Below are 144,179 nucleotides of genomic sequence, written 5' to 3' on the forward strand. Positions count from 1 at the left end.
TCCTTTATTGTTGTTATAGCTCATTTATATTGTGTGGAGTTTTGGCAATAAATTACCTTTAAATAGCTAAAGTAGGCTAGATCAAGGTCAGTGTTCAAATTACTGCATGCAAATCACTTAATGCTATGCAGAAGAGCCTAATCTTTGATGTAGGTTTGATGTACCCTAGGGCTTCCCGTTTTTATGGGATTTCTTTAACAGTTGCAAAGGGTCAAAAAGTGAAGATAGTCTTCTTTGCTCCCAGTGTAATTTAATAAGTATGTTTCAACCACTCAGGCCTTAATCAGATAGGCCTACACCATTATCTGTTGCAATATCTGTGCATTCCTACATAGTTAACATCATTTGCTACCACATAACAAATACCAAACAACAATACAAAAGTTTCTTACAAACTTTCATGCATACTTCTTAAATGTGCTGCAGTCAGATGGGTGTCCTAAAGACATAACTAGATCTTGAGCATCTATTACCAGTGTTGAATGAGCAGTTTTTGCAGTGATCACTACTGGACATTCCACATTGCTAGACAGCACTTGAGTGAGGATGACTTATTTCCACTTCACAAATAACCATCGCTATCTGCAATAGCTACAGTACAGGGACAATAATCAGTTCATAGCTGAGGATTTGTCCTAGGTCCACTTCCCTTTCAGCATCATATGCAGTAATGATGCACTGGAGAATGTTTTTTACAAATAATGCAATCTCCATAGCACTCTTCAGCACGACTCAAACATGCACACTCTTGCACTGTTCTGCATGGCTGGAATTTGAATGATAGAAAAGAGCACCAGTGAGATGTTTTAACTAGGCAAGCACAGTTGCCTTTACAGTAAAAAAAAATACAGTGTAAATCCTCTATAAAGACTGACAACTGTTCATAATAGTTAGTGACAAAATACTTTCTACAGAAAAAAGAGCAGTCACCTACTATTCTATCAATTTATTATCAAGGAATCTAATTTGTTTCTAAATGTCATACTGAATTTTAGCTATTATTTCAATTTAGATTTTAATTTTAGCTTATTTTAATTTGCTACTTGAGGGTCATTGGGGTAATTCCTGTCCTGTCCTACAACATATCTGATACATAAAGAGTATATTAATGCCTTATTTTTTGCAATTCCTATGATATCTGATGGCAAAACCAAAAACTATGTGAATCATGCTAATTATGCTAATTCACAAGCTTAAAACTCAAAATTGAGCTTGGTACACAAAATATTTGAATTCAGCACCCTCAAATTGTGTGAAATAGCCCCTTTACCGACTTTTCCTCAAATTTGCCAACAGGACTTTTTCTGAACTTTTGTTAGCTATCTGTTCTCCCTCTAATATCAGTAAGAAGCACTAAGCTAACGCACGCTTCAGACGGCACGACTCCCCCAGTCAAGGCTGCATAGCAACGGCAATGTTTCATAGTTTGTCTTCACCGAAATGGAGTTCGTGACACCAGAGCCTGTCTACGGAGGTGGCACTAACCCTGCGTGAAATCATCATGTTTGATAGGTTGTTAATACATTCTGAAAACGTTACTGTTCTGATCAAGGTCATGCAAAATAAAGCTATCGACTCAATATGATTCAGCCTCTGATTCCTAGTCTGCTTATTATTATCTGTTATTCGTGAAAAAAAATCTCATCTCGTCATGTCTTTAGTGTCTTCGTCGGCAATTTCTTTCTTTTTCAAATATCTCAATAACAGCCAACAAACTCACACAGTCAAACCAAAGTTAAGTCATGTTGAAAAGAGGCTGAACCTTGCAAACGATTTACATTTATAGACCACTGAAACAACGCATGAATCACACGTGAAAATGACCATCACGTTAGGTTGTGACTGGTTGGTTGTGAGCAAGCTCTAACGCCCTCCTCCGCCCGCGTACATCGGAACTAGCTCCCGGTTAGCATTAGTAATCGTTTACTACTTAAACGGCACCGACAATCAAAAAATCCAGTGGAAACTAGATGGCAGAAGTGTGTAGGCCAATCGGCCCACCAGCTTGTTCTACTTTGTCACCTACAGAGTTTGACAGGTACGATCTTTCGAAACGCCATGTTATTTCCCATAGACATTTGACGACCGGAAGTTGGATGGATATGGAAGTTACGGAGGTGGGACTTATTCTGGAGAGGTCTATTCAGGAAGTACATGACCGGGGGGAGAAAAATGTTGACAATCCCTATATGACCGCTTTGCTAGCTTCGCTAGCGGCGTTCATAATAATAACTATGTATACATATTAAGTCAATGGGTGGAGAGTTGTATAATCCAGTGGTTTTCACATTGGGCTCCCTCTATCTTATTGGCTGTACACAGATCCTTTGCCCCCAATCTGGGGCTTTTGTCTGTGACAGTATTGAACTGAATGTTGTATTTATTGAATTAAATCTTTCATAGCCAAAACCCATGTAATGAATACAAGTATTTATTACATTACAGATATACTTATAATTATTGTCTGTCATAGGGCCCAAATTTTCTAGCAGCGCCCTGCTTCAAGCAGATGGGGTCACAACATTGTAGGCTTAGGCTATGCAAGTATCACCACGCAATTGGCTCTAGATCAAAGATCAAATAATTTAGTCTTGCACACACATCACTAAACGTAATATAGGTAACAGTGTTAACTATAATTAACAACAGTGATGGAAATGAAGGAATGTTTCTGTCATTGTATGCAAATGAACCAGTTCTATTAGTCACACAATTGACTAAACTACACAAACAATTGCATGTGGGTACCCAAACTCTGCAGGACTCTGACGTGCATTAGTGCTAAAAAGAAAAAAACTGAAACGGGGTGGGTATAGGAAACAGGGGGTGGGGGTAGGAAACTGGTGTGTATAAAAGAGTAGCTTAATACCATCACTGGCCTGTTCCACTGGTGTCCGATCATGTCATTGGTTTCATATTCGATTTCTAGGGAGCTCTTCACTGAGCCAAAATACCTACGAACCAACAGATTTAGCAATTACAGCCTTCTGGACAATTGTGTTTCGTGCTTTGGGAAAACAGCAGTTACACCAGCATATGTGGCTGTGTATGTGTCTGCAATACTTGTTGTTATAATAACTGTTTGTGGCAATCTGCTTGTCATTACATCGGTGTGTCACTTCAAACAACTTCACACACCAACTAATGTGCTTCTCCTCTCTTTAGCTGTGGCAGATATTTTTGTAGGAATATTTGTGATGCCACTGCAATTCATCTGGCTGATAGAGTCATGCTGGTTTTTTGGGACAACCATTTGTGCTTTTTTCAATTTCATGTCATTCTATTTGGGATGTGCGTCTGTTCATAATGTGGCTCTCATTGCAGTGGACCGATACCTGGCTCTGAGCAATCCCTTTTTCTATTCAACGGAAATCACCGTGAACCTCATTATCTTTGTAGCATCTCTGAACTGGATGTTTTCTCTGGGGTACAACGTTGCTCTTCTGTACTGCAATGGTTTTTTCACTCATGCTCTAACACTGTGCCCAAGCGAGTGCCTCATTATGGTGAATGAAATATGGTCCTTTGTGGATCTTGTGGTTGTGTTTGTATTGCCATGCTCCATTATGTTAGTACTGTACCTCAAAGTCTTTGCCATTGCCAAGACACATGCCAATGCCATCACCAGGGTGGCTAATAGCAATCCAGATGCCAATAAGAGTGATGTGCCCAAACGATCTGAGAGAAAAGCTGCAAAAGTGCTTGGTATACTGGTGTCTGTCTTTTTGTTATGCTTGGTGCCCTTTTATATATGCAGCTTAATGGTTGAGATTATCCAAAGTCAGATTTTTAATGATGTGTTAAAATATATGACAACACTATTTTACTTGAATTCTTTATTCAATCCAATTATGTATGCTTTGTTCTACCCGTGGTTTCAAAAGAGCATGAAAATAATTGTAAGGTGTCGTATATGTAGCCCCGAGTCTTCTCTGCAGGTGAAGTGATTCAAGCCTTCAATCAACACAGTCACACATGCATGTCAGTCAAAACTTTTTTTCTTTCAGTTTTTCCTTACAGTTGCGGTTTGTTGTTTGGTTCGTATGTTTATGGTTATTATTCTGTTAAATTCTAATCACTAATAATTTAGGTATTCTTAGGCTTTGATTTTACTATAGCCTAAACTGTTCATTTTAATGTAATGTTTATTGAAGTCGCTTGGACAAACATGGTTATGTCTGATCACATCAATAACAGACCGTGGCCTACTGGTCAGGGAATCTGACTTGTAGCCTAATCAAAAGATGGCCGGTTTGATCTTTGACTGGTAGAGAAAATGTGTATGGGGCAGCACTCTTCCACATCCACGGATGAAGTGCACTTGTGTAAGGTAGCCAACCCCCAACTGCTCCCCGGGCGCTGGATCAAACACTGCACTACTCCAGTGTGTGTTCCTAATGAGCTCAACGCTCCTGGTGTGTGTCTATGTGTACACTAGAGGACTGAGCGGGACTGATTTTTCAGTCCCGCGCCCGCCCTCCAGTGGCGGTTCTAGAGATTTTTTCCTGGGGTGGCGAAGGGGTGGCATGAGGTTCCAGGAGGGGGGCCATGGACATTATTCAAAACTTAAAATTCCACGGATTTTATTCAATATCACCTGACTAACATATGCATTTGTCATGTATACAGACCTTACTGTCCTGTATCTGACCCTAGGCAGATGGGTCAGGCCCTTGAGTCGTTGATCTGCTCGAGGTTTCTAACTATGTATCTCTCTTCCTGTTACCCATGGGCCTTCTTTTCTTTTCTTCTCTTTTCTTTTCTCTGATTGTCTAACACTCTGTAAAGCGATACGAGACATGTGTAATGTTTTGCTGCTCTATAAGTACAATTAAATTGAAATTTAATTGAAATATGTTTTGTTCTCTACACTACATAACACGAGGTGGGAGGCCAATCGGAGATGTAGCTGGTGTTTTGGATGGTGTGGGTATATATATTATATGTGAATTTCTTTTTCTGTGTAATCACTATACAGTCTGTGTAGTCTGTGCTTAAATTATAGTGTCAAAAAGAAATTCTAGGGGGGTTTGGAGGTATGTTAAAAAATTACCCCCCAAATGATGTCTTCTAGTGAGTTTTGAGGGAATATAGACACATTTATAAAATAAGCCATCAATAGATTTAGGTTATCTGGATTGAAACAAGATTCTGAGGATTTGGGGGTATGCTCCCCCGGAGACATTTTTTAAAACATGACCCCTCAAATGATGTCTTCTAGTGAGTTTTGAGGGAATATGGACACATTTAGTTATAGAAAATAATCCATCAGTAGAATTAGGTTATCTGGATTGAAACAAGATTCTAATGCAGAATTGTTGCAATGATAACTATGACTGTGACTGTCAAAACATTTCCATCTGATTCAATAAAGACTCCTTAAATAATCCTTTTTGGATTTATTATAATACATATAATTTAAAAACAATTTTACAATGTACATAACAAGAATGTAATTCTTACTCTACCACCTCAATAATAAACATGCAAACACACACACTGGTGGACAGTAACTAAGTACTGGGTATGGGTATCTAATTCATTTATTTCATTCTTTGGAAGGTTTTTACTTCAACCCCCATTACAATTAAAGGCCAAATATCTTTAGCAGGGATTAGAAATGGTTCAAAGAATGAAAATGAAAACAAACACATTTTTTGGATGGACGTAACTGAAAATGGGAACAAAACCAATTTCAGTTCTTCCGGAGTGAAAACGTTATTTTCAATTTTAGATAACTGGTTAATAACGATATTTATCGTTCCGTTTAACCTTTGTTTGAATATTATTCAAAACTCCATAGGCTTGGAAAGTCACCTGCTCACACAGTGTTCCCCAGACCCCTTATAGGATGAATTTAGTCAGATGTCATGAATCGGTATCTCCCCTGTATAAATGGCTAGAACTACTAGTTGATAAAAAAAATATCCAACACTATCTAACTGCCTTTTCCAAGTATGTAGTCTAAATTACTGAAACAATTTGTGAAATAAAATAGGCTACCAGAGACACTAGGCAAATATATTATATAGGTATTATATTATAATATTATGATATCAAATAATGTTTTTGCTCAGAACGAACCTAAGGTATTAAAGTACCTTTATATAGATAGATAGATAGATTACTTTATTCATCCCCAAAGGGAGATTATGGTGTTACAGCAGCAATTAATAATATAAACATATATCACACATAAAAAATACATACAAGTTAAAAAAATAAATACAAATGGATATATTCTCTGTTAAAGAGGTTGTAAACTGCATTGACTCTCAGCATAAGATTTTCTCTCATGGCACAAAGGGGAGTTGTTGTAAATAGTTATGGTAGTGGGCAGGAATGATTTTCTATAACGCTCCTTGCTACAGCGAAGTTGGAGCAACCTCCAGCTAAAAACACTCTGTTGTTTGACCAGTAGTTCATTCAGTGGATGTGAGGTGTTGTCCATAATGTTAAGGAGCTTTTGCAACATCCTAACTAACTCTAGGGGTTCAAGTGTACTTCCAATTACAGAGCCAGCTCTTTTAATCAACTTGTTGAGTTTTTTGGTGTCATTTGCTCTAATACTGTTACCCCAGCAGATGGCTGCAAAGAAAATGGTACTAGAAACAGCAGACTGGTAAAAAATGTTCAACATCCTGCTGCACACATTAAAAGACCCAAGCTTCCTCAAGAAGTATAGCCTGCTCTGTTCCTTCCTATAAACAGCCTCAGTGTTGCACTTCCAGTCCAGTTTGTTATCCAGATGTACACCCAGATATGTGTAGTTTTCCACTACCTCCACCTCATCCCCCATGATGGAGACAGTGTTCAACTTTGTCCTAGCCCTCCTAAAGTCCACTACTATCTCTTTGGTCTTGGCCACATTTAAGAGTAGGTGGTTGTTTCCACACCACGCCACAAAGCTGTTCACCAGTTCTCTATACTCAGTCTCCTCCCCATCCTTCACACACCCTACAACTGCAGAGTCATCAGAGTATTTCTGCAGATGACAGTTTGCAGAGTTGTACTGAAAGTCTGAGGTGTATAATGTGAAGAGGAAAGGAGAGAGTACAGTCCCCTGCGGTGCTCCTGTGCTGCTAACCACCTTCTCGGACACACATCCTCCCATCCGTACAAACTGTGGTCTTTCCGCCAGGTAATCAACAATCCATGATGTTATGGATGTCTCCACCTGCATCCTTTGTAGCTTCTCTCTTAGCAAAACAGGTTGTATGGTGTTGAACTGGAGAAGTCGAAGAACATTATTCTCACTGCACTACCAGCTTCATCCAGGTGGTTGTGGGCTCGCTGAAGCAGGTAGATGATGGCATCTTCAACACCAACCTCACGTTGGTAGGCAAATTGCAGTGGGTCCATTGAGGTGGTCACCTGAGGTCTGAGGTGTGCCAACACCAATCTCTCCAACACTTTCATGCAGTGTGATGTTAATACTAGAGATGCACCGATTGCAATTTTCTGGGCCGATACCGATTTCCGATTTTTCATAGAGTTTGACCTGCCGATACCGATTTTAGCCGATTCCGATTTCATTTCTTCTAACCATTTTACAGCACACACACAAATAGTTATTTTCTATTTTTTCTTTGATAGAACATGTTAATATAGACATGTAATCAACTTATCAATAATGAAATGTCTGTTAAAAAAAATGGAACCGGTGAGCAGACAGATTCTTCTTCAAGTCTAACTTCAGCTGCAGTATCAAATTATGGATTAAGTTAAGTTATGGAACACCCATTTTATTCTTCTCACATCCAATATCCAACTAAAGATATAAGAACAATTTTCATGATAGGCCTACATTTGAACCTGCTACCATGTCATATTTTCATATGCATTGATGAATTTATGGGAGGGCGAGGGAAAAGTGGTAGTAGCCTAGGCTATCACGCAATCAACAGGTGAGAAGTGCTAATAGCGATTAGGTGCTCCACCATATATGAAAACAGTGCACGTCTGTTTTGCGGTGAAAAAATTAAATCCAAATTCCGGTTAAATGCATCAATTAGGCTATATAAACTTTCAGAGACGGCTGATTCAGTATTCAGAGCATCAATTTTCTTCATTGTAGGCTACTATGTCAAAAGCAACTTTAACGTTTGTTTGCCTTTCTAATAGGCTATCGTTTGTTCACTTCACGACATCCACTTCTCAATCTGCTAGACAGGGTATTTTAAGGCATAGCCCTAGTCTACGTGCAGTAAATACTTTGAGTATTTTTTTTTAAGTGGAGTAGAACTACTAGGGCTACTGTATGTCGCTGCTTATCTACATCTTATTATGTAGCCTATGATCGCTAAACTTTGATTATTTTTAATGTCGCAATCGGTTATCTCCGTTCAGCAGCGCTTGTGGTTCAGCTGTGGGCACGCAATTAGCGGCAGTGACGGGCGGTGATGAGCGATGTTTACGTAGCCTATAATGAAGTGACAGCTTAGTAAATTCCACGCAGTAGGCCAATGGCAAAGCACAGCGTTTGCTGCATAGAAAAACTCAGTAGCCTATTAGCGCTTGCTTTGTAGCCCTACATCCAGCCCTGAGTGTTGGTTGCTAGCTTCTTCAAACTTTGCAAACTCAGCTGGGTGTTGTTACAATTGCGGCGCACTAGTGCATTTGACCGGCATAAAATCGGCATGTCTCAGACTGACCGGCCGGTCACCGGTCATGGCCGATTCCGGTCACCAGCCGATCTATCGGTGCATCTCTAGTTAATGCCACTGGTCTTGCTACGGGCATGAGTAAGTGCAGTGCCAAATTTGACGTGGTTTGAATAAGAAATGCAAAAGATATCGTTAAATATATCGGTAAAAGAAGCACACTTTGGCTTTCGCTGCTAGCCACTCCCCCTCCAACACACCACTGTACTGTAAGCTACCAGTGAGGATAGAAGCAGGGCTTTGGCAGAGCTGGATCAGTGTAGGTTACACGGGTAAAAACTTAACATGTCTGACCTCAACAATAGAGTGAACACGCCAAGACACACAGGTATGCAGTGGCTCTTCAAAATTACGTAAAAAATGATGTGCAATAATCGGACACTTCCAATAGCCCAGGCTACTTTGGACTGTCTTTAGTAAACTTTGAATAAGCAAACGACATTTCCAACTGCAAGGTCTTAAATTCAAACGAGCGATAATGGTCCCGAATTAAAGAATGTCTCAGAATGCCACACATGCAAAGCATAACCAGCGACAAGCAACGAGTGGCAGACAGAGTGTGATGTCACATATGAATAGCCCAGGCTACTTTGGACTGTCTTTAGACTTTGAATAAGCAAACGACAATTCCAACTGCAAGGTCCTAAATTGAAACGAGCGATGATGGTCCCGAATTAAAGAACGTCTCAGAATGCCACACATGCAAAGCATAACCAGCGACAAGCAACGAGTGGCAGACAGAGTGTGATATGACTTATAGGCCACCAGAGACTGTTTTTGAGTCACACCGTTGCAAATTTCATGTGATGCATCATTCCACAAAATGGTTTGTTTTTTTCTATCATCAAGTTCTTCAATAGGCTAAGCATATAGCCTTGACTCAAAACAGCTGTTAGGATTATGTAATTTTGATTTGTAAAAAATGTCACATGTAGCCATGCTTAAATTCTGCTCACTTCACATGTATTATATTATTATATTATCTGTAGGCCTATTCATTATTGAATGCTTACCTGAAATAATGTTTTTCCCTATTCTATTTTCAAAGCAGGCCTACCTGCAGGCATGTAATTGGGCTACAGGAATAGCATGTTTGAACGGGCACTGCACTAGTAATAAATAAAGACAAATAAAGAAAATAACAATTGGGCAACATGTTTTATGTTCAAATTCATTCATTTTATTTAAATTAGCACTGGTTAAAAAGAATACAACAGGAACAAATATTTAACACTGGAACAGATATTGGAAACATTTCAATAACACTAAAAATAACAATGTAAACAGTAACAGTAAACAAACAACAAAGAAAAAAACTGACTCAGGTGTCACTTTCACAGTGATGGCATGTGTAGCTGTCTCCGCCAAGGGTACACTCTACGTGTGACCACATGCTACACTTGGAGCAGGCCACCCATTTCTCTCCCGACCGTGACCTTGAGAACCATTCGTCACACACCAGGCATTGGGTGTCTTCTGTGCTTTTCTTCTTTCTTTTTCCTCCTTCCTTTTTCTCTTTCACAATCTTCCTCTTCACCTTCATGGAGGATCTTATTTTCTCATCTTCAAGGGTATTCTTTACAGGAGTGTCAGTGAGTATTTCCGTGGTCCTTTTCCTCCGACGGTGACCATTGGCCTTTCTGGGGCCAGCTTTTGGATGAGGCCTGATTAGTTCAGGACTAAACGTTGGAACATGCTGAACCTGGTAAACATAAACACACAAACACACACATAAACACACAAACACACACACACATACACGGGTATGAATATTTCATTTCCAGAATTTTATGTATAACTTGAAATGAAATAAATTTCTCTTACTTCTGTGATGATTTCCTCCTCTTGTAAAGATAGAGGAAATAAGGTCAGGGTTACTTCACTAACACCCTCTGAATTTACAGTCACTGTTGGCCCTGTAAAAGTAACAAAAGAATCAGGGGCGGACGGCCCAGGTGGTGTGAGGGCGGTGGACGGCCCAGGTGGTGTGAGGGCGGTGGACGGCCCAGGGAGAGACTCATCTGGAGGGGGCCTGTCAGTCACCGATGCCGGGAGAAAATCCTCTTCCTCAAAGATAGAAGGATTGAGCGGCCAGATTCCAGTACTCTTAAACCCCTTCTTCACATTCAGGGGTGACGCTGCCAGCAGCAAGATGTTGTTAAGTGACTGTTTGCCCAGCATTCTCCCGGTGCCACTTGTCCATCTCCTCGTTGAAGAGCCTCTTTACCGGACCGTAGACAGACTTGTCAAGCGGCTGCAGATGGTGAGTGCAGTGTGGTGGAAATGAAAGCATAATCACCCCATTGGCCCTACAGAAGTTTATAGCTTCAATTGAGATGTGAGAGCTATGGTTATCCAGGAGCAGCAACACTTTGTTCTTCTCTGATGCCCGGGTGTGGTTCACAAAATGTTGCAAGTAGACAACAAAGTCCTTCTCCATCATCCAGCCACTGCCATTGGCTGTGCCGATTGACCCCTCTGGCCCACCACGAATAAAATGTGGAAGGAATTTCTTCCAGGGAAAGATGAAATGGGGGGGGGATAATGTTACCAAGAGCATTCCCTGCCAGTGCCATGGTAATAAGAACCCCCCTCTCCGCTGATGTAATGCTCCCCCCTCGTCTTTCCCCCTTCGTTGCAACAAGGAAGCCAGGTTTCTGGACAGTGACAAGCCCTGTCTCATCCATATTCCAAATGTCTTTAGGGTGAAAGCTATGTCTGCTATAGACAGTTGACAGGTTTTTAAAGAAGGACCCCACGTTCACTTCATTGAAATTCGTTGACCTGTACAAACTTGTAGCCTGAGGCCTTCTAATGGAGAGAATGGGGTGCCTCCGCATGAAGTTGGTGAACCAACTAGCACTCGCCTTGCCATTTTTGGTCCACTGCTGTGGAAAAGGCATTCTGTAACATTTGGCCAATTCAAAAGCCAATTTCCGAATCTACAACGATAAAGAAATTCAAAATTAGTTGATAATGCAGTTGTACTTTTATAAAATATCCCATGTATAATTTAATAATTTCATGATTTGAAGTTAAAGGCTGTTGAAAATACATTAAGCCTACAGAAAATGTATGTGCAACAAAATATCTGTTATGGATTTGTAATACTGGCTTATTTGTCATGCCTGACCTGGTCTCTCCCTATTATTTTAAGTGCATTCCTACCTCTTTGGGGGGTAGCCCATAATACAAGGCTGCCGCTCTCCTGATATATGATACCAGACTGAGCTCCTGGTCATTAGTAAAAACTGCATTGCTGCTCTTGTACCCTACTGAGGGCAGTGGGCCCTCATCAGCAAACTCTCGCCTTTTTTTCACATATCGGGCCAGTGAAGCAACAGGAATCCCAAACTACACAGCTACCTTCCTAATTGACCTGCCCTGGTCTACCACTTTTGAGGCCCTCTCTAACAGTTGTCCTGGCACTCCCCTATTCGTTGTCCTAGCTCTGTAGTGGGGCATCCTGCAACAGGTATAACATAAACATAAACATAAACTCCATACAGGCAACACACACACACACACACACACACACACACACACACACACACACACACACACACAGCCTTTGCATATGCCTTTATTGTATTTAAATGAATTATGTGACTGCACACATCTTAAAAAGGGTGTATCAACTGTACCCGTTGTACCACCTTGATTATCTGACAACATGCTAGGTTATTCTTATAACATTCACGTTAGAAAAAATATTCATTAATAATACACAGTTCAAATATCACAAATATCAAATTTTATTTTAATTTGCTTTCTATGCTGGATAATTACGACTTCTAACCTGTTATCATAACACTGAACAGCTAAACAGCACGTGACGTAATATAACTCTATCGCGGGGACAGTTGATACAATGTGTCTCAACTGTACCCCGCTGACCACGTCGCACGTTTCTCTAGATTTTGCAATGACCTTGCATGACACAATACCATGAAATATGCCAGTTTTTAGGGCACAGAATAACGTTTGTGATGATATCAGTAACGTTTCACAGTCACATAAGGATAATAAGCTATTCATTGTGGAGAGTGCATGGTTTAGTGAACTCCTTACCTTAGAAAAAAAACGTTTGCTGATATCTTCCGATCGGAGATGCGTCCGTTGTTCAAACTTCCCGCGATCAAAGAGGACACTAATACGCATGTGCACAGCAAAAATCACAATTTGTGCTTGCTGCGCACGCAAGATATTTAAGGTGTCTCAACTGTACACATGTCTCAACTGTACTCAGTCTACCCTAATCATTGAGGACTGATGAAGAAGAATTCTTGGGTACTGGAATAAGGCATGATGTTTTCCACAGCACTGGAACCTTCATCTGACACAGGCTGGTGTTGAGTAGGCACTGTAGAATCCCACATAGCTGTTCTGCACAGGCCTTCAGGACCTTAGGAATTATAAATCTCCTATTAGGAAACAACCTCAAACACGAGTGAACAAGCAACATGTTAATTTCTTGAGGACACAAACTCCTGTGCTGGCCTCAGCTTGTTGGTTCATCTACCAGCAAATGATTGAATTCTACCACCCATCTACCACCCAATGAAACTGGAACATTTAACTGGAATATATACAATTACATCTCATGCACTAAGCTTCATAGTGATGTGCTTTGACATCATCAAACGTCTAGCCTACTCTGAGTAGGGTTTGTTTGAAAATAGTACTTTTACTTATTGTGATTGAGTAGAATTCCAGTCATGTAACTGTACTTTTACTTTTACCCCCATCACCCAGCTTGACACCGAATAGATATCCTAGTTTGATTTGACATGTCGACCAAAATTGGATAGTCATAGATACTGGGAAAGTGGATGCATGACAATTTTGAGAACCCACGTTGAATTATCACGTGCATTAACGGGTTGACATTGACAGCAGTAGCTAAAATCAAAGGTTATAAACTAGTGACACACACAAATAAACTTACGTTAAGCTATGCACGAGCATGCCCTTATTATCTGACCTGACCATCATCAAAACATTCGATGAGACAAAGTCTTGCGGATGTATATAACGTAGACTAACAGTGATGTTGTTGACGGGTTAACTGATTATGGACTGACTATGGGTCTGATTATGGACTCTTTCGACTTGGTGGTCAAACTTACCACTAGTTGAGACACACATTGTAGTGTTATGCAGAGACCAAATTTCCCTCACGGGATCAAAAGAGTATATATGCTTATACTTATATATAAAATTAACAAATCAAAGAACATCTTTCTGGGATTATAGATAAGTGTCTCACAATGTTATTTTTTTATGAGTATGGAAATGCAACATAGTTTATCTTTTATTTATTTGCATTGTGCAGGCTATTCACAAATACAGCTTACATAAACAGAATATAGAAACAGGAAAATTTCTCTGATCCATTATTTATTGCGACTGCAAGATGAAAGAACTTAAATTAACTTAAAGAAGTTGAAATTAGATGGGGAAAATGCTTCTGTTACATTTTGTACATAAGATTTTTCTTGGGGTGTCAATAACTGTGAGCAATGTGTTTATGTTAAAAAATATTTCTTATTTTATTATTATTATTTCTTTATCAGATTTACCTTTTTCTCAAAATACATTTGCTTCCCTTCAAGGTTGGATTTTTCCTCATTGTTGTTATTGTATTACAATAAATCATCAAACAGATTCTTTTTTATACCTGTTTTTAGTCAACTTTAGCAGAGGTGCCGATAATTCTGGAGGGCACTGCATGTTACTTGAAATGAAATCACAAAGACAAATTTTAATAATGTCTGCCAGAGCACCTGAGAAACTAAGCGGAAAAATGATGACATTCTTTTACATTGTTTATTTGTTGTTGTTTATTGTTGTTTTTTCATTACTATGAGGGGGTCCGTCAAGCTTAATCCTACCACCTCGTCACACAAATTAGACAGGAATAACTGTTTTTCATTATAGTTTTAGCATAATCATTGCTAAGCAAATTTGACCATTATTGGATAAGAGCATTTATCATGAGATTTACCACACTGTCACATTTATTTTACTTCAATCCATTATATTTAAATGTGGGAGAAAAAAGTATGCCTGAGGTGGGCAAATATGATTTAAAAGTGGAAAAGGCACCCATTTCTGTTCTACTTTAACCACCCTTTCTAGGGCTTTCCTGTCCCTTGCAGTGCAAGCATTAGGTCTACACAGGGATCACAGCTTTACAGATAACTTAAACCATAGGTATACCTATTGTATTTTATGAGGGAAATAATTCTGATGGAGATCAAATGAATGGTAACTCTTGCTACCCTGAGATGATTCAATGTATTTTCATTAGCCTTGCAAGGTGGAGAGGCAGGAGGAGTTCCCATAATAGGCAAAAAGTGTTTCTGTCATTCCCTCTCAAAGCCATGTTGTCGAGGGGCCAATTACTAGACTCCAGGCCAATAGATGGCGATAAAGCACAATATGGTTTCGGACCTATCGTCTTTATGTGAAGCTAGCGACATTATATGGCAATAATAGGCTACTATAGAGTTGAAAACGTCCATAAAAAAAAAACGTCCGTGTTTGGCTGGAGTGAGATTTTGTGAAGTCATAGTTAGGGTTGGGTATCGTTTCAATTTGAACGATTCCGATTCCAATTCCGATTTCTTATTTCGATTCCGGTTCCTAACGATTCTTGATTTCGATTCTTTTAAAGGCAGGGTCAAAAAAAGTTTAGGATATTTTAAATGAGCTAGCTAACCAACAGTCTTTCTCAGGGTATCTGCACATTTTCCAAGTGCCAAGACTTTTTAAGACCTTTTCAAGACAAGACATCTAAATGAAAATTAAGACTATACCACGACAAAAAAAATATATATGACTGTTTATGCAATAGTTTTTTTTTCCTACTAATTTTAACCCCCACCCCATTTTGGATGTCTACAGAAGTTACCAAATATATTTTGGCGAAAGAAAAATAATTGTGTGTGAATTACCTTCACAGCTATAAATGCCCAATTTTAGGGTCTGGGCTGCTTGCTTTTGAAGCTGGCTGTACATATTTGGTTTTGCTTACTGCTGAGGCTGACTGTTCTTCACCTGTGTCTGTAGTAGCCTAGGGCTACTTGCCAAAGACATGTGCACTGGACTGGATTCCCTTCAATATTTTTTTCAAAGTTAGACTAAGCTATTTACATATTTTAATAAGCCTACATTATATAATTTACTATGTGCATCTATTGTCCAATATGCAGCACAGCAAATTAAAGTTAATCCACTACTTTACATTTTGCATACCAGTTGTATCTAAACCAACCAAAGCTTGACTGAAACATTGTAAAACCACTGACTTGTTTTAAATTAATTAAGAGACAGGTCCTCCTCGCATGATCCTGCATAAAACTGCTGGTTTCATCTCAAGCACGCACGTATTATGAACGCACATATTTTTTTTTATGTAGCAGCCGCCGACATTCAAAAAATATACGGTTATACTTCACAACTTTTGCGAAGTCGGCCTAGCCTACTGGGAAACGCTGGCAAGCAAGCTGCTGGCAGATATTACACGTATTATGAACGCACATATTTTTTTTTATGTAGCAGCCGCCGACATTCAAAAAATATGCGGTTATATTTCACAACTTTTGCGAAGTCGGCCTAGCCTACTGGGAAACGCTGGCAAGCAAGCTGCTGGCAGATATTACAGGTAGGCTATTATAAGTCGGCCTAGCCTACTGGGAAACGCTGGCAAGCAAGCTGCTGGCAGATATTACAGGTGGGCTATTATAACTTAGACAGATATTTTCTTCCCTAGGCTAGGCCAGCAACACGTGCTGGAAAGATGCAAACAGATCAACTTAACATATACAGTATTTCCTCCTGATTGCGAAGCACTGCAAATAATTTGACCAGCAGTCTTCGCGTACATAGTTTGTGAAACGATGCTGTGTCCGAGACTTTAGATGCCAAGTGCAACTCCAAAAAGGAGAACAAATGAGCGTCTGGCTTGAGGCTGTGCCGGACGCCGGACAGGGCTTTTAAAATCCATAGGCTATGTCCGGCCTAAATTCGAACGTATGGCCAACCTATCGCTAACGGGCTTACCAACTCTTTCTCCCGCTCATTCTACCATAGGCTCCCTCATTCCACGTAGGCTACCTGTCTATCTCTCAGGCCTCAGCTACACCACGAAAATGTCAGGCATATTATTTTGTACATAGGCCTACTGTATTATTACCGTTTTCACACCTTTAACCAAACCCGTGAAAAACATCTTCACTCTGCAACCACTACACTTCCTCCCGTAGCCTAATAGGCTAGCCTATACAATTGCGTTTTAAATACACGAAACTGGATGGAGACATCACTCGCTCTCTTGCACTCGCTGGCGGTCCTCTCTTTCGAAAATTCAGTTGTATTTAAGACTTTTTAAGGATCCGCGGGAACCCTGCTTTCTGAATGAAATAGTCTGACATTCTCCATGAATTTTAATTCTATGAACTATGCGCTTCTTCGTTGGTGTTCAGCCGTTTCTTCTTCCGGTCGGCGGACTGGGAATCGAAACTAGGAATCGAAATTTAAACTTTTGAACGATTCCGGTAAAATCACAAAGATAGTCCCGGTTCCAACCAATACTCGATATTCGATACCCAAGCCTAGTCATAGTGCGTGTGCGTTAAATTTTTCCCTAAACCTAATTTTAAAAATGTCTGTCCCCAGACTTTTTTGCTATGTACAGTATAATCCATGATTTAAGTTTCTTCAAAATGTACAATTATTGATTGCACTTGAAAACAAGACCAGTGTTTTTACCCTGTGGCATGGAAGGATTATGAGCCACTGGGCCCCTGGGCACAGGCATGAAAAGGGCCCCCCTGCCCACCTGAAAAAGGTAGTAGTTCAGTAAAAAAAAATGAAAAATAACCCCTTAAATGATGACTTCTGGCGAGTTTTGTGGAAAGAAATGGACAGATTGAGACTTATGTATGTGTGTATGAGTGTACGTATGTATCAGGGATGGAAATAGCCTAAAATATTTTTTTCCACCTACTATTGTGGCTGGTGGATTCCAGTATGAACAGTATGAACATTTGATGAAAAATCATGACCAAAATGATCACGGTTATTGGTATTGCAATATGATTAAAATGTGGTGACTTTTCTTCTAAACCTACCATCAATGTTGGACAGAACTCATAATTGGCCTGCCCTTCATGCCCAGTAGCAACAAATCTAAAGATCAACAGAACAGCTATAGTGTCATAAAAGTGGTGTGGCTCCTTTAAGACCCAATCCACTGGTGTGAGTTCTGGAGCCATCCAACTTTATCTAACTCTATACTATCCTACATCATCTGATTTTAATATTATGTCTAGGCTACAGTATATTTAACATTTAACATTTATTTTCTATTTGGCCTGTTATGAAATTATGCATTGACCAATATAAGCACACTTTTTAAGCCCCTTTAATACATGCATGCTTAGCATTTTGTGAAAACAAATCATTATGGCTACATCGACAAACTCTTAGCCATGAGCTATATATCCTCTGATTTTAATATTTAAACATATGTAGGTATTTAAGCACAGCTCAGTTTTAAGACACTTAAAGCCCAAAATTGGAGACCATATAGAAATTTGCTACCATTTCAAAACCGGATTACTCTGGAACGGCATATTGTACAGGGGATTGCATTACACCTTTGTGTTCGGTAAGGTCTGCTGTTTATTCTGGTTTACGGTTTGTCATGTGTGGAACGAAAACTTTGTGAGATATTCCTCCTATAGGAATTGAAATGAGCGCAGAGCTATAGTAGCCTAATGTGATTATTTCTTGAAAGTTAATTTATTTTTCCCGCGAACCGTTTATCGCAGCAAATAGCGGATAGCACCTTATAAAAGATGAGAAAAAGTTATTTCACGTGATGTCTGTGAGGCTACTTCGCGAGTAGTTCCTAGAGAAGAATGGGCGGCCACACTTTATGTCGGTCTGCCTCATGTCTAAAGCAGCGTGTTCCGTGAAGGTGCCGCGGACCGGATTAAAATAGTCTAGTCAGCGAATCAACAATCAGAGAAAACTGCGCTGAGAACGTTGTAGGCTGATATTAGACCTACCTGCTGTTGGTCTAGACATATGTATGCCTTAAACTCGTATCCTGTCATTTAGAAACAATGCTGTGGTCTAGTCTAGTCATCAACAAAAAATGAACGGATTGCAAAAAAAAAAGAATGGATTTGGCGTGACATTTCTTGAGTGTGCGTGAGAGCGTGAGATTGGTGCTGAAAGCGTGAGTGTCACGCCAGATGCGTGAGAGTTGGCAACCCTGAGTTAGATTAGTGGCAGTGTAGCTAATAGGTGTTGATTGCATGCTAGGTTAACTTAGCTGTTAGAAACTCTTAGCTGTTCTACGTCTCTTTTCTTTTTCCACTCTTTAAAGTAACTTAATGAACGAATTTCCATTCATGATGCAGCCTTGGGTTTTTGCACTCAAATGCTAAAATGTGGAAACGTGCGTTATTGGAAAGGAAGAGTAAGAATAAAGAGATGGACATTTTAACTGCTATCAACTTATTTAGATGTAGCATGTTAGCATTATTCTTTTAAATAACAGTCCGTAGAAGCTAGCTACAGGTATCAAAACATAGGCTAACTAGTTAACGATCGTGTCGCGTTAATCATGGCACTTTAACTTTTTTATTTTTAAAGCAGGCATAGGCTACCTGTTGGCATGTAATTGGGCTACGGGTTTTTTTCAGGAATGGCATGTTTGAACGGGCACTGCACTGTTACCATAAAAATGTCTTCATCCTCGGTGCCACGGTTCAGGTAGTTATTTAGGAATAACAGCATTTTTTGGGTTTGGGGGGGCCCAGCGCGGGGGGGGGGGGGGGGGTTGGTGGGGGGGGAGTGGCCCCCGGGGACCAAACGACATTTTTCCGTAAAAGTCTAGTGGGGCTAGCCTGGGTGCCATTCCGAACTTAGTCCCACCCACAACTGAGGTTGGGAAGTTCGGTCTGGCATTGCTTCATTGTGGTGGAAGTATGCTCGCCCTATATCAGGCGGACCAATCAAATCAGGCTTTACGATGATGGACAGATAGCAACAGCACCTGGTCTATCACGTCATCTGAGCACGCTTAGATTAGGCTTATGTTTGAAACAAAAACGCTGTGCAGGATACATGGCTTTTAAGAGCCCATATTGAAAATTCATATTATTTAATGAGGTTGTATCACTGAAAACAATTATTTCTGAAAACTTTGGCCAAAGTTGAGATGTGGGAAAACTCGTGGTTTCACTTTCATCAAGGGAAAACAGCGCTGTTGAATTGCGACATGTTCCCTCCTTCGTTTGAAATCTCTGATTGACCACCTGTTCGAGGGATTTGCGACAGCCTTTCCCAGCTGTTTAACATGTTAGTAGCATATCACTGTTCAACAGAATTATTTTAAAAAACGGAGGGGATATAGGAGAAGAAGGATGGTTCGTATGTTTTCTTCCTACACCTCACGGTAAGCTATTTTGTTGCTCTGATTGGTTAGGTCTATCCAATTGAGTGCAGAGGCATTCCCCCCCTGTATCGGTTGAAACACGCCATATAATTACGTCCCAATGGGCCAGTATCAGATTCATATTCTGACTAGAATTGAGTATGACAATGTCAGGCTATACTGGGGCTACATACCCACCAAATTTCATGTGCCCCGGTGTTTCGGTGTCCCGAGTATCGTTGACCAAAAATAGACCGCCCCAGAATAAGTCCCGCCTCAGTAACTTCCGTATCCATCCAACTTCCGGGCGTCGAATGTCTATGGGAAATAACATGGCGTTTCGAAATATCATACCGGTAAAACATCTGTAGGTGGCGAAGTAGAAAAAAAATGGTGGGCCGATTGGCCTACACACTTCTGCCATCTAGTTTCCACTGGGTTTTTTGATTGTCGGTGCTGTTAAAGTAGAAATATATAGTGGGAGAGCAGCTTCACAGAAGAGAACTTCTGACGGCAAATTTCAGGAAAAGTTGGTAAACCACCCTTCTGAATATTTTGTTTACCAAGCTCAATTCTGAGTTCTAAGCCCCATAATCAGCATTTTAACATAAAATAGTGATTTTTTTTGCTTATTTTTCCCTAAATTGGGTTGATTTCAAAAGTAATCACTAAAACCAAATAAAACTGTTCTCTAAATACATGTTTGAGCATTAAAGAAGCCATAATATAGTTTATTAACGTATTTAATGGGAACATGATTACAGTTAACATGTAAAAACTCGGAAATTCTAATCAAAACACAACCATAATTTTATTGCTAACATAGTGAGTCACTCATGTGGTGTTTAATGCATTTCATCACAATAACAAATTGCACAGATTCTGAGTTGAAGGTTATCTGTGCAACTTGTTATATTATCCTACAGTACATATGAACTTAGATAGCGGGAATAAGCCTAATGCAGAACTGCATCTACCGTCAGCAACAACCGACAAGTAAAAAACATTTTACTTCTAGTAACACTGGATTTGGTATGTGTGCTTGCCTCCACACTAGAGCTTGATAGTGTGCTCTTCTAATATGCCATTGAGCAGCATCACTTGTTGGTGATTTAGAAAACAGAGTGGCTCTGGCATAGTGTTGTCACAATACCAAAATTATGACTTCGATACAATACCTGCCATAAATATCTTGATACTCGATACTGAAACGATATCCAAATCCTAAAATATCTGGAAAAGAACGCAGGCCTCCTCCAAGTGTATTGAGTCATTTGTGTTGAATTTGGTCAATTCTTGGTTTTAAACTTCTAAACTTCCTACATAATTATTATTTTTGTAGTCAGTAAAATAGTCGTTTGTGTGTGAATAAGTCCTTTATTGTTTGTTATAGCTCATTTATATTGTGTGGAGTTTTGGCAATAAATTACCTTTAAATAGCCAAAGTAGGCTAGATCAAGGTCAGTGTTCAAATTACTGCATGCAAATCACTAAATGCTATGCAGAAGAGCCTAATCTTTGATGTAGGTTTGATGTACCCTAGGCCTTCCAATTGCAAAGGGTCAAAAAGTGAAGATAGTCTTCTTTGCTCCCAGTGTAATTTAATAAGTATGTTTCAACCACTCAGGCCTTAATCAGATAGGCCTACACCATTATCTGTTGCAATATCTGTGCATTCCTACTTTAGGTCTATTTCTTTGATAGTTAACATCATTTGCTACCACATAACAAATACCAAACAACAATACAAAAGTTTCTTACAAACTTTAATGCATACTTCTTAAATGTGCTACAGTCAGATGGGTGTCCTAAAGACATAACTAGATCTTGAGCATCTATTACCAGTGTTGAATGAGCAGTTTTTGCAGTGATCACTACTGGACATTCCACATTGCTAGACAGCACTTGAGTGAGGATGACTTATTTCCACTTCACAAATAACCATCACTATCTGCAATAGCTACAGTACAGGGACAATAATCAGTTCATAGCTAAGGATTTGTCCTAGGTCCACTTCCCTTTCAGCATCATATGCAGTAATGATGCACTGGAGAATGTTTTTTACAAATAATGCTATCTCCATAGCACTCTTCAGCATGACTCAAACATGCACACTCTTCCACTTTTCTGCATGGCTGGAATTTGAATGATAGAAAAGAGCACCAGTGAGATGTTTTAACTAGGCAAGCACAGTCGCCTTTACAGTAAAAAAAAATACAGTGTAAATCCTCTGTAAAGACTGACAACTGTTCATAATAGTTAGTGACAAAATACTTTCTACAGAAAAAAGAGCAGTCACCTACTATTCTATCAATTTATTATCAAGGAATCTATTTTTGTTTCTAAACGTCATACTGAATTTTAGCTATTATTTCAATTTAGATTTTAATTTAAGCTTATTTTAATTTGCTACTTGAGGGTCATTGGGGTAATTCCTGTCCTGTCCTACAACATATCTGATACATAAAGAGTATATTAATGCCTTATTTTTTGCAATTCCTATGATATCTGATGGCAAAACCAAAAACTATGTGAATCATGCTAATTATGCTAATTCACAAGCTTAAAACTCAAAATTGAGCTTGGTACACAAAATATTTGAATTCAGCACCCTCAAAATGTGTGAAATAGCCCCTTTACCGACTTTTCCTCAAATTTGCCAACAAGACTTTTTCTGAACGTTTGTTAGCTATCTGCTCTCCCTCTAATATCAGTAAGAAGCACTAAGCTAACGCACGCTTCAGACGGCACGACTCCCCCAGTCAAGGCTGCATAGCAACGGCAATGTTTCATAGTTTGTCTTCACCGAAATGGAGTTCGTGACACCAGAGCCTGTCTACGGAGGTGGCACTAACCCTGCGTGGGTGGGACCACTGAAACTACGCATGAATCACACGTGAAAATGACCATCACATTAGGTTGTGACTGGTTGGTTGTGAGCAAGATCTAACGCCCTCCTCCGCCCGCGTACATCGGAACTAGCTCCCGGTTAGCATTAATAATCGTTTACTACTTAAACGGCACCGACAATCAAAAAATCCAGTGGAAACTAGATGGCAGAAGTGTGTAGGCCAATCGGCCCACCAGCTTGTTCTACTTTGTCACCTACAGAGTTTGACAGGTACGATCTTTCGAAACGCCATGTTATTTCCCATCGACATTTGACGACCGGAAGTTGGATGGATACGGAAGTTACGGAGGTGGGACTTATGGGACTTATTCTGGAGAGGTCTATTCAGGAAGTAGATGACGGGGGGAAAAAAAACGTTGACAATCCCTATATGACCGCTTCGCAAGCCTCGCTAGCGGCGGTCATAATAATAACTATGTATACATATTAAGTCAATGGGTGGAGAGTTGTATAATCCAGTGGTTTTCACTTTGGGCTCCCTCTATCTTATTGGCTGTACACAGATCCTTTGCCCCCAATCTGGGGCTTTTGTCTGCGACAGTATTGAACTGAATGTTGTATTTATTGGATTAAATCTTTCATAGCCAAAACCCATGTAATGAATACAAGTATTTATTACATTACAGATATACTTATAATTATTGTCTGTCATAGGGCCCAAATTTTCTAGCAGCGCCCTGCTTCAAGCAGATGGGGTCACAACATTGTAGCCTTAGGCTATGCAATTATCACCACGCAATTGGCTCTAGATCAAAGATCAAATAATTTAGTCTTGCACACACATCACTAAACGTAATATAGGTAACAGTGTTAACTATAATTAACAACAGTGATGGAAATGAAGGAATGTTTCTGTCATTGTATGCAAATGAACCAGTTCTATTAGTCACACAATTGACTAAACTACACAAACAATTGCATGTGGGTACCTAAACTCTGCAGGACTCTGACGTGCATTAGTGCTAAAAAGAAAAAAACTGAAACAGGGGGTGGGGGTAGGAAACTGGTGTGTATAAAATAGTAGCTTAATACCATCACTGGCCTGTTCCACTGGTGTCCGATCATGTCATTGGTTTCATATTCGATTTCTAGGGAGCTCTTCACTGAGCCAAAATACCGAGGAACCAACAGATTTAGCAATTACAGCCTTCTGGACAATTGTGTTTTGTGCTTTGGGAAAACAGCAGTTACACCAGCATATGTGGCTGTGTATGTGTCTACAATACTTGTTGTTATAATAACTGTTTGTGGCAATCTGCTTGTCATTACATCGGTGTGTCACTTCAAACAACTTCACACACCAACTAATGTGCTTCTCCTCTCTTTAGCTGTGTCAGATATTTTTGTAGGAATATTTGTGATGCCACTGCATTTCATCTGGCTGATAGAGTCATGCTGGTTTTTTGGGAAAACCATTTGTGCTTTTGTCAATTTCATGTCATTCTATTTAGGATGTGCGTCTGTTCATAATGTGGCTCTCATTGCAGTGGACCGATACCTGGCTCTGAGCAATCCCTTTTTCTATTCAACGAAAATCACCGTGAACCTCATTATCTTTGTAGCATCTCTGAACTGGATGTTTTCTCTGGGGTACAACGTTGCTCTTCTGTACTGCAATGGTTTTTTTACTCATGCTCTAACACTTTGCCCAAGCGAGTGCCTCATTATTGTGAATGAGATATGGTCCTTTGTGGATCTTGTGGTTGTGTTTGTATTGCCATGCTCCATTATGTTAGTACTGTACCTCAAAGTCTTTGCCATTGCCAAGAGACATGCCAATGCCATCACCAGGGTGGCTAATAGCAATCCAGATGCCAATAAGAGTGATGTGCCCAAACGATCTGAGAGAAAAGCTGCAAAAGTGCTTGGTATACTGGTGTCTGTCTTTTTGTTATGCTTGGTGCCCTATTATATATGCAGCTTTATGGTTGAGAGTATCCAAAGTCAGATTTTTAATGATGTGTTAAAATATATGACAACACTATTTTACTTGAATTCTTTATTCAATCCAATTATTTATGCTTTGTTCTACCCGTGGTTTCAAAAGAGCATGACAAGAATTGTAAGGTGTCGTATATGTAGCCCCGAGTCTTCTCTCATGCAGGTGAAGTGATTCAAGCCTTCAATCAACACAGTCACACATGCATGTCAGTCAAAACTTTTTTTCTTTCAGTTTTTCCTTACAGTTGCGGTTTATTGTTTGGTTCGTATGTTTATGGTTATTATTCTGTTAAATTCTAATCACTAATAATTTAGGTATTCTTAGGCTTTGATTTTACTATAGCCTAAACTGTTCATTTTAATGTAATGTTCATTGATGTCATTGTAAATCGCTTGGACAAACATGGTTATGTCTGATCACATCAATAACAGACCGTGGCCTACTGGTCAGGGAATCTGACTTGTAGCCTAACCAAAAGATGGCCGGTTTGATCCCTGACTGGTAGAGAAAATGTGTATGGGGCAGCACATCCACGGATGAAGTGCACTTGTGTAAGGTAGCCAACCCCCAACTGCTCCCCGGGCGCTGGATCAAAGACTGCACTACTCCAGTGTGTGTTCCTAATGAGCTCAACGCTCCTGGTGTGTGTCTATGTGTACACTAGAGGCTCCAGTGGCGGTTCTAGAGATTTTTTCCTGGGGTGGCGAAGGGGTGGCATGAGGTTCCAGGAGGGGGGCCATGGACATTATTCAAAACTTAAAATTCTACGGATTTTATTCAATATCACCTGACTAACATGCATTTGTCATGTATACAGACCTTACTGTCCTGTATCTGACCCTAGGCAGATGGGTCAGGCCCTTGAGTCGTTGATCTGCTCGAGGTTTCTAACTCTGTATCTCTCTTCCTGTTACCCATGGGCCTTCTTTTCTTTTCTTCTCTTTTCTTTTCTCTGATTGTCTAACACTCTGTAAAGCGCCACAAGACATGTGTAATGTTTTGCTGCTCTATAAGTACAATTAAATTGAAATTGAATTGAAATATGTTTTGTTCTCTACACTACATTACACGAGGTGGGAGGCAAATCGGAGATGTAGCTGGTGTTTTGGATGGTGTGGGTATATATATTATATGTTCATTTCTTTTTCTGTGCAATCACTATACAGTCTGTGTAGTCTGTGCTTAAATTATAGTGTCAAAAAGAAATTCTAGGGGGGTTTGGAGGTATGTTAAAAAATGACCCCCCAAATGATGTCTTCTAGTGAGTTTTGAGGGAATATAGACACATTTATAAAATAAGCCATCAATAGATTTAGGTTATCTGGATTGAAACAAGATTGTGAGGATTTGGGGGTATGCTCCCCCGGAGACATTTTTTAAAACATGACCCCTCAAATGATGTCTTCTAGTGAGTTTTGAGGGAATATGGACACATTTAGTTTAGTTTTTATAGAAAATAAGCCATCAGTAGAATTAGGTTATCTGGATTGAAACAAGATTCTAATGCAGAATTGTTGCAATGATAACTATGACTGTGACTGTCAAAACATTTCCATCTGATTCAATAAAGACTCCTTAAATAATCCTTTTTGGATTTATTGTAATACATATAATTTAAAAACAATCTAAAATGTACATAACAAGAATGTAATTCTTACTCTACCACCTCAATAATAAACATGCAAACACACACACTGGTGGACAGTAACTACTGTAAGTACTGGGTATGGGTATCTAATTCAATTATTTCATTCTTTGGAAGGTTTTTACTTCAACCCCCATTACAATTAAAGGCCAAATATCTTTAGCAGGGATTAGAAATGGTTCAAAGAATGAAAATGAAAACAAACACAGTTTTTGGATGGACGTAACTGAAAATGGGAACAAAACCAATTTCAGTTCTTCCGGAGTGAAAACGTTATTTTCAATTTTAGATAACTGGTTAATAACGATATTTATCGTTCCGATTAACCTTTGTTTGAATATTATTCAAAACTCCATAGGCTTGGAAAGTCACCTGCTCACACAGTGTTCCCCAGACCCCTTATAGGATGAATTTAGTCAGATGTTATGAATCGGTATCTCCCCTGTATAAATGGCTAGAACTACTAGTTGATAAAAAGAATATCCAACACTATCTAACTGCCTTTTCCAATTATGTAGTCTAAATTACTGAAACAATTTGTGAAATAAAATAGGCTACCAGAGACACTAGGCAAATATTTATGGCCTGTCATGCAGTTGGTAGCACCATACATAGGTTAGGCTATTGCAGGCTTAAAGCAAGGACATTTTCTGTGCCTGAAGTTAGGCTATCAAGCATTTTTTAATACCTAATATTATATAGGTATTATATTATAATATTATGATATCAAATAATGTTTTGCTCAGAACGAACCTAAATGAAAATCATTCTGTTTTCAGTCCCTGATCTTTAATGCCAAATTATGTTTTGCCATACACAATCTAGGCTACTCACTCACTCACAAAGTGGTGGATAATGAAGTACATATAGTTACTGTATTAAAGTACCTTTATATAGATAGATAGATTACTTTATTCATCCCCAAAGGGAAATTATGGTGTTACAGCAGTAATTAATAATAATAATAATAATAATAAAAAAAAAAATACAATTGGATATAGTCTCTGTTAAAGAGGTTGTAAACTGCATTGACTCTCAGCATAAGATTTTCTCTCATGGCACAAAGGGGAGTTGTTGTAAATAGTTATGGTAGTGGGCAGGAATGATTTTCTATAACACTCCTTGCTACAGCGAAGTTGGAGCAACCTCCAGCTGAAAACACTCTGTTGTTTGACCAGTAGTTCATTCAGTGGATGTGAGGTGTTAAGGAGCTTTTGCAACATCCTTCTCTCAACAACTAACTCTAGGGGTTCAAGTGTACTTCCAATTACAGAGCCAGCTCTTTTAATCAACTTGTTGAGTTTTTTGGTGTCATTTGCTCTGATACTGGTACCCCAGCAAATGGCTGCAAAGAAAATGGTACTAGAAACAGCAGACTGATAAAACATGTTCAACATCCTGCTGCACACATTAAAAGACCTAAACTTCCTCAAGAAGTATAGCCTGCTCTGTCCCTTCCTATAAACAGCCTCAGTGTTGCACTTCCAGTCCAGTTTGTTATCCAGATGTACACCCAGATATGTGTAGTTTTCCACTACCTCCACCTCATCCCCCATGATGGAGACAGTGTTCAACTTTGTCCTAGCCCTCCTAAAGTCCACTACCATCTCTTTGGTCTTGGCCACATTTAAGAGTAGGTGGTTGTTTCCACACCACGCCATAAAGCTGTTCACCAGTTCTCTATACTCAGTCTCCTCCCCATCCTTCACACACCCTACGACTGCAGACTCATCAGAGTATTTCTGCAGATGACAGTTTGCAGAGTTGTACTGAAAGTCTGAGGTGTATAATGTGAAGAGGAAAGGAGAGAGTACAGTCCCCTGCGGTGCTCCTGTGCTGCTAACCACCTTCTCGGACACACATCCTCCCATCCGTACAAACTGTGGTCTTTCCGCCAGGTAATCAACAATCCATGATGTTATGGATGTCTCCACCTGCATCCTTTGCTTCTCTCTTAGCAAAACAGGTTGTATGGTGTTGAAGGCACTGGAGAAGTCAAAGAACATTATTCTCACTGCACTACCAGCTTCATCCAGGTGGTTGTGGGCTCGCTGAAGCAGGTAGATGATGGCATCTTCAACACCAACCTCACGTTGGTAGGCAAATTGCAGTGGGTCCATTGAGGTGGTCACCTGAGGTCTGAGGTGTGCCAACACCAATCTCTCCAACACTTTCATGCAGTGTGATGTTAATGCCACTGGTCTGTAATCATTGAGGACTGATGGAGAAGACTTCTTGGGTACTGGAATAAGGCATGATGTTTTCCACAGCACTGGAACCTTCATCTGACACAGGCTGGTGTTGAATAGGCACTGTAGAATCCCACATAGCTGTTCTGCACAGGCCTTCAGGACCTTAGGAATTATAAATCTCCTATTAGGAAACAACCTCAAACACGAGTGAACAAGCAACATGTTAATTTCTTGAGGACACAAACTCCTGTGCTGGCCTCAGCTTGTTGGTTCATCTACCAGCAAATGATTGAATTCTACCACCCATCTACCACCCAATGAAACTGGAACATTTAACTGGAATATAAACAATTACATCTCATGCACTAAGCTTCATAGTGATGTGCTTTGACATCATCAAACGTCTAGCCTACTCTGAGTAGGGTTTGTTTGAAAATAGTACTTTTACTTATTGTGATTGAGTAGAATTCCAGTCATGTAACTGTACTTTTACTTTTACCCCCATCACCCAGCTTGACACCGAATAGATATCCTAGTTTGATTTGACATGTCGACCAAAATTGGATAGTCATAGATACTGGGAAAGTGGATGCATGACAATTTTGAGAACCCACGTTGAATTATCACATGCATTAACGGGTTGACATTGACAGCAGTAGCTAAAATCAAACTAGTGACACACGATGAGACAAAGTCTTGCGGATGTAAATAACGTAGACTAACAGTGATGTTGTTGCCGGGTTAACTGATTATGGACTGACTATGGGTCTGATTATGGACTCTTTCGACTTGGTGGTCAAACTTACCACTAGTTGAGACACACATTGTAGTGTTATGCAGAGACCAAATTTCCCTCACGGGATCAAAAGAGTATATATACTTATACTTATATATAAAATTAACAAATCAAAGAACATCTTTCTGGGATTATAGATAAGTGTCTCACAATGTTATTTTTTTATGAGTATGGAAATGCAACATAGTTTATCTTTTATTTATTTGCATTGTGCAGGCTATTCACAAATACAGCTTACATAAACAGAATATAGAAACAGGAAAATTTCTCTGATCCATTGTTTATTGCGACTGCAAGATGAAAGAACTTAAATTAACTTAAAGAAGTTGAAATTAGATGGGGAAAATGCTTCTGTTACATTTTGTATATAAGATTTTTCTTGGGGTGTCAATAATTGTGAGCAATGTGTTTTTGTTAAAAAATATTTCTTATTTTATTATTATTATTTCTTTATCAGATTTACCTTTTTCTCAAAATACATTTGCTTCCCTTCAAGGTTGGATTTTTCCTCATTGTTGTTATTGTATTACAATAAATCATCAACAGATTCTTTTTTATACCTGTTTTTAGTCAACTTTAGCAGAGGTGCCGATAATTCTGGAGGGCACTGCATGTTACTTGAAATGAAATCACAAAGACAAATTTTAATAATGTCTGCCAGAGCACCCAAGAAACTAAGCGGAAAAATGATGACATTCTTTTACATTGTTTATTTGTTGTTGTTTATTGTTGTTTTTTCATTACTATGAGGGGGTCCGTCAAGCTTAATCCTACCACGTCACACAAATTAGACAGGAATAACTGTTTTTCATTATAGTTTTAGCATAATCATTGCTAAGCAAATTTGACCATTATTGGATAAGAGCATTTATCATGAGATTTACCACACTGTCACATTTATTTTACTTCAATCCATTATATTTAAATGTGGGAGAAAAAAGTATGCCTGAGGTGGGCAAATATGATTTAAAAGTGGAAAAGGCACCCATTTCTGTTCTACTTTAACCACCCTTTGTAGGGCTTTCCTGTCCCTTGCAGTGCAAGCATTAGGTCTACACTGGGATCACAGCTTTACAGATAGGCTATTGTATTTTATGAGGGAAATAATTCTGATGGAGATCAAATGAATGGTAACTCTTGCTACCCTGAGATGAGTATTTTCATTAGCCTTGCAAGGTGGAGAGGCAGGAGGAGTTCCCATAATAGGCAAAAAGTGTTTATGTCATTCCCTCTCAAAGCCATGTTGTCGAGGGGCCAATTACTAGACTCCAGGCCAATAGATGGCGATAAAGCACAATATGGTTTCGGACCTATCGTCTTTATGTGAAGCTAGCGACATTATATGGCAATAATAGGCTACTATAGAGTTGAAAACGTCCATAAAAGTCTATAGGCTACAGTTTAGTTTTCCCATATGAGTTTGCCTCAGCCCTATTGCAACATTCACTAAATAGACTGGCTGATCGAGGGAATATATCACTTGGAGCATGGAGCATTATGTCACTTTTTATTGACTTTTACGTGAAAGGTTAGGTATAATATTAATAATAATAATCATTTATTTCTTATAAACCTTGAGGCAGCCAGGCTACTTTATATTTCTTCTAAAATTTGAGATTACGCTCAACTACTAGCCTAAGTGTTCTCACTTTATGAAACAGAGCGATATTCTTTGACTAGGATGACCAGATGTTCTTATATTGGTTTTTAGGTAGGATGACACAGTTCAGATCATTCAATTTGACCTGTATGCTAATTGTTGTGTATGGTATAAATCATAAAGACATGAAAGGTAAAATGAAAGGGATCATTCCACAGGTATGAGGGAAACGCTGATATTTTGAAGGAGGGAGGGGGACTGTAGCAGCCATTATTGTCGCTGACTTCCCAAAGAATACTGTTGTTAACAGAACCCTCTGACACAGTCTGCTAATATCCCAACTTTAACTAATCCAATGTAGATTCCTATATGATTGTCGCACCCCACTGCGTTTAAACTAATTAACGCTTCACCATGGTAAGATGTGTATTTTATGTACCGCTCTGCAGCTAGATTAGTGGCAGTGTAGCTAATAACATAGGTGTTGATAGCTTGCTAGGTTAACTTAGCTGTTAGAAACTCTTAGCTGTTCTACGTCTCTTTCCTTTTCCTCTCTTTAAAGTAACTTAATGAACGAATTTCCATTCATGATGCAGCCTTGGGTTTTTGCACTCAAATGCTAAAATGTGGAAACGTGCGTTATTGGAAAGGAAGAGTAAGAATAAAGAGATGGACATTTTAACTGCTATCAACTTATTTAGATGTAGCATGTTAGCATTATTCTTTTAAATAACAGTCCATAGAAGCTAGCTATCAAAACATAGTCTAACTAGTTAACGATCCCGTCGTGTTAATCATGCCACTTTAACTTTTTTATTTTTAAAGCAGGCATAGGCTACCTGTTGGCATGTAATTGGGCTACGGGTTTTCTTCAGGAATGGCATGTTTGAACGGGCACTGCACTAGTACCATAAAAATATCTTCATCCTCGGTGCCACGGTTCAGGTAGTTATTTAGGAAAAACTGAATTTTTTGGGTTTGGGGGGCCCAGCGCGGGGGGGGGGGGGCCCCGGGGACCAAACTAAATGTTTCCGTAAAAGTCTAGTGGGGCTAGCCTGGGTGCCATTCCGAACTTAGTCCCACCCACAACTGAGGTTGGGAAGTTCGGTCTGACATTGCTTCATTGTGGTGGAAGTATGCTCGCCCTATATCAGGCGGACCAATCAAATCAGGCTTTACGATGATTGACAGGTAGCAACAGCGCCTGGTCTATCACGTCATCTGAGCACGCTTAGATTAGGCTTATGTTTGAAACAAAAACGCTGTGGCTAGAAGGATACATGGCTTTTAAGACCCCATATTGAAAATTCAATTTAATGAGGTTGTATCACTGAAAGCAATTATTTTCTGAAAACTTTGGCCAAAGTTGAGATGTGGGAAAACTTGTGGTTTCACTTTCATCAAGGGAAAACAGCGCTGTTGCATTGCGACATTTTCCCTCCTTCGTTTGAAATCTCTGATTGACCACCTGTTCGAGGGATTTGCGACAGCCTTTCCCAGCTGTTTAACATTGTAACAATCAGCCCTTTAACATTCTTTTTAAACAGCTCTGTTACTGTAAACGCACAAGGGGTTCTTGGGAATGAAGGTAGTAATCAACAATGACAAAACACTTCAATACTGTCACAAATGCTTTTTCCTTCTTAGCTAAACATATATGCATAACAGCATGTGTAAGGCCGATCATAAAGCACACAGCAACAAACAAATGTCAGACGGCGCTGAACACAAACAAGAAAAGATGCACCAAACAGTTCATTTGAATGACGCGCGTAGCGCGGTATATTTATCAATGCACCAATTATTCCGTGCACCCACACAATACTCGAATCACCCCCCTTGTCTCAGTCCACAACATTAAACTAAAAGTCCAAACTAAAGGAAAACTTCAGGTCTTTCCCAGGATCGCGCTACAGTCTTTATATTCCAACCAGGAAACAGGTAGGCCGCGAAAATAATCCTCTGTCGGAACGCAGCGAAAAATAAATAATCCACCACAAAAAAGGCAAAAGGTCAAGCGCTGATTCAGTGGTATACCACGCCAAAAAATACTCAAACGAGATAGATCTCACCAGATCCGTTGAACGTCGGGCAACGTTACCACGCGAAGTTGAAGTTTGGGGTCCGGGCACGTCCTCTTGCTGGAGACGCGCGTATGAATTACAGTCTATGCAGTTGCACAACGTTCTCTCCTCTCCTCCATTAAAGCAGTCTCTTAAGATGTGTTTGAAGCGTTATCAAACCAAGGGACTAGCTTTAACCCTTTAGGCGCCAGAGGTTTTTTTCCGATACGATCAATTTTGACATCTTCATTTCAAAAGGCTATATCTTAAAAGTGATAAGAGATAGAGCCTTTCTGTAAATTAGAGAAATATTAAGGATGACCCAAAGTTTATGTAGAGACAATGTTAGTATTTTTTTTCTTTTTGTTGTTTTTGTTGATGTTTTTTTGTTTTTTTTCTTAGCTGACAAAGACACACACATCACAAGGACATGAACACACAAAAAGGAACACATAGTGTATGTCCTAAATGATCAGGGAAATAGATAGCAAATCAACAGTGTAAATCATTACTAATAAATGGCTGACATTTTTTTTTTATGTAGCAGGCCTTTTGCTGTAGAGATAATGACTCCCTATCCCTATCCATACAGGGCCGGCATTCCCATCATCTTGTGATAGACTATGCATGACCTAATGTGTGTGTGTGTGTGTGTGTGTGGGAGAGGGAGAGGGAGAGAGCGTGTCACCACCTCCACCATGCGAGCAGCATGGCCAGATCTGCCTCGCGCGCGCCGAGTGGAGAGAATTTGCGCAGCTCGGACTAGGCCTACTGTCATTCTCATTGCGACTCCCCACACTGCCACTACGTTCCCCCCTAACTGTCCTATGAGCACTTCGACCTCGTCTAACATACCCAGTGGCATTAGACAAAGGCTCCACCAAGTTACCGTCGCCGCGATTGTGGAGAGGCACACGTTCAGAAGACAGAAGCTAGCACGGACATTAGGCTACCTCCAGCCTCGTTCGCCACACCACTAACACCCTGCTAACTTCCCGATGAACACTCCGAACCCATGAAACATTATTCCCACCAGTGACATTGGGCAAACGATTCAACGTTTGTGCTTGGTGTAAGCTAAACTATGGAGTAAACTCTCACTTTGTCCAGCTGCATCATTGCAAGGCAGGGACGCATCTGAAGCCTCACTAAACGAATCACCGTCATTTTCTGAAGGCAGATATTCCCCTTCAGAATCAGGGTCCGCGAATAGAAGACCCAACACTTCATTTCAGGTAAACTTTTTTGATGCCATTAGACGATAATCTAATGCAAATACCCGCTGACGTTGACAATATCGCTCTGATAAAGTAGCTCACACGCACACTAGCTCCGGTATTGCACGCACTGATTCACTGCAGCTGTAGCGCAAAATTTTGTTTAAAGCGTGCACTTTTTTCCACTCGGGGATGACGTATGACATGTCTGCCATCTAGTGGAGTGGAAGTCGAAAGAAATATGACACCCTATTTGACTAAATCGGCCGTTTTATTCAGTACCGCATCTTGTCGACTATAGTCGACTGTGGCGCCTAGAGCAGCGGTTCCCAAACTTTTTTCCCCGCGGACCACCTTCTACATCCTGACTCGGCTCGCGTACCCCCACCATCCAACACATAAAAAAGTAACTCATTCTATTGACGCATTCCAGGCATCGTTGTTTAATTAGCCGCCCTACATGATAACATAATCAAGATGTGCAACTGGTCTATGAGATCTCACGTTACAAAAAACAGTGGAGAACCACATTAGTAGGCTATGGTTAGGTAGCATCTCACTGCAGACAACGCACTGTGGCTTTGGGCAGTCTGTCTCCCAATCCATCATACTTTCGCTTTCTTCGCGCAGTCTTTTCTGTCTCGTTCTTTCTTTTATCCCCTGCGCTCCATCTCCACCTTCATTAGTCTGCCCCCCATCCCATTCCATCGTTACCTGTGTCCTGCTCTGTTTCTCTCGCTTCTCCTCTTCGATCGCTTTAATTAGGCCTTTTGGACAGTGTCCCTGTTTTTATCCAGTTTTCCATGTTTACGCAGCCTTCTACCTATACTTCAACGAAACTAACGCGCCAGATATTCTGGCTGCCCGCAGGAAAATCACGTGTAGCCTATTGTGTGTAGCTTATTTTTTAATGAAAACATACCCTATTATAGAGTTTACAAATTATTTCCTTTAATTTCACGTTTCCATATCATTAGAACCCGATTCGAAATTATGTATTATTTATGAATTAATTAGAGTATTAATTAATTAATAATTTGTAACTCCTTTCCGCCATTGCCCTTTTCATCTCGCGTACCCCCTAGTGGCAGCTCGCGTACCACCGGGGGTACGCGTACCACAGTTTGGGAATCCCTGGCCTAGAGGGTTAACTCTCTGTAGCCGCAGCAAACACTACTGGCGCCACGTATTCAAACACATCCGCACTTGCTGAATCTCTCCACGGAACCACCGACTTAGGTTCAGTCATGGACAGACTAAATATTCTTGAGACTGACTTCAGAGATTCTGTTAATAGTGCCTTGAACAGAGAAGCAGGTATAAGGAGTTATGTGGACCGAAGTGTTGAGGCGCTTGAGCAATGCATGATAACAACACTGAAACAGTTTGAGGAAAAATTAGTGGAGTGCTTACAAAGGCGTGATGAAAAATGGAAAGCAGAAATTGAACGGCTGAAGCGCGCCAGCCTTGTTGCTCTCCCGAGGCCTTATCCACGCACGGGAGCTACTATTCTTCCACCTCATAGCCGCTCCACTCCTGCTCAAGTTTCCTATGGTGTTCCATTGGCACCTAGTTACTCCAGTGTGTTCACACAAACTTATGCTTCTCTTAGCACGGCAGGGCCTGTTATGACCCCGTCTATCAGTGGCATCACTCCTCTTCTCACCAACGTGACCACTCCTGACATGGCAGCTAGTTCTGACAGTGCTGTGCAGCCCTCTTCTCCTCATGTTCAAGAGCTCATTCCAAGCCAACCAGCTCATAGTGTGGTAGGTGCCCAGCTTCAGACACCCTTCACGGGAGCACTGTCTCAGCCACTTACACAGCCTTTTACACTAAGCACAAGCCTTTCACCTCTTTTGAGTGCTTCAGGTAGCCAACCCACCCTCAGACCTGCTGTGATTTATTCCAGGCCGGCTATACAGATGGAGTTTCCTTCTTTTAGTGGGTCCAGGGAAGTGGCCGATGTTCTTAATTTTGTTGATCGCTGCGAAACGTTTTTTGCAGTGCGGCCATTGTCTGATGCAGAGCTGATAGGCGCCCTGTCCAACACGCTTAAAGGGCCAGCACATAGCTGGTGGATGGTGGCGAAAAACAATGTGCACAACTGGCCTGAGTTTAAGAACGCCTTTAAGGATGCCTTCCTCCCTCCTGATTACCTCACCGAGGTAGAAGAAAAGCTACGGGACATGGTACAGTTGCCAGATCAGTGTCTGAGGGATTTTGCTTACGACTACCGTGCTCTTTGTCTGTGGTGGAAACCAGACATCACAGAGACTGAGTTGGTGCGCAAGATCCTGAACAACTGCAACCCTCGAATAGCTGGCTGTCTCAGGGGCACCGTCACAAACGTGGACCAGCTGGTTCAGATTGGCACCCTGGTGGAGAAAGACTGCAGCTCATCTAAAGAGTACTGGGGAAAGGTGGACCAGCAAAAGGCCAAGGAGAAGGGCTTAAAGAAGACCCAGGAAAAGGGGCCTTCTAAGGATGCCAGGAAACCTGCTGATGTTGTGACGGTAGTGCAGCTGGGACGGAAGCCTCCAGTGGTGCTCCTCCATGTCCCAATTGGAGTGAGGGGAAAGCAGTGCCATGCGGTGTTCGACACTGGATGCACCTACTCACTTATGCAGCAGAGTGTCTGGCTGGAGCTGGCTCGCGACGGTGAGCGACTGAAGCCGAGTGATAACCAAAGCTTTGCCCTGGCCGATGGAAAGACTTATGTTGCTGTGGGGAAGACACAGATTTTGTACACCTGGCATGAGGTGATATGGTCTCTGAAGACATTTATCATGGCTGACAACCACCTGGCTTTCCCGATCATCCTAGGCTTGGACTTTCTCAGCAAAACCTCCACCATCATAAATATGGGAGACCAGACCTATGGAGTGAAGGGACCCAGGGGCTATACTTTCCATACTTTTCTGTCTCACCCGCTAGAGGGAACATTGAGGCAGGAGCCTGAAGCTCGTTCCAATGCCAGCCTATATGTAGCTGTTCCCTGCCCAGGCTCATTGGGTCCATTTGCATCATTGGAAGTGGCGCCTCCTGTTTTTCCAGACCACCCTCCAGAGGTCAGGGAACTGTTCCAGGCCTGGCCCATGGTATGCTCTGGGACACTGGGCAAGACCAGAGTTGAGGAACACCGGATCTTCACCACTGACGAGGTGCCTGTCCGCTGCCGGGCATACAGGGTGTCGCCCTTCAAGCGGCAGATCATCGCTGACCATGTGGAGCAAATGCTCAAGGATGGCATTATTGAGCCATCACAGTCTGCCTGGGGTGCTCCGGTGGTCTTAGTCAAAAAGCCAGATGGCTCCATTCGATTTTGTGTGGATTTTCGCCGTCTGAATGCCAAAACCCACCCAGACGCCTACCCCATGCCTCTGATCCACGAGCTACTGGAGTCTATGCATGGGGCAGCAGTCTTCAGCACCCTTGACCTGAAATCCGGATATTGGCAGGTCACCATGTCCGCAGACAGTAAGGCCAAGACGGCCGTGATAACACCCATGGGCCTCTACCAGTTCCGGTGTATGCCATTTGGGCTAAGTCACGTTTCAGCGGCTAATGGAGAAGGTCCTGGGGGAGCTTAGAGGGAAGATCTGCTGTGTGTACATCGATGATGTCCTAGTCTTTTCACCCACGCCTGAACAACATCTCCGAGATCTGCAGGCTGTCCTCGGGAAGCTCCATAAGGCTGGACTGACACTTAACCTTAAGAAGTGTGCCTTTTTCCGGCAGGAGCTGAAGTTCTTGGGTCACGTAGTCTCGGACAAGGGCGTGCAGGTGGATCCAGAAAAGACTCTGGCAGTGACAATGTATCCACCGCCCACTAACCTCAAGACCCTCCAGCGTTTCTTAGGCCTTGTGGGGTGGTATCACAAATGTATCAATCGTTTTGCAGACCTGGCTGCCCCATTGAATCGGCTGAAGAGAAAGGATGTGAAGTGGGTCTGGTCAGAGGAATGTCAGCAGAGTTTCGATCAGTTAAAAAGGGTGCTGGTGGACGCACCTATCCTCATGCAGCCTGACACCTCACTGCCGTTTGAAATCCACACTGACGCCAGTGATGTGGGTTTGGGGGCTGTGCTGGTGCAGAAAACAGCTGAAGGGGAGATGGTGATCGCCTACGCATCCAGGGGGTTGCGTGGTGCAGAGTGCAATTACTCCACCTCTGAAAAGGAGTGTCTTGCAGTCGTCTGGGCTGTTGAGAAGTGGAGGCACTACCTTGAGGGGGCGGAGTTCACTGTACACACAGACCATGCTGACCTGGGCCTTCAATTGTCCGAAAACGTCCTCTCGCCTGACTCGCTGGATCCTGCGACTCCAACAGTTTAAATTCAAAGTCCAGTACCGGAAAGGCCTCCATAACATTGTGCCTGATGCCCTGTCCCGAGCAGTTACACCTCCTTCTTCAGCTGCAGTCTGTGCTGTGGCAAATGCCTCCAATTCCTCCGATCTGCCCTCTTCCCTGTCTGAAATAAGGGAGGCACAAGAAGAGGATTCAGAGGTCAGCAACTTGGCCAAACAGGCAGACACCCTTAGTAGGCCTGACAGGATAGGCTTCACAAAGCTGCAAGGCCTCCTGTATCGACGGTCTCCTGTGAGGGAAGGGGGGGATGAATATCAGCTGGTTGTCCCAAAGTCTCTTGTGCCTGTCTTTCTGGCCTACTTCCACAATCATCCTCTGAGTGGGCATCTGGGCAGGCTGAAAACACTCCTGAGGATCCTTGAGGTAGCCTGGTGGCCATCCGTTCGCAAAGACGTTTGGAATCACATCAAGGTCTGTACCATCTGCCAAGTCTACAAGGCTGAAAATCAGAAGCCGGCTGGCCTCATGCAGTCTACTCCAGTGGAGGATCCTTGGGAAAAGCTGGGGATGGACCTCATGGGGCCCTTTCCCCGCAGCAAAAAGGGCAACACCTTCCTTCTCGTCCTCGTGGATTATTTCACAAAATGGGTAGAGATGTTCCCTTTAAAAGATGGCAAGGCACACCGCATTGTGTCCGTCTTAAAGGATGAAATCTTCACCCGCTTTGGTGTCCCACGGGAGTTGGTCTCTGACCGGGGGCCGCAGTTCACTGGCCATGAAATGGCTAACCTCTGCAAGACCTGGGGAGTGACGCAGAAATTCACCACCAGTTATCACCCCCAAGCCAACCTCACTGAGCGTTCCAACCGGTCCATCAAGACGATGATTGCGTCATATGTGGGGGACCAACATAAGAACTGGGACCAGTGGATCAGGGAGTTCCGTTTCGCCATCAATGCTGCCCATCATGAGACCACGGGCCGCACACCTGCAGAGCTGGCGCTTGGACGGACCCTGAAGGGCCCCCTGGAGAGACTCATTGGTTCACCTCCTACGCCACAACAGTCACCATACACACTCCTGGAGAGACAAAAACAAATGAATGAGCAAATCAGGAAGAGAGTTGAGGCGTGTCAGTCCAGACAAGCCAGGTATTACAATACCCACAGGAGAGGTGCACAACTCCTGCCGGGAGACCTGGTCTGGGTCCGTACTCACCCACTCTCTAAAGCATCAGAAAACTTCTCATCGAAGCTTGCGCCCAAGTGGTCAGGTCCAGCTACTGTGATGAGAAAACTAGGCCCAATCAATTACCGTATACAGTGGAATGACCAAGAAAAAAAATGGACACTGTTAATGTGGTCAACCTGAAGCCCTACTTCGGGGTTCAGGCCCCGATGCCTCCGGCTGGGGGGGGGGAGATCTGTGACACCGTCACATTAATTTAAGTGTTCTTTTACATTTATTATTGCACAGAACATTACCTTGATTTCATATAATGTTTATGTATGAGGAAAGATATATTCATATGTATATCTGTGTAATATATGTATTGTCCACTGTGGTTTTGGTAAGAATGGGGGGTGTCTCTTTAAGGCCTCGGCCACCCGCGATTCCTATGACCGCGCACCCAAGCTTACTTAGGTGGGTGCGCCGGGTGTGTGAGGGTTCCGTGGAGAGATTCAGCAAGTGCGGATGTGTTTGAATACGTGGCGCCAGTAGTGTTTGCTGCGGCTACAGAGAGTTAAAGCTAGTCCCTTGGTTTGATAACGCTTCAAACACGTCTTAAGAGACTGCTTTAATGGAGGAGAGGAGAGAACGTTGTGCAACTGCATAGACTGTAATTCATACGCGCGTCTCCAGCAAGAGGACGTGCCCGGACCCCAAACTTCAACTTCGCGTGGTAACGTTGCCCGACGTTCAACGGATCTGGTGAGATCGATCTATCTCGTTTGAGTATTTTTTGGCGTGGTATACCACTGAATCAGCGCTTGACCTTTTGCCTTTTTTGTGGTGGATTATTTATTTTTCGCTGCGTTCCGACAGAGGATTATTTTCGCGGCCTACCTGTTTCCTGGTTGGAATATAAAGACTGTAGCGCGATCCTGGGAAAGACCTGATGTTTTCCTTTAGTTTGGACTTTTAGTTTAATGTTGTGGACTGAGACAAGGGGGGTGATTCGAGTATTGTGGGTGCACGGAATACTTGGTGCATTGATAAATATACCGCGCTACGCGCGTCATTCAAATGAACTGTTTGGTGCGTCTTTTCTTGTTTGTGTTCAGCACCGTCTGACATTTGTTTGTTGCTGTGTGCTTTATGAACGGCCTTACACATGCTGTTATGCATATATGTTTAGCTAAGAAGGAAAAAGCATTTGTGACAGTATTGAAGTGTTTTGTCATTGTCGATTACTACCTTCATTCCCAAGAACCCCTTGTGCGTTTACAGTAACAGAGCTGTTTAAAAAGAACGTTAAAGGGCTGATTGTTACAACATGTTTGTAGCATATCTATCCAATTGAGTGCAGAGGCATTCCCGCCCTGTATCGGTTGAAACACGCCATATAATTAAGTCCCAATGGGGCAGTATCAGACTCATATTCTGACTAGAATTGAGTATGACAATGTCAGGCTATAGTGGGGCTACATACCTACCAAATTTCATTTGCTCCGGTGTTTCGGTGTCCCGAGTATCGTTGACCAAAAATAGACCTCTCCAGAATAAGTCCCGCCTCAGTAACTTCCGTATCCATCCAACTTCCGGGCGTCGAATGTCTATGGGAAATAACATGGCGTTTCGAAATATCATAACAGTAAAACATCTGTAGGTGGCGGAGTAGAAAAAAATGGTGGGCCGATTGGCCTACACACTTCTGCCATCTAGTTTCCACTGGGTTTTTTGATTGTCGGTGCCGTTAAAGTAGAAATATATAGTGGGAGAGCAGCTTCACAGAAAAGAACTTCTGACGGCAAATCTGAGGAAAAGTTGGTAAACCACCCTTCTGAATATTTTGTTTACCAAGCTCAATTCTGAGTTCTAAGCCCCATAATCAGCATTTTAACATAAAATAGTGTGTTTTTTTTTTTTTGCTTTTTGCTTATTTTTCCCTAAATTGGGTTGATTTCAAAAGTAATCACTAAAACCAAATAAAACTGTTCTCTAAATACATGTTTGAGCATTAAAGAAGCCATACTATAGTTTATTAACATATTTAATGGGAACATGATTACAGTTAACATGTAATAAACTCGGAAATTCTAATCAAAACACAACCATATTTTTATTGCCAACATAGTGAGTCACTCATGTGGTGTTTAATGCATTTCATCACAATAACAAGTTGCACAGATAACCTTCAACTCAGAATATTCTGAGTTGAAGGTTATCTGTGCAACTTGTTATATTATCCTACAGTACATATGAACTTAGATAGCGGGAATAAGCCTAATGCAGAACTGCATCTACCGTCAGCAACAACCGACAAGTAAAAAACATTTTACTTCTAGTAACACTGGATTTGGTATGTGTGCTTGCCTCCACACTAGAGCTTGATAATGTGCTCTTCTAATATGCCATTGAGCAGCATCACTTGTTGGTGATTTAGAAAACAGAGTGGCTCTGGCATAGTTTTGTCACAATACCAAAATTATGACTTCGTTACAATACCTGCCATAAATATCTTGATACTCGATACTGAAACGATATCCAAATCCTAAAATATCTGGAAAAGAACGCAGGCCTCCTCCAAGAGTATTGAGTCATTTGTGTTGAATTTGGTCAATTCTTGGTTTTAAACTTCTAAACTTCCTACATAATTATCATTTTTGTAGTCAGTAAAATAGTCGTTTGTGTGTGAATAAGTCCTTTATTGTTTGTTATAGCTCATTTATATTGTGTGGAGTTTTGGCAATAAATTACCTTTAAATAGCCAAAGTAGGCTAGATCAAGGTCAGTGTTCAAATTACTGCATGCAAATCACTTAATGCTATGCAGAAGAGCCTAATCTTTGATGTAGGTTTGATGTACCCTAGGCCTTCCAATTGCAAAGGGTCAAAAAGTGAATATAGTCTTCTTTGCTCCCAGTGTAATTTAATAAGTATGTTTCAACCACTCAGGCCTTAATCAGATAGGCCTACACCATTATCTGTTGCAATATCTGTGCATTCCTACATTAGGTCTATTTCTTTGATAATTAACATCATTTGCTACCACATAACAAATACCAAACAACAATACAAAAGTTTCTTACAAACTTTCATGCATACTTCTTAAATGTGCTACAGTCAGATGGGTGTCCTAAAGACATAACTAGATCTTGAGCATCTATTACCAGTGTTGAATGAGCAGTTTTTGCAGTGATCACTACTGGACATTCCACATTGCTAGACAGCACTTGAGTGAGGATGACTTATTTCCACTTCACAAATAACCATCGCTATCTGCAATAGCTACAGTACAGGGACAATAATCAGTTCATAGCTGAGGATTTGTCCTAGGTCCACTTCCCTTTCAGCAACATATGCAGTAATGATGCACTGGAGAATGTTTTTTACAAATAATGCAATCTCCATAGCACTCTTCAGCACGACTCAAACATGCACACTCTTCCACTTTTCTGCATGGCTGGAATTTGAATGATAGAAAAGAGCACCAGTGAGATGTTTTAACTAGGCAAGCACAGTCGCCTTTACAGTAAAAAAAAATACAGTGTAAATCCTCTGTAAAGACTGACAACTGTTCATAATAGTTAGTGACAAAATACTTTCTACAAAAAAAAGAGCAGTCACCTACTATTCTATCAATTTATTATCAAGGAATCTATTTTGTTTCTAAACGTCATACTGAATTTTAGCTATTATTTCAATTTAGATTTTAATTTTAGCTTATTTTAATTTGCTACTTGAGGGTCATTGGGGTAATTCCTGTCCTGTCCTACAACATATCTGATACATAAAGAGTATATTAATGCCTTATTTTTTGCAATTCCTATGATATCTGATGGCAAAACCAAAAACTATGTGAATCATGCTAATTATGCTAATTCACAAGCTTAAAACTCAAAATTGAGCTTGGTACACAAAATATTTGAATTCAGCACCCTCAAATTGTGTGAAATAGCCCCTTTACCGACTTTTCCTCAAATTTGCCAACAGGACTTTTTTTTTAAACGTTTGTTAGCTATCTGCTCTCCCTCTAATATCAGTAAGAAGCACTAAGCTAACGCACGCTTCAGACGGCACGACTCCCCCAGTCAAGGCTGCATAGCAACGGCAATGTTTCATAGTTTGTCTTCACCGAAATGGAGTTTGTGACACCAGAGCCTGTCTACAGAGGTGGCACTAACCCTGCGTGAAATCATCATGTTTGATAGGTTGTTAATACATTCTGAAAACGTTACTGTTCTGATCAAGGTCATGCAAAATAAAGCTATCGACTCAATACGATTCAGCCTCTGATTCCTAGTCTGCTTATCTGTTATTCGTGAAAAAAAATCTCATCTCGTCATGTCTTTAGTGTCTTCGTCGGCAATTTCTTTCTTTTTCAAATATCTCAATAACAGCCAACAAACTCACACAGTCAAACCAAAGTTAAGTCATGTTGAAAAGAGGCTGAACCTTGCAAACGATTTACATTTATATGTGACCCCCAGGGGGTGCTCAAGCTCACAATTTGTATAGCTAAGCTAGGCCACCAAACAGAGCTCTCCCTCAAACTATCTAGGCAGGTTATGTCCAATGAAGGAGGAGGAATGGAACTGATGTAATCGAAAAATATACATTTATTAGACACTAGACAGACACCATAAATACACTGATCGGCAATCAGGACAAGCAAATGTGCCACATAGGCAACAGGCAAGAGGCACTTCACACCAAATGGGCCGTACACACAGACACGGCGTTTCACACTTCACACTAGTGAGCACTGCAAACGAAGCACTGTCCCCATAAGAAATATTGCACAATTCCCAGGCCAGATACGTATTACAATGACTGCCAGACAAACAGACAAAGAAACAAACAAAACATTTAAGCTAACAGGTTACCACCAGCAGGCTTCCCCCTAGGCCCACCTACGTTCCCAGTAAACATTCAACAGATGTGGTAGATTTCCGAGGCACATACATACATGAATTGAAATAAAACGAAATAGTTAAATCCAGGAAAAACAGTGGCTTGTTGGACAGACGAAGGCAATCCTCCTGTAATAAAAAGCATAAATGGTTTGTAATGCTACGTTTGGTAGCATTGTAGCATAAACGCCAATTGTAATTGTATGAAGGCCAATACCTTATTAAAATGGCTGCAGTCAGCTGGTTACGCTTTTTAAACTGCGGCACTACTTCCTTTTACTAAATGTAGTAGCAATTAAGTCAGGACTAGATCTCCAATTGAAAGACTAGCTACGTAAAAGGAGTTGAATGAACTTACGTTTTTAAGACCAGCCAAGATGAATTAGGACGAACCAATGAAGTTATACCAGTGTGGATGACTAATAGCTGTGCACACTCTCGCCAGCATCAGCGTTGCTTCTGCCCATAGACAATATCAAGACAGGAAACGGTCAGAGCTATAAACACTACGTGTTACGTCTGAAGGAAAAAGGGAGCAAGTAAACTTACGTTGCTGCAAACCAGTGTGGATTCACTACTCGCTATTATGCGAACAAAGTAGACTTGAAACTGCGTGTACCATTTACTGGTCACCATACACACAGACACCAGGCCGAGCTACAAACAAACAATGAACCGTGTTAAGTGCTACTCGATGGAAACAAGTTTAGTGTTAAAGACCAATAGATGTAAGCTTCTGAAAAGACTCACGTTTTCCTGTTTGCACAGCTTATTCCACAAAGCTCACTCTTCAACGCACACCGCACTATTGTTCTCCTGTCCGCATCTCACTACATTTAAAAGGAAGCGCTTCTGGTGCCACCTGATCCAAATAATCAGCGTCAGTGGGACGGCCTTCAAGCTGCGCTTCCTGTCTCAACCACCCTACCCACTACATATAGACCACTGAAACCACGCATGAATCACACGTGAAAATGACCATCACATTAGGTTGTGACTGGTTGGTTGTGAGCAAGATCTAACGCCCTCCTCCGCGTACATCGGAACTAGCTCCCAGTTAGCATTAATAATCGTTTACTACTTAAACGGCACCGACAATCAAAAAATCCAGTGGAAACTAGATGGCAGAAGTGTGTAGGCCAATCGGCCCACCAGCTTGTTCTACTTTGTCACCTACAGAGTTTGACAGGTACGATCTTTCGAAACGCCATGTTATTTCCCATAGACATTTGACGACCGGAAGTTGGATGGATACGGAAGTTACGGAGGTGGGACTTATTCTGGAGAGGTCTATTCAGGAAGTACAGCGGGGAAAATAAGTATTGAACACGTCAACATTTTTTTCAATAAGTATACTTCCAATGAGGCTACTTGCATGAAATTTTCACCAGACATTAGTATTAACTCAGATGATTCACCCATATAAAAAAATCCAAACATTAAAGTCCATAGGTAGAGTTATGTGTAATAAAGTGGAATGACACAGGAAAAAAGTATTGAACACGCCTGCTGAAATTTCTTAAATACTTTGTGGAAAAGCCTTTATTCGTAATGACAGCTTCAAGGCATTTCCTGTATGACGAAACTAACCAGTTACAGTGTTCTGGTGTGATTTTGGCCCATTCTTTTCAACAGATAGTCCTTTAATATTGAAGATTCCAGGGGTCCCTCTTGTGAATCCTGATCTTTAGTTAACTTCCAAAGCTGTTCAATTGGATTGAAGTCAGGGCCTTGATTTCCTTACTCTGAAACCAATTGAGAGTTTCCTTTGCTGAATGGTTTGGATCATTGTCCTGCTGGAAGGTCTAGCCATGTCTCATCCTCATCATCCTGGTCGATGGTCAAGATTCTCCCAGACCAAAATGACTCAATTCATCATTCCTTCAACTGTATGAAGTCTGCTAGTACCATGAGATGAAAAACAGCCCATACCATGATGCCACCACCTCCAAACCTCACTGTTGGTTGGGTATTTTTAGGGTGATGCACAGTGCCATTTCTCCTCCAAATATGGTGTGTAGTATGACATCCAAAAAGTTCAATTTTGCTCTCGCCTGACCAGAATACATTCTCTCAGTATTTCATAGGATTGTCCAAATGTTGTGTAGCAAACTTTCAACGAGCTTTGACATGTTTTTCTTCAGCAATAGAGTCATGCGGGATGAGCGTGCATAGAGGCCATGGCGGTGGAGTGCATTACCTATGATTTTCTCTGTAACAACTGTACCAAGTCTTTCTGGAGCTTTCTCCGAGTGGTCCTTGGCTCTTGGGCTACTCTTCTGACTATCCTTCTGACTTCCTGGTCAGAAATCTTGCAAGGAGATCCTGTGCATGGCCAGTGATGATGCAGTGATGTTCCTTCCACTTGCAGATAATGGCTCCAATACTGCTTGCTGGATGCTTCGGAAGTTTTGATGTGCATCTGTAACCAGTTCCATGGATATGTTTTGCAACAATAAGGTTGCAAAGATCTTGGGAGAGCTCTTTGCTTTTACCCATTATGAAATGTTTCTTGTTTGACACCTTGGTAACAAAAAACCTTTTTATAGCCCACCAGTATGTACTAACCCAGCTTATATCAATTTTCACAGATAGGAGGGATAATTTATCTAACTACTTATAGATTCCAGTTTGTTCTTTGCCATTTCTTGCCTTTGTGCACTGCTTTTTCTTAGCGTGTTCAATACTTTTTCCCTATGCCATTCCACTTTTTTACTCATAACTCTACTTTTAGACATTAATGTTTGGATTTTTATATATGTGTGGATTACCTAAGTTAATACTAATGTCCGGTGAAAATTTCATGCGAATAGCCTCACTGGAAGTATACTTACTGAAAAAAATGTTGACGTGTTCAATACTTACTTTCCCCGCTGTAGATGACGGGGGGAAAAAAACGTTGACAATCCCTATATGACCGCTTCGCTAGCTTTGCTAGCGGCGGTCATAATAATAACTATGTATACATATTAAGTCAATGGCTGGAGAGTTGTATAATCCAGTGGTTTTCACATTGGGCTCCCTCTATCTTATTGGCTGTACACAGATCCTTTGCCCCCAATCTGGGGCTTTTGTCTGCGACAGTATTGAACTGAATGTTGTATTTATTGGATTAAATCTTTCATAGCCAAAACCCATGTAATGAATACAAGTATTTATTACATTACAGATATACTTATAATTATTGTTTGTCATAGGGCCCAAATTTTCTAGCAGCGCCCTGCTTCAAGCAGATGGGGTCACAACATTGTAGGCTTAAGCTATGCAAGTATCACCACGCAATTGGCTCTAGATCAAAGATCAAATAATTTAGTCTTGCACACGCATCAATAAACGTAATATAGGTAACAGTGTTAACTATAATTAACAACAGTGATGGAAATGAAGGAATGTTTCTGTCATTGTATGCAAATGAACCAGTTCTATTAGTCACACAATTGACTAAACTACACAAACAATTGCATGTGGGTACCCAAACTCTACAGAAGAAAAAAACTGAAACAGGGGGTGGGTATAGGAAACAGGGGGTGGGGGTAGGAAACTGGTGTGTATAAAAGAGTAGCTTAATACCATCACTGGCCTGTTCCACTGGTGTCCGATCATGTCATTGGTTTCATATTCGATTTCTAGGGAGCTCTTCACTGAGCCAAAATACCTAGGAACCAACAGATTTAGCAATTACAGCCTTCTGGACAATTGTGTTTTGTGCTTTGGGAAAACAGTTACAACAGCATATGTGGCTGTGTATGTGTCTGCAATACTTGTTGTTATAATAACTGTTTGTGGCAATCTGCTTGTCATTACATCGGTGTGTCACTTGAAACAACTTCACACACCAACTAATGTGCTTCTCCTCTCTTTAGCTGTGGCAGATATTTTTGTAGGAATATTTGTGATGCCACTGCAATTCATCTGGCTGATAGAGTCATGCTGGTTTTTTGGGACAACCATTTGTGTTTTTTTCAATTTCATGTCATTCTATTTGGGATGTGCGTCTGTTCATAATGTGGCTCTCATTGCAGTGGACCGATACCTGGCTCTGAGCAATCCCTTTTTCTATTCAACGAAAATCACCGTGAACCTCATTATCTTTGTAGCATCTCTGAACTGGATGTTTTCTCTGGGGTACAACATTGCTCTTCTGTACTGCAATGGTTTTTTCACTCATGCTCTAACACTGTGCCCAAGCGAGTGCCTCATTATGGTGAATGAGATATGGCCCTTTGTGGATCTTGTGGTTGTGTTTGTATTGCCATGCTCCATTATGTTAGTACTGTACCTCAAAGTCTTTGCCATTGCCAAGAGACATGCCAATGCCATCACCAGGGTGGCTAATAGCAATCCAGATGCCAATAAGAGTGATGTGCCCAAACGATCTGAGAGAAAAGCTGCAAAAGTGCTTGGTATACTGGTGTCTGTCTTTTTGTTATGCTTGGTGCCCGTTTATATATGCAGCTTTATGGTTGAGATTAACCAAAATCAGATTTTTAATGATGTGTTAAAATATATGACAACACTATTTTACTTGAATTCTTTATTCAATCCAATTATTTATGCTTTGTTCTACCCGTGGTTTCAAAAGAGCATGAAAATAATTGTAAGGTGTCGTATATGTAGCCCCGAGTCTTCTCTGCAGGTGAAGTGATTCAAGCCTTCAATCAACACAGTCACACATGCATGTCAGTCAAAACTTTTTTTCTTTCAGTTTTTTCTTACAGTTGCGGTTTGTTGTTTGGTTCGTATGTTTATGGTTATTATTCTGTTAAATTCTAATCACTAATAATTTAGGTATTCTTAGGCTTTGATTTTACTATAGCCTAAACTGTTCATTTTAATGTAATGTTTATTGATGTCATTGTAAATCGCTTGGACAAACATGGTTATGTCTGATCACATCAATAACAGACCTTGGCCTACTGGTCAGGGAATCTGACTTGTAGCCTAACCAAAAGATGGCCGGTGACCCTTGACTGGTAGAGAAAATGTGTATGGGGCAGCACTCTTCCACATCCACGGATGAAGTGCACTTGTGTAAGGTAGCCAACCCCCAACTGCTCCCCGGGCGCTGGATCAAAGACTGCACTACTCCAGTGTGTGTTCCTAAAGAGCTCAACGCTCCTGGTGTGTGTCTATGTGTACACTGAGCCCCGCGCCCGCCCTCCAGTGGCGGTTCTAGAGATTTTTTCCTGAGGTGGCGAAGGGGTGGCATGAGGTTCCAGGAGGGGGGCCATGGACATTATTCAAAACTTAAAATTCTACGGATTTTATTCAATATCACCTGACTAACATATGCATTTGTCATGTATACAGACCTTACTGTCCTGTATCTGACCCTAGGCAGATGGGTCAGGCCCTTGAGTCGTTGATCTGCTCGAGGTTTCTAACTCTGTATCTCTCTTCCTGTTACCCATGGGCCTTCTTTTCTTTTCTTCTCTTTTCTTTTCTCTGATTGTCTAACACTCTGTAAAGCGATACGAGACATGTGTAATGTTTTGGCGCTCTATAAGTACAATTAAATTGAAATTGAATTGAAATATGTTTTGTTCTCTACACTACATAACACGAGGTGGGAGGCAAATCGGAGATGTAGCTGGTGTTTTGGATGGTGTGGGTATATATATTATATGTGAATTTCTTTTTCTGTGTAATCACTATACAGTCTGTGTAGTCTGTGCTTAAATTATAGTGTCAAAAAGAAATTCTAGGGGGGTTTGGATGTATGTTAAAAAATTACCCCCCAAATGATGTCTTCTATTGAGTTTTGAGGGAATATGGACACATTTATAAAATAAGCCATCAATAGATTTAGGTTATCTGGATTGAAACAAGATTCTGAGGATTTGGGGGTATGCTCCCCCGGAGACATTTTTTAAAACATGACCCCTCAAATGATGTCTTCTAGTGAGTTTTGAGGGAATATGGACACATTTAGTCATAGAAAATAAGCCATCAGTAGAATTAGGTTATCTGGATTGAAACAAGATTCTATTATGACTGTGACTGTCAAAACATTTCCATCTGATTCTATAAAGACTCCTTAAATAATCATTTTTGGATTTATTATAATACAACAATTTAAAATGTACATAACAAAAATGTAATTCTTACTCTACCACCTCAATAATAAACATGCAAACACACACACTGGTGGACAGTAACTAAGTACTGGGTATGGGTATCTAATTCAATTATTTCATTCTTTGGAAGGTTTTTACTTCAACCCCCATTACAATTAAAGGCCAAATATCTTTAGCAGGGATTAGAAATGGTTCAAAGAATGAAAATGAAAACAAACACAGTTTTTGGATGGACGTAACTGAAAACGGGAACAAAACCAATTTCAGTTCTTCCGGAGTGAAAACGTTATTTTCAATTTTAGATAACTGGTTAATAACGATATTTATCGTTCCGAATACTGCTAATATTATTCAAAACTCCATAAGCTTGGAAAGTCACCTGCCCACACAGTGTTCCCCAGACCCCTTATAGGATGAATTTAGTCAGATGTCATGAATCGGTATCTCCCCTGTATAAATGGCTAGAACTACTAGTTGATAAAAAAATATCCAACACTATCTAACTGCCTTTTCCAAGTATGTAGTCTAAATTACTGAAACAATTTGTGAAATAAAATAGGCTACCAGAGACACTAGGCAAATATTTATGGCCTGTCATGCAGTTGGTAGCACCATACATAGGTTAGGCTATTGCAGGCTTAAAGCAAGGACATTTTCTGTGCCTGAAGTTAGGCTATAAAGCATTTTTTAATACCTAATATTTTATAGGTATTATATTATAATATTATGATATCAAATAATGTTTTTGCTCAGAACGAACCTAAATGAAAATCATTCTGTTTTGCCATACAGAATCTAGGCTACTCACTCACTCACAAAGTGGTGGATAATGAAGTACATATAGTTACTGTATTAAAGTACCTTTATATAGATAGATAGATAGATTACTTTATTCATCCCCAAAGGGAAATTATGGTGTTACAGCAGTAATTAATAATAATAATAATAATTAAAAAAGAAATACAATTGGATATAGTCTCTGTTAAAGAGGTTGTAAACTGCATTGACTCTCAGCATAAGATTTTCTCTCATGGCACAAAGGGGAGTTGTTGTAAATAGTTATGGTAGTGGGCAGGAATGATTTTCTATAACACTCCTTGCTACAGCGAAGTTGGAGCAACCTCCAGCTGAAAACACACTGTTGTTTGACCAGTAGTTCATTCAGTGGATGTGAGGTGTTAAGGAGCTTTTGCAACATCCTTCTCTCAACAACTAACTCTAGGGGTTCAAGTGTACTTCCAATTACAGAGCCAGCTCTTTTAATCAACTTGTTGAGTTTTTTGGTGTCATTTGCTCTGATACTGGTACCCCAGCAAATGGCTGCAAAGAAAATGGTACTAGAACCTCCACCTGCATCCTTTGTAGCTTCTCTCTTAGCAAAACAGGTTGTATGGTGTTAAAGGCACTGGAGAAGTTGAAGAACATTATTCTCACTGCACTACCAGCTTCATCCAGGTGGTTGTGGGCTCGCTGAAGCAGGTAGATGATGGCATCTTCAACACCAACCTCACGTTGGTAGGCAAATTGCAGTGGGTCCATTGAGGTGGTCACCTGAGGTCTGAGGTGTGCCAACACCAATCTCTCCAACACTTTCATGCAGTGTGATGTTAATGCCACTGGTCTGTAATCATTGAGGACTGATGGAGAAGAATTCTTGGGTACTGGAATAAGGCATGATGTTTTCCACAGCACTGGAACCTTCATCTGACACAGGCTGGTGTTGAATAGGCACTGTAGAATCCCACATAGCTGTTCTGCACAGGCCTTCAGGACCTTAGGAATTATAAATCTCCTATTAGGAAATAACCTCAAACACGAGTGAACAAGCAACATGTTCATTTCTTGAGGACACAAACTCCTGTGCTGGCCTCAGCTTGTTGGTTCATCTACCAGCAAATGATTGAATTCTACCACCCATCTACCACCCAATGAAACTGGAACATTTAACTGGAATATAAACAATTACATCTCATGCACTAAGCTTCATAGTGATGTGCTTTGACATCATCAAACGTCTAGCCTACTCTGAGTAGGGTTTCTTTGAAAATAGTACTTTTACTTATTGTGATTGAGTAGAATTCCAGTCATGTAACTGTACTTTTACTTTTACCCCCATCACCCAGCTTGACACCGAATAGATATCCTAGTTTGATTTGACATGTCGACCAAAATTGGATAGTCATAGATACTGGGAAAGTGGATGCATGACAATTTTGAGAACCCACGTTGAATTATCACGTGCATTAACGGGTTGACATTGACAGCAGTAGCTAAAATCAAAGGTTATAAACTAGTGACACACACAAATATACTTACGTTAAGCTATGCACGAGCATGCCCTTATTATCTGACCTGACCATCATCAAAACATTCGATGAGACAAAGTCTTGCGGATGTAAATAACGTAGACTAACAGTGATGTTGTTGCCGGGTTAACTGATTATGGACTGACTATCTGATTATAGACTTGGTTCGACTTGGTGGTCAACCACTAGTTGAGACACACATTGTAGTGTTATGCAGAGACCAAATTTCCCTCACGGGATCAAAAGAGTATATATACTTATACTTATATATAAAATTAACAAATCAAAGAACATCTTTCTGGGTTTCTAGATAAGTGTCTCACAATGTTATTTTTTTATGAGTATGGAAATGCAACATAGTTTATCTTTTATTTATTTGCATTGTGCAGGCTATTCACAAATACAGCTTACATAAACAGAATATAGAAACAGGAAAATGTCTCTGATCCATTGTTTATTGCGACTGCAAGATGAAAGAACTTAAATTAACTTAAAGAAGTTAAAATTAGATGGGGAAAATGCTTCTGTTACATTTTGTACATAAGATTTTTCTTGGGGTGTCAATAATTGTGAGCAATGTGTTTTTGTTAAAAAATATTTCTTATTTTATTATTATTATTTCTTTATCAGATTTACCTTTTTCTCAAAATACATTTGCTTCCCTTCAAGGTTGGATTTTTCCTCATTGTTGTTATTGTATTACAATAAATCATCAACAGATTCTTTTTTATACCTGTTTTTAGTCAACTTTAGCAGAGGTGCCGATAATTCTGGAGGGCACTGCATGTTACTTGAAATGAAATCACAAAGACAAATTTTAATAATGTCTGCCAGAGCACCCAAGAAACTAAGCGGAAAAATGATGACATTAATTTACATTGTTTATTTGTTGTTGTTTATTGTTGTTTTTTCATTACTATGAGGGGGTCCGTCAAGCTTAATCCTACCACCTCGTCACACAAATTAGACAGGAATAACTGTTTTTCATTATAGTTTTAGCATAATCATTGCTAAGCAAATTTTACCATTATTGGATAAGAGCATTTATCATGAGATTTACCACACTGTCACATTTATTTTACTTCAATCCATTATATTTAAATGTGGGAGAAAAAAGTATGCCTGAGGTGGGCAAATATGATTTAAAAGTGGAAAAGGCACCCATTTCTGTTCTACTTTAACCACCCTTTGTAGGGCTTTCCTGTCCCTTGCAGTGCAAGCATTAGGTCTACACAGGGATCACAGCTTTACAGATAACTTAAACCATAGGCTATTGTATTTTATGAGGGAAATAATTCTGATGGAGATCAAATGAATGGTAACTCTTGCTACCCTGAGATGATTCAATGTATTTTCATTAGCCTTGCAAGATGGAGAGGCAGGAGGTAGAGGGTGACACGGGAAGCAATTTTCACTCCCGTCCCATCCCGAGCCCGCACAAATACTCCCGTCATATCCCGATCACGTGACAGCCCCCCCAAAAAAATTCTGTCCCGCAAAATCCCGAGAGAAAGACTCCCGAATCCCGTCCCGCTCCCTATGTTGATGTCTAAAGTTATCCGACTGTTAGGCTACAGTAGCGTGCGGTGACCATACATTTTGGTAGGGCAGAAAGCCTTGTCTAACTTTTCTTTAATAGCCGATCATTTTGGGCTATATTAAAATTACATATTTTACAGTACTTTGCTGTAGGCTATGCTTAAATCATTTCATAGTTAGATCTCATCCCATCAGTTAAGTTTGCACCGTTCTCATCACGTTAAACCAGCGAAGCATAGCAACGTTGCTATGAGTAAACAAAACAATTTTTTGTGTTCCGCCAGGGTTATGCGATAAATATATTGAGGAATGCGATCGTCAAGGTGTCATGCCCCAACATTGCATGACACATTAAACTCAACGAGAATCGCTTTCCCGGACAGCTCGTGCAATTGAATAGAGTTGTCCTTTGCTGATACTTTCGCCTGTAACTGTTTCTTTGCATCCATTTTGCCTTAGGGCCTATCGCTGAAGCTGATTGATTGTGAACAGGGCAGCTGCTTGTCTTGCTCTGATAGGCTACCAATCAACAACAAACGTATTGTGGGTTGTAATTGGTTCTCTTTTCTAAAACGAAATGCCTCACGTCTTTGGGCGCACTCACTGCATTGCAGCGTCATTTTTTAAGTTAATAATCTCTGGCTTCCCGCCAGCTCCCGTTTATTATTTCCTGTCCCGTCCCAATCACGTTACCAACAGTGAAATTTACTCCCGTACTGCGGGAAACCCGCGGGAATACCGTGACCCGCGGGAGTCCCGAAAAATTGTCACCCTCTAGCAGGAGGAGTTCCCATAATAGGCAAAAAGTGTTTCTGTCATTCCCTCTCAAAGCCATGTTGTCGAGGGTCAATTACTAGACTCCAGGCCAATAGATGGCGATAAAGCACAATATGGTTTCGGACCTATCGTCTTTATGTGAAGCTAGCGACATTATATGGCAATAATACTATAGAGTTGAAAACGTCCATAAAAGTCTATAGGCTACAGTTTAGTTTTCCCATATGAGTTTGCCTCAGCCCTATTGCAACATTTGCCAATACTTTTTGACAAAGTATTACTTTGTCACTAAATAGACTGGCTGATCGATGACTTGGTCGATCGATGGCTGATCGATCACTTGGAGCATGGAGCATTATGTCACTTTTTATTGACTTTTACGTGAAAGGTTAGGTATAATATTAATAATAATAATCATATATTTCTCATAAACCTCGAGGCAGCCAGGCTACTTTATATTTCTTCTAAAATGTGAGATTACGCTCAACTAGTAGCCTAAGTGTTCTCACTTTATGAAACAGAGCGATATTCTTTGACGATGACCAGATGTTCTTATATTGGTTTTCAGGTAGGATGACACAGTTCAGATCATTCAATTTGACCTGTATGCTAATTGTTGTGTATAGTATAAATCATAAAGACATGAAAGGTAAAATGAAAGGGATCATTCCACAGGTATGAGGGAAACGCTGATATTTTGAAGGAGGGAGGGGGACTGTAGCAGCCATTATTGTCGCTGACTTCCCAAAGAATACTGTTGTTAACAGAACCCTCTGACACAGTCTGCTAATATCCCAACTTTAACTAATCCAATGTAGATTCCTATATGATTGTCGCACCCCACTGCGTTTAAACTAATTAACGCTTCACCATGGTAAGATGTGTATTTTATGTACCACTCTGCAGCTAGATTAGTGGCAGTGTAGCTAATAACATAGGTGTTGATAGCTTGCTAGGTTAACTTAGCTGTTAGAAACTCGTAGCTGTTCTACGTCTCTTTCCTTTTCCTCTCTTTAAAGGAGAATTCCGGTGTGATATTGACCTAAAGTGTATTGAAACATGATACCGAGTGTGAACGTATGTCTCATAGCCCATCTCGGCTTGTCCCCTGCACTCCAAAATCTGGCGCTAGTTAGCCAATGCTACCAACAGCTTTTTCAATTGTGGTGCTTCGGCATCGGGCTAGCCATGAAAATAAATCACTGTTTTACACCATTTACGAGGCTCAATGTATCTCCACACTTCATTGGTAGACTTCCGAGGGCCCTGACATTTAAAACGAGACATTGAGAACTTTGAAAAAGCACTGGTAGTTTACTTACAAGACGATTTATACAGACAGTATCTTCACGAAGTTTAGCGTTTGCAGCCATCTTGAATTTAGTCACGATAAGTCGAGCTACGAGTAAGAATGAACAGGTATGATCAGGGATCAGATTCCAAAAATAATTCAGTGAAAATGCATGGATTCCAGTTGCTGCTACTGGAAGAAACTGGAATCCATGCATTTCCACTGAATTATTTTTGGAATCTGATCCCTTATCATACCTGTTCATTCTTACTCGTCGCTCGACTTATCGTGACTAAATTCAAGATGGCTGCAAACGCTAAACTTCGTGAAGATACTGTTCACACTCGGTATCATGTTTCAATATACTTTAGGTCAATATCACACCGGAATTCTCCTTTAAAGTAACTTAATGAACGAATTTCCATTCATGATGCAGCCTTGGGTTTTTGCACTCAAATGCTAAAATGTGGAAACATGCGTTACTGGAAAGGAAGAGTAAGAATAAAGAGATGGACATTTTAACTGCTATCAACTTATTTAGATGTAGCATGTTAGCATTATTCTTTTAAATAACAGTCCGTAGAAGCTAGCTATCAAACATAGGCTAACTAGTTAACGATCCCGTCGCGTTAATCATGCCACTTTAACTTTTTTATTTTTAAAGCAGGCATAGGCTACCTGTTGGCATGTAATTGGGCTACGGGTTTTCTTCAGGAATGGCATGAACGGGCACTGCACTAGTATCATAAAAATGTCTTCATCCTCGGTGCCACGGTTCAGGTAGTTATTTAGGAAAAACTGCATTTTTTGGGTTTGGTGGGGCCCAGCGCGGGGAGTGGCCCCCGGGGACCAAACGAAATTTTTCCGTAAAAGTCTAGTGGGGCTAGCCTGGGTGCCATTCCGAACTTAGTCCCACCCACAACTGAGGTCGGGAAGTTCGGTCTGGCATTGCTTCATTGTGGTGGAAGTATGCTTGCCCTATATCAGGCGGACCAATCAAATCAGGCTTTACGATGATTGACAGGTAGCAACAGCGCCTGGTCTATCACGTCATCTGAGCACGCTGAGATTAGGCTTATGTTTGAAACAAAAACACTGTGGTTCTTGGGAATGAAGGTAGTAATCAACAATGACAAAACACTTCAATACTGTCACAAATGCTTTTTTCTTCTTAGCTAAACATATATGCATAACAGCATGTGTAAGGCCGATCATAAAGCACACAGCAACAAACAAATGTCAGACGGCGCTGAACACAAACAAGACGCACCAAACAGTTCATTTGAATGACGCGCGTAGCGCGGTATCTTTATCAATGCACCAATTATTCCGTGCACCCACACAATACTCAAATCACCCCCCTTGTCTCAGTCCACAACATTAAACTAAAAGTCCAAACTAAAGGAAAACTTCAGGTCTTTCCCAGGATCGCGCTACAGTCTTTATATTCCAACCAGGAAACAGGTAGGCCGCGAAAATAATCCTCTGTCGTAACGCAGCGAAAAATAAATAATCCACCACAAAAAAGGCAAAAGGTCAAGCGCTGATTCAGTGGTATACCACGCCAAAAAATACTCAAACGAGATAGATCTCACCAGATCCGTTGAACGTCGGGCAACGTTACCACGCGAAGTTGAAGTTTGGGGTCCGGGCACGTCCTCTTGCTGGAGACGCGCGTATGAATTACAGTCTATGCAGTTGCACAACGTTCTCTCCTCTCCTCCATTAAAGCAGTCTCTTAAGACGTGTTTGAAGCGTTATCAAACCAAGGGACTAGCTTTAACCCTTTAGGCGCCAGAGGTTTTTTTCCGAAACGATCAATTTTGACATCTTCATTTCAAAAGGCTATATCTCAAAAGTGATAAGAGATAGAGACTTTCTGTAAATTAGAGAAATATTAAGGATGACCCAAAGTTTATGTAGAGATTAAATGTTTATATCTAATTTGCATATTATGACGTCATATGGTGGCGGCCATCTTGGATTATAGAATTTTCATGAAAAGTCGCATGTTTGAATGATAAAATGCACCACTTCTTTCCCCCCAAAATGTCCCTCACCTTCTGTATGCTATATTGCACAATACTGAATGCTCAGGTAAATAGTAAGTAGTGAACAAACTGTGTAAATCATTACTAATAAATGGCAGAAACAAACCAAATGCATGTAGCGGTAGACTGGCCTTTTGCTGTAGAGATTTTCCATTTACTACATACAGTAGGCACTCTGATTCCATGTATGGGGCACATATATATTATTCAGATGACACACAAACACAAGTAGACAAGACCTGTTTAGTTTAAAAGCTCATTTGCCACGGCAAGGCACAGATCAGGAGTGAGATGACGAGACAAGACAAGAGACAATGTGAGTATTTTTTTTCTTTTTGTTGTTTTTGTTGATGTTTTTTTGTTTTTTTTCTTACCTGACAAAGACACACACATCACAAGGACATGAACACACAAAAAGGAACACATAGTGTATGTCCTAAATTATCAGGGAAATAGATAGCAAATCAACAGTGTAAATCATTACTAATAAATGGCTGACATTTTTTTTGCTGTAGAGATAATGACTCCCTATCCCTATCCATACAGGGCCGGCATTCCCATCATCTTGTGATAGACTATGCATGACCTAATGTGTGTGTGTGTGTGTGTGTGTGGGAGAGAGAGCGTGTCACCACCTCCACCATGCGAGCAGCATGGCCAGATCTGCCTCGCGCGCGCCGAGTGGAGAGAATTTGCGCAGCTCGGACTAGGCCTACTGTCATTCTCATTGCGACTCCCCACACTGCCACTACGTTCCCCCCTAACTGTCCTATGAGCACTTCGACCTCGTCTAACATACCCAGTGGCATTAGACAAAGGCTCCACCAAGTTACCGTCGCCGCGATTGTGGAGAGGCACACGTTCAGAAGACAGAAGCTAGCACGGACATTAGGCTACCTCCAGCCTCGTTCGCCACACCACTAACACCCTGCTAACTTCCCGATGAACACTCCGAACCCGTGAAATATTATTCCCACCAGTGACATTGGGCAAACGATTCAACGTTTGTGCTTGGTGTAAGCTAAACTATGGAGTAAACTCTCACTTTGTCCAGCTGCATCATTGCAAGGCAGGGACGCATCTGAAGCCTCACTAAACGAATCACCGTCATTTTCTGAAGGCAGATATTCCCCTTCAGAATCAGGGTCCGCGAATAAAAGACCCAACACTTCATTTCAGGTAAACTTTTTTGATGCCATTAGACGATAATCTAATGCAAATACTCGCTGACGTTGACAATATCGCTCTGATAAAGTAGCTCACACGCACACTAGCTCCGGTATTGCACGCACTGATTCACTGCAGCTGTAGCGCGAAAGTTTTGTTTAAAGCGTGCCCTTTTTTCGACTCGGGGATGACGTATGACATGTCTGCCATCTAGTGGAGTGGAAGTCGAACGAAATATGACACCCTATTTGACTAAATCGGCCGTTTTATTCAGTACCGCATCTTGTCGACTGTGGCGCCTAGAGGGTTAACTCTCTGTAGCCGCAGCAAACACTACTGGCGCCACGTATTCAAACACATCCGCACTTGCTGAATCTCTCCACGGAACCACCGACTAGTCATGGACAGACTAAATACTCTTGAGACTGACTTCAGAGATTCTGTTAATAGTGCCTTGAACAGAGAAGCAGGTATAAGGAGTTATGTGGACCGAAGTGTTGAGGCGCTTGAGCAATGCATGATAACAACACTGAAACAGTTTGAGAAAAAATTAGTGGAGTGCTTACAAAGGCGTGATGAAAAATGGAAAGCAGAAATTGAACGGCTGAAACGCGCCAGCCTTGTTGCTCTCCCGAGGCCTTATCCACGCACGGGAGCTACTATTCTTCCACCTCATAGCCGCTCCACTCCTGCTCAAGTTTCCTATGGTGTTCCATTGGCACCTAGTTACTCCAGTGCGTTCACACAAACTTATGCTTCTCTTAGCACGGCAGGGCCTATGACCCCGTCTATCAGTGGCATCACTCCTCTTCTCACCAACGTGACCACTCCTGACATGGCAGCTAGTTCTGACAGTGCTGTGCAGCCCTCTTCTCCTCATGTTCAAGAGCTCATTCCAAGCCAACCAGCTCATAGTGTGGTAGGTGCCCAGCTTCAGACACCCTTCATGGGAGCACTGTCTCAGCCACCTACACAGCCTTTTACACTAAGCACAAGCCTTTCACCTCTTTTGAGTGCTTCAGGTAGCCAACCCACCCTCAGACCTGCTGTGGTTTATTCCAGGCCGGCTATACAGATGGAGTTTCCTTCTTTTAGTGGGTCCAGGGAAGTGGCCGATGTTCTTAATTTTGTTGATCGCTGCGAAACGTTTTTTGCAGTGCGGCCATTGTCTGATGCAGAGCTGATAGGCGCCCTGTCCAACACGCTTAAATGGCCAGCACATAGCTGGTGGATGGTGGCGAAAAACAATGTGCACAACTGGCCTGAGTTTAAGAACGCCTTTAAGGATGCCTTCCTCCCTCCTGATTACCTCACCGAGGTAGAAGAAAAGCTACGGGACATGGTACAGTTGCCAGATCAGTGTCTGAGGGATTTTGCTTACGACTACCGTGCTCTTTGTCTGTGGTGGAAACCAGACATCACAGAGACTGAGTTGGTGCGCAAGATCCTGAACAACTGCAAGCCTCGAATAGCTGGCTGTCTCAGGGGCACCGTCACAAACATGGACCAGCTGGTTCAGATTGGCACCCTGGTGGAGAAAGACTGCAGCTCATCTAAAGAGTACTGGGGAAAGGTGGACCAGCAAAAGGCCAAGGAGAAGGGCTTAAAGAAGACCCAGGACAAGGGGCCTTCTAAGGATGCCAGGAAACCTGCTGATGTTGTGACGGTAGTGCAGCTGGGACGGAAGCCTCCAGTGGTGCTCCCAATTGGAGTGAGGGGAAAGCAGTGCCATGCGGTGTTCGACACTGGATGCACCTACTCACTTATGCAGCAGAGACATTTATCATGGCTGACCACCACCTGGCTTTCCCGATCATCCTAGGCTTGGACTTTCTCAGCAAAACCTCCACCATCATAAATATGGGAGACCAGACCTATGGAGTGAAGGGACCCAGGGGCTATACTTTCCATACTTTTCTGTCTCACCCGCTAGAGGGAACATTGAGGCAGGAGCCTGAAGCTCGTTCCAATGCCAGCCTATATGTAGCTGTTCCCTGCCCAGGCTCATTGGGTCCATTTGCATCATTGGAAGTGGCGCCTCCTGTTTTTCCAGACCACCCTCCAGAGGTCAGGGAACTGTTCCAGGCCTGGCCCATGGTATGCTCTGGGACACTGGGCAAGACCAGAGTTGAGGAACACTGGATCTTCACCACTGACGAGGTGCCTGTCCGCTGCCGGGCATACAGGGTGTCGCCCTTCAAGCGGCAGATCATCGCTGACCATGTGGAGCAAATGCTCAAGGATGGCATTATTGAGCCATCACAGTCTGCCTGGGGTGCTCCGGTGGTCTTAGTCAAAAAGCCAGATGGCTCCATTCGATTTTGTGTGGATTTTCGCCGTCTGAATGCCAAAACCCACCCAGACGCCTACCCCATGCCTCTGATCCACGAGCTACTGGAGTCTATGCATGGGGCAGCAGTCTTCAGCACCCTTGACCTGAAATCCGGATATTGGCAGGTCACCATGTCCGCAGACAGTAAGGCCAAGACGGCCGTGATAACACCCATGGGCCTCTACCAGTTCCGGTGTATGCCATTTGGGCTAAGTCACGTTTCAGCGGCTAATGGAGAAGGTCCTGGGGGAGCTTAGAGGGAAGATCTGCTGTGTGTACATCGATGATGTCCTAGTCTTTTCACCCACGCCTGAACAACATCTCCGAGATCTGCAGGCTGTCCTCGGGAAGCTCCATAAGGCTGGACTGACACTTAACCTTAAGAAGTGTGCCTTTTTCCGGCAGGAGCTGAAGTTCTTGGGTCACGTAGTCTCGGACAAGGGCGTGCAGGTGGATCCAGAAAAGACTCTGGCAGTGACAATGTATCCACCGCCCACTAACCTCAAGACCCTCCAGCGTTTCTTAGGCCTTGTGGGGTGGTATCACAAATTTATCAATCGTTTTGCAGACCTGGCTGCCCCATTGAATCGGCTGAAGAGAAAGGATGTGAAGTGGGTCTGGTCAGAGGAATGTCAGCAGAGTTTCGATCAGTTAAAAAGGGCGCTGGTGGACGCACCTATCCTCATGCAGCCTGACACCTCCCTGCCGTTTGAAATCCACACTGACGCCAGTGATGTGGGTTTGGGGGCTGTGCTGGTGCAGAAAACAACTGAAGGGGAGATGGTGATCGCCTACGCATCCAGGGGGTTGCGTGGTGCAGAGTGCAATGACTCCACCTCTGAAAAGGAGTGTCTTGCAGTCGTCTGGGATGTTGAGAAGTGGAGGCACTACCTTGAGGGGGCGGAGTTCACTGTACACACAGACCATGCTGACCTGGGCCTTCAATTGTCCGAAAACGTCCTCTCGCCTGACTCCAACAGTTTAAATTCAAAGTCCAGTACCGGAAAGGCCTCCATAACATTGTGCCTGATGCCCTGTCCCGAGCGGTTACACCTCCTTCTTCAGCTGCAGTCTGTGCTGTGGCAAATGCCTCCAATTCCTCCGATCTGCCCTCTTCCCTGTCTGAAATAAGGGAGGCACAAGAAGAGGATTCAGAGGTCAGCAACTTGGCCAAACAGGCAGACACCCTTAGTAGGCCTGACAGGATAGGCTTCACAAAGCTGCAAGGCCTCCTGTATCGACGGTCTCCTGTGAGGGAAGGGGGGGATGAATATCAGCTGGTTGTCCCAAAGTCTCTTGTGCCTGTCTTTCTGGCCTACTTCCACAATCATCCTCTGAGTGGGCATCTGGGCAGGCTGAAAACACTCCTGAGGATCCTTGAGGTAGCCTGGTGGCCATCCGTTCGCAAAGACGTTTGGAATCACATCAAGGTCTGTACCATCTGCCAAGTCTACAAGGCTGAAAATCAGAAGCCGGCTGGCCTCATGCAGTCTACTCCAGTGGAGGATCCTTGGGAAAAGCTGGGGATGGACCTCATGGGGCCCTTTCCCCGCAGCAAAAAGGGCAACACCTTCCTTCTCGTCCTCGTGGATTATTTCACAAAATGGGTAGAGATGTTCCCTTTAAAAGATGGCAAGGCACACCGCATTGTGTCCGTCTTAAAGGATGAAATCTTCACCCGCTTTAGTGTCCCACGGGAGTTGGTCTCTGACCGGGGTCCGCAGTTCACTGGCCATGAAATGCCTAACCTCTGCAAGACCTGGGGAGTGACGCAGAAATTCACCACCAGTTATCACCCCCAAGCCAACCTCACTGAGCGGTCCAACCGGTCCATCAAGACGATGATTGCGTCATATGTGGGGGACCAACATAAGAACTGGGACCAGTGGATCAGGGAGTTCCGTTTCGCCATCAATGCTGCCCATCATGAGACCACGGGCCGCACACCTGCAGAGCTGGCGCTTGGACGGACCCTGAAGGGCCCCCTGGAGAGACTCATTGGTTCACCTCCTACGCCACAACAGTCACCATACACACTCCTGGAGAGACAAAAACAAATGAATGAGCAAATCAAGAAGAGAGTTGAGGCGTGTCAGTCCAGACATGCCAGGTATTACAATACCCACAGGAGAGGTGCACAACTCCTGCCGGGAGACCTGGTCTGGGTCCGTACTCACCCACTCTCTAAAGCATCAGAAAACTTCTCATCGAAGCCAAGTGGTCAGGTCCAGCTACTGTGATGAGAAAACTAGGCCCAATCAATTACCGTATACAGTGGAATGACCAAGAAAAAAAAATGGACACTGTTAATGTGGTCAACCTGAAGCCCTACTTCGGGGTTCAGGCCCCGATGCCTCCGGCTGGGGGGGGGGGATCTGTGACACCGTCACATTAATTTAAGTGTTCTTTTACATTTATTATTGCACAGAACATTACCTTGATTTCATATAATGTTTATGTATGAGGAAAGATATATTCATATGTATATCTGTGTAATATATGTATTGTCCACTGTGGTTTTGGTAAGAATGGGGGGTGTCTCTTTAAGGCCTCGGCCGCCCGCGATTCCTATGACCGCGCACCCAAGCTTACTTAGGTGGGTGCGCCGGGTGTGTGAGGGTTCCGTGGAGAGATTCAGCAAGTGCGGATGTGTTTGAATACGTGGCGCCAGTAGTGTTTGCTGCGGCTACAGAGAGTTAAAGCTAGTCCCTTGGTTTGATAACGCTTCAAACACGTCTTAAGAGACTGCTTTAATGGAGGAGAGGAGAGAACGTTGTGCAACTGCATAGAGTGTAATTCATACGCGCGCCTCCAGCAAGAGGACGTGCCCGGACCCCAAACTTCAACTTCGCGTGGTAACGTTGCTCGACGTTCAACGGATCTGGTGAGATCTATCTCGTTTGAGTATTTTTTGGTGTGGTATACCACTGAATCAGCGCTTGACCTTTTGCCTTTTTTGTGGTGGATTATTTATTTTTCGCTGCGTTCCGACAGAGGATTATTTTCGCGGCCTACCTGTTTCCTGGTTGGAATATAAAGACTGTAGCGCGATCCTGGGAAAGACCTGATGTTTTCCTTTAGTTTGGACTTTTAGTTTAATGTTGTGGACTGAGACAAGGGGGGTGTTTCGAGTATTGTGTGGGTGCACGGAATAATTGGTGCATTGATAAATATACCGCGCTACGCGCGTCATTCAAATGAACTGTTTGGTGCGTCTTTTCTTGTTTGTGTTCAGCACCGTCTGACATTTGTTTGTTGCTGTGTGCTTTATGAACGGCCTTACACATGCTGTTATGCATATATGTTTAGCTAAGAAGGAAAAAGCATTTGTGACAGTATTGAAGTGTTTTGTCATTGTCGATTACTACCTTCATTCCCAAGAACCCCTTGTGCGTTTACAGTAACAGAGCTGTTTAAAAAGAACGTTAAAGGGCTGATTGTTACAACATGTTTGTAGCATATCTATCCAATTGAGTGCAGAGGCATTCCCGCCCTGTATCGGTTGAAACACGCCATATAATTAAGTCCCAATGGGGCAGTATCAGACTCAAATTCTGACTAGAATTGAGTATGACAATGTCAGGCTATAGTGGGGCTACATACCTACCAAATTTCATGTGCCCCGGTGTTTCGGTGTCCCGAGTATCGTTGACCAAAAATAGACCTCTCCAGAATAAGTCCCGCCTCAGTAACTTCCGTATCCATCCAACTTCCGGGCGTCGAATGTCTATGGGAAATAACATGGCGTTTCGAAATGGTTGATGCTAGAATGGATCAGCCGGACGGACAGGGGGCGGTCGTTCCGAACGTTCGATGCAGGCTCTGGTTGCGTTGTTAAGCAACCGATGACGCTCCAGCTTCCAGCGCTGCAAATCAGCAAAATAACGACTTTTGAAAATCTCTCCGACTTAAATACTTTCGTACAGGGAGTGGAGGACGAGTCGAGATCAAAGTTCATAACCTTTTCTGTTGACTGTAACTTCAATAACAAAGGTAAAGGTACATGTACAAAACATGTTTTTAATAACACCGCCGGTGCTTGTCAACACAGAATGGGCACCTTCGCACGTCAGCCGTGTATACTGGTAGTGAACAGGGGGATCGGGTATGCCAGCCATTCCTTACACCGGACTCCCAATCATGTTTGTTGGGTCGAAAAGGCTGGTCTAAAATGTGCTATATAAATAAACTGCCCTGACTTGCTCCTGTAACTGTTATCAAATCAAGTGTACTTTTCTACTGTAGCCTAAACCAACTGAAGTCACATAGCTTCTAGCTACGATAATTTCTATATTGGCGAACGAAATGCATTTGAGCTCCAACTCAAACAAAGCAATTTCACCTAATCAAACCGTATGTTTTCTGAAAGCTTCTGAAGGTTCATGCCCTCTCAATAATTAAATGCTTGTAGTTGTACAACAACAGTTTTCGTTAATATATCGTGGTAGCCAACTAACGTTAGTCCTTATTATAAATATTAGCCTGTGGAGTCGCTAACTTTAGTTGTCGTTTTGTTTTGGCTGGTGATGCGATAGGGCCTTGTGTTGGTGCATACGATATATTAACACCTCTTCCGGAGTCTCTTATCTCTTATCTTCTGGGGTTTAGTTAAACAAAAGTATTATATTATATATAATATTAATATAAATCATAGCAAACTGACACCAATTTTACACTGCTCGGATGACATCGACGCAGGAAAATAACAGTAAAACTAGCCTTATTTAAACACAATGACGCAGATTTATTTTAGGCTATAATATTGTCTGAACTTTTCACACTGTCGGTCTGTTTTTCTCATAGGGTTTTCTCTGGTGCGAAAGCAACGCTTTTACCGCGCCATTAGAATGTTAACTAAGGTGCAACGCAACAATCGGCATCTGCATCGAACGTTCGGAACGACCGCCCCCTGTCCGTCCGGCTGATCCATTCTAGCATCAACCTTTCGAAATATCATACCAGTAAAACATCTGTAGGTGGCGAAGTAGAAAAAAATGGTGGGCCGATTGGCCTACACACTTCTGCCATCTAGTTTCCACTGGGTTTTTTGATTGTCGGTGCCGTTAAAGTAGAAATATATAGTGGGAGAGCAGCTTCACAGAAGAGAACTTCTGACGGCAAATTTGAGGAAAAGTTGGTAAACCACCCTTCTGAATATTTTGTTTACCAAGCTCAATTCTGAGTTCTAAGCCCCATAATCAGCATTTTAACATAAAATAGTGATTTTTTTTTTTTTGCTTTTTGCTTATTTTTCCCTAACTTGGGTTGATTTCAAAAGTAATCACTAAAACCAAATAAAACTGTTCTCTAAATACATGTTTGAGCATTAAAGAAGCCATACTATAGTTTATTAACATATTTAATGGGAACATGATTACAGTTAACATGCAATAAACTCGGAAATTCTAATCAAAACACAACCATATTTTTATTGCCAACATAGTGAGTCACTCATGTGGTGTTTAATGCATTTCATCACAATAACAATTCAATTTCAATTTATTGTGCTTATAGAGCGCCAAAACATAAAACATGTATCATGGCGCTTTACAGAATGTAGGCAATCAGAGAAAGAAGGAAAGAAAGGAAGAAGAGAAAAGCAAGAGAGAGGCCCATGGGTAACAGCGGCGAGGAAAAACTCCCTAGAATTGGAGATATATATAGGAAGAAACCTCGAGCAGATCCACGACTCAAGGGCCTGACCCATCTGCCTAGGGTCAGTACATGACAGTAAGGTCTGTATACATGACAAATGCATATGATAGTCGGGTGTAGAGAATAAGACATGGTGTTAAGCACTTGAGCTGAAAGTTACAAGAGGTGGGATGATTACGTATCCGTTATGGTAATTCAATATTCCTGATTTAGTGACAGAAAGTTCAATAGTCCAGCGTTGGAATTGTCCAGGGGAAGGGAGTTGTCGAGGGGCATGTGGTGGGTTGGCAGACGGGCCAGTAATCCAGGCAGAGTTGTCATAGGCTGGTGGTGGGTCGCTAGGCTGTACGGGCCAGGAATCCAGATAGAGGGCAGTAGTAGGGCAGTCGAGGATGGGACTTCAGGTGAGATGGGTGAGAGGAGGGCCAACACACGGATGGTTGATGACTGGTGATGATATACCTCACAAGTGAGGTACAGTAAGGGGGAAGAAAGAGAGATGTAGAGTGGGTTAGTATTATTGAAAATCAAAATGGTTAATGTCAATAAGTAATCAGTAGTACTATATATTGTTACAGTATACCATGGTGGGAATAGGCAAGAGAGGGAGAGTTGAGGGAGAGAGGGAGAGAAGGGGGGAGAGGAGGGGGGGGGGTTGTACGGCGTGACACATGAAAAGTCCATGACAGCACTATGCTATAGCAGCATAACTAAGGTATGGTGAGGGGTAGTCGACACCAGCACAGGTATGGTCAGTGACCACCATCGCACGCGCGACTGGGGTGCCAGTCACACGAGGACTCAGCAGGGTGGTCCATTCCAAAAACCCTGAGGTTGGTGAATTTCACGCACCATACCTAACTATGGGAGGCAGTAAAGAGGTATGTTTTAAGTCTAGACTTAAAAATAGGGAGGGTGTCTGCTAGTCGAATTGAGGTAGGAAGATTATTCCAGAGGAGGGGTGCGCGATAGCTGAAAGCTCTGCCTCCTACTGTAGTTTTTGAGATTCTTGGAATTACAAGAAGGCCAGTATTCTGTGATCGTAGCGGTCTGGGTGGGTTATATGGGACTAGGAGATCTTTAATATATTCTGGTGCCTGGCCATTAATGGCTTTGTATGTTAGAAGTAATATTTTGAAGTCAATGCGACTTCTAACAGGCAGCCAGTGTAGAGATGCCAGGATAGGGGAAATATGTTCATATTTTTTAGTTCTAGTGAGTGTGCGAGCAGCTGCATTTTGTATAAGCTGTAAGCTCTTTAGACAGGTGTTATTGCAGCCAGCGTATAGAGCATTGCAATAATCAATCCTTGAGGTGACAAAAGCATGGATTAATTTCTCAGCGTCTGATAGGGATAAAGACTTCCTTATCTTTGAAATGTTCCTTAAATGATAGAATGAAGCTTTGGTAATCTGTTTTATGTGATTACTTAGTGATAGGTCTTGGTCAATTGTAACTCCTAGATTTTTAACACATGTGGATGAGGATAGTCGGAGATCAGTAAATGTAGCCTGCGATGAGGATAGGATATCCCTCATCTTTTTAGGACCTAAAACCATGACTTCTGTTTTATCGGAGTTCAAAAGCAGGAAATTGTTTGTCATCCATGTCTTTATGTCTCGTATACATGTGTCAAGTTTGGCTAGCGGAGTCAATTCGTCAGGTTTTATGGAAAGGTATAGTTGTGTATCGTCTGCATAAGAATGAAATTTAATGCCATGTTTCCTAATTTCTGAGCCTAGAGGAAGCATATAGAGAGAAAATAACAGGGGCCCTAGTACTGAGCCTTGAGGGACCCCATATTTTACCATAGTCTGGGTAGATGGTTCATTGTGAACCTGTACAAATTGTCTGCGGTTGGAAAGGTATGATCTAAACCAAGCGAGTGCTGAGTCTTTAATGCCTATCGAATGTTCAAGCCTGTGGAGTAGTATGTTGTGGTCTATGGTGTCAAAGGCAGCACTGAGGTCCAGGAGGACCAATATTGATATATGTCCATTATCGGCAGCGATGAGGAGGTCATTAAAAACTTTAACTAAGGCTGATTCAGTACTGTGGTGAGCTCTGAAACCAAACTGATATAATTCTTGGATTTTATTCATATGCAAGAAGGTACCAATTTGTTTCGACACTATTTTTTCTAGTATTTTTGACAAAAAAGGGAGATTAGATATAGGCCTATAGTTGGCCAGGTTGTTAGGGTCAAGGGTAGGCTTTTTGAGGGATGGCTTAATGACAGATAACTTAAACGACTGTGGTACATGGCCTGATAGCAGTGAGTTATTTATAATCTGGAGCAAAGCATTATCCAAGAAAGGAAGAGCAGTCTTCAGAAGATGAGTAGGAATAGGATCTAGTAGACTAGTTGTAGATTTTGATGAAGAGATTGTGGAAGTGAGGTCTAATATGTCGATAGGTGTAAATTAATTCAACGTTGTTCGTCTCATCTGTGATTCAATTATGTTTTCGCTACCATTCAGCAATGGAGTATGAATATTTGGTGAGTTTGACTGGATATTAATCTTATCTCTAATTGTTTCAATTTTGTCATTGAAAAAGTTCATGAAGTCATTGCTGTTTAGGCAAATAGGGATAGATTCGGTTACTTCGGTGTGGCTCTTCGTCAGGCGGGAGATTGTGGTAAAGAGAAATTTTGTATTGTTTTTGTTTTCTTCGATCAGTGAGGAGTAGTAAGTTGACTTGGCTTCGTTGAGTGCTTTTTTGTAGGTGATAAGGCTATCTTTCCATGCTTGGCAAAAAACTTCCAACTTAGTGGTACGCCATTTTTGTTCAAGTTTACGCGCTGTTTGTTTGAGTGTTTTTGTCTGTGTGGTATACCATGGAGCACGCCTTACTTGTTTTCTCATTCTCTTTTTGAGTGGTGCTACTGAATCAAGGGTTGAGCGTAATGAGTTCATCACATTATCAGTTAACAAGTCGACCTCGGCTGGATTAAGGAATGGGCCTTCTGATAGGCCTACCACATGAGTCCGGAATGGGGCAAGCGTAAGTGAAATTTTTTCTAGAAAGTCTGCATTAGTTTTTTCAGATAAGCCGCGGCTGTAGTATTCAGCTAAATTAGGTACTGCATGTTGTAATATCATTGTAAAAGTAATTAGATGGTGGTCAGTTCAGGTCGGGTGTTGTTGCAAGATTGTTAACTGCTCTATGTTTATGCCGTATGATAAGACCAGTGATGCCAGTAACGCGTTACTTAGTAACGCGTTAGTCTATTTTTACCACTTTTTTCAGTAACGAGTAATCTAACGCGCTACTATTTACAAACCAGTAATCAGATTAAAGTTACTTATCTAAGTTACTGTGCGTTACTATTTTTGTCATTTTCCTTAATAAAAAGATATATTCTTTGCTTTCTTCTTGTCTTGGGGATTAATGTCATGTAGGCTATGCTCACGTTTTCAGCATGAGGACAATTCACGTGCAGCGACACAAACGAAAACAACAATGGAGGGTGGAGGGAGAGAGAGAGATGCACATTTCATCAGTCATTACTTTGAGCTTGTGTCAGCTAAACATGACAACATTAAGGTACATTGTACATTCTGTGCTGGCGACAAAGTGCTGTCTAGCTAGACATCCCAAGTCTCCCGAAGTTTTGGGAGTCTCCCACATATTGATAGCGGCTTCCTGACGCCCGCAAATTACATAAAATCTCCCGAAACCTAGAGCGAACAAGAGCACGCAAGCCAGACCGGACTTCAAATCAAAGATTCTAGAATCTTTGCTTCAAATCGCGTGTGCATAGCTTAATGCGCACACAACGGAGAGGGAGAGAGAGAGGAGTGGTGCGTTTGTGCCTGAAGCGCATCCAAGACAGAGAGCATCCTGGTCTGTTTTGCTAAATCAACCAATCCGTTTTCAGTGTAAGTGCTTATATCTCTTTTCTCCCAAACATAATTAATCAGTTCAGTCAGTGTATCTAGGAACAGAAGCGTCATGGCAGCGTCAGTGCCCCTCAAAAAGTAAGATTTAAGACCCATTTCACATCAGACTACACAAAAGTGTACCCAATTGTTTTAAAAGATTAAAACATAATGATAATCTTGCACACTGTACTGTTTGTAACAGCAACTTTAGCATTGCTCACGGCGGGTTAAATGATTGCAAAAGACTTGTTGAGGTGAGTTTAACAAGTGTAATTTCATTTGCATATTTTAGGCTACAAGATGGCTAGTTGCCAAGGCTACATGAAAAAAAATCTACATATTTTACTATAACAATTTCTATCAATAGGCCTTCCTTATTTGGTGTACTTAGACATTATTGAACAAACATCTGAATTCTAAGTAGGTTAGGTTGGGATGTCTGCTATACATTGCTGTTAAAATGCACTTCCAGTATAGTGAGTATTGGCAAAACCGGTTATCATTTTTATGTTGAGGCGTTGGGGGTGTTGTCGGCAGCTGCTGAAAGTAACTAATAAAGTAACTTGTAATCTAACATAGTTACTTTTAAAATCAAGTAATCAGTAAAGTAACTAAGTTACTTTTTAAAGGAGTAATCAGTAATCAGATTACTTTTTCAAGGTAACTGTGGCAACACTGGATAAGACTAGATCAATAGTGTGGTTATGTCGGTGCTTGGGTGAATTAACATTTTGGCAGAACCCGACATGGTCAATTAGGGATTGAAATGCAATTGTGAGACAATCGTGCACATTATCCATATGAATATTAAAATCACCCAATATAAGTATTTTTTCTGTTTGGATAGTTAAAGTGGAAAGGAAATCAGAAAATTCCTCTAAGAAATCAGTGTAGGGGCCAGGGGGTCTGTACAATGTGACCACAGTTACAGGCTGATCAGTTTTCCAGTCTGGCGGTAAAAAATTGAGGACTAGAACTTCAAAAGATTTAAACTTGTGTGTGAGCTTTGGAGATGTGAGAAGACTAGATAGATAGATTGTAGCTACTCCAGCTCCCCTGCCAGTGTGGCGTGGTACATGATAATTCAAATGGGAGGGAGGTGTAGACTCATTTAATGGAAGGTATTCATCTGGTTTAAGCCAGGTTTCAGTAAGACACATAACATCTATATGATTGTCAGTAATAATTTCATTAACCAAGGCAGTTTTACATGACAGTGATCGAATATTAAGTAAAGCAAGTGTAAGTTGCGTTTTTGGAGGAATTTGCTTCACCGAAGAAGTTTTTATCGTAATAAGATTGCTACGAATAATTCCCCTAGTGGGTCGAGTAAGAGTTGACAGTCTTGGTACAGACACCCTCTCTATTTGGCCTTGTGTGCCCTGTATACCTGGGTGACTGTTAGGACGGCAGAGATCTGTGTAAGACCTTATCTCTGCTTCCTGGATCTCTGGTTCGTCAGGAACTAGCCTCGGTTAAGTGACGGTCTATGTTCCTTGAAAGGAGGGCAGTACCCTCCCATGTGGGATGGATACCGTCTCTTTTCAACAGTCCAGGTTTCCCCCAGAAGGAGCTAAAGTTATCTATGAAGCCCACATTGTTATTGGCACACCACTTTGACAGCCATCGGTTGAGGTCCGAAATTCTGCTGAGCATTTCATCACCTCTTTTAATGGGTATGGGTCCAGAGAAAGTTACAGAGTCAGACATCTGTTGCGCGAACCTGCACACGGAGATAAAGTTTTGTATGGTGATCTCCGATTGACGCAATCGGAAGTCATTAGTGCCAGTGTGGATAACTATTTTCGAGTATTTACGATTAGCTTTAGCCAGCACTTTCAAATTTGATTCGATGTCGTTAGCTCTGGCCCCAGATATCGATTTTACTATGGCCGATGGAGTCGCTAGCATCACGTTTCGTATAGTAGAAGCGCCAATGACCAGAGTAGCAGGTTTCTCGGTTTCTCTAGCTAAGGGGGAGAATCTATTAGAAACATGAATAGGTTGGTGGTTAGCAGTGGGCTTCCTTCGTTTGGATTTAGATCCAGGCGAAACAGGCCCAACGGGCTGCTTTCGCTTGGGTCTGGCTCCCCTAACAGTCACCCAAGAACTATCCCCTTGCTGCGAGGGGGCTGTCATGGTTGCGCTAACTGTGCAGTCGGCTGGTGCATCCACACAATTTACCAAGGGTTCTGCCACTAGCTGTTTGCTAATCTCATCCAGTGTGTGGATACGATTCTCTAATTCACCTATCCTCGCCTCCAAGTTAGCTATTAGTCTGCATTTTTTACAAGTAGCATGTCCACTAAAGGAGGCTGAAGAGTTAGCTAGCATGTGACACGCCGGGCAACGGAGAGAATCGGAAATAGGAGAGGCAGGGGCAGCAGAGGACCCTGCCATCGTCCTTAAAATAGATTAGACAAGTGAATTATATTAGACAAGTGAATTGGCTACACGAGTGGTTAAGAGTGGAGTTTTTACGTAAATGAAACCTAGGTGTAGTCTAATTAAGTGGATTACGTGGAAAGAAAACAGGAGCAAGCTAGCGTGAGAGCAGCCACTCTGACACTACAAACAGGAAATGACGCGATTCGCTTACCGTAATCCCTCGTTACACGGCAGGAGGTGCATTTGCATTCCAGGTTGCTTTAGACGAGGCTTCAATTTGTCTCCATATTTTCCATAATAACAAGTTGCACAGATAACCTTCAACTCAGAATATTCTGAGTTGAAGGTTATCTGTGCAACTTGTTATATTATCCTACAGTACATATGAACTTAGATAGCGGGAATAAGCCTAATGCAGAACTGCATCTACCGTCAGCAACAACCGACAAGTAAAAAACATTTTACTTCTAGTAACACTGGATTTGGTATGTGTGCTTGCCTCCATACTAGAGCTTGATAATGTGCTCTTCTAATATGCCATTGAGCAGCATCACTTGTTGGTGATTTAGAAAACAGAGTGGCTCTGGCATAGTGTTGTCACAATACCAAAATTATGACTACGATACAATACCTGCCATAAATATCTTGATACTCAATACTGAAACGATATCCAAATCCTAAAATATCTGGAAAAGAACGCAGGCCTCCTCCAAGTGTATTGAGTCATTTGTGTTGAATTTGGTCAATTCTTGGTTTTAAACTTCTAAACTTCCTACATAATTATTATTTTTGTAGTCAGTAAAATAGTCGTTTGTGTGTGAATAAGTCCTTTATTGTTTGTTATAGCTCATTTATATTGTGTGGAGTTTTGGCAATAAATTACCTTTAAATAGCCAAAGTAGGCTAGATCAAGGTCAGTGTTCAAATTACTGCATGCAAATCACTTAATGCTATGCAGAAGAGCCTAATCTTTGATGTAGGTTTGATGTACCCTAGGCCTTCCAATTGCAAAGGGTCAAAAAGTGAAGATAGTCTTCTTTGCTCCCAGTGTAATTTAATAAGTATGTTTCAACCACTCAGGCCTTAATCAGATAGGCCTACACCATTATCTGTTGCAATATCTGTGCATTCCTACATTAGGTCTATTTCTTTGATAATTAACATCATTTGCTACCACATAACAAATACCAAACAACAATACAAAAGTTTCTTACAAACTTTCATGCATACTTCTTAAATGTGCTACAGTCAGATGGGTGTCCTAAAGACATAACTAGATCTTGAGCATCTATTACCAGTGTTGAATGAGCAGTTTTTGCAGTGATCACTACTGGACATTCCACATTGCTAGACAGCACTTGAGTGAGGATGACTTATTTCCACTTCACAAATAACCATCGCTATCTGCAATAGCTACAGTACAGGGACAATAATCAGTTCATAGCTGAGGATTTGTCCTAGGTCCACTTCCCTTTCAGCATCATATGCAGTAATGATGCACTGGAGAATGTTTTTTACAAATAATGCAATCTCCATAGCACTCTTCCACTTTTCTGCATGGCTGGAATTTGAATGATAGAAAAGATCACCAGTGAGATGTTTTAACTAGGCAAGCACAGTCGCCTTTACAGTAAAAAAAAATACAGTGTAAATCCTCTGTAAAGACTGACAACTGTTCATAATAGTTAGTGACAAAATACTTTCTACAGAAAAAAGAGCAGTCACCTACTATTCTATCAATTTATTATCAAGGAATCTATTTTGTTTCTAAACGTCATACTGAATTTTTGCTATTATTTCAATTTATATTTTAATTTTAGCTTATTTTAATTTGCTACTTGAGGGTCATTGGGGTAATTCCTGTCCTGTCCTACAACATATCTGATACATAAAGAGTATATTAATGCCTTATTTTTTGCAATTCCTATGATATCTGATGGCAAAACCAAAAACTATGTGAATCATGCTAATTATGCTAATTCACAAGCTTAAAACTCAAAATTGAGCTTGGTACACAAAATATTTGAATTCAGCACCCTCAAATTGTGTGAAATAGCCCCTTTACCGACTTTTCCTCAAATTTGCCAACAGGACTTTTTCTGAACGTTTGTTAGCTATCTGCTCTCCCTCTAATATCAGTAAGAAGCACTAAGCTAACGCACGCTTCAGACGGCACGACTCCCCCAGTCAAGGCTGCATAGCAACGGCAATGTTTCATAGTTTGTCTTCACCGAAATGGAGTTCGTGACACCAGAGCCTGTCTACGGAGGTGGCACTAACCCTGCGTGAAATCATCATGTTTGATAGGTTGTTAATACATTCTGAAAATGTTACTGTTCTGATCAAGGTCATGCAAAATAAAGCTATCGACTCAATACGATTCAGCCTCTGATTCCTAGTCTGCTTATCTGTTATTCGTGAAAAAAAATCTCATCTCGTCATGTCTTTAGTGTCTTCGTCGGCAATTTCTTTCTTTTTCAAATATCTCAATAACAGCCAACAAACTCACACAGTCAAACCAAAGTTAAGTCATGTTGAAAAGAGGCTGAACCTTGCAAACGATTTACATTTATATGTGACCCCCAGGGGGTGCTCAAGCTCACAATTTGTATAGCTAAGCTAGGCCACCAAACAGAGCTCTCCCTCAAACTATCTAGGCAGGTTATGTCCAATGAAGGAGGAGGAATGGAACTGATGTAATCGAAAAATATACATTTATTAGACACTAGTAGTCTGAGCGAATTAGCCTAGAAAAGGGTCAAAGGTGGAAGTAAATGATTTGGTATCATTTGAATCGTAATTTTCTGTAGATTAAGCATTTTTGGTGCCTACAGCGCAGATTTGTACCGAAAAAAATATATAGGGCTTTGAATGGAGCATGGCACAATGAATTTTGGGCCAAAAACGTATGTTAGTACATCTTGATATTAGCTGATATCTCTTAAGCCAATTAAAAGATATTCATCAAACTTGGTCTACTTACCCACTATAAGTTGTCAAAGAGCTGGCAAGACAATTTAGGTCTTGAGGTCAAAGGTCAAGGTTACAAGGAGTCACACAAATAACTCACATGCAGTATTTGGTTCATATCTACAAAGCAGACTGATGGATCTTCATTAACTCTAGTACATTTATTGTCTATACAAGTTAGATGAACTTAGGGACTCAGGGCCATGGGGTCAAAGGCTAAGGTCAGTTTCATCCCCTGACATACAAGGTTATAGATGGTGGAGACATGCTAATCAACATGCCATGTTCAATTCAATTACTGTAAATATAGCCATTTTTTTATGTTGCACAACATAGACTTGGTTGTTTTTGACATGGGGAGTCCCTATCTACAGCACAATGAGTTTAATATCCCTCCTTTGTATATAAGAATCAAGAATCTGATTGAGATTACTGTAGGCAAATGTGCTTAGCAGTTACATAACAGTGAAATACTTCCACTAGCATAGTCATGACCTGACCAATATCTCTTTCAATATTGCCCATGCAGTCCTTTCCACAGTACAAGCAGTGCTACTTCCAGCTGTACATTATAGCTTTCTGTGCTGTTGTGACTTTCCATAAGTTAGTATGACTGTTAACTGTGGCCCTTACTATTTTTCCCTTCATGGACAAGGTGTTGTCCACTTTCTCCTGGCAATTTCTGTGACCCTGAAGACTAGCATTGTCTTCCAGTTTTGATGTGGCATGTCCGTTGTTATCTGTTCAGTTGAAGTTACGGGTGGGCAAAAAATAATATCTAAATATTTTGGAAGATTTTGTAGGTAGATATCAATAATATAATTAAATACGAATTTGTCAATCTCTTAAAAAATGGGATATAATTGTATGAGTTACAAGCCACCTTATAATTTCTTACAAAGCACATTAAGGGACACAAAATATTAGGATAGCAGTTCATTTTCTAAATTTTGTTTCTGAAAGATGAGACTGTTGTAAGAAGCAATATTTTCCCCTGGGATGAATATCAGTATTTAGTTGTGCTCAGTACTGTCTTGATTCATTATTTTCAATTTCACTGCAATGGATGATGAGACAGCACTTGAAGAGGAACCTGGCATATGCACAGATCTTTGCGTTATCTGCCAATGTGGAGGTGAACTGTCATCTTGTAGCACTGGCTTGCAAAAGCTATAGGCACCAACACATTTTTTAAGGGGTGGTTCAGGATTTTGGACAAAAGGCCTCATTTCCAAGTTAGCATGTGTGATATTTATCAGTGGAGACCATTTTCAACACGTTTCATCCAGTCCTTCTAGTTGCAGAGTTCGCAGGTGCTAAGCTGACGCAAGTCATCAGTATGTGTTAACCTGCCACTAAAAACAGTCTTACCCACTCCACAGTACACCCAGGCAAATACGTTATAACGGCAGACAAATAAATTATAACGGCAGACTGTCAATTGTCTGTGTTGATAGTTTTATTTCTAACATTATTCTATCCTTGCATTTCAATGATTGCATAACATTTTGAGGGACTAGTTTCTTAGCAGTGGTTAGTAATACTGTGCCGAAAAGTAAACAGAGAAGCGCACTCCAATCAGGATACTGTCGTGGAAAATGTCTACCCTGGAAATCTCTCGCGAGAGCACAATGGAATGAGCAATGAGCATGTTACTTTTACCCCTTGCATCCCGGGGAACCAATTCGGCGTATCTGATATATGCGGGCCAGAGGCGAGCTACACTGATGACGACAGCGCTGCAACGTTGGAGGTCAGTAAACATCGGTCATAGAGTTATCCAATTGTGTAGAAAGTCCGGAATCATTCAGAGTAAACATTGGTCTAGTGTTATCCAATTGCGTGCAGTGAGATTTTCAAATGCATGCTTGGTGCCGCCCCTCGAGTTGAGCCATTACATTGCTCGTGGCCAGACCCTTAATCTTTCTAGATTACCAGGGTCTGGATTTTCCAGGCTAGAAAATGTCCACTTCCAAATCCAATTGTCCAATTAACAATTACCACTTGACTATTTACTGTAGTAATTTAGCACTCTGGAACAAGGTGTCCTAAGGAGATTTTCGGAAGACTGTTGATCTTTATTTACCGTATTGCAATGATAGTACAGCCCAACCAAAGTCCAGACCAACCATCAAAGCAATAGGGAGGAGATGTCATCAGCTGGGGCCCCCGACAATATCTCCCCTACGGATGGCTAGGCTTATACACTATATTTTATACTCCTCAGCCCTTGAGAAGTGCCACCCTCTCACGCCATCTCCATCAACACCCTTCACCAATCAGTACCAAGCAGGGTCGCTTACATTGGTGGAAACCATCTTCCCATCATGCATAAAACTATATGCAAACCTATGTAATGCATAGGTAACATATGTAAAATAGTGTAACCCTAAGTTGTTCTGGTTCCTTCCAGTTTGGTTTCCAGTTACCTTATTCTCTTCCTAGCTGGACAGACCTAACTCATAAGGCACAGTGGCCTCCTCATCCCTGTCCTGTCCAGTCCTCACCAGCTTGATAACACCCCCTCTCCCTTAACCATGTAAGGAGGAGATCCTCTCATCCTGGTACTCCCAGTACTTTTCCACTCACCCCACTCCTCTGACTGTTGGTCTAGCCCCCTTGGGGATCAATAAAGTATCTATCTATCTATCTATATATCTATCTAGCCTACACAAGATACAATGACCTCACACTGGTCACAGCAAATGCAGTGGCATTAAGACTTATGACACTCATGACTACATTCTTCTAAAACATGAAAACCCATGCAATAGTATAAACCTTTATGAAATCCATGATTACATCCCTTCACATCCTGAAAACCCACCATAATACCTAGTAGAATCCTAGGTAATATCAGTCTGCTGCTGCTGTTGCTTAAATGCCTACTACCAACTTCAGGGAACAAAGTATAACTATTGCAATGCGATGCAAGGGTAGTTTTTATTTCTAACACTATTCTATCAACATAGACATTTACATCGATTGTCTGCCGTTATAATTTAAGTTGAAGGAAATAGCTCAAGATGACAATGTTTATCAGATGTTTGACCGAAATGGTTTGGATTTAATCTAAAACTTCTGCTATTCAGCTTGTCTAAATGAACTACAATGGTGTTATTGATGTACTGAATGTTATGTAATAGTACTTTGTTTTTCACTCCAATATCATTTATGAACTGAAACAGTTCAGAGAGGCTACTACAATATTAAAATAAGATGTGGAGGTTGAAACAACTGTTTTTATACAGAAAATAAAGCTTGTTTTGCTTTAATAAATGTCTTAATCTTTTTTAATGTCAATTCAGATAGTTGATTCTATGCCTCAGCCACCTATAGCCTCATGACCTTTAACCTCTACCTGTGATCCCATGATCTTTAATGCCTTTAATGCTTTTAGGCTTAATTAGCTGTGTTGGGTTTAATGAGGATCCTTCAATCTGCTTGAGCGGTATAAAACAAACATTGCATGTCAAGTATGACCTCACGTGACCTTGACCTTTGACCCCAAGACATTAAACACCTACTAATTTCATCAAGAACTTATTGTGAGTAAGTACACCAAGTTTGGTAAAGATCCTTTTACCAGTATGGGAGATATCAGCTAATATCTATATGTGATAATATACGATTTTGGCCCAATAATCATTATACAATGGTCCATTCAAAGCTGTATATCTTTTTTCTGGTACAAATCTGCGCTGTAGGCACCTGAAATTCTTAATCTACATGAAATTACGGTTCGATTAATACCAAATATCCTTTTGCTGTATTTACTTCCACCTTCAACCCTAATTCGCTCAGACTATAGACAGACACCATAAATACACTGATCGGCAATCAGGACAAGCAAATGTTCCACATAGGCAACAGTGGATGAAATTCTACAATAAATTACAATGGATGAATAGGTCTTCCAGATGAGTTATAGTGTATAAAGTCGAGTACATTAATAAATACTTTTCACATACACAATCTAAAACACTCCAATCTGCAAGAGGCACTTCACACCAAATGGGCCGTACACACAGACACGGCGTTTCACACTTCACACTAGTGAGCACTGCAAACGAAGCACTGTCCCCATAAGAAATATTGCACAATTCCCAGGCCGAATACGTATTACAATGACTGCCAGACAAACAGACAAAGAAACAAACAAAACATTTAAGCTAACTGGTTACCACCAGCAAGGTTCCCCCTAGGCCCACCTACGTTCCCAGTAAACATTCAACAGATGTGGTAGATTTCCGAGGCACATACATACATGAATTGAAATAAAACAAAATAGTTAAATCCAGGAAAAACAGTGGCTTGTTGGACAGACGAAGGCAATCCTTCTGTAATAAAAAGCATAAATGGTTTGTAATGCTACGTTTGGTAGCATTGTAGCATAAACGCCAATTGTAATTGTATGAAGGCCAATACCTTATTAAAATGGCTGCAGTCAGCTGGTTACACTTTTTAAACTGCGGCACTACTTCCTATTACTAAATGTAGTAGCAATTAAGTCAGGACTAGATCTCCAATTGAAAGACTAGCTACGTAAAAGGAGTTGAATGAACTTACGTTTTTAAGACCAGCCAAGATGAATTAGGACGAACCAATGAAGTTATACCAGTGTGGATGACTAATAGCTGTGCACACTCTCGCCAGCATCAGCGTTGCTTCTGCCCATAGACAATATCAAGACAGGAAACAGTCAGAGCTATAAACACTACGTGTTACGTCTGAAGGAAAAAGGGAGCAAGTAAACTTACGTTGCTGCAAACCAGTGTGGATTCACTACTCGCTATTATGCGAACAAAGTAGACTTGAAACTGCATGTACCATTTACTGGTCACCATACGCACAGACACCAGGCCGAGCTACAAACAAACAATGAACCGTGTTAAGTGCTACTCGATGGAAACAAGTTTAGTGTTAAAGACCAATAGATGTAAGCTTCTGAAAAGACTCACGTTTTCCTGTTTGCACAGCTTATTCCACAAAGCTCACTCTTCAACGCACACCGGACTATTGTTCTCCTGTCCGCATCTCACTACATTTAAAAGGAAGCGCTACTGGTGCCACCTGATCCAAATAATCAGCGTCAGTGGGACAGCCTTCAAGCTGCGCTTCCTGTCTCAACCCTATAAACAACATTGTGGGAGCTAACAGTTAAGTGAGCGCCCCCATGTTCATCTCCAGATGATCGTTTGGTTGATGTACCTTGGAGGTTATAGGGGTTGGAATGGTAGCCAGCTGTTGTTCTATTGGTGCGCCTTGGCACCAGGTCTTGCTCAGGTGCTGGCATTGACACTTCAGCTCCTGGAGTAAGATCTACAGACAAATCCTGCAAGGTCTGCTCCTGATGTACAGAAGTTGGAGCAGGCTGATTAGCAGCTACAGTGGGAACGTAACTGATTTGCCCATCCAGGCGGGGAGTGTCTAGGGCTACCAATAGTGCAAAATCATCATTTTCATTTACACTACTGTTCGGGTCTTCCGATACAAGATCGGACTGGTCTAGATTGGGCCCCACATTTGTAGATGTATGCAGAGGTGGACAGGGATCGACAGGAAGGGGACGCAACTCCTGCCGGTGAATGTTCTTTTCTGGACCCTGTTGGTTCCTTGGTCTGATTTTGTAAAGGGTGCCAACCTCATCCAAACAGCTCACCACTTCATACATTACAGGGTCCCAATGGTCATGAATTTTGTGACGACCAAGCGGGTGACTCCGGCGGTACACTAATGTACCCGGGGGTAAAATGGGCAGAGGAACAGCTTGATGCTTTGCGCGCTGCTTGGCTGCCACCTCAAGATTGGTGAGAGCCTGCCGGTAAACAACAGAGAGGTGCTCCTGATGTTCTCGAACCCACTCCTCAGTGGTCATTTCAGTTGGAGGGTCAACTGTACCCAGGAGTGAGTCAAGGGGGAGGATGGGCTTCCGCCCGAACATTAGTTCATATGGAGAAAACCCGGTTGACTGGTGGGCCGTAGTATTATATGCAAACAACATGTGAGACAAGTGGTGTGGCCACCTTTTCTTCTTTTCTGAGGGCAAGGTACGGAGCAAATTGTGAAGCGTGCGATTAAATCGCTCACATTGTCCATTGCCCTCAGGATGGTAAGGACTTGTGCGGGACTTGTGAATGCCATATAATTGACACAGCCGCTGGAACAATTTCCCCTCGAATTGGCGACCTTGGTCCGTATGAATGCGCTGTGGTACTCCATAGGTATAAAACCACTGTTCGGTAAGAACCCGTGCTACGGTTGTGGCTTTTTGGTCTATGGTGGGATAAGCCTGACCGAATTTGGAAAACACATCCGTTACGACAAGAAGATTTTCTTTTCCATCGCTAGACTTTTCCAGTGTGGTGAAATCAATGGCTAGAATCTCTAAAGGCTTGAATGCAAGAAGACTACCCATGAACGTTCTTAACTTTGGCTGTACAGCTTTTGCCACTAAGCATCGTTGACATTCACGGCACCAGCGCTCGATGTCTTTGCGCATAAAGGGCCAATAACTACGTTGACGAATGAGTGTGGTGGTCCTTTCTACCCCCTGGTGTCCATGGTTATTGTGTAAGGCGGTCAAGACTTCCTCATGTAGCAGCTGAGGCAGCAGCAGCTGCATCACTTTCACACTACCACCAGGGATGTGACTTTGCCGGTACAGCACACCACCCTGTTCCTGTATGTTGGCCCACTGACGCACAAGTTCTACCACAGCAGGGGACTCTTTGGCTCTTTCCAATGCTGTCGGGGGTTTACCTCTCTTCCAGTATACTAGAAAGGCCCTTAGCACCGGAGGAGTTGGAGATCAGCCCTAGTCCTTACTGGGGAGGCATCTATGGCCTGGATGTTAACTGGCCCAGAGGGGTGGGTTGCCAAAACACTTTTAATCTCAGTAGGGACAGAGATTCCTGGTGCTACCGTTTCTATGGAGTCTGGAACTGGGAATGCAGGTAAACGAGACAATGCATCTGCGTTTCGGTTACATGTACCTGGGCGGTACTCAATTTTGAAATCAAAGAGGGCCAGCTGTGCCGCCCAGCGTTGTTCTACAGCACCCAATTTGGCCGTCTGCAGATAACAGAGGGGGTTATCATCAGTCAACACAGTGAACCTTACGCCTAAGAGGTAGTCTCGAAATTTGTCTGTTACGGCCCACTTAAGGGCCAACAGCTCCAGCTTCATGGCCAAGTAATTGTTCATGTTTCGTTCTGTTGGGCGCAACCCCCTACTTGCATAAGCAACTGGCCGCCGCTGTCCCTCCCCATGTTCTTGAGACAGAACAGCACCTAGCCCAAGCCCACTCGCATCTACTTCAAGAACAAAAGGCTTGCTGAAATCTGCGTAGCCAAGAACTGGTGCACTTATCAGCTTTTCTTTTAGTGTCTCAAAAGCCTTTTCACAACCCCAGTCCCAGTGATCCCGCAAAGAGGCATTGAAACATGCTTGTTTCTTCTTTGGGGCTGGCTGTAGTTTTGCTACCAACTTATGCAGAGGGGATGCATACCTTCTACAAAGAGCCGATAATATGACGCAAATCCAAGGAACGAGCGCAATTCAGTGATTGTGGTTGGTGTTTTCCAGTCCCTAACTGCACTGATTTTGTCAGGGTCAGTTGAGACTCCTGAAGCTGAAATAATATGCCCCAAGAACTTCACCTCTGGCTGAAAGAAATGGCACTTCCCCAAGTTAAGTTTTAGGCCATGAGAGGTCAACCTATCCAACACGAGTTCCAGTCGTTCCAGATGTTGTTGGAATGTGGATGAAAATACCACCACATCGTCCAAGTACAAAAGGAGGGTATGGAAACGCTGATCTCCAAAGATCCTTTCCATTAACCTCTGGAAAGTTCCAGGTGCATTGCACAACCCAAATGGCATCCTTTGAAACTCAAAGAGGCCAAATGGGGTGCAAAATGCTGTTTTCGCTCTGTCTTTTTCTGCCACAGACACCTGTTTATATCCACTTGCCAGATCGAGAGTGGAGAAGAGGCAAGCGCCTGAAAGAGCATCTAAAGATTCCTCAATCCGAGGCAATGGGAAGGCATCTTTTCTGGTTTTCGCATTCAATTGTACAACACATAAACGGATAGATCCATCCTTCTTTTGAACTACGACGATGGGTGAAGAGAAGGGACTACAGCTGGGTTTTACCACCCCCTGCTCCAACAACTCTTGAATGTGCGTCTTCACAACCTCATACTGTGACGGTGGCAGTCTACGGTAGCGTTGCCGCACCGGTGTTTCATCCACTAATGGAATTTCGTGTTCAATAAGGTCTGTGCAACCCAACTCCCCTTCTCCATGACTAAAAGCGGCACTATACTTTTGGAGTAAAGACTTGGCCTCTTGCTGCTCTGAGTCGGTCAAATTAGGCCAGGTGGTGTCGGCAAGACAAGGAAGGTGAGAGGTGGTGACCGCCATGGACTGAATGAAAGCTACAGGACCTTGGTTACCATCTTCTTCGTGAAAACAAATGGGCTTGTTAGCAGAACATACCTCTATCATATGTAGTTAACCCAAGGTGGTGCGTGGTCTTATCCACCGATCCTCCTTTCCCACATTGACTACCGGCACATCAACAGTGCCATCCCCAATGGGGAGTAAAGAACTAGGATTGAGCAAATCTGGTGGCAACTGCCACCCTACGTCTCCTGGTTCTATAAATGCTGAGGAAATCAAAGGGCAAAGACCCTGCCTGCATACAGCTGAAATCAATTTCATAGACCCAGCAGGCACAAGAATGGAAGAGCCTGGGGGGGTTGAGACCTTACCCAAGAAACCAGAGTTTGACAAGTCTTCAAAATTTTGACATGCCAACAGAGCATGTTTCCAGATGGAGGGGACATCAGTGGAAGGGGAAGTAAACAAACTAGCGCTCTCCTGACAGAACATTTCTCGCAGACAGCAACGGAGAACATTCATTCCGATCAGCCCTGGGACAGTGTTTGTTTTAAGCTTTGACCTATAATCTGGTGGATCATGAACAACCAGAATGCCTACGGAGGAAAGCACCTTACCCAGGACTTCTATGTCCAGCTCTAAATAGCCTCGGTAAGGGATGTCCAACCCATTAGCTGCCCTTAACTGCAGCCATCTACAAGAGCGTAGCTGGTCTTGTCCCTAAACTTGGAAGTGCCCTTTAAAGAAAGATTCTGTGATGGTAGATACCATAGAACCAGTATCAACAAGGCACGTGATGGGCACTCCCCCCATCTTAATGTCAGCCACCGGGAACTGCCCTATGAGTACAGAATGAGAAGGTGGTGTGGGGAGAAAAGAACCTGAGCCTGATGTGGCCCCACCTAGTGCTTGGCTCCGTACACTAGATGGTGCTAGTTTCCCTGCAACCCACTGGATTGAAAATCAACTGCATTAGCTGCCCTCTGCCCAGAGTCACTCCGTACCCGCTGTCCCTGCCGACGGACCATCGAACAGTCCCTTGCCATGTGACCAGCCTGGTCACACCTCAAGCAAATAGGCCGACCATCGGCTTCGAATCTGTAACGGCGTGGTGGATTACTTGGCCTACTGTTGGGATTGGAAGGTACTGGTCCAGAGGACAAATGTTTTAGGATGGTGTCCAATTGGGCTTGTTGCCTACGCAAATAATCTTTAAGTTCAGCCAATTCATCATTTGTTTTTGCAGCTACAGCCTGGGTCTCAGCTCCCCATTCCCCTGCTACCCCGGAACTTGCATCACAAGAGAAAGCTCTGGCGCGTACTGGGCGGCCTCCCTCCCCATCGTCAGCCCAACGAAATGCTTCCCTACGCACATCCAAAAAAGTCGAGACAGGATTGAGGCGAATGAATTGTTTTAATTCGCGGCGCAACATTTTGTCTCTAACATTTTCAACAAATTGATCGCGGAGGACCGAATCAGGGTTAGAAAGGGCATTTGAATTTTTACGCTGACAAATTTCCATTAGGGCCATTAACGAATGGGAAAACTCACGTACCGTTTCTCCCTCGCGCTGGCGGCATTGGAACATTTTTTGCTGGGCCTCGATGTAAGAATGTGTACAGCCAAAAGTCTCTGATAATATTCTAAAAATCTTCTCAGGGTCAGCCTGATCAGTAGCTGGACGAAGTTTAATTTCTAATTTAGCCTCCCCCTCAAGAAGATCATATACAAAATAAGCCTGTTCACTGGAAGACATATGTCTAGCCTGCAAGCATTTGCGGACCTCTTCAACCCATTCCTCCACGGGAGGACAGTCTGGGCCTGGACTACCAGAAAACTTGGGATATTTACGTTCCCTCGGCACATACACATACCTCATACCAGATGACCCTGGCACTGGCCGACTTGGCTCTCCCTGATCTGGATCCACTGGGGGCACTACATTTCCCTGCTGAAGTCTTTCATTGTCTGCTTGAAGTTGTTTAATTTGCTCAGTTAGAAGCCTGACCTGGTCTTCCGTGAGATTTGAACCGAACAACAAAAGACAGGGTTAAATGTTAACACAAACCACTTATCGCTTACATCGTCGTCGTCCCAGATCCTTCCTCAGCCATTGTTTTTCCTGTAATCAATGTGACCTCGGTTATTGCCACCACAAAAATAACACGCATACAAAACTCAAAACAAAAAGGACACACACACACAAATCAAACAAGGATACACACAAAACAAAAAGTCTTACACCAGTTCCAATTGATCCTGCCGACTACGCCAAATGTGACCCCCAGGGGGTGCTCAAGCTCACAATTTGTATAGCTAAGCTAGGCCACCAAACAGAGCTCTCCCTCAAACTATCTAGGCAGGTTATGTCCAATGAAGGAGGAGGAATGGAACTGATGTAATCGAAAAATATACATTTATTAGACACTAGACAGACACCATAAATACACTGATCGGCAATCAGGACAAGCAAATGTTCCACATAGGCAACAGTGGATGAAATTCTACAATAAAATACAATGGATGAATAGGTCTTCCAGATGAGTTATAGTGTATAAAGTCGAATACATTAATAAATACTTTTCACATACACAATCTAAAACACTCCAATCTGCAAGAGGCACTTCACACCAAATGGGCCGTACACACAGACACGGCGTTTCACACTTCACACTAGTGAGCACTGCAAACGAAGCACTGTCCCCATAAGAAATATTGCACAATTCCCAGGCCGAATACGTATTACAATGACTGCCAGACAAACAGACAAAGAAACAAACAAAACATTTAAGCTAACAGGTTACCACCAGCAGGCTTCCCCCTAGGCCCACCTACGTTCCCAGTAAACATTCAACAGATGTGGTAGATTTCCGAGGCACATACATACATGAATTGAAATAAAACGAAATAGTTAAATCCAGGAAAAACAGTGGCTTGTTGGACAGACGAAGGCAATCCTCCTGTAATAAAAAGCATAAATGGTTTGTAATGCTACGTTTGGTAGCATTGTAGCATAAACGCCAATCATAATTGTATGAAGGCCAATACCTTATTAAAATGGCTGCAGTCAGCTGGTTACGCTTTTTAAACTGCGGCACTACTTCCTATTACTAAATGTAGTAGCAATTAAGTCAGGACTAGATCTCCAATTGAAAGACTAGCTACGTAAAAGGAGTTGAATGAACTTACGTTTTTAAGACCAGCCAAGATGAATTAGGACGAACCAATGAAGTTATACCAGTGTGGATGACTAATAGCTGTGCACACTCTCGCCAGCATCAGCGTTGCTTCTGCCCATAGACAATATCAAGACAGGAAACGGTCAGAGCTATAAACACTACGTGTTACGTCTGAAGGAAAAAGGGAGCAAGTAAACTTACGTTGCTGCAAACCAGTGTGGATTCACTACTCGCTATTATGCGAACAAAGTAGACTTGAAACTGCATGTACCATTTACTGGTCACCATACGCACAGACACCAGGCCGAGCTACAAACAAACAATGAACCGTGTTAAGTGCTACTCGATGGAAACAAGTTTAGTGTTAAAGACCAATAGATGTAAGACTCACGTTTTCCTGTTTGCACAGCTTATTCCACAAAGCTCACTCTTCAGCGCTCACCGCACTATTGTTCTCCTGTCCGCATCTCACTACATTTAAAAGGAAACGCTACTGGTGCCACCTGATCCAAATAATCAGCGTCAGTGGGACGGCCTTCAAGCTGCGCTTCCTGTCTTAACCACCCTACCCACTACATATAGACCACTGAAACCACGCATGAATCACACGTGAAAATGACCATCACATTAGGTTGTGACTGGTTGGTTGTTAGCAAGATCTAACGCCCTCCTCCACCTGCGTACATCGGAACTAGCTCCCGGTTAGCATTAATAATCGTTTACTACTTAAACGGCACCGACAATCAAAAAATCCAGTGGAAACTAGATGGCAGAAGTGTGTAGGCCAATCGGCCCACCAGCTTGTTCTCCTTTGTCACCTACAGAGTTTGACAGGTACGATCTTTCGAAACGCCATGTTATTTTCCACAGACATTTGACGACCGGAAGTTGGATGGATACGGAAGTTACGGAGGTGGGACTTATTCTGGAGAGGTCTATTCAGGAAGTAGATGACTACACAAACAATTGCATGTGGGTACCCAAACTCTGCAGGACTCTGACGTGCATTAGTGCTAAAAAGAAAAAAACTGAAACAGGGGGTGGGTATAGGAAACAGGGGGTGGGGGTAGGAAACTGGTGTGTATAAAAGAGTAGCTTAATACCATCACTGGCCTGTTCCACTGGTGTCCGATCATGTCATTGGTTTCATATTCGATTTCTAGGGAGCTCTTCACTGAGCCAAAATACCTAGGAACCAACAGATTTAGCAATTACAGCCTTCTGGACAATTGTGTTTTGTGCTTTGGGAAAACAGTTACAACAGCATATGTGGCTGAGTATGTGTCTGTAATACTTGTTGTTATAATAACTGTTTGTGGCAATTTGCTTGTCATTACATCGGTGTGTCACTTCAAACAACTTCACACACCAACTAATGTGCTTCTCCTCTCTTTAGCTGTGGCAGATATTTTTGTAGGAATATTTGTGATGCCACTGCAATTCATCTGGCTGATAGAGTCATGCTGGTTTTTTGGGACAACCATTTGTGTTTTTTTCAATTTCATGTCATTCTATTTGGGATGTGCGTCTGTTCATAATGTGGCTCTCATTGCAGTGGACCGATACCTGGCTCTGAGCAATCCCTTTTTCTATTCAAAGAAAATCACCGTGAACCTCATTATCTTTGTAGTATTTCTGAACTGGATGTTTTCTCTGGGGTACAACGTTGCTCTTCTGTACTGCAATGGTTTTTTCACTCATGCTCTAACACTTTGCCCAAGCGAGTGCCTCATTATGGTGAATGAGATATGGTCCTTTGTGGATCTTGTGGTTGTGTTTGTATTGCCATGCTCCATTATGTTAGTACTGTACCTCAAAGTCTTTGCCATTGCCAAGAGACATGCCAATGCCATCACCAGGGTGGCTAATAGCAATCCAGATGCCAATAAGAGTGATGTGCCCAAACGATCTGAGAGAAAAGCTGCAAAAGTGCTTGGTATACTGGTGTCTGTCTTTTTGTTAAGCTTGGTGCCCGCTCATATATGCAGCTTTATGGTTGAGAGTATCCAAAGACAGATTTTTAATGATGTGTTGAAATATATGACAACACTATTTTACTTGAATTCTTTATTCAATCCAATTATTTATGCTTTGTTCTACCCGTGGTTTCAAAAGAGCATGACAATAATTGTAAGGTGTCGTATATGTAGCCCCGAGTCTTCTCTCATGCAGGTGAAGTGATTCAAGCCTTCAATCAACACAGTCACACATGCATGTCAGTCAAAACTTTTTTTCTTTCAGTTTTTCCTTACAGTTGCGGTTTGTTGTTTGGTTCGTATGTTTATGGTTATTATTCTGTTAAATTCTAATCACTAATAATTTAGGTATTCTTAGGCTTTGATTTTACTATAGCCTAAACTGTTCATTTTAATGTAATGTTTATTGATGTCATTGTAAATCGCTTGGACAAACATGGTTATGTCTGATCACATCAATAACAGACCGTGGCCTACTGTTCAGGGAATCTAGGGAATACCTAACCAAAGATGGCCGGTTTGATCCTTGACTGGTAGAGAAAATGTGTATGGGGCAGCACTCTTCCACATCCACGGATGAAGTGCACTTGTTTAAGATAGCCAACCCCCAAATGCTCCCCGGGCGCTGGATCAAAGACTGCACTACTCCAGTGTGTGTTCCTAATGAGCTCAACGCTGGTGTGTGTCTATGTGTACACTAGAGGTCTGAGCGGGACTGATTTTTCAGTCCCGCGCCCGCCCTCCAGTGGCGGTTCTAGAGATTTTTTCCTGGGGTGGCGAAGGGGTGGCATGAGGTTCCAGGAGGGGGGCCATGGACATTATTCAAAACTTAAAATTCTACGGATTTTATTCAATATCACCTGACTAACATATGCATTTGTCATGTATAAAGACCTTACTGTCCTGTATCTGACCCTAGGCAGATGGGTCAGGCCCTTGAGTCGTTGATCTGCTTGAGGTTTCTAACTATGTATCTCTCTTCCTGTTACCCATGGGCCTTCTTTTCTTTTCTTCTCTTTTCTTTTCTCTGATTGTCTAACACTCTGTAAAGCGATACGAGACATGTGTAATGTTTTGCTGCTCTATAAGTACAATTAAATTGAAATTGAATTGAAATATGTTTTGTTCTCTACACTACATTACACGAGGTGGGAGGCAAATCGGAGATGTAGCTGGTGTTTTGGATGGTGTGGGTATATATATTATATGTGAATTTCTTTTTCTGTGTAATCACTATACAGTCTGTGTAGTCTGTGCTTAAATTATACAGTGTCAAAAAGAAATTCTAGGGGGGTTTGGAGGTATGTTAAAAAATTACCCCCCAAATGATGTCTTCTAGTGAGTTTTGAGGGAATATGGACACATTTATAAAATAAGCCATCAATAGATTTAGGTTATCTGGATTGAAACAAGATTCTGAGGATTTGGGGGTATGCTCCCCCGGAGACATTTTTTAAAACATGACCCCTCAAATGATGTCTTCTAGTGAGTTTTGAGGGAATATGGACACATTTAGTCATAGAAAATAAGCCATCAGTAGAATTAGGTTATCTGGATTGAAACAAGATTCTAATGCAGAATTGTTGCAATGATAACTATGACTGTGACTGTCAAAACATTTCCATCTGATTCTATAAAGACTCCTTAAATAATCATTTTTGGATTTATTATAATACAACTATTTAAAATGTACATAACAAGAATGTAATTCTTACTCTACCACCTCAATAATAAACATGCAAACACACACACTGGTGGACAGTAACTAAGTACTGGGTATGGGTATCTAATTCAATTATTTCATTCTTTGGAAGGTTTTTACTTCAACCCCATTACAATTAAAGGCCAAATATCTTTAGCAGGGATTAGAAATGGTTCAAAGAATGAAAATGAAAACAAACACAGTTTTTGGATGGACGTAACTGAAAACGGGAGCAAAACCAATTTCAGTTCTTCCGGAGTGAAAACGTTATTTTCAATTTTAGATAACTGGTTAATAACGATATTTATCGTTCCGATTAACCTTTGTTTGAATATTATTCAAAACTCCATAGGCTTGGAAAGTCACCTGCCCACACAGTGTTCCCCAGACCCCTTATAGGATGAATTTTGTCAAATGTTATGAATCGGTATCTCCCCTGTATAAATGGCTAGAACTACTAGTTGATAAAAAGAATATCCAACACTATCTAACTTTTCCAAGTATGTAGTCTAAATTACTGAAACAATTTGTGAAATAAAATAGGCTACCAGAGACACTAGGCAAATATTTATGGCCTGTCATGCAGTTGGTAGCACCATACATACAGTAGGTTAGGCTATTGCAGGCTTAAAGCAAGGACATTTTCTGTGCCTAAAGTTAGGCTATCAAGCATTTTTTAATACCTAATATTATATAGGTATTATATTATAATATTATGATATCAAATAATGTTTTTGCTCAGAACGAACCTAAATTAAAATCATTCTGTTTTCAGTCCCTGATCTTTAATGCCAAATTATGTTTTGCCATACACAATCTAGGCTACTCACTCACTCACAAAGTGGTGGATAATGAAGTACATATAGTTACTGTATTAAAGTACCTTTATATAGATAGATAGATAGATAGATAGATTACTTTATTCATCCCCAAAGGGAAATTATGGTGTTACAGCAGTAATTAATAATATAAACATATATCACACATAAAAAATACAAGTTAAAAAAAGAAATACAATTGGATATAGTCTCTGTTAAAGAGGTTGTAAACTGCATTGACTCTCAGCATAAGATTTTCTCTCATGGCACAAAGGGGAGTTGTTGTAAATAGTTATGGTAGTGGGCAGGAATGATTTTCTATAACGCTCCTTGCTACAGCGAAGTTGGAGCAACCTCCAGCTGAAAAATCTGTTGTTTGACCAGTAGTTCATTCAGTGGATGTGAGGTGTTGTCCATAATGTTAAGGAGCTTTTGCAACATCCTTCTCTCAACAACTAACTCTAGGGGTTCAAGTGTACTTCCAATTACAGAGCTAGCTCTTTTAATCAACTTGTTGAGTTTTTTGGTGTCATTTGCTCTGATACTGGTACCCCAGCAAATGGCTGCAAAGAAAATGGTACTAGAAACAGCAGACTGGTAAAACATGTTTAACATCCTGCTGCACACATTAAAAGACCTAAGCTTCCTCAAGAAGTATAGCCTGCTCTGTCCCTTCCTATAAACAGCCTCAGTGTTGCACTTCCAGTCCAGTTTGTTATCCAGATGTACACCCAGATATGTGTAGTTTTCCACTACCTCCACCTCATCCCCCATGATGGAGACAGTGTTCAACTTTGTCCTAGCCCTCCTAAAGTCCACTACCATCTCTTTGGTCTTGGCCACATTTAAGAGTAGGTGGTTGTTTCCACACCACGCCACAAAGCTGTTCACCAGTTCTCTATACTCAGTCTCCTCCCCATCCTTCACACACCCTACAACTGCAGAGTCATCAGAGTATTTCTGCAGATGACAGGTTGCAGAGTTGTACTGAAAGTCTGAGCTGTATAATGTATGATGTGAAGAGGAAAGGAGAGAGTACAGTCCCCTGCGGTGCTCCTGTGCTGCTAACCACCTTCTCGGACACACATCCTCCCATCCGTACAAACTGTGGTCTTTCCGCCAGGTAATCAACAATCCATGATGTTATGGATGTCTCCACCTGCATCCTTTGTAGCTTCTCTCTTAGCAAAACAGGTTGTATGATGTTGAAGGCACTGGAGAAGTCGAAGAACATTATTCTCACTGCACTACCAGCTTCATCCAGGTGGTTGTGGGCTCGCTGAAGCAGGTAGATGATGGCATCTTCAACACCAACCTCACGTTGGTAGGCAAATTGCAGTGGGTCCATTGAGGTGGTCACCTGAGGTCTGAGGTGTGCCAACACCAATCTCTCCAACACTTTCATGCAGTGTGATGTTAATGCCACTGGTCTGTAATCATTGAGGACTGATGGAGAAGAATTCTTGGGTTCTGGAATAAGGCATGATGTTTTCCACAGCACTGGAACCTTCATCTGACACAGGCTGGTGTTGAATAGGCACTGTAGAATCCCACATAGCTGTTCTGCACAGGCCTTCAGGACCGTAGGAATTATAAATCTCCTATTAGGAAATAACCTCAAACACGAGTGAACAAGCAACATGTTCATTTCTTGAGGACACAAACTCCTGTGCTGGCCTCAGCTTGTTGGTTCATCTACCAGCAAATGATTGAATTCTACCACCCATCTACCACCCAATGAAACCGGAACATTTAACTGGAATATATACAATTACATCTCATGCACAAGCTTCATAGTGATGTGCTTTGACATCATCAAACGTCTAGCCTACTCTGAGTAGGGTTTGTTTGAAAATAGTACTTTTACTTATTGTGATTGAGTAGAATTCCAGTCATGTAACTGTACTTTTACTTTTACCCCCATCACCCAGCTTGACACCGAATAGATATCCTAGTTTGATTTGACATGTCGACCAAAATTGGATAGTCATAGATACTGGGAAAGTGGATGCATGACAATTTTGAGAACCCACGTTGAATTATCACGTGCATTAACGGGTTGACATTGACAGCAGTAGCTAAAATCAAAGGTTATAAACTAGTAACACACGATGAGACAAAGTCTTGCGGATGTAAATAACGTAGACTAACAGTGATGTTGTTGCCGGGTTAACTGATTATGGACTGACTATGGGTCTGATTATGGACTCTTTCGACTTGGTGGTCAAACTTACCACTAGTTGAGACACACATTGTAGTGTTATGCAGAGACCAAATTTCCCTCACGGGATCAAAAGAGTATATATACTTATATATAAAATTAACAAATCAAAGAACATCTTTCTGGGATTATAGATAAGTGTCTCACAATGTTATTTTTTTTATGAGTATGGAAATGCAACATAGTTTATCTTTTATTTATTTGCATTGTGCAGGCTATTCACAAATACAGCTTACATAAACAGAATATAGAAACAGGAACATTTCTCTGATCCATTGTTTATTGCGACTGCAAGATGAAAGAACTTAAATTAACTTAAAGAAGTTGAAATTAGATGGGGAAAATGCTTCTGTTACATTTTGTACATAAGATTTTTCTTGGGGTGTCAATAATTGTGAGCAATGTGTTTTTGTTAAAAAAATATTTCTTATTGTATTATTATTATTTATTTATCAGATTTACCTTTTTCTCAAAATACATTTGCTTCCCTTCAAGGTTGGATTTTTCCTCATTGTTGTTATTGTATTACAATAAATCATCAACAGATTCTTTTTTATACCTGTTTTTAGTCAACTTTAGCAGAGGTGCCGATAATTCTGGAGGGCACTGCATGTTACTTGAAATGAAATCACAAAGACAAATTTTAATAATGTCTGCCAGAGCACCCAAGAAACTAAGCGGAAAAATGATGACATTCTTTTACATTGTTTATTTGTTGTTGTTTATTGTTGTTTTTTCATTACTATGAGGGGGTCCGTCAAGCTTAATCCTACCACCTCGTCACACAAATTAGACAGGAATAACTGTTTTTCATTATAGTTTTAGCATAATCATTGCTAAGCAAATTTGACCATTATTGGATAAGAGCATTTATCATGAGATTTACCACACTGTCACATTTATTATGACCGCCGCTAGCGAAGCTAGCGAAGCGGTCATATAGGGATTGTCAAAGTTTTTTTTTTTTTTTTTTTTTTTTTTTTTCCCGTCATCTACTTCCTGAACTGAAACTACATAAATTCGTCAAAGTGAATAATTTGTGTCAACTCGCCGCAATGTAGATTTATTAACGCACCCGTAATGATCTACATCTCCATTTAAACCAGATGTTTTAGAGCGCACGTTGAGATGTATTCAGGGCAGGGCTGTACCTACACATATTTGTTGCACGTGCTACAAAAATCATTCTTTGCGATGAATTCCAGCTTGGTAGTTGTAGTATATATGCGATTAAAAAACACGTGTGTGTGAAGTATCCAAACAATGATAACGCTTTCATTATGGCTGCTTTAGCCACAGACCTTGAGCTACTGTACAGTGGGTTGTGTTCCATTTAGAAGTGTCCACTTCATTCGCCCTTTCGGTGATTCACACAGCTACTTGAAATGTATTACTACTGATATGCATAACTTTTCGCCAAGAGGTGGCAGCTTGATACTGTAAGGTGTAAGCCATTGGTTCCAAAGGAGATTTTATTTGGGTCGCCAGCATAGGCTAGTGACAATTTGTGTTCTGTAATAGGCCTAGCATAGGGCCTACCTTATGTTTGTTAACAGTCACAGTTTTGTCATAACTCCCTCTATGCATTTTTGCATTTACAATAGCTCTGAAACCGGGGGGCGAACACGTCGCAGGGGGGGGGGGGGGGCGCCAGTGCGTGGATATCTCAATCGCAAAATTAAACAATATTTCTATCGGGCGCCTAGCATGGACTAGGCTGGGTGAAAATCAAAAGATTGCGTCAAAAGATTGAGCTGAGACTAACCATGGACCTCATAGTTGCAAAATGCAAGGGAACATGAATCAGCATATTATTTGCACAAACAATAACGGACAGTAGCTCTTTAACTTTGCCCGTTAAAATGTGTATGAACAGTCTCGCAACGCATTTCATGAAGGCCCTTTTGGACATGTCAGTTATTTGCTCCACTGGGTAAAACGGCATTTTGTTTTAGACTACTGGTATTTCATTTGTGCATTGACAATAAAGCTGAATATCATATGAACTACATGACTAAACTTGAATGTAGAAGAAACATTCACAAAAATCCGTGACATGACCTCTCTTCTTGATACTGTTGAAAACTGCATGGAATTGACAGGGATTGTTTTGTTTAATAATAAATAAATGAATACATTATGTTGCTACCTTCTGCTTTTCCCAAATACAATGTAGCCTACAGGTGTACCTTTCATCAGTGCAATGGAAGGACTGTGATGAACTGCCCTACTTGTGATTGTTTAGAGATTTTAAAGGTTTTATAACAATGCTACAAATGTTTTGGCCCAGAAACAAATCTATTCACCTTTGCAGCGCCAGTAGGCTACTTTGTGTGCCAAACAAGCATACACAAAAGTTTCAAGAGTGGGGGATGGAGTAGAAGATGGAGACAAATTCATTAATATGATTTATTTTCGCGGAATGGATGTACAGGACTGAGCGGCGGTCATATTTTGTACCGCTATGCGGTACATCTAGTTTTACTTCAATCCATTATATTTAAATGTGGGAGAAAAAAGTATGCCTGAGGTGGGCAAATCTGATTTAAAAGTGGAAAAGGCACCCATTTCTGTTCTACTTTAACCACCCTTTGTAGGGCTTTCCTGTCCCTTGCAGTGCAAGCATTAGGTCTACACAGGGATCACAGCTTTACAGATAGGCTATTGTATTTTATGAGGGAAATAATTCTGATGGAGATCAAATGAATGGTAACTCTTGCTACCCTGAGATGATTCAATGTATTTTCATTAGCCTTGCAAGGTGGAGAGGCAGGAGGAGTTCCCATAATAGGCAAAAAGTGTTTCTGTCATTCCCTCTCAAAGCCATGTTGTCGAGGGGCCAATTACTAGACTCCAGGCCAATAGATGGCGATAAAGCACAATATGGTTTCGGACCTATCGTCTTTATGTGAAGCTAGCGACATTATATGGCAATAATAGGCTACTATAGAGTTGAAAACGTCCATAAAAGTCTATAGGCTACAGTTTAGTTTTCCCATATGAGTTTGCCTCAGCCCTATTGCAACATTCACTAAATAGACTGGCTGATCGAGGGAATATATCACTTGGAGCATGGAGCATTATGTCACTTTTTATTGACTTTTACGTGAAAGGTTAGGTATAATATTAATAATAATAATCATTTATTTCTTATAAACCAGGCTACTTTATATTTCTTCTAAAATTTGAGATTACGCTCAACTACTAGCCTAAGTGTTCTCACTTTATGAAACAGAGCGATATTCTTTGACTAGGATGACCAGATGTTCTTATATTGGTTTTTAGGTAGGATGACACAGTTCAGATCATTCAATTTGACCTGTATGCTAATTGTTGTGTATGGTATAAATCATAAAGACATGAAAGGTAAAATGAAAGGGATCATTCCACAGGTATGAGGGAAACGCTGATATTTTGAAGGAGGGAGGGGGACTATAGCAGCCATTATTGTCGCTGACTTCCCAAAGAATACTGTTGTTAACAGAACCCTCTGACACAGTCTGCTAATATCCCAACTTTAACTAATCCAATGTAGATTCTTATATGATTGTCGCACCCCACTGCGTTTAAACTAATTAACGCTTCACCATGGTAAGATGTGTATTTTATGTACCGCTCTGCAGCTAGATTAGTGGCAGTGTAGCTAATAACATAGGTGTTGATAGCTTGCTAGGTTAACTTAGCTGTTAGAAACTCTTAGCTGTTCTACGTCTCTTTTCTTTTTCCTCTCTTTAAAGTAACTTAATGAACGAATTTCCATTCATGATGCAGCCTTGGGTTTTTGCACTCAAATGCTAAAATGTGGAAACGTGCGTTATTGGAAAGGAAGAGTAAGAATAAAGAGATGGACATTTTAACTGCTATCAACTTATTTAGATGTAGCATGTTAGCATTATTCTTTTAAATAACAGTCCGTAGAAGCTAGCTATCAAAACATAGGCTAACTAGTTAACGATCGCGTCGCGTTAATCATGCCACTTTAAGCGTACGTGCAGTGTGACCTGATGCGTTTGGTTTGGCGTTTGGCTGGTAACAAGTAAATTGTAAGTAAGGCCACCAAGTAGCTAACGAATGTAGATAGGCCTAACGTTAGGTTGTTGAGAGTTGATGTTTTTTGCATTGGTCACTTCACCTAACGTTCATGACATCTATGCTCCGCTTTCACTCAAGTCATCAAAGGATTCCAAGGCAAGGAGAAGCGAGTCAAGTAGTCGAACAGATGAACGAAGGCGGTCCACGAGTAGTGGCGAGTGAATTTAACGTTGCACCTATACAATTTACCTTCTTGCTGAGTTTGAAAGCTGTGTTTTAACATGCCATTCAATGTTCGACAGGGGGAGACCGCCACAAGCGGAAACGCAGTCGAAGCAAATCGTCATCAAGTTCATCCTCATCATCATCTTCCTCGTCGTCCGATTCGTCATCCTCGTCTTCTTCATCGTCGTCTTCCTCATCTCGCTCTTCCTCCCGCAGCAGAAGTAGCAGTTCTAGCAGCAGAGGCACGTTCCCAATCAAGATTTTTACAATTAAATAAATAAATAAATATCTAGTATGTTAGTCTAGTCTAGTCAGCTGAACTCTAGTATAGTAACGTTAAGGTTCTTCATGGGAGACTGGTTGATGATTAGGGAGCTCTTCGGTGACTCTTATCACAGCCAGACACACAATGATGGGTTTGCCACAAAACCATTACTCAAGCTCACTTTACTTACTTAACACTGTTAGAATATGTTTATAAAGAAAATGCAATGGAATTTATCTGATCCAAATGGGATTTGATGGTACCAATGTATGGCTACAAAAATGTATTAAATATCACAATATGCATTTTTTACTAATAGTGGTCAGAAGTAGAGGGGTTGAGAGCATAGTCAGGGAAAATAAGCATCTTGAAAGTGGTCATGTCAATTGCTTGTCCCTTCCAGATTCTCACAGCAAGTCAAGGAAGGCCCCAAAGAAAGTGAAAAAGGAGAAGCACAACAAAAAGGTTCATTCATGTCTCTACTCTTTTTACACTAAATTATAATCATTTTAAAGAACCTGAATATGAAGGTGCATGTAATACAGCTCTGGAAAAAATTAAGAGACCACTGCACATTCTTCTGATGTCATCCGTCACTGTCATACGGTTGCTGAGTGACATTTGAATGAGGGGTGTGTTATTTAGAAGACATTTTGAATTTGTGTTTCTCCATAGAAGGGGAAGAAGGAGAAAAAGAACAAAAGAAAAAAGGACAAAAAATCCAAAGTAGAGGAGGAACCTTCTGGACCTGTGCAGATCTCAAAGGTTTGATGATCCTTTTTTTCCCTGATTGGGATCTCTCATTATGCCAATACACTGAGGAAGAACAGTTACACATGGCCTCTATGAATGCAAGTGTGCAAAATGAATATTATTATTGTTATTTAATATTATTACTATACAGCAGACTTTATTTGAGTCAGCTACTCTTTGTTTCTACTCCAGTTCTACTGTTTCTAGTCAGCTACTCCAAATTTCCCTCACAGGATCAAAAGAGTATATATACTGTATACTTCTGTTAAAGGGACACCAGGCAACGTTTTCGTGTTAATTACTCATCTTCGTAAGTCGGTAAATGGTTAAATGACTCATTACAGGGCGAATGAAGACTCTCTCACCCGCCCCTACTGCCTGTAGGAAGAATATCCCGCTTGCAAGTTCAGTGTATCGTACCCGCCGACCGAAGCAGGATCAGTTTACATCCTGCATCCACAGCACAGAGGCAGGCTAACAAAACGCTAGCAATTGTTGCAAACGTGTGTATAATGGCAGAGCCGGCGAAGAAGCAGCGAAAACCCTTGACGGAAGATGCAAAGAAAAGGAAAAGAGCTTCAGACCGAGCGAGGGGGAGTTTCGTAGAGAAAAAGCATCGGGCCATTTTTCACTTAGATCTCTGTTTCTCGAGGACACCGAGTACTGTCGGCACAGGAAAAAAAAAACAATCGGTTCTACCTACCGTTTTTTCCCCCCATACCAACAGTACTTGGTGACCTCAAGAAACAGACATCACAGTATGTGAAAAATAACTGGAATGCTCCTTTAAGTCTGTGGTGTGTGCTCTATTTTAATGTTCTTATCTGTTTGCTTTCTAGTACCTAAAAGGGAAAAAGAAGGGCAAATTCAGCATGATCTCAGGGAGGAAGATCAAAATGAAAGTGAAGAAGTCAAAGAAAGACAAGCAGGTAAGTATTCATTCATCCGCTCTCTGTTTTGCTCAGTCATTCTAATCCAGCATATTTTTTGTTGAATTAAGGGTCATTCACACCAAGAACGATAACGACAATGATGACTATAACCATAACGATAAAAGCGTTCACACTGAACAACAATAAATCGCTCTGAAAGTGATCCCCAATGATCTCATTCTTCATGTCGTTATCGTTATAGTCTATGTGTGAACGTCGTCATTCATATTAACGAGAACGATATTTGTTTATCGTTATCGTTCTTGGTGTTAATGGGGTGAGAGTTCTTCACAGTCCTGTAGCTGGACATCCACTGTGTGTGCTTAAAAAAAACCTCTGGTGTTCACGCAGTCACAAGTCACTAGCTCTATAAACGGGAAGGCAATGAGATGGTCTGGACTGAGCCATACACTTTGTGCTGCTTCAGCACTGTAGGCAGGGGCACTGTTTCCTTGTGCATTATAGTCACCCCTGCAACCTTTCGTGGTTTTTCTCCAACAGATGGACAAGAATCGTGCCGAGCTGCTCGAGTTCCTCAATTCCACATTATAACAGGCAAAGATGTGGGCTTCGCTCCCAGAAATCCTCCTCTTTGTGCCTGTGGGCAGGATCCTCCCCCTTGTGACCAATCGCAAAAATACTCAGGGAAAGGCCATCGTTCCATTGGCATTCTGTGTGTGATTAGCGAAAAAGTGTCACAAAAAGCATTGGAGTCTTGGATGCCTGTCTCTACTACGTGCATGGTGGGGCCGTAGCAGCTGAGGTGCTGTGAACTATGTCTCTCTCTGAAACAAAAGAACACAGTTCTTATGTATTAGACTTGTCAGGGTATAAAATGTGCGTCCTTTTCAATGGGAATTTCCCCAAAGGTTATATGCAACAGCCGGTTGTTTAAAAATGAAAAACCTTTTGTTAGTCTGTTTTTATTATTGCTTTAGAGGATAACAGAGTTCCTGTACGTGTAATAGAATTAAATATATTTTTTATTTGAAAACCATTCCTATTGTGGATTGAACATGCTGTTGTGAAAGTGGATCTGTCACAGACTCATGAGCCCAAAACGGGGAGTTGTAAATGGTGCAACATTTTTTTTTAAAAACCATATTGTGATACTAGGCTTCCTGGTCCAGCTGGTGTGAAATCCGATCCGTACAGGTGCCGCTGTGGTCAACACACCACTGTTTATAGGACCATATACAAGTTGACTATGGACTCTTCAGCACCGGTTGGAAATGGTTGTGTAAATCGGACAGCACAATAAACCATCTTCCACACGTGTGTACAATTATTTTATTAATTTACAGTACATGGTGTGTGTTATTACTGATAACGCAGACCTCTGCAGCATGAAGTCCCAGGAACACAGTTTCAGTCCACAATTTCAATATCTTTAGAATTAGGAACAAAGTTATATTGTTCTGAGGACAAAGCATGGCTTGAACAAATTGTCAAGTTTTCAAATGTTTACTTTCTGGAAAAAAAAACTCATGTAAAATTGAAAGAAACCAATATCTCCAGAGGACATATTAAATTGCTCTCCAAGCACTTCTGAGAGGAGTGGGAATGATTAAGGACAGATTAGTTCCCAGACACTTCAAATCTCACACGTTAGTGCCGGAAAGGCAAACACAAATGTATGACAAGAAGAAGCACAGCATTCTATTGTTACATACTGCAAGCATGTAGGCAACATTTTGCACAAATTAGAAGGTTTCCTCAAGTCTGAAACAATAAGCAGACATTATAAATCCCAACATTTCATTTAACTGATGCTATGCAGTACATGCTTTTATCTGAAGTGTTACCATTGAATAATTCTTCATTATGCATGCATGCACCCTTGAATGAGATGACCTTGAAGTAGATAGCACCTTGGAACCAGTTGAGCTACAGAAACATTTCTGACAAGAAAACATTTACGTAAGACCTGAAAATTATTATGTGGAGACTGAATCTCTGGTTGTGAAGAAGGTCTAACTGCAGAGTAAATTGCCTCAGTCTCCTGGCCTTCACAAATTGCACAGTTCTGTCAGTAACGCTGGTTGATGGATTGGCCTGACTTACTGTGGTCAATGACACAATCTTGACTTCAACAACTTTGCAGCTGAAGACCTAGATTCACATCCTACACCCACTATGTGGTTACACAATCCAATGTAATATTGACATATTTTCATTCCTGCAAAACCTGTAATTACCTTATAATCTCTTGAAAAGTTTGTCATAGCTCTTCAACGTAATTATTAGTAGATGTGTTAATGGCTAGGGTTAGGCTTATGTATTGGATTGTTGGTTGTGATACTGCCACAGAAATAAAAAAAGGGGTGAGGTACTAAAAGTCCTTATTGCTCTCTGCACCCACAAACCAGAACCAGGAAAGGACATATCTGACAAAACACTCCAGTACTTCCATACCTTTCTGTACATACTTTCATGATTCCAGTTTCATACTGTTCTCTCACTCATTTTCCATTTTATAAACTCAGTCATTCGCAATTTGCATCCTCCACTCATTCTCTCTCTCACTCTCTCTCTCTCACTCTCTCTCTCTCTCTCTCTCTCTCTCTCTCTCTCTCTCTCTCTCTCTCTCTCTCTTCACCATATTACTCCCATCACCCAACATGGCCATTTATGCCCTGGTGCCTGAAGTCAGGCATGCTGCACACACGGGGGGCTCGTCCAGTTCCTCCAGCCCTCATCCCCGGCACTGCCCTGAGCCCCCTCTCCACGTCCTCGGACACAGTCTTGACCTCGGGCTCGTAGGCGTCGCCAGGGCCCCCGTTGGCCGTGGAGGTGAGGTGCGTGCTGCTGCCGAACGGGTTGATGCGGACACGGCTGCGGAAGCTGAGCAGGGACATGCTGACGGCGCGATGGCGGCCGTTCCACTGCTGGGAGAGACGCTGCGCCTCCTCCTCCTCGCGCACGCGCTCCAGCGACTCCAGCAACACCGAACGGAACAGGCCTGGCACCTCCGGCACCTCCGGCTCGTTCTCCTCCAGAACCTGGCGGAACCTGAAGAAGGGATGGAGAGGAGGTGTAGGGGAAAGAGAGAGGGAGAAGTGGATGAGAGATGGAGAAAAGAGGATAAAATAAAAAGGTAAAAAAGATTTTAAAAAAGTGGATACGGATGGTTGTGGTTAGGAATGAAGAAACTGGGGGGCGCTGTGGTGCACCAGGCTACAGCCGCTCGTACCATATACGGGTCCAAGTGCCCACGGAGACCCGAGTTTAAGTCTGACCCGGGCAATTTTCCGATCCCACCCAGTGTCTCTCTCCCAGTCATTTTTGTCAGTCTCTCACTGTCCTATCAAAAATAAAGGCAAAAAGCCCCAAATAATATACATTACAGCAACACCAAAGAATTTTTTTTGTACCTTAAAATAATGTTTCCAAAATCGTTTCAGTGGTTCATCAACTCGTAACAGGATGAACGGCACTTCTGCATTCGCTTCGCAGCCCTCTATCGGCTATAACCGCACTATGTAAGTTTGCCAGATCGGGTAGCGGATCTGTAGTTCGATGGAATGAGACATAAGAAACAACAAATTTGACTTGCTTCTGATGTCGCAATACATCGTACTTTCATAAGTCATGCAAAATATTCTACCTTGGCTGTGGACATTGTTATTTCCAAACCCGGTGCTGGATAAACAAATAGCATGCAGCAACAGAGGGAAAGTTCCTTGGTGTGTCTTTAAAGGAATGAGGAAACTGGCTTAAGAGCCAAAAATTTGAGCAAAGGTTCCATACAATCTATTCTAGACAATGGATCACAACTCTCTTGTGCTTTGCCTGAATCAAAATGTATTGCAGGTCAAACAGAAACAAAATTACTTTAAAGTATTTTACCTCTTCAAGAGTTCATTAATGACTCTTAAATGAACCACTATTTTTTAAATCTCAACTGCCAGTGGACATAAGCTTTTAGCAATCAGTGCAAATCCAAAAGATTAATTAGTGCCATTAGCCATTTTAACTCCTATCACTGGCATCTATGAGTCACACAGGCTTTGGCCTTTTACGCATGACCTGCAGCCTTTGAAGGTCTCAGCTGATGTGCTCTTAAAAGCAGGACTCTTTCGTGCTGTTAATAGCATTGGCCCCCTGCATCATACTTTTCAACATTCTAGTCTTACATCAGAGATCATCATTTCCATCTAACTCATTTGCATATTTTAGGTCTATTCATTAAATTTCAGCTAAAAAGAAATGTGAGTGCCATTTCTGTCCTTTGTGTGATGCAAATGAATCTATTCATCTGATGTGAGTAAACCCATTTCCATCATCGCAAGTCCCATTTTATCTTTTTAATCCAGTCCCTGCCCACGAATACATTTATTTTCTGACCAAGAGCACCTTCACTCAGGTTTTTCCTATTCAAGTGGTCACTGGTAAAAACTCACATGAAAAAGCTACGGAAACAAAATTATTAAGAGCCTTGACCCTTCAGCTGCCTTCCAGATTTCAGCCTGGGTTTTTTCACTTCCCACTCTTCTCTGACAACCATTCACATGATAAGCAACCTCAGCACAGCAACTGTTCGCTCTCTGTTTGTTCTCTTGACCCACTGACGTCATGAGAGGGTGCTCTCGAGCGTCCGTCTAATCAGCGGAGTAATGGCCGTGCCTGAGGCAATCTGGTGGAGTAGACAGGGGAACAACACAGTAGGGGGAACGGCCATCTCGGCCAAAGCCATCCACCCACCCCCACCCCAGGTGAGAGCAGAATCCAATAGACCGGGCCCACACAGGCTTTTTGCTTTCATTTGACCAGATCCAGGCAATTTGTGCCCAGGCTTGTTTTTCTTTTTCCTCTCTCTCTCTCTCTCTCTCTCTCTCTCTCTCTCTCTCTCTATTTCTCTCTCCACACCTTCTCCAACCTGGCTTCCTTTCCTTCTGATTACAAGAGATGTAATAGAGATTGAATAGAGATGTTCTGCTCAACAAGTACTTGGAAAGAAGACATGTTAAGGTAGCAAGTAAAGCTCACACAGTGCTGTTGCCTGTCGGCTTATCTCAAATGGGGTCTCAGGCCATTTATATCTGGACCTATTGTTACTTTATCTCTTTTTTCTCTCTCCAACTCTTTAATCACACCCAACTTGACTTTTTTGCAAGGCATTGGAGTAAAGGGACCGAATCAGTTCTCTGAAAGAGCTCATATTCTCCTTTCCGATGTGTCTCATCTTCCTTAACCAAATTACTGTTATCATTCATCAATGCTCAAATTCAGGTGCTTTGATGAGCTGAAGTGGTTCGTCACTCTTCCTCATTATCACCTATCAAACTTCATTACGTCTAGTTTGCTATGATTGGCATTGTTAAATTTGAGATAAAGAGTTTACATTCATATGTAGGAAATGTTGTGAAAGACAACTAGCATAAAATCATCTGATTACAATGCAAGTGATATCTTTACTTGCTTTTGTTGTTCCATTGCATATATTCCACTCCTGAATCTGGTACGGTTCATCTCCAAGGTATAAGGGCAATGTGCCAGGGACACAGGTCTGAGGCTTTAAGTGTGATTTTCAATTAGAGCTCAGCCCTAACACACTGGCATCTGCAGGGAGGGTGCCAACCCTGGACTTAAATCCAATTAGTTCAGAGAGCCACCCAGAAACCCCAATCGCATCAGGCTGAGAGGTGCCTTTCGCCCAAATGTTTGCTAAGCAGTTGGGATTTGGTGTGTGAGAAATCTAGGGGGTGGTGCTGGCATATTACCAGATATTAGCATTGGTATTATGGAATCATCTGGACTTACTAGATTCACCTTCCAACTCGCAACGTGTCCTTTTCTAAATACTCACATCAACAGAAGAGCCATGAGGCAACGGCCTATTCAGCCAAATCTAGAATTGGCAACAAGTGCTCCGGTATTGATTTTGGAGCGTGCTGTGTTGAGAGGGCAACGTGGAATCTCTGCCAGCTTCACAGCTTGCTTGAGTAGCACCTATACAATGGCTTTGAGTGCTGCAGCTGCCTCTTCATGACAGGGAGGCTCTCCAGAATAAAACATCAATGGCAGGGCTCCCATCCAATTGTTACTACAATTTATTACAATTTGACTAAAAGATCTTTTTTGAAAGATTGAGCTGTACTCATTTCCATCTGCTCTGTTATGCAAATTAAACATCATTTATGAAAGGAGGACTGATGAACAGGCATTAATTCAAAATTTAGGATTGTCAGGATAACTTTAATGTAAACACATAGTAAAAAATGTCCATAAAATGTAGTCTCATTATACCCTTTGCGAATCTGAAGTTAAACCATCTACCTCTTTACATTTTCAACTTTTTTTGATTTTTTTTAAGCATTTCTTTACAGGACTCCCTATTCACACCAGGCAAATTCTCAATTAAAACATTGGATGGTAACAAGCTCTACAACTTCAAAAAGCAGTCGCAAGACACACTATTAGCTGACAGGAGAGTTAATTGTTGAGGTGAGGTTGAGAGTTGTTAAAAAGGCCATGGCTTGACCTAGAAATAACCACCACCTACACATGCCCTCTACTTTAATGGATCCTCTCAACTGTTCATTAAACTCACCTGCACAAGAGGAACCTTGGTGTACTCTTCGTCTAGTCTTTTGCTTAACCTGAGAATGTTCTACACGTCTTTCTGCTTCACCTGAATGTAATTGCTTTTTGACATTCAGACCCACCCCGGACTGTCTCTTGCCTGATCTAATGTGTACATGCATGTCCCTCTGACCTGTGAACTATATACGGTTCCTGTGCCTGTCTGAACACGTCCCTAATGTAAAAGACTATGATTATCACCTTTGGCGTAATTCTCACTGTCCACCTTAACTGAGCATCCTTACCTGCCCCTGAACTTCTTCTTGAAGAGTTTACCTCTTTGTTAGTCTTTTCTGTGATGTGCTTTGAGAATGATGACAGTCAACGTTCGAGAGAAATGTGAAGGTGAATAAAAACGGAACTCACCGGAGTATGACGGCGCCACAGTGCGCCGGCGGCACCTTGGCGCACAGTTCCTCGAGGGCGTGGCGCTCGCCGGGGCTGATGTCGAAGCTGCTGCGGGGTGTGCTGACCAGCCAGCTGTAGTCCACACCAGTCTTGAGGCGCCGGTACTCGCTGTCGCGCTCGCGCTGCAACCTCTCGGCCTCCTTCAGCTGCCAGCTGAGCTCCAGCATCAGCGTGTCCGTCACCACCTCCGAGGGCTCCCGCCGGGGGCTCCGGTACTGCGGCTCGCTGCCCCCCCAGCCAAACCACGACGCCATCGGCCCAGACGGAGACACAGACGCAGACGGGCAGCGGAGGACGCTGAGTAGGGACGGGGGTCTGTGTGTCCGGAGCGTCTGTGGCTGAGGGTCAGTTTGTGGGGCGGTTTGTGGGGATTGAGGTTTACTGACTTATCATCCAGTGCTTTAGAGAAAGAGAAAAATCAGGGTCAGGTCACTGTAGTTAATTCCAATATTAAACATTTTAAATCACCAAGTAATGGGTCTCTTTTGAAGACTTCTGTTTCTGATAAAGAGACAGAAAGAGAGAGAGAGCGAGAGAGAGAGAGAGAGATACAATAGGCTGGGGTCAAAATAAAAGGTCACTGCAATAGCTAATTAACTTCGATCATTAACCTGAACTCAACAGCTAATCTATACATCCGGTCTGGAGAGTCTGGATCTTAACCATACATCCTAACAGAGACTAACCGAGTCATGATTTTTGTAAGCACGTTTGTGTAGGCTACAGCAAGCTCAAAGTAAGCCCTTATTATGCTTAGGTCAACTGAACACTGTTTGTTCTGAAACCCACCACTCCTCCGTCATCTTTGAACACAAAGGCATCAGTATGAAAAGCCTTAGTTTCTGTTCTCGCTATGGCTCAGTTTTGAAGGCTCAAGGCCATGAGAATGTGTCATGGAGGGCATAAGCTGTCCAAGCCAGGGCGAGAAAATGGCAGAAATGATTTAAACCAGTCTCACAGCTTCTCTCCTTGCTCATTAACCGCCAGAGCTGTTGCTGGCAGCTGAGCAGCCGTTCTCTCTGCCATCGCTCTCCCTGGATGTCTGATTGCGCCTGCGACTGGTGCCTCTCTCTTCATCCTCCCCACAGTAAAGGGTCTAAAAATATTCCCAAAGGAAAAACAGGAAGAGCCAGGCAACCAGTCGCTCTCCGCCTCAGGCTCAAACAAAGAAGAAAAGCACAACATTGACTTCTGCTGTGTTCTTCTTTCTCTCTTGCGAGGCAGATGTTCAAAGTCAAAGGTGATTTAGTTTCCACAAAGCATCTGCCCCATGTTTTGTCCCCCTTAATGAGGCTACTGTGATTCTGGGTCAGTCAGGGAGGCCAGGCTGTTTGAAAACACAGGAGGCCAAGAGCTTGACTGTGAAAGACAGGTGAAGATTGAGGATTAAGTTCACAAGGCATGGATTTAGATACACCAAGACAATTAAATCCCAGGTTGTGGCGACATCTCACCTAGTGTCATGCCTGCAGTCTTTTTCCATCATTATATAGGCCTAATGAATGCTCATAGCTGTATGTCAGCTTATTTAACTTGTGGACAAGTACAATACCTGTTGGACAGGTTTATCAAAGATGTCAGTTTTTAATAATCTCTTATGGGCAATGACAGGTTCCTTAAGGCCACATATCATTCAGATTTTTTTACAACCATGACCTGTTCAGTTCATTAATATTCACAGCGACAGCTATGGATGACCTTGCTATTATACATCCAGCCCGTAGCTGACGCTTTTGTTTTGATGTGAATGCAACGCATGACTCAGGTCGCACTTCAATTAATCGTTTGTGCGCACAGGCACATGAAACAGAGATGAAAAGATATCAAAATCCAGATTATTTTAAAGATACATATTCAGTCTTTGAGTTGGAAATACAGTTACATTCAAACGCCCGTTACAGCTTGTGTTGAATGCAGTTAACTCGATATCTGACAGGATCAAAGCAAGTTCTTGAGAGTGTTCTGGCAACTTGCTCAAGTTGCACTGCCTGTTTGAGCATTAACATTTCCTAATACAACGATTTCCATTATTTAGCATCAATAGAATTTGTGTTCATATGCGCCATAGTAAAATAAAGCAGCTTACAGCTTACCTGGACGTCGCTAAAGGGATGAACATGTAGATAAACGATGTAGATAAACAATATTTTTTATTTTAAACACGCCAGAAAATCGTGCATAGACGATGGTCCTACGTTAATCGACCGTTATGTGAACAGTATGAGCAGGTTTGCTTGCAACTCTGAGTGCATCTTAAAAATTAACCACCTCCCTCTCTCCTCCTCCTCCTGTAGCTGTTGGACTCTCTTTCTCTCTGATTGTCCTCTCTGTTAAGTCCCGGTGCAAGCGGTACTCGCTCCCGAAGGCTGGGTGGCGCGCGTCTCAGGGGAGTGCACACTGTACACAGGCGTTCTCTCCATCCCGCCCATCACGCGCGCTCGGTAGTGCTTTGTTGCCATAGAGACGCGCCTAAGCCCATTTGGTCATAGTAAGCCCTGCCAAGAAAGAGAGAGAACGAGAGGGAGAGAGAGAGAACGGGCTTCATATTTTGTTTGAATGAAATTACGATCAATCTCAGACAGTATGATGGCAGTCTCCTATGTTGAGCTTTTTGATCAAACATCACAGTTAAGCTCTATAATTCAGGTTAGGCCCTACACATTATAGTGTAGGCTATGCCTAACCTTTTAAAAATGTGTTAAGTGATGATATGATTGCTTTTTGCTGCCTTTTGCTCAATCTCAATGTATAAGCTGATGCTGTGTGTGTGTGTGTGTTTGTGTGTGTGTGTGTGTGTGTGTGTGTGTGTGTGTGTAGGCCTATGTTTGTATGCACACATGAGTGGGTGGGTGTCTTATTAATTTGCTGTGTCTTGCGTGGGTGGGTACGCTTTTCATCACTTGCTGTAGGCCTAGTCTGAATCACTAACTCCCTTTGGGTCGGGAACATGCAACAGCTTGCTTCACCATCTAGATGTGCTTAGCCATTTTTTTTATAGCATTTTTTTTAGCATATCTCCTCTACTTTGTGTTTAGATAAAATGGAACAGGTTTTCAAGGCAAGCATTCTTTATACCATAATTGTGGCTCACAATGAAATTCTGGAAATCCGCTAAAAGTTTTCAAATATGACCTGTAATCTTGTGCAAATCTTTCATTCAAGAATTGGATTATACTGAATACTGTTATGCCTCAAGAGAAAACAAAAGATCCTTCTTCAAGGCATGGTTTAAGCCTCTGACCAGTCCATAAGTCTCTGCAGGGATGAGGAGAGGAGAGCACAGCGTCACAAGGACACCTAGCAAGGAATCTGATCATTAGTGTCTGCCCTCTCTCCTCCTAGTCCTATATTCCCCTATCACTCCTCACATCTTCTCCTCCCTCATTTGATAGATTATAATCCCTTTTTATCTTGATACTGCCTTCCTGCCTTCGGATTTAATCCTCTTTCCCTTCCCCACTCTTTATCTCTTTCTATGTGTTTCTAGGACTTTATTTTTCGCAAGCTTTGTTCAATGTCAAGGAAATGGTAGAACGACTATTGTGATAGGCCTATGTTGTCAAAAATGACGAGCACATTTCCCACAAACTTCTGTGTCCTTCCCCATTACGTTTTCATTGAACTTCTAGTCTGAGTGTTTGCAGTGCTCAGAGGCACTTGAAGCCCGTGGGATTCAGAGGCACTGACAGATGGACAGGTAGGATCATCACTTAATCCAAACAGATGCCCGCGCAAATCCGCCAAATGTAATAGGCTGTCGCCGAGAAAAGTGACGTCATCTTCTGTTGGTATTCGTCGTCAACTTGATTGGCTCCACTATACGTGAATGACTCAGTGCAGTAACTGCTTTCTGATCACATGACCTATGTTTTCTTGTACCTGCCACTGTGCCTGTGCTAATTCCCCTGTCCCCATGGAATTCCCCTGTCAAAACAATTCTACAAGGTGACAGCACCATGATATCCTCCCTCAAGAAACAAATTTTTGTAAACAAAATGTCAAAATATTTATAATTGAATATGAATACTGAAAACCTTGTATAACATAGGCCTAGTCTTTCAAAGGACAAGCTTTCCTTGAGGTTAAAAAGAATAATTTAACACAAAAAAAAAGGTTTTATATTTTAAGTCATGTTTTTCTGTGTTATGCATATTTTAGAACACTTAGGTATAGAATGCATTTTCATCTTTAGAAAAGTGCTTTAGCCAAAATAACATGCATTTTCATCTTTAGAAAAGTGCTTTAGCCAAAATAACATGCATTTTCATCTTTCAAAACATACAGTTGCAATTGCATTGTATTTTTTCTATTTTGTTCTCATCAGGGTTGTGGAGAACCAAGCCCAGATATGTTACCTCAATAGCTTTTTCAGTCCTCTAAGCAAACAGGCTCTTACTCATTCAATTTCCCCAAGGCCCAAAATGAACTGTGTCATGTGACCAAGGTTATTGTTGTCAAAGGTTATTGCATTCCTTCTTTGATTTTTGATTGATGTGACACATCACATATAGCTTCAAGGTCAGATATTTTATGCACAACTTTTATTTAGTGTTACAGTGTTCATTTCATAGTACAAAATTGTGTTGTACAATGATAATTATGACCGCTGCTAGCGTATAGGGATCATAGTCATATAAGGATTGTCAAGTTGTTTTTTTCCATCATCTACTTCCTGAATTTTTGGTCAACGATTCCCAGGACACCGAAACACCGGGGCACTTGGTGGGCATTATGTATATATCCCCACTAGACTTTTTTAAGGAAAAAATTGGTCCCCGGGGGCCACCGCTCACCCACCCCCGTACTGGGCCCCAGTTCAGTTTTTCCTGAATAACTAAGTGAACTGTGGCACCAAGGATGAAGACATTTTTATGCTATGTTGGTCTCAAGGGCCCATAACCACTCATTTGTGATTTGCTTTAATCACCCCTATCTTCAGTTGAGATGTTCTGAACTGCACCATAGTCCATGTATATGATTAACCGGACATCCTCTGGGGGTATGACAAGTTTCGTGGAATTTCATCCATTGGGGTAGATGGTGGTGTTGAGCAAAGGGTTGCTGGTAGAGGATGATGAGGAGAGGAGCTACAAGGCAGGATTGTCTCACACACACTCTCTCTCACAAACACACACACTCACACACGCACGAACGCACACACACATGCACAATAAATCATTTTCAATTCAGCAAAGGAAAACCAAATTTTTTTAATATACCGTGAGAATGTGCACTCATTTGACCAAATTGTGCACTCATTTTACTCAATTATGATCTCATTTTACTAGATTGTGCATAGAATATTATGTGCTCATTTTAGTAAATAGTGCACTCATTTTAGTGCGTTCATTTCACACAATTTAGTAAACGGGCCCATCATTTTGTAAAATGATGCACTATTTAGTAAAAAAAAATGTACATACACCTTGCAATTCTCACACACACACACACACACATAGCCTATATCAATACCCTCCCCCCCCCCCCCTCCATTCCTTATTTTCATATCAGAAAGTTGGCAACCCACAACACTAACATTCGCTAATGCGATGGTTTGCCGACGGAAGACATGGAAGATACCTGTCTACGGTGCATCCTAAACACCGGGCTGGGACATTTCTGTTTGTTAAATAGGGTTTTCTGCTGTTGTCTCGCTCACAGTCCTTGGTGGCCCTGTCAGTGCTTTGTAAAATGTTGCATTAAGATCACAACAAGTCTACACGAAATAAATGTGAGCATCTGAGCTAACGTTCATTCCCAAACACCCAGACTACTCCAAAGTTTCAGTTTTCAATTTTTTGCATTTCAACAAAGGTGTTTGAAGTAAGGAAGAGCATGGTTTAGGCTACAAAGGCTAAAAGTAAAGTAAAGTAACTGATCATACTTGTAAAATGTTTTGCTAGCTAGAGGGAGAGTCATTAAGAAAATTGCTCACAATGTAGTTCGTGGCAATGTGGTTATAACAGAACAAAGAGCTCTTTTATTCTTACTATTCTTTCTACTCTTTTATTTCTTAAAAAAATGTATATGAAAAGTCTTTCATTAGGAAACTCGATAGTTAGGCCTATCCAAATACATAATGCCCCAACTTGATTAAAACTTTGTTATGGGAGAACATTTTTACATTGTGTTTGTTAAAAATGACTATCAGCCGATATATCGGTTATCAGTTTTTGAAAAACTCAAATATCGAAATCGGTATAGGCCTTCAAAATCCCATATCGGTCAGGCTCTATAGGAGATGGAGACAAATTGATATACACACACATGTACACACACGCATACACACACGCAGACACACACACATGCACACACACAGGCACGCTCAGACACACACGTGCAAGCATGCTCGCATGCATACAGGCACACACACAGGCACGCAAATACAAGCATACACAAAAGTTGCAAGAGTAGGGGATGGAGTAGGAGATGGAGACACATTGGCAAGCGTGATTTTGTACATGATGTACAGGACTGAGCGGCGGTCATATTTTGTACCACTATGCGGTACATCTAGTTGTATTTAGGTTAAGTGGAATTCTCTGCTCGGGTATACCTCTTGGAAATGTACGTACTGTTACAGGAATTGACAGACAGGTTGTAATGTGCCAAAACACCACTAGGTGAAGATGTTTGACCACTTTCCTAAATTCCAAGTTTGTCTGAGTACCTAAAACCACAGTCTTACTGTAATGCAAGTCAGAGTGCATATCATGAGAGCATCTATTACTGATAAGACTGTTAAATGTTCCATACCATCCTAAACAGCGGTTCTTGGATGTTTTTTTTTTTCTTGAAACAATTAGCTCTCAATAATGATAATTGGATCTCAATAATGACAGTGCATTATAAGTGGTTCTGGTTCCGCAATATTGACTGAGTGTTTGACAGAAAACTGGTGAGAAAGATTGGGGTGCAGGGCACACTTATGCCCAGATTTTCCAGAATTACCTACCCTAACCCAAAGTTGGGTAGAGAGAGAGAGAGAGAGACCCACTAACAGCATCCCAATTAAAAGCAAATTCACACTTAAAAAATCTGTATTTTTATGTATTTCCAAGTACACTTGATGATTCATTGTGTTGCCATATTGGAATACAATATATTGTATTAATTTTGTCCTTGCTGTGTATTGCACATCCAAACTGCATACACCCTCTTACAAGATGTGACAAGCCTCCTATCGCACATGCGAGAGAGAGAGAGAGAGAGAAAGAGAAAGAGAGGGAGGGAGGGAGAGTGTAAGCATGTGCATGTTATAAATACATGTGCAGGGATGTAGTGGAGGCTAAACGCAAGTAAACGCAGTTTATCCACACAGAAAAAGAGTCAATCCACCTCTCAGAAGAGTTTATTCACCAATTGCAACTTTTAACATTCTAAAACCACACTGTATTATCCGCATTCGCAACACTCATCAACACTCTAGGAACCATTTAATACCACTGGTATTGTTATAAACATTGGACAATAACCGCATCATCAAGCATGTTCTGAATGGCTTTTTTAAAAATCTGATACCGTATGGCGCAGTCCACCTCCGAGATCACAGAAATCATACTGTAAAATATTTCCCTGTTAATTTACAGTAAACTAGTGGCAGCTACAGTTGCCAGCATGATACTGTCATTCTAGTGTAGCTACTGTAATCTACAACAACAGTAATAGCTGATAATGTCACAATATCATACTATTACAGTACATTTCTATTCTGTACTGTATACTACCATAATATTTGTTACAGTTATCCACTGTTGTTTTAGATTAAACCAGGGCCGTAGTCACCATCGACATTGAGGGGGACGTGTCCCCCCTAATATTCAAATATGACCAAAATGTCCCCCCCAATATTCGGACATAGAAAAATAAAGAAAGAATAAAGCGCTATACTAGGCCTACAGGAAACCAACACGTACTGTATCTGAAATGTAATCAAACGTAAATAACGCACAAATTAGTGACCTATGGTTCCAGAGTAGCCTACACCCCTGAGTGGTTTGTCCTGGTGATTTTCCGTTTTTCGTTAATGGAGTGCGCTATCAAAAGCTTCCATTTACAGCACCCTACTGCGGTGAGGTAGGGCTGTTAACAATATCGCAAAAGCTACTGGTACAATTTTCACAAAACTTCTTGAAAAGGTGTAGCACATGCTAAGGAAATCCCATACATGTTTGGAGCCGATCAGACTGAAAGGGAACATTTTCCATATTGTAGCCTATTCTCGCAATGATAGCGAAAGTGAAAAGTTTTATTTTAAATGATGAATTTGTGCAAGCCTGTGTCATTTCTTTCATGTCTTTCAACATAAATAATGCATTCATATGCTAGTAGTAATGCCAGAAATTACCGTTTATAGGCATCTTAGAAATTATTTTTGCATCTTGCATATTATTTAGATGCGCACTCAATCGCGCATCCATGCAGGCAAAACGATCAAATGTGGCGACGTTTACAATAGGCCTACGTGATAGCCTACAGTTAATGTGAATCGCGGACAATAACCAAAGAAAGGAATTTGCACCTCCATTCACAAATTAAAGGCTGCATACAGGGGTAACATGAGGTGGCTCAGACAGAAAAGGGGCCTGTCTTAGTAGCCTATTCCTGAATCCTGTCCCTTTCAAACTATGTTAAAATTGTGTGATTAGCCGCCAGCATAATAAAATCTAAATTAAAAGACAAAATCTTATTAGGCTCCAAACCTATGAGTCTAAGCCTTAGTTTAAAAAAATCTTCAGGTGTAAGTAATAAGTCAAATAACCACATTCTGTGTAATATAGAGGTTATCACAAGATACTCTAGTTTGTAATTTCTTTTAATCTTCAATGCAGAGGTAAGAGACAGTTAAAGTATACATTTTGAACACAAATGGAGTCACGGGTCCAGGGATGAACCAGTGAAGTTGCTTCTTCTCCAGCCTTCTCTTTTCACAAAACTCACCAGAAGGGGGGGGGGGGGGGGGTGGCCTCTGTGTCCAGGGGTTCATAATCCATCCATGCCATGCCTATGTCCGTCAAAAGTTTGGAATAACCTAATTGACTGACCTAACGACTTGTTTGTGATTTTTAATAATATTTTTGCATGGTAGGAAATGTATTGAAATTCTGTTTGGGGGTCCCTCAGACCCCACCACAGATTTGGTCCCCCCCAATGTTGACATCATGACTACGGCCTTGGATTAAACAGTAATATCACAGTAACCGGTACTATTTCACAGTAAATTACCCCAGTCAACATATTACTGAAATTTAATCTTGAAATAAAATACAACTAAATGACAGTGACATGAAAGGCTATATTGTTGTTGTCATGTTGTCATGTAATTGTTTATTGGTGCCACAAACCATCAAGTAGATGACCATCGACAACATCTTAATGTGCATAGAGCTGAACCCTTTGTGGACCACGCGCTCTAATTTCGGTACCCCAGTACTGATGACGTTCTGTCTGCAAAGGGTTAAAGTGTTGTTTGTGCTGGAGGAGGGAACAAATGTGCATAGTTTGCGTGACGTCATTGTGAATGTTAATTTCCTCTTTACAGCTATTAGTCCAGTTACAGCTTTTAATATGGGGGGTGGGTGTGGTACAATTCTAAGGGCCCAGCACTGACAGGGGACCCCCAGAGAGCCCCCTCCCCAATAATACTATTATTGGGGGGCCCAAATTCTCCAGCAGCGCCCCTGCAGACACATAATGCAAGTAAGCATTGAGTGCCCAACTATGTGACACCGCCAAGGGGGCAGATGAATGCTAATTGAGAAAGTAGTCAATTTCGCATTGCACAAAAGAAGTATGTCTACTCTCTAAAATATCAATATATTTTAATAATGGTCTTCTCCTCAGTAGTAATCCTGACAATACCCTGAAAATCCCTACACAGTCATTTTGCTCAGCAGTTGTTCTATGACATACACATTCAAAGTAACCACAATAAAGAGTAATGAGAAAAAAATAAACATTATAAACAATAAAGTAACACTTACCCATAATCCCTAACTGCTTAATTTTTAAGTTCAGCCCACATGTATATCATGCTGGCAATTGTAGCTGCCAGTAGTTTACTGTAAATTATTTTTAACAGTAAAATACTGGCAATGGTAGCTTTAGTTTTCTTTGGCCAGAGCATGTAGTTCACAAAAGTAGCCACTAGGTGCCACTGTAGAGTCAGGTTTCACATTCGTTTCAAAGCTTATAATAAAACATTGCTTCGAACTTTGTCGAAGCTTCCCGTTGCCCATCACTAGTGTGAAATTCGCCTTCTTTTAAAAAAATCGAGATCGCAACTAAATTGACTAGTTACACGAAAGGCACTAATTAGACACTAACTACATTCAGAATAGCAGCAGGTTCAAAAACACTGGCTCCACAGGAAATAAACAAGCTGTCAGAGAGCCTTCAATTGTCAGAAACCACAACTCAGAGTTGCTTACATCAGTATCCCAGAGTGTGCCGAAAATGTCTGATCATGCTCTATTCAACTCTTCCTGTGAGTAGTAGCGGCAGTTCTCTACTTTGCCAAATCTGAATGCATTTCTTGTTGGTACAGAAACTCCGCCAACCCGCCAACCATTTTATGCAAATCGGTATGTTGATTTCTTACTCGCCAGTCATTATCTTCTACAAATTTTGAAAGCCACAAGACTGTGGTGATTTCACACATGCACAATCGGTTTGTAGTCTTCTATTATGAGTATTTGTAAAAATTCAGAAGAAATTAAAAATAAATTAAATGGGTAAAGAAAATAAAATATGATCACCAGAATAATGAATTATAAGAATAATGGTACATTGCCATAAAAATTATAAATATTTACAGTCGTTTACTGTATTTCGAAATCATGGTACCGTACTGTCAGAATTTGGCTGTATTTTTACGGTAATGTTTTACAGTGTAGTTTACGCACCTCTTATTTTACCACTACATCCCTGAGTATGTGTAAGGGTAAATATAGAAGACAGTTACAGACACCCTGAATGCCAATGTTCTGTTCCCATCAAGCTATGCTTGACCCCCCCCACACACACACACACTCACACTCATAAGCTAGCACTCTATCTGTATTAGCACTATAGGACATCTCACATATCCACTAAATGCGCATCCATCTAACCTCATATCAACAGTAAAAGTAAACTTACCATCGTTGGGATTTATAATCCACCTCTCTCTCTGTATATTTTGGCCTGTGTAACTAAATATGTTGTTTGTGTGTGTGTGTGTGTGTGTGTGTGTGTGTGTGTGTGTGTGTGTGTGTACTTATATGCCTTCATGAGCATTTTGGAATGCAGATCTAGTCTGTAGCAACCTGTTAGATATCATAATGGAAGTATGTTGCCATAGTTCCAGGCCAATGCCTTGTGTCTGCGTGCGTCAGAGTGCTGGGAGATCAAGAGGGTCGAGTTTAATCAGCGTGGACAGAAACGACTTCATGAACAGAACTCTCCTGCTGAGACGGAGTTCTACAATCAGGAGGGGGGGGGGGGGGGTGGTTGGGGGAGGGGGGGGGGAGAAGAAAGAAACAGAGCAGAATCAGGTCATAATCCTCTCTTAACTATTCAGCATGTGTGTGTGAGGGGATATAGATGTATACACTTACACTTATAGATGCCTCACTACACTTAAATGCCTACAAGACTCGTTGTCTATTCATATCTGTCCATAAAATAGAGCAGTTAATTAGTGTGCAATGCATGGAATACAGGGTTAGCTGAATGGTATTGGGTGATGTATTCTAGAATGTTCTGTTAAGGAACTGTAGGTCTCCTCCTTCTCTTCCTCAAAACAGCACTTCCCAGTCCAACAACCTCACTTTGAATGTCAGCAAAACAAAGGAAATGGTGGTGGACTACAGGAAACAACAGAGCAGAGCTTACACTCCACTAAAGATCAGTGGGCTGCCAGTGGAGAGAGTCACAAGCTTCAAATACCTGGGAGTACACCTCACTGACGATCTAACATGGACTGTTAACACCCAGCACACACTGAGGAAATCAAGGCAAAGACTGTATTTCCTACGTCAGCTGAGGAAGTTCAAAGTATCAGCACCCATCTTGAAGGCCTTTTACTCTTCAGCTGTGGAGAGTGTCCTGACAACTAGCATCATCACTTGGTATGGGAACTGTACAGCCTGTGACTGCAGTGCAAAGAGTGGTGCAATCTGCCGAACGCACCATCAGAGCACCTCTCCCTACACTGCAAAAAAAGACTACCAGGGCCCAAAGTATTGTAAAGGACTCCTCATATCCTGACCATAGACTTTTCAAAAGACTGAGGTCAGGCAAACGTCTCTGCTGTTATATGACCAGAACAGAGAGACTGAGGAGGAGCTTCTATCCTCAAACAATCCGTATCATGAACACACACAAGACTATATAAACTGCCCTTTTTTTTTTACACACCTGCACATGGACTGTACACACAATGCACTTTCTATTCTCTGTTGCTATTTATTAGAAATATTTCTTGATCTTTCTTTCTTCACACTTGCACAGAAAAAGCTAAAAACCAAATGAAATTTCACTACATGTTTTACGTTAGTATTGCGATGTATGTGACAAATAAACCTCCTTGTATCCTTGTATCCTACGTCAAACAGCACTTGACTAATAATGTCTGTCTAGGAGCGCTTCCTGGACTCAAATTTGTTTGTTTGAGGTGCTCTTTGGATGGGAAAATGTAGATGAGAAAAAAACAGGGGATTCCAAGGCACTCTCAATTATCAAAGGTTAAAAAGCCTTTATTTATTGGCTTGGTTACATTTAAACCTTTAAAAAACTCTGATGCGTTTCGGCAAACAAGCCTTCATCAGGGAGTCAAACAGTTCTCAACAGGAAAGGAGAGGTTTTTTTTAAATAATAAGTCAACCAATCAGGACTCTCCACATTGCAGATGTGCTAGTCAGGTGACAAGTGTAAGAGTATACAACCACCAGCAGGTGTCATCCTTACATCCCTGTGAGAAATAAATGTCGTATATACATCCATGCATACAGAAAAGTCAACATTCAGACACATTATTGTCAGATTAAAAACTAATATGTGGAGAGTGAACCCAAAACAAACACAAACAAACAAAAAAAAACACAAACAAACAAAACAAACAAAAATTCTGGATATTCAGTGGCCTGCAATTTATAAATCCAGAAAGTTTCTTTCTGATTTAACTGTCTCTGTCTATCACCTTTCCTCAAGGTCAGTGGAATGTGATCAATCCCACAGGCCTGTAAGGTGGACGGGTCACTACTATGATGTTCCATGTAATGTCTTGCCATGGGATAGTTAATGTTGCCAGTGCGGATTGCATATTTGTGTTCAGCCAGTCTATCTTGTAGTCGTCGTTTTGTTCTTCCTACATAGAAAACATTGCATGCAGGGCACTCCAGTCTATAAATGACAAAAGAGGTTTTACAATTAATGAAATGGTTAATAATGAGTTGTTTTTGGGATACAACATCCTGGAAAGTTTTGGTCTGCATCACATTAGAACAATGATTACAGTGGTGGCATTTGTAACAACCCTTGGGCCTGGTGCCCATCCATGTTTGATGGCAATCTGGTTTGAGGTAGCTGTGGACCAGTTTGTCTTGCAGAGTAGGGCATCTTTTAAAACTTATCAGAGGTGGTTTAAGGAAGACCTGGGTCAGTAGGCCATCACTCTCAATAATACCCCAGTTCTTTTTTATAAATCATTTAATTTGTTCAGCCTCTGTGCTGTACTTAGTGACAAATATTGGTCTGTCTTTTGTCTGTTTGTGTGTATTTCTTTTCAACAAAGATGACCTGTCAGTGAGTTTTGCTCTAGAGTAGGCATTCTGGAGTGTGGTGTTCTTATATCCCTGTTCCAAAAATCTTGTCATCATCTCTTTAGAATTACGATCAAAAACCTCATCTTGGTCACAAATTCTTCGGACTCTTTGGAACTGCCCAAAAGGTATATTCTCTTTAAGCCAATTGGGGTGGAAGCTTTTAGCATGTAGAATTGTGTTTCTGTCTGTTGGTTTCCTATATATAGAGGTATGTAAAGACCCTTGTTCATCTTTAAAGATAGTAAGGTCCAAAAACTGAATAGAGTCTTTAGTATATTCCAGGGACAGCTTAATATTAGGGTTAATGCTGTTTAGAAATGAATGGAATTCTTTTAACTCTGTTTCTGACCCAGACCAAAGTAAGCAAACATCGTCAATATAGCGGCCTCACCACACAATATACTTTAGAAACACATTCTTTTCACAGTTTAAAACAAAGTCTTCTTCCCATTTGCCCAAGTAAAGACCTGCATATGAAGGGCTATAGCACGCCCCCATGGCACACCCTTTTATCTGTTTAAAAATCTTGTCCTGGAAAATAACGATGTTATTAGTCAATATCCATTCTGTCAACGAAAGCAGAAAGTCAGTAGGTGGCATCTCTGATGCTGGTCGTAGACTCAAGAAATGTGAGAGTGCTTCAAGCCCCTGTTGGTGTTCATAGTATACAATGCTTCCACATCCATTGTCACAAGAAAAGTTTCAGTGCCTACATTTTGCAGTTCTTTGATCTTGTTTAAAACATCAGATGTATCCTGAACATATGCAGGGAGGGAAGGTAAAAAAGGTTTAATGAAAAAGTCAATGTACTTAGATACTGATTCAGTGAGGCTTTCATTTCCTGAGATGACAGGTCTACCTGGCGGGTTCTCAAACACATTTATGTATCTTCGGTAGCATATAAAACTATGCCATTCTCGGATTTTCATTCAATAGAAAACTACATTCAGGCTCTGAAATCCAGCCATTGTCTTTTGCCTCCAAAAGTATTCTTCCCAATTCTTGTTTGAGTGATTCGGTTGGATTGTAAGGCAGGGGCTGGTAGAACTCTGTATTATGTAACTGACGAAATGCCTCTTTTACATACATATCCTTGCCCCACACAACAATAGCACCCCCCTTATCCGCCTTTAATTACTATTTCATCACCTTTGGAAAGGGCTTCCAATTCTATCTTTTCTTTGTGTGAGAGGTTACTTTGTTTGTGAGCCCTCTTGTTCTTAAATAAGTTTTCCACATCAAAATGAACCTTATTGGCAAATGTATTCAAAGCAGCATTTTGAACCAATGGGCAGAAAGTAGATTTAGGCTTAAACTGCCGTCTACTGGAAAAAGAGTCTCTCTGACCTACAGAGTTCTACCAGCCCCTGCCTTACATTCCAACCGAATCACTCAAACAAGAATTGGGAAGAATACTTTTGGAGGCAAAAGACAATGGCTGGATTTCAGAGCCTGAATGTAGTTTTCTATTGAATGAAAATCCGAGAATGGCATAGTTTTATATGCTACCGAAGATACATAAATGTGTTTGAGAACCCGCCAGGTAGACCTGTCATCTCAGGAAATGAAAGCCTCACTGAATCAGTATCTAAGTACATTGACTTTTTCATTAAACCTTTTTTACCTTCCCTCCCTGCATATGTTCAGGATACATCTGATGTTTTAAACAAGATCAAAGAACTGCAAAATGTAGGCACTGAAACTTTTCTTGTCACAATGGATGTGGAAGCATTGTATACTATGAACACCAACAGGGGCTTGAAGCACTCTCACATTTCTTGAGTCTACGACCAGCATCAGAGATGCCACCTACTGACTTTCTGCTTTCGTTGACAGAATGGATATTGACTAATAACATCGTTATTTTCCAGGACAAGATTTTTAAACAGATAAAAGGGTGTGCCATGGGGGCGTGCTATAGCCCTTCATATGCAGGTCTTTACTTGGGCAAATGGGAAGAAGACTTTGTTTTAAACTGTGAAAAGAATGTGTTTCTAAAGTATATTGTGTGGTGAGGCCGCTATATTGACGATGTTTGCTTACTTTGGTCTGGGTCAGAAACAGAGTTAAAAGAATTCCATTCATTTCTAAACAGCATTAACCCTAATATTAAGCTGTCCCTGGAATATACTAAAGACTCTATTCAGTTTTTGGACCTTACTATCTTTAAAGATGAGCAAGGGTCTTTACATACCTCTATATATAGGAAACCAACAGACAGAAACACAATTCTACATGCTAAAAGCTTCCACCCCAATTGGCTTAAAGAGAATATACCTTTTGGGCAGTTCCAAAGAGTCCGAAGAATTTGTGACCAAGATGAGGTTTTTGATCGTAATTCTAAAGAGATGATGACAAGATTTTTGGAACAGGGATATAAGAACACCACACTCCAGAATGCCTACTCTAGAGCAAAACTCACTGACAGGTCATCTTTGTTGAAAAGAAATACACACAAACAGACAAAAGACAGACCAATATTTGTCACTAAGTACAGCACAGAGGCTGAACAAATTAAATGATTTATAAAAAAGAACTGGGGTATTATTGAGAGTGATGGCCTACTGACCCAGGTCTTCCTTAAACCACCTCTGATAAGTTTTAAAAGATGCCCTACTCTGCAAGACAAACTGGTCCACAGCTACCTCAAACCAGATTGCCATCAAACATGGATGGGCACCAGGCCCAAGGGTTGTTACAAATGCCACCACTGTAATCATTGTTCTAATGTGATGCAGACCAAAACTTTCCAGGATGTTGTATCCCAAAAACAACTCATTATTAACCATTTCATTAATTGTAAAACCTCTTTTGTCATTTATAGACTGGAGTGCCCTGCATGCAATGTTTTCTATGTAGGAAGAACAAAACGACGACTACAAGATAGACTGGCTGAACACAAATATGCAATCCGCACTGGCAACATTAACTATCCCATGGCAAGACATTACATGGAACATCATAGTAGTGACCCGTCCACCTTACAGTCACAAATCACATGATTGCTGAGAATTCTCTGCTTTCTCCCCAAGTGATCAAAGCCATTCACACAGTGTAACAAATGCCTACATACTAAATTGCGAGGAAAGCTCAGAGTAGTTTTTTTTCCGAACATCAGTGTCGCTGACATGGGACCTTATACCAAAACAGACATACCAGTGGGGTTACGGCGGAAGTGAGACAGAGGTAATCATAACCAAGATTTTCCAATAGGGGATTTCAAATGCCTGTCACGCGTAAGGGAAGGAAACAACAGTTATGGTCAAGGGAATCTTGACAAAGTGCGATCACGTGCGTGTGAACTCATACACACACACACACATAGTAGCAAGTAGCAGGGCCCAACACATTTGCTGACATCCCTTTTTGCATTGGCCTTTGCCCAAGGTCTGATTTCAACAGTAGGGACAGGCTCTCCACCCTGCCATCCAGAGCATGAGCTCATTGGCAATGAGAGCTGCAGCAGGTTCACTGTATTTTATGGGCTCATTCTCCATATGAGTGGATAACACGTGCACAGACACACACACACACACACACACACACACACACACACACACTTAACACACACAAAAACACACTCCACGGCGATCACAAGACTAAGGCTGTCAGCATTCATGTTACATAAATGTGCAGGATGCAACAGGAGGGGACTTTAAGACTCATTGATTACAGTTTTTTACAACTGTTTACACACATTTTCAAAACTCTATGTCTATTTTTCAGACCTCTACACACAAAACCCACAACTGCTCACACAAAATGCAAAATGCCTCAAATCTCCAGCAAATCGACACAAAACATTCAAAATGTCATAAACACATCTCTAAAGCAAACATTCGCCTCAAAAAAAAAAAAAAACATTTTACGTAACGCCGACTTTTTGTTGAACATTACGCTAAAGTCCATTTTAATTTTCATTTCAAAGTGTCTTCATTGGTTCTGAACTTTTCCACCGGTATTTTATTTATTATTTATTAGATCCTCCTTTGTTAGTATGTGCTTGAGAGGAAAGAATGCTTGTGTGTCTGTGTAATTATGACCGCTGCAAAGCGTTGTGGGCGTTGCTTTTAAATGGACACTTCAGTCGCGCATTACGCGGTGTGAAGCTGCGTGAAACTTTAGTACCACTTTCAGCCACTGTGCGTCGCTCTGCCACTGTAAATCGCTCTGTCAGTAGCCTGCCTGCCACCCCTTCTGAAAAAGCAGGAGGCTACCGTTAAACATAATTGTTGCCGAGAGGAATCCCAGCCTATGAATTCAATAACAAAATAAATCATGCATAATTAAACATTACCTCGATTTAGGCTACTTGGGTATGGCTTAAGGCTTGACTACACGGTGGTAACGAAAATCGAAATCTGCTTTTGATAGCCTACGGGGCTGCTCCACAAAACAAAAAAATATCTTAATTTGCTGTCTACGTTATTGTCAGTGTTGGGGGTAACGCAACTATTATTCTGTGTCCTAAAAACTGGCATATTTTATGGCATTGTGTCATTGTGTGATTGTGTTATTACTTGAACATTCCACACTATCCACAGCTAGTCAGATTTTTTTTTTTTTTTTTGCATGGCCAGTTTTCTGTCAAGGATTCCCGGGACTGCACTGAAAGACCGGGGTGCACGAAACTTGGTGGGCATGTAGCCCCACAAGGATAGCATGGAACCATTGTTTTTCGTTTTGATCTGTAGCCCCCCCCACCCGCTGGACTGGACCCCCCGAAAGGAGGGTAGGGCGGACACAGTTTTCTGTGAATATCTTGAGAACCGTAGGGTTTAGGAGGACCACCTTTTTTTTGTATGTTGATCTTAAGGGGCCATGCCAACTTATTCCATAACCACTCATTTCATGTATAGCGCACCTAGTTAAAAATTAAAAAGCAAAAAATTAGGTGTTGAAATCACAATATCTCTGGCTGACATGGTCAAAACTGCACGAAATTAAAAGTGTAGGATCAATATGACACCCTATGAATGCATGCCAAGTTTCGGGACTTTTGTTCATGGGGGGCCATACAATAAATTAATTTATGTGTACATTTAGTGACCGTACACCAACAGTTTTCTGTGAATATCTTGAGAACCGTAGGGCCTAGGATGACCAATTTTTGCGTATTTTTGGTCATTTTTGGTATGTTTGCCTCCAGGGGTCATGTTAACCCATTCCATATACACACATGTGCATAAACAGATATTCACACACACACATATATTCACAGTAATCATACCTATGACACACTGTAAAACCCAATGATCCATCTCAACAAAAGATTTAAGTTAACATCACTTAAAAACAGCAGAAAGTTTACATGACTTAAGTATTAAAAGTGTAGTGAACTCAATTTTGGTTTGAAGTTATAATAACTTAAAAAAAATAAGTTGGCATGATAATTAATCATTTTTCGAGTTGGAGTAAATTAATAGCATTGAGTCGATTCCATGGTGAAAAAAAGAGTTTAAGATGAAAAGTTAGCAGCATAAGTCAACAGCCAATGGGATCGCAGATCTCGACGAGGACAGAGCGCGGTGACTGACTAGTGAGGCAGATCATTAGTTAGGCGTTTAGCACTAACCCTTTGCAGAAAATCTTAAGAGAGAATCAGACTTAGTCTTAAAATGTCATTCTCATAAGAAAGAGTGTAAATCGGAAGTGGGTCTTGTGTGTTGTAAGACTTTGCTACGGGTGTCTGCTACCATCTTCTCGACTATCCGGCATCGACGGCCAAGCAGCATCCACTTTCAACATCAACGGCTCTCCTCATAGCGGGACGAACCCGAAGAAAGATCATCCCGCGACCACGTAACATACACAGATGCTTCCATTTCAAAGGTTTGTGTGTCTCCTGTCTCGTTTTCACTACTCCCCGTGTCCATTACCCTTTCAAGTTGACGTTAATTTCCCTACAGATCGTGAGAAACTATTATCTTGTTTTTGTTGCTGTAGTTTTTTATTTGTTTGGTAGTGTGGCTAGCTAGCTAGTTGGGCTGAATGAATAGCCTCTACTAGCGACACGTGTTGAGCCTAAAAGTTACCTAGCTAGCGATTTTTTTAATAATTCAAAAGCCTTTTGTTGTGGGTGGTTTTAGTAGGGATGTCATGCTTGATACCATTATCAATAGCCCAGTGGCACCATGTCCTTGTTGAGCATGGTTGTTAGCTAGAATTCTACATAATTATCGATAGCAAAAACATGATGGACTCTTATTAAGTTAGCTTATAGCATTATCTCAGGAGCAGGTGCTCACAAAATGTGGAAATGTAAGCTATGTGAGTTTTCAACTGCTGGCAAAGTGCGGTTAACGAGCCATTACAGACTATTGCATGGCCAGCACTCCACAATATGTCCATTGCCATGCCCTTATCACAATTGCATTTGTTCATTCAAAAGATACAATTAATTAAAAGTGCACATGTCTCATGTGCACGATGCGGCGCCTAGGTCAGACCGTTAAGAACTTGTCAATAGAAGGGCTTTCAAATGCCCACTTCGTGCATTTAGGCAGCCATTTGTTGAAAGGGACATGTTTCTTCATCTTGGTAGACATTTAAAACCAAAAGCAAATTGTCCCCTGCCCATTCAAAGACTGCTCATTTACATCAAATGTGTACTCTACTTTTATATATTGATACAAAAAGCTGATGGATAGTTATAGGGTAGAATATGTTCAAACACTTTTACACAGACATTCTCAAAATTAATGTTTTATTTGTTTGATGTTCTTTTCACAGCTTTACAAGGAGTTTCACCGTATTACCAATCAGAACCTCCCATTCAGTTTTTTTGCATCGCTGGATAGATACACGCCACACCTCCTGACGCTGTACAAGCAGAAACAATCTGGAACCTTTGGGCAGAAAATGGTTGCTCTTCTGTTAGACTACAGTAGACAGGTAAGCAACATGAATGTGTTGTTACACAATACTGTGTTGTATATAGTCGCAGACCTCACAAACTTTGTCCATGTCCCAAAACTCAACAGGATAAGAACGACGTCCAGGCAACAAGGAGGGCGGTCCTTTTTGGTTTGGCACTGTATCTGAAAGAGGATGCATCTGATATCTTCAGGAGCTGTATGTACCATATTCATTCATTCATTCATTCATTCATTTACTCACAACAGTTTCAGAACTCTCGCTTTAATGTCATCGTCGTAACTTGTCCTTCTAGGCCGCGAGCTAGGGGGCCTTACCGTGCACCCCCCGCATAATCCAACGTAACTATCTTTTTTTGAAAAGTCCGACCATGCTGAACATGAATTAGAATGTTCATATTGAAAAATTTTTGGTTGCACTACCTGTTTTAGGTGGTCAATGCGTTGCAATACATTGGAATATATTGGAAATGCATTACAGGAACATGACTCTCCATGAAGATGTGACATCTGTCTTTGCATATTTAATCTATCTACAGGACACGTGCTTTTAGTAATTCTATGGTTTGAGTTGTTACTTGGCTTTCCCTAAATATAAAGACCAAAATGTAAAGTCTTTCTACTTGATTTGCCTTGTGAAAACCATACATTTTCTGAAAGCTTGGGTCCTCTAGATGTGATTAAACATGCAAAGACAGATGTCACACCTTTCCCTAGGTCATGGGAGAGTCATGCATTGATTTTCAATGTAAATCTATTCATGGGCCTGAAACAGGTAGTGCAACCCAACATTTTCAATGTAAACATTCTAATTCATGTTCAGCATGTCGGGCCTTTAAAAAAAAAATGGTTTCGTTGGATTATGCGGGGGTGCACGGTAAGGCCCTCTAGCTTGCGGCCTATTTCCTTCTCGAACAATCATGCTGCAACCCCCCACCCCACCCCCTTTTTGACTCCTTGAAACAGCATACACACAATCTTACACACACACAAACACACACCTCCCTACACTCTCATGATGTCTCTTTTTTGTATACACTCACATGGCAATAATTCTTTGCATTGTCTTGCATTTCTCTCATGTATTTTTAGTAAGCAGACTTTGACGAAGACCAAAGAGGAGCAGTCGCACTTCTGGCCGTTACAGATGAGAATGCCTCAGCAGTTCCCTTTAGCCCGCAACATGTGGCTGTCATTCTGGAGGATCAGGTTGTTCTATTTCACCGATATTGGGCAGATGCACTTGTTATTTTATTTGGCCTGATTTATGCTCTTCACCTGGAATGCCCAGAAAATTTGAAAGGATTCTTTGAATTCATTCAGATCGTTCTGATGAATTTAGATGATGGAAGGAGACAGATTAAGCCCAAATTGTTGTCACTTAAGAATGAGTTAGAACTCAATGTTTAGACAGGGCATCAGAAGACTTAAAATCTTGTGAAGTTGCGTTGATGTATACACTGTTGTGCACACACTCGTCTGTCTTTCACACACTTTTCTGTAGCACACACACTGACAAGCGTACACACACACACACACTCTTTCACTCAGTCTTGCACACACACTGACAAGCACACTCAAATCTCATGCACAATCAAACATACTCTCTCACTCACACGTGTGCATGCACATGCACACACACATGCACACACGCATACTCACGCACGCGCACACACACACACTCACTTTGTCTATCAAACACACAGCTATACACTCAGCAGTCTCTCTGCGTCTGTCACACACCCCCTTTTAAATATTTCTTTCTTTTTTCTCAGGCTTTTTGTGTAGGTTATACACTCTTCCTCTTTCTTCCTCTCCATCTCTGTCCCTTTTTCACACGCACACATAAACAAACCCTCTTTCACACATGCAATTTCACACACACACTTTTGAGGTATATGGAATAAATGTTGAAATAATTTTAAAATGTTTATAGAGGAAAAAACTGATGGTTAGTAACCTATGTTTTTGTGAATCTGTTTTATTTTATTTTTATTTTATTTTATTTTTTTCAGCTAGTGAAGCTTTTGGAAGTGTATGGCACAAATGTTCAAATAATTTCAATAAAACAATGTCATTGATCAGTGTCTCCTGTCAAATAACTTTCATAAGTTGGAATACCTCAAATAGTTTAAGGCAATCTGTTTCCTCAAATAGATTGAGTAGTAAAGTGGAAGTTCTGAGTAGTAATCACTTAAATGGTAGAAGTGAACATAAATCAACATAGAAGTTAACATAAAGCAAAATACACAAGTAGTGATAACTCTGCTATTCAACTTAAATGGTTTAAGGCAACTGGTTTTCTCAAATTATTTGAGTTTAACTTAACTTGACCTACTTAAGTTACCAAACTCAAATGATTCAAGGCAATCTGTTTCCTTAAATTATTTGAGTTTAATCAACTTCTCAGGTTTTACAGTGCACATACACACACAGTAGACATATGTTCGCATGCACATGCACACACAGGCACACCCACAAGCACATGCACGCACACACACACACACACACACACACACATAAACACACACACGCACACATGCACACAATTCAAGAATTTCTCAGAATTATGAACAGGCAAGATGGGGGTGGGGTTGTATAAAATGTATTTTACATGTGAAATCTATGAACTAATCATGTTTTGGTACTTGTGGTCTAGCAGATACCAGTGAGAATTGAGTGTGTATAATGCAATTCAGTGAGACAGTTAGAATCATATATGCCTTTCACCTTTTGTTTTTAGCCAGTAGAAGACCAGCAGATACCCTGACTTTGCTGAATTACTGAAGCTAAGCAGGCTTAGTTAGTACTTGGATAAGAAACCTCCTTGGAAGAGTAGGTTCCTGCTGGAAGTGGTGTTGGTGGCTGGCCAGTAGGTGGCACTCTTCCCTGTGGACAAAAGCCACCAAACAAATATCAATCCCAATGTCCTATTGCAGTGACAGGGACACTGTACTGCAGGAGATGTTTTCCTTTGCATGAATGGTAAATTGAGGTCCTGACTCACCACGGTTGTTAAAGATCCCATGGCACTTATCGCAAAGAGTAGGTGGTTCCCTGATTTGACACACACACACACACACAAAGACACGTAAATACACACACACTACACATGCACACACACATACATGCACACACACGACACGCACAAACACGCACACACACATGCACACAAACACATAAACACACACACACATGCACCAATACAAACACACCTACATACACAAACACAAGCACACACACACACACACACACAAAAACACACACAAAACACATATACACAAAAACAACCACACACTCTGCACACACTCAATTACAAACACACAAAAAAGGAACAAAGTAGGAAATTAACACAATTTGACTAGCGTGACTTATTTTTGTGGCAAAAATCTGCTGGACTGGGCGGCGGTCATATTTTGTACCGCTCTGCGGTACATCTAGTTAAACAATAGTGCAGTGCCCGTTCAAACATGCCATTCCTGTAGAAAACCCGTAGGCCCACAGGTACGTCTACTTTAAATATAGGATGATAGGGAAAAACATAATTCGAGCTAAGCATTCAATAATGAATACTGAATAATAATATATTCGCCTATATTTGATGTGCAGTAAGAAGAATTTAGGCATGTGACATTTTTACAGATCAAAATGATATAAGCCTAACAGCTGTTTTGGGTTAAGGCTATGTTTATTGTTAAGCTTATTGAATAACTTTATGATAGAGAAGACAAACCATTTTGTAGAATGATGCATCATCGTATAAAATTTGCAACGATGTGACTCAAAAAAAGTCTTTGATGGCATAAGTGACATGTCGCTCTGTCTGCCACTCGTTGTCTAGCTGTGTGGCATTCTAAAATGTCCTTAAATTCGATCATTTCGATTTAGGACCTTGCAGTCGTAATTATCGTTTGTTTATTCAAAGTCTCAAGTCCAACATAGCCTGGGCTATTCGAAGTGTCAATTTATTGCACATCATGTTTACGTCATTTTGAATAGCCACTGCATAGCCTATACACATGTTTGTTGGCATGGTGTTGCAAAATCCGTGGAAACCATTTTATGCAAGCATACTGCATACAGGGAGTCTTTATTTTTTACAATAATTATGATTAGATTAGTTGAATCTAATCTAATCTAATCTAATCTTTATTATTGAGGTCAGACATGATAATCATCCAAATATCTTGCATCTTGACCCGCGCTGTGCCCTGATTCAGTGCTGCCAAAACTTTACTTACCCTCTCTGTCTCTGTCTCTGGCCCTGCACTTTGTGAGAGGGGGAGTGGCTAGAGCGAAGAAAGTCAACGTCTGCTTCTTTTAGCGATATATTTAATGATATCCTTTGCATTACTTATCCAAACAACGTCAAACTTGGCACTGCACTTATTGGTGCCCATAACAAAACACCTGACACGTTTGAAATCAATCTGAGGAACAGTTTGAGAGATATGCGAATAATAGACACAGACAGACAGACGTTCCTGTAATTTATGGATAGCTCTATGGACAGTGTTTTTTTTGTTTTTGCCACATGTCCAAATGTAGTGAATTAGTGCTATGCTATTCCTGTAAGCAGAGTAGATTTCCCTACCCAGAGTAGCCTGCGGTATGAGTGTAATCTCACACAATCACACACACACACACACACACACAAACACACAGACGCAGGTGCAGGGCAGGGCTCAGTATTGTATTGGTTTGTTTTCTCCCCATATCTCCCACTCCAGGTAATACTTATCTGCAAACCAGGTGACTAAAGTAACATGGCCACTGTAACGGAAAGGCCTCCTATTTGTGGTCGAAGGGCGTTGAACTATTTCAACTATTTGCTGCCTGGCTGCTCTATCTGTTATACTATACTTAAAAATGTTTGAAAAAATATCACAGATAGTTGCACAAAAGAGTACAGAATTTCTAATAGTTATGACAGTCTATTGTATAATCAATACCAGTCAATATACAACCCCCCAATAACAATAAATATGAACTGTTATAGAACAGACAATGTCTGCAGCAAGTTGGGCTAGGAAGCACCGTTTTTTTTATTTTCGTACCGACAGTACTTGGTGACCTCGAGAAATCTATGTGAATAATTGCGGAAGTTTTCCTTTAAGTGATCAAACGTCCCTCCACAACACTCGTCGTCTGAAAATGGGCAGATGGGAGAGTTTGTCATCAGGTGCTTGAATCTGCATCACAGCTTGTTGCCCTTCTCTGTGCTGCCCTCTCTCTCTTACCCCATCTGTCTGTTTAGTTTCTTCACAGAGACCCTGGAGCCAAGGCCAGTGCCCCAGTCTGAATTCACCATGTCAGGAAGAGAGAGAGAAGAGAGAGAGAGAGAGAGAGAGCAAGTTATGAAATGAAGCAATAAAATGACCCATATATTGTATAGTATATCCTCTGTGAATGTTTTCTTTTCCCTTACTGCAATTTCCCCCCTTTACAGCCCTTCAAAATATTTCATTACAAGACAGTCAACCCAATTCTGCACAGGCATACACAATGCCCTGTGTATGCAGCCATGTGATCTGTGGGCCGCTGATGGATTTTAACACGACATGGACACACGTCTGCTAACCAGAAAGTCTCATATTTAGACAACCCTTAGAAAAATGCTTGAACAAATATCACAGATAGTTGCACAAAAGACACTTCCAACACTAGTCCAACACTTACCTTCCATAAGATATAGAGTTAAGGTATAGCATTGTAAACCCCCCTCCCCCCATAATCAAAACCAGTCAATACAACCCCCCAATAATCATAAATATGAACTGTTAGGCTATAGAACATGAAGAAGTTGTCCCAACCCCATGAATGTCTCATGATAGAACTGTAACTGAGTAAACTGAGTAACTGAGTAAAAATTGAGCTCACAATCTGCACCTCTTAGATTATTTTTAACACCACTGTTTGTTTGAGAAGAGGCCCCCTTGGTTCACTGAGGTCCGATGTAATTGTTTATTGCCCGCTTGTGTGACGCTGACTGGCGCATAGCCTGTGTCACGCTTCCTGGCAACCGCTACCAGGGCCCAGAGCCATAGAGATAGTCTCTCTATGGCTCTGCCAGGGCCGCGCTGACATTTGTGCGATTGCCATGGCGATACGGAATACGTGATAGTGAAATCGGGCTGCGAGAGGACTAATGAAGGAGATGACACATGACATAAAGGCAGGTCTTCCCTTTCCTCTAAAACGGACAAAGCCGGCATTGTGGCTTTGCAGTCGCGCAGCGTGACGCAATCCCAAGGGAAACCATGTCATATTTCCTTGTTTTGATAGGGTGTTGCAACACCAACTCGTGTTAAAAGAAAAGGAAATGATCCTATGGTCATGTGGTTTTAATAAAACATTCATTTATAAGTCCTTGATTTCATTTTGTAATTAACTTGTGTAGTTTGTCAAGGCCAAAGGTGGTTATTTTTAGTAGCTGTTGAAACGGCAAGCACAGCAGAATCAATGCATGTTCACAAGCCTTTCAAACATGTAGCTTTTTGTGTTACCAGCTGAATGCTTGTTCTTGTCAGACACTGAGATGATAGAACTTAGCTCAGTCAGCTTTTACAAGCCTCTCACAGTGACAATGCTCAGTGCTTCTGCCATTGTGTTCCCCTCACACTGCCATTTCACATCAACAGTGACACACAACACTTTGTTAGGTGGGTGTGGTGAGACTGTGTAGGGAACTGCTAAATTATTGAGAGCATGGAGTTCTTCAATAGTCTAGGGCTCAGGGACATCTGCCACCCTGCAAGAAAGCTGCAACAGAAACAATGACTTGCATAGCTCCTCTCCTTCTATAAGAATTACACCTGCAAGTATGCATCATGTAGCCTGTCAGGATATGTGAACAGCAACTCACTAAAATAGCTTAGAAAAGAAACATATTGCAGAATTCAGTCTATAAAATAGTATATCAAGAGTATTGAGTGCACTGGAAGTTTGATTTAATGTTTATTGCTGATGGACTATCAAGGTGATCTCAAACAGATAAGGTGCATTCATGAAACCCATTGACCTGACACAAACAGGACTCTCCATAGAATCTTTTGGCTCCTGGCCATGTTCACTCTCACCCAAAGGTTTGTTTCGGTAACTGTATCACTGCAATCAAATCATAATCCATCATAAGCAATACAAAACAATGTGTTATCTGTTCCATGCAACAATAACAGTTTGCACAAACAGTTGCACAAGTGTGTGTTCCCTGCACGTGTACGTAAGTACTGTATGCATAGATTGTTGATTCTGGTATGTTACGGCATGTTGGCCAGTGTGTTATTTATGTGTGTGTGTGTGTGTGTGTGTGTGTTTGTGTTTGTGTATGTGTGTGCCAATGACTCAGAGATATAGTGCTCCTGACAGCTGTGTTTTAGCAATTGAGAAAAACTGTAATACTTTTTAATTCTTTATTTTTAGGAAAAGTGATTTTAAGACTTTTTAAGGACCCACATCCTCCCTGTGAAATGAATCATGGGATTGTCTCCAATCACTGTGCCAAATTTCACAATTTTTTTACCAGACGGTGACTTACAGAAGAAAGTATAATCATAAGAAAACATAGAAACACACCTTCTTACACCTTCAGTGCTAGGCCCCCAATAATAGGGCATCGGGTCTTTCAGGTCTTTCAGGGAGGGCTTTTTTTCTGCTCGATGCGAGCGGTTCTGTGCAGAAATACATTGAAAAGACCAGTCGATAATCATCATTTGTGTTTAAAAGGGTAGCCTAAATGGAGGCTACATGTGTTCTATAAAGTATCAGAAATAGGGAGATCACCAACCAGACTCTGAAAAGGCGAACAGGTTGTGTCTAAAAGTGAGGACAAATTGGCCAATTGCCCCCCCCCCCCCATTTCTGCTCATAGGCCTTGTCCTATTGGGCACCCTCATTCAGCACCCATGTTAACAGGTTAGAGCAGCCACACTGCCTCCATCATATCCGTGCCTCAGGCATGGCTCAAACCATGCTGCAACCATGACCCAGCTTGACGCAAGTGGTTCTGTGCAGAAATATATTGAAATAGGGTTCCAACGATACCTCATTTTTGACAATCGGGTCAATGGGTTAGAAGTTACGTGCATGAACGCATGTCCAACTTTGGCCTGTTGGTGGCGCTAGAGCGCTCAAGGTGCCGACATGAAACTTGGTGAAATTAATCATGGCACTGTGCCCAATTAGTGTGCCAAATTTCACAACTTTTTACCAGACGGTTCTATGGGCTGCCATTGACTTCAATGACATAAGCGTAATAGGGAAGAAAACATAGAAACACAATGGGTGACTTCGCACAATGGGTGCCTTCGATAGATTGCCAAATAGCTCATATCGGCTGATAATATCGCCATAATATCGGCTGATATTATCAGGCTCTAATACATTGGTATGCCGTGGTCCTCCACCTTACCAGTGACCATGTTGTGGTCCGCTTGATCACAGAATTTATAGTTTATCCACCTCGTTTTTTACCACTACACCCCTGAGTGGGGTCTAGGGTGGCTGTCATCTTTAGATGGGGTGGATCCATATTTGTGTCAGGTCAGGTCACTATTATGAACAAAAGTATCAGGACACCTGGCCATTCAACATGAACTTTTATGACGTGTCATTCTAAACAGTTATAGGATAGATATAAATATCCCAATACTTTTGTCTGGAGAGAGGTTTAACAATTTCAAGCACCACATTACTTCTTTTTGTTGACCTTTTTCATAAAAAAAGAAAAAACAAAGAAGTTGCAACTAATGGTGTAATGGGAAATGTGAGAAAATGTGACTACAGTGTATTAATATTTGATTTGGAAAGAATGTCACTGTTTGTCAAAGGCTGGGAAGTGTTAACAAGAAGGAAAACAAAAAGTCCCAAATTACATTCAAAAATCCCTTGAGTCAACAAAGCTCAGATTATCTGCGCTAAAAAGTAGGCCATGAGTATGGTTGACTCCGTAAGACACAAAATCACATTTCACCTCAACAATGAGTATTAGGCCCTGTGGGTATTACCTTTGTCTTAGGGCAAACACCCCCCTTTGGATTAATATGAAGAAAACATTAGTGAGGTGATTATGAGGTGATTATTTAAGATCAAACAGTTTATCAGTGCACATTTGTAAGCAAGATGCTGGGCCTATTAGTCTAAGTCAGTTGTAGTATTTTATACAATTATGGACTTGGATTTACTCATTGGATTCTAAGTGCACAAATGCTTGCTGGCCACACAGTCACATGGAAGTGAAATGAATCTGGTTGGAGTCTAAGCTTCTAAAGTCAATTGCCCTCTTATTGCTGAACCCAGCAAAGCTCTATGACAAGGAACCTCAGTGGAACCAGCTCTAATATGGATTATAATCTTCCTACCGTATGATCTCTGGGGCACTCTGTAGGTTTTGTGAAGTGGCATAGTGGAGAGCCAGGACTACCGTGGCCGCAGCCGTGGCCTACTGGTTAGCGCTTCGGACTTGTAACCGGAGGGTTCGAACCCCGACCAGTAAGATCGGCTGAAGTGCCCTTGAGCAAGGCACCTATAACCCCTCACTTCTCCCCAAGCGCCGCTGTTGACGCAGGCAGCTCACAGCGCCGGGATTAGTGTGTGCTTCACCTCACTGTGTGTTCACTGTGTGCTAAGTGTGATTCACTAAGTCACGGATTGGGATAAATGCAGAGACCAAATTTCTCTCACGGGATCAAAAGATACTTATACTTATACTTATACCCTCCACTGGTCTCCAGCACACTGGGTTCATCCTGCTAAGAAGCAGCTCGCTCTGGCACCGACCCTGATTGGATCAATGCCAGACTCGGCTAGCATTTCGCCAACGCAGGGAGACAGTTTGTCTGTGGATATCCAGTTTGGGTGTCCTGTGCTACATTTCGTCAATCCATTTTGTCCCATTTGCTGGTGTTCCTTCACTGAGCGTAGTTTTTTCACAGTCCAGATAGGGAGGGAGAGGGAGGAGGATATTTTAATGCAGGAATCCTATTTCTGATACAAGTCAGCCACTTTCATGACACCCCTAGTAGGTCATCTCAAACAAACAAACAAACAAACAAACAAACAAACAAACCAACCAACAGGCAAGCAAAACAAACAAGCCAACAAACATACATCAAACTCACAAATCTGGTTCACCATAGACCACCTGCATTACAGAAATGCTTGATTTGTCATGCATAGGAGTTTGACAGATTTGATTTCCTGTTTTATTCACCCGAATCTAAAGGTTATTTTATTACTATGGCTATGCACTCACTAACAGTTCACTTATTTGGCACGTTTGGCAGCTGTAAATGAGAAACAAAACCTTTAATCATTATATTGATATGTTTTCTCTACGCAACTGCCTTGGCTGGTCTCCCCTCCATTGCCAGAGACTTTCTGGTCGTTCTATTCATCCCAGGCTTAGGGACGGCCCAGCCTGCTTTGCCCCTTTGTGGAGCCAGACGCCAGGAATGTGCCCAGTACTACGCCAGCCCAGCAGTCTCCACAGACTGACAATGGAGCCACGTTCGCCGGGACATTGTTGTTTAAGACCAAGGTCGAGTAACCTGGCTCCGAGCAGGAGCTTTGGACTCTCCCGACATTCCAGGGCTCCGTCTCTCGATGCCGCTCAAATTGGCAGATGGCTTTTACATATAGCCTCAGGTTCACTGAGAGCTTTTCAGACTGATGTGTAATCTAGCTGAAATAATGTTTAAAAATCGTGAGGTTTGGCTATATTTAGTAACTTCATAATCTTGTGGAACTGGAAAGAATGATTAAGAAGTGCAGTCGATAAGATATGTATAAAACCCCAGACTGGGGCAACTTTGGGGTAACATTAAGGCACATGGATGTCTGAGGCAAAGGCTCATGATATGACTCTGTAGAACTGAATACCACTAAACAGGGCAGCAATACAGTCTAATTGTACATTAAAACATTTGCTCTTAAATTTAGTTATTTGCGACCCAGAATAAAAAATTAAATAAACATTTCACACAGACAAAAATATAAATTAATTTAGGAAAATATAGACAATAAAATGGCAAAAGAGCTTTGGAAACAGCATTTACAATTTGCTAATATGAGCAATCAGTAATAGAAATGGAAGGATTTTTTATTATTAATGTAATAATTTGCATAATGTAATAATTTTACTTATTATTACATTGAAGACATAACTTTTACATAGCATAGGGGACTAAGTTGGTTCACTGGCCTTTCCTCATCACCTCGAAATGAGTTATATAACACAGAGCATGAACTTAAAGTATGTCACATTAATCAGCTTTTGGAGTCAACTTGGTAGTTGATTTATCAGTGGAGGCATTCCGTGTGGCTTGCTGGACTCCCAAGAACCTGCTGATCAAAGTCTGACTGGGGACTGAACCATACAGTGAGAGCAGAGTGTAGAACATTAACTCCTCCGTAACACTGTTTCCGTTCTCCTCACACCCTCCCTCCATCTCTGCTCTCCCTCTCTCTCGCTCTCTCTCTCTGACACACACACACACACACACACACACACACACACACTTTACTTTGACATTTGTATCCAAATTAGTGTAGAATTAATCATTGGCATGCTATTCACACATCAAGGTCAAAGAGACCCCTGGATGAAAAACAGCGTGTGAGTGAAAGTGAGTGAAATTAAAATGATTTGAATTGTATTGTATTGTATTTGTATTGTGAGACAATTTTGAGTGAAACACAAAATAATGTTCTGCTTTGTATAAACTGTCTAGACACTGTCTAGATACTTTATAATTTACAAGCCTAATTTTCATCTTGCATGCACAATATAGCAATTTACAATATGCGCCTAAAGTCATCATTGGTCTGGGGATCAGAGATAGTACTATCCATCATAAATACTAGTAGCAAGATAACTTAAAACTTTACTTAAGAACACTTGAAATGTTAATTGCTTAGGTGGGCCAACTATAACTTTGTGACATTCATATCTCTGAGGAGAATACAGCATTGCTCCACAGGACCATCACTGAACATTCCATCCCCCATAATCCCCCTCCGACAGGCGCAGCCTCCTCTGGCTATAGCCTTGTCATGTGATCCTACTTTGTTAAGGGAGAGAGGGGGTTGGAATTATAAAATTAATAGGGATACAGTCGTATATATATATATATATATCTATGGATACAGTATCTCACAGAAGTGAGTACACCCCTCACATTTCTACAAATATTTTATTTTATATTGTCCTGGGACAACACTGAAGAAATTACACTTTGATACAATGTACTGTATGTCCATTGTCATTCCCTTTCATCGTCATTTCCCCCCCTTCTCCTTTCTCACTGTAAAACTAATCCATCAGATGACCCCTGACCTATGACAGAAACAGTACTCATTCATAACACTTTCAACAGTACAGTTAAACACTAAGACATGAGAACCTACTGATCTGAAATATTTGCCTAAGGGTATAAATGCTGTATTACAAGTCTATACGTGTGGACGTGTACGGATATACAGTATAAGCATACTTGTGTGTTGTGTGTAACACGTTTGGCTCGTTTGTCATGTTTGGCCCAGTGTGTTATTACCAGTGTTGTGTTCTAATGCACCTTTCCTGTCTGTACATCACAATAAAACGGTGGTTGACAGATTAACCCCACAGTCACAGGCTTGTGAAGTCTGACCCCCATAACAGAAGCGACCTGTGAACACGGAGGTTTCTGTTCATCATTTACGGTGTCAACCAACAGAGCCATGTTCCGCCTAAAAGTGCCGCCTCAGCACAATGCCAAACCAGGCGGATGACACTTAAGGAAGGCTTCTTCCCCTCGTCACGCTCTGCTGATGGAGGATACTTGCACTCGCATCACCACCCCCCACTCTTACCCAAGGTCCCCTTTCTCCCGATGCCTCATTTGAGTGACTCAGGTTGTGTGCGTATTCACATTATCGACTGGTCAAGTGGAATTCAATTGTGAGAGGTTGCAAAATATGACACCTACAGTATTATTACATTAACATATGAAGACATTTTCTATTACATGACACATTGGACAAATGGACACATTTACTATTATCAAGATATAGGCCCATCATAATATGCATTATGCATAATTGCTGCATGCTGCTGCATGTAATATCCGTAAAATAAGGAGAGAAGCGCGATTCATTTTCATCTAATAGTACACACAACACCATGTGGTGGTCATATTATGTACCACTATGCGGTACATTTAGTCGGATTAATGTGTGTGCACATGTGAAATGACAGGCATTAGCCTCGATATTGCACATATTGTACATGACACACACAAACACACACACGCACACATGTACGCACACAAACTCACACAATAGGAGAACGTTAATCGGTTGCCAGGGGGAGGGGGGTCTTTGCCAGGATCCATGTGTGTTGGGGGTCTGTCGCAAGATAGAGAATGACACCATCTGTCCCCCTGATTAGCGGGGATGACTGACCACAGAGCTGGGCTAGAGAGATGGACAATGAGGGAGGAGGAGACTTGACCAGGGGAATATGCCATGTGGAAAGGAGGACTCAAAGCAAGCAAACTCAGTAGAAGTCTCAGTATCAGCGGTACAAGACCACACTGAACCTTATCGCATATGTTATGAGTGTGCAGCTACTGCAAACTCATCTTATCAAGCAAAACTCATTGCTTTTACTTTAATGGGATTTGAATGAAACCATAAGACATGACAGAATAGTGCAATCATTTAACAGAACATAGCAGTAAAGAAAACAATGACATGATCCCAGTCCAGAAGTTGACCCAGTTCACCCCTTAGTTTTTAATACTGTGTATTGCCCTCATTTAGCATCTGTTATGGCTTGCAGTCTTTTGTGATAGTTGTGGATGAGTACCTTTACCTTCTCAGACGGTAGAGATGCCTCTTCTTATAAAAAGCATCCAGGCTACACAAATTCTTGGGTTGTCTTGCATGAACTACAGGTTTGAGATCTCCCCAAAGTGGCTCAATAATATAAGAGAAAGAAAGGTTTTCTGCACTCAGTCACATATTCCAAAAACTGGCCAATATTTCGCCACTTCTGCCAGGATATGTAAACCTATGACTGTACAACTGTACATGCACCACCTCAGAAAACGTCTGAATTTAAACTATTATCACTCTTAGAACAAGTGCTTCAATGAATCATAGGTTTAGCCTTTGCTTATTTCACATTTTAGAGCCCAACAATGGGTAACTACAAATAATGAATAATTAACAATAACAACTGTTCACAGACAGCTTAATGACTTTTTTTATGTGAGGTAAATAGCAGTACAGTTGGGGGGTGCTGTGGCATAACTGGTTACAGCGCCCGTACCATATACGGGTCCAAGTGCCCACGGGGACCCGGGCTCGAGTCCGGCCCGGGTCATTTCCACCCCGTCTCTCTCCCCACACGCCTCCTGTCCATCTCTTCACTGTCTTGTAGGAAAAAAGCTCTTAAAATATATATACTTTAAATAGCAGTACAGTTAAATGGTGAGGCCACACAGTGGCCATAGTCCTTGCACTTTTCTTTAATGGGTACTGTCTGCCTACAATCAGGGAAAAGATGCTTCATTTCTCTCCATCACCCTATATTTTCCCACATTTAATGACGGTCACATGTGAAAGACAAGTAACTCTCAATGCAGTCATTTTGTTTAGCACAGCAGTGTAGAACATGTGTTTCAGGTAGAGGTACATTGTTCA

At 41.4% G+C, this 144,179-nt stretch overlaps 7 protein-coding genes and 1 long non-coding RNA gene across 9 annotated transcripts; 6 read left to right on the forward strand and 2 right to left on the reverse strand.

Moving 5' to 3' along the window:
- The first annotated feature begins 3,026 nt into the window (after positions 1-3,026).
- On the forward strand, positions 3,027-3,947 carry LOC143110003 (trace amine-associated receptor 13c-like). Its single transcript, XM_076272821.1, has one exon. The coding sequence runs from the start codon at positions 3,198-3,200 to the stop codon at positions 3,945-3,947; it is 750 nt and encodes a 249-aa protein (XP_076128936.1). The 5' UTR covers positions 3,027-3,197.
- Positions 3,948-24,221: 20,274 nt separating this feature from the next.
- Positions 24,222-25,142, forward strand: LOC143109894 (trace amine-associated receptor 13c-like). Its single transcript, XM_076272701.1, has one exon. The coding sequence runs from the start codon at positions 24,390-24,392 to the stop codon at positions 25,140-25,142; it is 753 nt and encodes a 250-aa protein (XP_076128816.1). The 5' UTR covers positions 24,222-24,389.
- Positions 25,143-48,593: 23,451 nt separating this feature from the next.
- On the forward strand, positions 48,594-49,517 carry LOC143109963 (trace amine-associated receptor 13c-like). Its single transcript, XM_076272764.1, has one exon. It carries the CDS (start codon positions 48,768-48,770, stop codon positions 49,515-49,517), a length of 750 nt encoding a protein of 249 aa, XP_076128879.1. The 5' UTR covers positions 48,594-48,767.
- A 6,796-nt stretch (positions 49,518-56,313) lies between these two features.
- On the forward strand, positions 56,314-103,095 carry LOC143109868 (uncharacterized). Of its 2 annotated transcripts, none has more exons than XM_076272668.1 (7): positions 56,314-56,445; positions 99,785-99,860; positions 99,949-100,113; positions 100,540-100,601; positions 100,812-100,901; positions 101,729-101,818; positions 102,323-103,095. In XM_076272668.1, the coding sequence occupies exons 1-7, from the start codon at positions 56,443-56,445 to the stop codon at positions 102,371-102,373; spliced, it is 537 nt and encodes a 178-aa protein (XP_076128783.1). In that variant the 5' UTR covers positions 56,314-56,442; the 3' UTR covers positions 102,374-103,095. The 2 variants fall into 2 exon arrangements, with proteins under 2 accessions (XP_076128783.1, XP_076128782.1); XM_076272667.1 differs by lacking the exon at positions 56,314-56,445 and adding an exon at positions 99,084-99,205.
- LOC143109652 (uncharacterized) lies at positions 73,173-74,135 on the reverse strand. Its single transcript, XM_076272436.1, has one exon. It carries the CDS (start codon positions 74,091-74,093, stop codon positions 73,413-73,415), a length of 681 nt encoding a protein of 226 aa, XP_076128551.1. The 5' UTR covers positions 74,094-74,135; the 3' UTR covers positions 73,173-73,412.
- On the forward strand, positions 90,152-91,078 carry LOC143110048 (trace amine-associated receptor 13c-like). The gene has a single exon (XM_076272881.1). The coding sequence runs from the start codon at positions 90,326-90,328 to the stop codon at positions 91,076-91,078; it is 753 nt and encodes a 250-aa protein (XP_076128996.1). The 5' UTR covers positions 90,152-90,325.
- A 1,338-nt stretch (positions 103,096-104,433) lies between the features above and the next one.
- rd3 (retinal degeneration 3, GUCY2D regulator) lies at positions 104,434-109,068 on the reverse strand. The gene is made up of 2 exons (XM_076271932.1): positions 108,773-109,068; positions 104,434-104,833 (listed from the first exon to the last, which is right to left on the reverse strand). The coding sequence occupies exons 1-2, from the start codon at positions 109,066-109,068 to the stop codon at positions 104,434-104,436; spliced, it is 696 nt and encodes a 231-aa protein (XP_076128047.1).
- Positions 109,069-129,385: 20,317 nt separating this feature from the next.
- Positions 129,386-131,530, forward strand: LOC143109800 (uncharacterized). Its single transcript, XR_012983973.1, has 3 exons — positions 129,386-129,513; positions 129,603-129,693; positions 130,587-131,530. It is a non-coding gene; the product is annotated as an uncharacterized LOC143109800 (long non-coding RNA).
- Positions 131,531-144,179: the final 12,649 nt, after the last annotated feature.

Source organism: Alosa pseudoharengus, unplaced genomic scaffold (genome assembly GCF_046254945.1).
Source record: "Alosa pseudoharengus isolate Yale_2024_CS ecotype anadromous, Long Island Sound unplaced genomic scaffold, YU_APseudo_1.1 YU_APseudo_1.1_scf_7, whole genome shotgun sequence".
Taxonomy (NCBI): domain Eukaryota; kingdom Metazoa; phylum Chordata; class Actinopteri; order Clupeiformes; family Clupeidae; genus Alosa; species Alosa pseudoharengus.

Excerpts from the sequence above, each read along its gene's own strand:
- LOC143109963 (XM_076272764.1), top strand. The coding sequence starts at position 48,768 with ATGCCACTGCAATTCATCTGGCTGATAGAGTCATGCTGGTTTTTTGGG.
- LOC143109652 (XM_076272436.1), bottom strand. The coding sequence starts at position 74,093 with ATGACAGCCCCCTCGCAGCAAGGGGATAGTTCTTGGGTGACTGTTAGG.
- LOC143109868 (XM_076272668.1), top strand. Across the intron at positions 100,114-100,539 it reads TAGCAGTTCTAGCAGCAGAG|ATTCTCACAGCAAGTCAAGG; the intron begins GCACGTTCCCAA and ends TGTCCCTTCCAG. Across the intron at positions 100,602-100,811 it reads AGGAGAAGCACAACAAAAAG|AAGGGGAAGAAGGAGAAAAA; the intron begins GTTCATTCATGT and ends GTTTCTCCATAG.
- LOC143109894 (XM_076272701.1), top strand. The coding sequence starts at position 24,390 with ATGCCACTGCATTTCATCTGGCTGATAGAGTCATGCTGGTTTTTTGGG.
- rd3 (XM_076271932.1), bottom strand. The coding sequence starts at position 109,068 with ATGGCGTCGTGGTTTGGCTGGGGGGGCAGCGAGCCGCAGTACCGGAGC. Across the intron at positions 104,834-108,772 it reads TGTGGCGCCGTCATACTCCG|GTTCCGCCAGGTTCTGGAGG; the intron begins GTGAGTTCCGTT and ends TCCCTTCTTCAG.
- LOC143110003 (XM_076272821.1), top strand. The coding sequence starts at position 3,198 with ATGCCACTGCAATTCATCTGGCTGATAGAGTCATGCTGGTTTTTTGGG.
- LOC143110048 (XM_076272881.1), top strand. The coding sequence starts at position 90,326 with ATGCCACTGCAATTCATCTGGCTGATAGAGTCATGCTGGTTTTTTGGG.